The sequence below is a fragment of the Platalea leucorodia genome, assembly GCF_965183815.1.
Source record: "Platalea leucorodia genome assembly, chromosome: 5".
NCBI classification, from domain to species: Eukaryota; Metazoa; Chordata; class Aves; order Pelecaniformes; family Threskiornithidae; genus Platalea; species Platalea leucorodia.
Genome location: NC_138827.1, coordinates 85,557,161 through 85,679,056, shown reverse-complemented (window position 1 = coordinate 85,679,056; position 121,896 = coordinate 85,557,161). Strand labels below are relative to the sequence as shown.

The 121,896-nt window shown below is 49.8% G+C and overlaps 2 protein-coding genes across 2 annotated transcripts; one reads left to right on the top strand and one right to left on the bottom strand.

Annotated features, from left to right (window-relative positions):
- Positions 1-310: 310 nt before the first annotated feature.
- On the top strand, positions 311-64,888 carry IGFBP2 (insulin like growth factor binding protein 2; the record flags this gene model as incomplete). The annotated part of the gene is made up of 4 exons (XM_082312111.1): positions 311-713; positions 58,276-58,499; positions 60,102-60,242; positions 62,520-64,888. The coding sequence occupies 4 exons, from the start codon at positions 311-313 to the stop codon at positions 62,685-62,687; spliced, it is 936 nt and encodes a 311-aa protein (XP_082168237.1). The 3' UTR covers positions 62,688-64,888.
- Positions 64,889-70,165: 5,277 nt separating this feature from the next.
- On the bottom strand, positions 70,166-93,566 carry IGFBP5 (insulin like growth factor binding protein 5). The gene is made up of 4 exons (XM_082312513.1): positions 92,272-93,566; positions 73,408-73,634; positions 73,110-73,229; positions 70,166-72,698 (listed from the first exon to the last, which is right to left on the bottom strand). Exons 1-4 carry the CDS (start codon positions 92,600-92,602, stop codon positions 72,567-72,569), a joined length of 810 nt encoding a protein of 269 aa, XP_082168639.1. The 5' UTR covers positions 92,603-93,566; the 3' UTR covers positions 70,166-72,566.
- Positions 93,567-121,896: the final 28,330 nt, after the last annotated feature.

Here is a 121,896-nt window from a genome sequence, read left to right as displayed (position 1 = left end):
CCAACCTCCTGCGCGGCAGCCCCCGACCCCCTCTGGGTCTGACCCCCTCCCCGCTTTGGGGTAGCGCCCCTCTCCCCTCCGGGGCAGCCCCGACCCCCGCGGGGGGGGGTGGGGGGGGTGGGCGGGGGCGGGGGCGGCTCTAGGACCCGGCGGCGCCGCGGCGCGCCCGTCCCCGCTCCGCTCCGCTGCTCTCCGCGCCGCGCCGCTCGGCTCCGCTCCCCTCCGCGCCCTGCCGCGCCGCGCCGCGCCGCGCCGCCGGGGGGCCGAGCGGCGTGTCCACCTGCCGGCCCCGCCGCCCGTCAGTCCCGCCATGGCGCTCGGCGGGGTCGGTCGCGGCGGCGCGGCGCGGGCCGCCTGGCCGCGGCTGTTGGTGGCGGCGGCGGCGGCGGCGCTGGCGCTGGCGGGGCCGGCGCTGCCCGAGGTGCTGTTCCGCTGCCCGCCCTGCACGGCGGAGCGCCTGGCCGCCTGCCCCCCGGCCGCCCGCCCGCCCTGCCCCGAGCTGGTGCGGGAGCCGGGCTGCGGCTGCTGCCCGGTGTGCGCCCGCCTGGAGGCCGAGGCGTGCGGCGTGTACACGCCGCGCTGCGCCGCCGGTTTGCGCTGCTACCCCGACCCCGGCGCCGAGCTGCCCCTCCAAGCCCTGGTGCAGGGGCAGGGCACCTGCGCCCGCCGCCGCGACACGGCCGAGTACGGCGCCAGCGCCGAGCGCCCCGCAGGTGAGCAGCGCCCGGCAGCGGGCACCCCGCGCAGCCGGCACCGGGGGCCGCGGGTCGGGCGGGGCGCAGGGAGCGCCGCGCACCCAGGAGGGGGCACCGAGCCCCCTGCGTGCCAGGGACCGGGCACCGCGCCCTGGGACCGGGCGCCGGCGACCTGGTGCTGGGGACCGGGAGGTGCGCACCGCGCTCCGGGCACCGGGGACAGGGCATCGGGCGCTGCGCACCGGGGCCGGGGCACCGGGCACGGCGCAGCCCGGACCGAGCGCCGGGGGCAGCGCCGGGAGCAGCGCCGGGGCAGCGGGGCATCGGCACGTCCAGGGATCCTAAAGAGGATCCTCCCGAGACAAAGGGATCCTAAAGGGGATCCTGCCGGGGCAGAGGGACCCCTCGGGAGGGCAGGGAAAGGGGATCCCTGCGGGAGAGGGGGGAGAGAGAGGGTCCAGGGAGGGACAGAGCGGGCAAGAATGAGAGGGGCGCTGGAAGGGGGGAAGGAGTCTGAGTGCATCCCTGGGGGTGTGGGGAAAATGGGGTATTTGGGGGTGCAGCTACCCCGGGGATTAGAGAGGTTTGCTTGGCACGGGGCAGGAACCCCAGGGGTGGGGTGTAACGGGGGGCAGGGGAATGCAGGGGCTGCCTCGGCGGGCAGGGTGGAGGCTGGGGTCTTCTACAGAAGAAAACCCATGGGGGCAGATAAGGGTGAAGTTTGGGGAGATGCAGCTGAGGGGAGGGGGAGTTCTTCGGGGAGCAGAGGGAGGTGGAGGTTCAGATTTGGGTTTGGTGGGGGAATAAAATCACCCTGGAGGGTGACGGATGCCCCAAAGATACGGGGAGAGGCGGTGTGGGAGGACCATGTGCTGCCTGGTGGGAAGGGGGTGGCTGAGGGACTGCGGGGGCCCTGCTATGTGGGGAGCCCGTTCCCTATTGCTGCCTTCCCAGCAGAGCCCACCTTGGAGCTGGGGTGGCCGCTGCCGGCTTCCGTGGGGGTCCTGGCCCCCTCTGCCCCCCTGCTCCAGGCAGTGGATGCCGGGGGAAGAGGAGCGTCCCTCGAGGGCACAGCCCCGAGAACGGGGACGGCAACAGGCTCCTGACCTGTTGCTGCGATTGCTGTGGGAGGGAGCGCTCCCGGGGATGCCGATACAGCACAGCTTGGGTTTATTAATGCGTCCTCTCCCTTGCGATCGGCCGCAAGCTCTTTCCCTTTCCGTCGGATGTTAAAAATTGCCGAATCAGGTCTGGGAGTAGAAACCAGCTCCTTCTCCTTTGAAATCACCCTTCCTCGACTTCTGCCTCCTTGCTGGTTTTGCCCCCCCCGGCTACGACTGGGGCTCTGACCCTCTTTGCATAACTAGTTCGGCAGCACGACTTTGAATTCCCTCCCTTCCCTCTTGTTGAGGCTTTATTTAAAAGCGCTCTGACCCGGGCCGTACCTCTCGGCCTCGCTCCCCGGGAGGATGGGAGCAGCCGGGTACCCGCGCACGCTGCTGCCGGTACCCGCGCACGCTGCTCTGCTCGAGTGAGAGGGATGGGGAGAGGGGAGTGGAGAAAAACTGGCACCAGGGAGAACTTTGCACGTTGCAAGCTGCTGCTTCTGTGCACCCAGGCTGCGACTGCTGCTGTCCCCACTCCTGTCCCCCCTCCTTTGCCCGGCTGCGAAGGGCTGCGGAGAGCCGGGAGTCTGGAGAATACGTTGATGTGAAATCTTGCTTGACTACAGAATATGAGCGTCAAGGGAGTGAATTTTACACTCTCCAGAAGAAGCCAAGGGCATTTAGATTTAAGGAATCTGGCGCTGACTTCCAGGCTTATGCTTTTACAAGAAGTGGGGGGAAGCATTGCAGTGATGGGTTGAGAGGTGATTTTCTGAGTTAATGCTGCTTTTTTTTTGCTTTTATGGACTTTATTTCAGAATTATGTTACTTCACTGGGTATTTTGCTTGATTTTATTATCTTTATTCCTTTACAATAGATGTGATTTATTTGACTGTATCTCTGTGTGTAATACACACACTCGTAAATAGCACAGTTCAAGAACACTTTAATGTATGTGGTGCTCTGTAATGTCCATAGGGGGTAAATAATAAAAATACTGGCACATCCTTAACCAGCGTGATGTGAAACATGCAGCTGGAATATTCACAGTCGAGCATGTCTTGGCAGAGGAGCTTGGACGTCCAGAAAAGGGTTTGCTCTCTTCAGATTACAAAACTTTTAACAGGTTCTTGTAGCCATTAGGAAAAAAAACCCCAAAACAACCCAACCCACAAGAAAAACAAAACCTGAATCTGCCAGCTTCACTTGATACTCTTCTGTTCAGACTCACAGCGTCGCTTCCATCTGCAGTGTGCCTGCAAAACGTATAGGAGGGAGAGTTTGCTTTTCGTTTAAAGCAGTGACAGGGAAAGCAGTCTGGCACCCGAAAGAGCAGGGATTGGAATTCCCTTTCAAATGCTGATGTCAAGCTAGTTTCAAGAGTGCCCCGAGAGCAGGTTTTTGCCTGCAAAAGGCAGGTGTTGAGGCTTTTTTTTTTTTTTTTTTTAAATGTGCTTAAAGGTATTTGCCCTTTTTCCCCTTTCCAGCTTGAAAAGACTCCTTTGGCTGATTCAGGGCTGGAATGCAGAGCTCATGCTATTCCTAAATTAAGAGGTTGGCAAGTTTTTTTGTCCCTGATGAGAGGCAGAAGGATTGCCCAAATGAAACAAGGAATAAAACTCTGCAAATTCTCCTGCTGTGGCTCCAGCATTGTTTAGTCTTCCACTTAGGTCTGTAAAGCCAATCCTGAAATTGTTGTAGGCGGAAAGTAACATAAACCACCATGTAGCTAGGAAGCAGGGGATGTTGCTCATTGCACAAGAGGCTTTGGGTATTTTGAAGATGTTGGGAATGTCGGAACAAAATAGCAGCAGTCTGTGGAAATCAGGCTGAGAACTTCTACCCCCCTCCCCCGGGAGGCGAGTGCACGAACTCCCACCGATGGTGGGAGCGAGATGGAGGCTCAGCACCTCCAGGGATCAGGGCCTCTGAAATAGTTTCGATGCCACTGGAGCACGCTGCTTTACAGTTTATTTCAGGTCATCGCGTAACAAACTTTACATACTGCTGACTGAAACTGCCTGAACTGGGGACAGAGGGTTGTTATCGTGCGCGTGAAGCTCGCGGAGAGTTCATGCCAGTCTCGAGTATGTTTATTCTCTCAGCACCTCAGCAAGATCGGCATGCTGTTTTGCACACAGGGAGCAGAGTGAGGACTCTCTGCACATGGTGTTAGGAGCCTGTGTCCTGGCAGATAATGTCCCAGTCCCCGATAGGTATCTTCTCTCCAAGCAGGTCTAGGGTGGCCCAGGACCAAATGGGTCCTGGAGACACAATTTGCTTTGAGAGGCATTTCAGGTAGCGTTGGGGTCTCTCAATCTCCCCAATCTCAGATGGAGGGTGGGGATGCTGCCTTCTGCTTTGGCCATGGCAAACTGGAATCGGGGGCTTGTGTGGTCTTGTCCAGTTGTCAGCTGCACCGTCCCTCCATCCCCCTTCCTTCTGCTGGATTTAGCTCTCACCTTGTGTCAGAGTAGGCTGGCTCAGGAGCTAACCCTGCAGAAAGCCAGTCCTGGGAAACAAGTTAATGATTTTCTGTTGGATCAATGACCTGGACTGGCTCAAGGTGCAGCAGGGTGCCAGTGCTGCTCCGAGGTGGGAACTTGTGCTAGGAGGTGGAGCGGGGCAGATCTTAGCAATGTCTGATGTCCTAAACTGTCTTGCCTGAGTTATGAGAATAGCTGAAGAACATCTATTTTCTCCTAATGGAGACAAGGTCCTGGGAATAAAACTTGTTCCACTCTGAAAAAAAAGGCTCTCAAGCCACTGTTCAAAGCTGACCAGTTAAGGGAATTTTTTTTTTTCCCCTTTGCCAGTGTAGTCCAGTTAGGTTTGTAGTATTGTTTTATTTTGTTGTTGGGATATTTGTACTAATTCAGTGGGATCTGCCTCTGAACCCACTGCTGGCTATTGAATCCTGCTTTGGAATATCACTTTTTTATTAAAACAAATGTGGGGTTTTTAGTCCATGCCAGTGCAAAATAACCTTTCCAAATGGAAAGAGAGCTGTGCAAAGAATGCGGCCCCAGGCAAACTTGAACTTGCAGGGCTGGGGTTACCTCATTCACCTGGTCAGGGACTCCACTTTGAACTCCCATGATACAAAAACAGTGTGAAAATAGTTAACTGTTAAAAACACAGCTCGTTTTAGCATCCAACTAAAAGCCTTATTTGGGTAGCCCCAAATGCCACACATCCTTCCTTATGGGTCAAATGTCAAAACCTCCATTTCCCCTTGGCAAGCAGCTGCTAAAAGACAGTTTAATCTATTGCTCCAAAACACAGAAGACTCTGAGGTTGGAGGTAGCATAATGTAAGTGGAATTTAACAGCAACTTGAAAACCATGCCAGTAATGCGATGACTGCATTTTTCACATCCACTGAATTGCCAGGAGGACTTCTGCTTTTCTCCTGCTTTTCTAAGGAAATGAAGCATCCGTCATGATCTGCATGCGCATGTGTGTATCTGTCCTTCCACCCCCACAACTTCTGACCCCGTCAGTCAAGTTGGCCAGATCTAGCACAGCAGGGGAGGTCCTGAAGGTACCGTGTTGCTAAAAAGTGGGCGAGGGGTAGAGGAGAGCCAGGCTATGAGTGTCCTCCTCGCCCCGTGCTAGATACCTTTTGAGGCAGAAGCACATGAGCAAGAGGGGGGTTAGTTATGGGTACTGCAACCAGGCGTTCAGCCTGGCTTATGCAAGCTTGGATGTTACTAGACATCATAGAAGCCAACTGCAAGAACCAAATCCACAGGAGCGTGGATGTCCACAGCCACTACAGCGGCTCTGCCTAGGCTAAACCAAATGTCTGCAGAGCGCCGTGCCATGGAAGAAATTATTAAAAGTGAAATGCAATTAATAACAGCTCTAAGGATGATAAGTGAATGAAAAAAACCCACACAGCTCATCTGTCCTTGCTGCCTCTGGGGCTCTGCCAGTAGGTGGACCAGGTAGGTGTCCAAGCTCCTTCGTGGCAGCTGTGTCTGGTCAAGAGCTAACCTGGCTGGGCCCTGGGCTGGCTGTCATCTTCAAGTATTAAGACAATAAACAACACCTTGTGGAGCAGCTTCTTGAAAATAATGCTACCCCCTGCCCCAGTCTCACTTGAGTTTGCTGTAGGGGGGTGATGGTGGTGTGAAAATGGTGGTTTGGAGGGAAGGGGAAGCCTGGGAAGATTTCAAGGCTCTGGCCCAAAGAAGAAATGTGTTTTCATGCTGTCCCTTGGCAAATGATCCATTTCCTTCTTGCCCTTTGCAGTTGTTTCCTTTCCTCTGGGTTTCAGGCTCATACTCGCTGAGCATGGTATTTGTCAAGGGAACAGCAAGAAGCCCCATCTGTGAGAAAGTCCATGTCGTTTGTTTTATCCACATCCAGGAATTGAGCCGAGATAAACAATTCAGGAGGCAAAACAGTGAAAACTGGAATGCGAGAGGTGTGTTTGTATATGGCTCTATACTAGACCTGGCTGCAGTATTAGCTGGAGCTAATTTATCTGCCCGATGGGCAGCTGTCACTGTTGCCCACAAACACGACTGGATTTGTGAGGGCAGGGTTTCATCGCAGTGGCCAGCAGCATTCCTGTACCTGTTTTTCCTGGTCACCTATTCAGCACTAGCAGCCTGGGAGGAGCAGCAGTTTCCCTGGTGGATTTTTTGCATATCTGCTTGGATTGGGCAATTCCAGCTTTCTGAGCATGGTCACAGCTGCCTTCCCTGCTGGGGCTCCAATTCCTTCAGGGACCGTCTTTTGCGTTAGGCAGACAGAGTAAGAAGGCGGCCAAGGTAAAATGTAAAGATGCTTTCAAAGCATTTCTGTTACAGGAGGAGTGCTGAGCTTGGTGGTGTGCTGAGTTTCCAGGTGTAAGAATTTCTGGTTTCTTTCCTTGAATCAGGGTGAAATATGTAACTTTGATCCAGTGGCTGCTTAGAAGACCCCTTCTGCATTGGAGGAATGCAAAGCCATGGCCATTGCCTGCACTTCCACCCATCTTCACCCCTGGCTCTTCCTTGGGGAGATGCTGCCTGAATCAGTGCGTGTGTGACCACTTTTGAGGGTGTCCTTTAGCAGCACATATTGAGCACATTGATCTTGGCTTTCCAACTTGTCCTTGCTGACTGTTTGCATTTGCCAGAGCAGGCAGGCTTGTCCTTAGTGGAAGAGCGAGGCTTTACCAGATGATATTAGCCTTGTGGAGAAAGCTGCGTTAGGGCCCCAGGTCTGCCTGGGGGAGGGAGTTGTGGTATGTGTCCCTTTGCTGTGTGCCATGCCACAACATGCTGCTTCATGGGTGCCGAGTGTGCTGTGTGATCTGGAGGCTAACCATGGTGCATGCTCCTGGTGTGGACTCAGGAGAGAAGGAAAAATCTTTGCTGGGGGTCCTAACATGTTGTGCAGATTATTCTTGGCTGCCTTTCATCCCTGCTGAGCTGATCTCATGGCAGTCATGCCCTGCTCCCTCCTTGTCTTTGTGCACATCCTCGTGCTCCATCATAAAGGTCTTCATCCTTGTCTGGACCCATGTGGGCCATGACAGGCAGATAACCCAACAAAATATTCACTTTTCTGGAAGGATGAGTTTTCTGCCACTTTAGCAGATTGCAAATCCAATTTTATTACTGTTTCCACAAAGACAAACTACCTTCAGCAGACCGAGTCTCTGGCTGAAACATCCTTGCCCACCTTCAGCAGTCACTGCCAGCAAGCTGGGAGGTGTTTCTCATTCACGAACTGGCCAAGTGTGACCTCATTAAACGTGCGAGTTGACATCTAATTACAAGTGAACGTGATGTAGTGGTTATCCTAGGCAAAGGCTTCAGAGAAAGGGGTTAGTGCACAGTTATTGGAGCTTTGCGGCAGCCCAGCATTTGACAGCTTGTTGTAACTGCATTATTGATTGTCGTCTGCTCAGTGTTTTGCCCCACACATAATTTAGCTAGATACCAGTGGGAAAATAAAGTCTCTTGCTGCATCAGCTTATGGTAGAAATAATTTTTTTTCAGAAAGGAAAGGGTCAGTAATCACGTGCCTTTTTTACAGACTGGAATACTGGGAAACATCAGGTCACTTTTATAAGCCTTCAGCTATCCTTTGACATTGCAGCTTTTATTCTGAAGAAAGCTGCACTGTGCCTCTTGGCTGGTAAGGGAACAAGTTCACTGCCTGGTGCTCTCTGTAGTCAAAGATCCCATTAATTCTGCCGGCCGCGAGGAACGATTTCTTGGTATTTCATTCTGGACTGTAATTGAGAGTGACACAAAGCGCTGGTGGGAATTGGACCGTGTTGAAATCCCTGCTTTTCCTTACAATTTTCTGCCGATAAACCAGCTCAGGTGGGATGAGGGGATTTCTCATGCTCTGCCCTTGACGTTAATAACGTCTCCAACACCCTACTTGCTAGAGGCAATTTTAGAGAGGAGTTTTTGTGCCTCCTTGCAGCTTGTCCTTGTAGCCAAGTGACGCAGAATACCTGCAACAGTGACATGCTGTTGCAGTCACTTGCATGGCGTTGTCTATGGGAGAGTCCCATACAGGTTAGCTGTAGAAGACCCAGTCGATGCTAATGGATTTCTCTTGGCTTGGTGAGGAGGTTGTCTGATAACCTTCCCACATTTTCCTCTTGCTGTTTTAAAACTAGAAAAGGGTGGGCACCGGATGTCCACATCCCAGGAATGCTTGCTGTTCAGTCTGCAGGGACTGGTGGGTGCAGTGAGTTGTTGAAGGTGGTGTGGTTTTTGGGTGTCCTCCAAAACCTTTTTGGTACCTCCAAAGATCCTGTGTGTGTCCCCCAGTGTGACCTTTCTCCTGTAGGGTAGTGAGAGCCCTGTATTTTAGAAGTCCCAAATTTTGCTCTCAAGGGGAGCAGGACAGGTCCTGAGCGGCCCCAGTGAAAGCAGAAGAGCAGAAGCAGTGAAACTGGCCAGAATCTGACCTTTTTTTTCGTCTGGAAAGTTGCTCAGGGGTCATTTTCTGTTTGAATCCAGGAGGTTTTGTCTGCGGTGCTCGGTGTGCCGTTCGGCTGTGAGCTGAGCTGGGGAGAGACGCAGGGTTTGCGACCGGCGTGATGGCAGCCCTCCCACACAGCCCATGTGGAAACGCTCGTCTCCCGTTGCTTTCAGCGGGCGAGCGGCTCGCCTCCATCTGGTGCTGTTTCATCTGGCACTTCAAAAGCAAGGAGAAATGGGGAGAGGAACTCAGGTTTAGTGAAGAGGAATGGCATGAGGAGGAAGAGCAGGAGGGGTGGCCGGTGTGGGGCTCCATCCTCCCGCACCATTGCAGCCCAGGGCTGGTGCTGGGGCTCTGTCCTGTAGCCCCAGCAGGGATGTGGAGCTACTGAGGTTGTGGATAATCTGGGGTGCCTGGCTTGAGGGCTCCCCGAGGTGCCTGGTTTGTGTCCTCTGGCCACCGGGAGAGTTTAGTGTGGGGTTTGTAGGGTCAGGGTGGTTGGCCACCATGGTGTTTCTGTTAGCAGTGAGGCTAACCCAACAGCCTCGGGGCTTTCCGTGGCTGTTTTCTATTCCTCCTCGTCCTCCTTGTTCACCCTGCAGTGCCTTTGCTAAAGACAAATTCCAGTTACGTTGGTGAATTATGTCTTGCTTCTTGGGGACACTTGTCAGGGGTGCTGAAATCCACCCTCCACACGGTAGCTGCTTTGCTCTTCTAGGTTTGCAGCTGAACCAGTGCAAGGAAAATGCTGAGTGATAACAGTATAATGAGTCTTATCACTGCTTTCTGAAGGTTGGAAGGACTGCTGCAGGCTCCATCCCAGGCTCTGGCAAGGCATCTCTTAGTCCAACTGGTCAAGGACAATGTTCCTGTTGTGGAACCTTCTCCCTATCTGCGCTACTGGGCTCCAACAGCTGTTCTTTTTCTAGCATAGTACCCACCACTAACCAAGGGCCATGAGTTTGATATGATCCCTGCTGCATAGAGGGCACTTTCCTTTCTTCTGAACATCATATTAACTGGATTGATGTAATGGCAGGGAAATCACTGCTGCACCATCTTGATCTGACTGTGGTGTGAATGGACAGGTAAATCATCTGCCATGATGGAAACTGTGATGAGAAGGCCTAAGGCGATGGGTGGCCATGGTGGGGGACCCCTTCCTTTGGCCATGGTGAACAGTGCTGCCTCCACAGCTTGCACAGAGGTGGTTTTGGGAGGATTTTGTTTAGACTGTTAGAAATCCAGGTTGCTACAGATAGTCCATTACACAGGACATTTGGGGCAGAAGGTCTGGATTTCTAGTGGTGTTCAGGGAATATGTCCATTCCTGGGACTGGATGGTGGAACAGCACTAGAGGTGCTGCTTAGAGGCTAACCCTCTAACCCATCACTGAATTTAAAGATCAGTCCAGAATTGGAGGAGAAAAACGAGACTGTGGCAAAATGGTGCCTTCTTACACAACAGGTCAGCTCCCTGTGGATATTCTGAGTCATTTTGTTGTTGTTGTTGATTTTAGTGACTAAAATAAGTTTATTCCATGCTTTTTTTCCTTGCCAGACCCCACAGTCCCTGTCACCCCCAGCTTGCAGGGAGTGAGACAGATTCCATTAATTCTTGTGCATTATTGAGGGATTTCGGTCGATGAGATTCTTGCCTGGAATTTCTCTCTGGAGGAGCCCAGCTTCCCACTGCCTGCAGATGGGTCCCGAAAAGCTCAGCCTCCTGGCACGCCCACCCAGCTGGGTGGTGGGAATACAACTTCTGATGTCTCCAGGACAAATTCAGTACCCTGCTCCCTTCAGGGCACCTGTCACTGAGAGCATCGCCAAGGCTGGGCAGCTGAAAACAGTTGGTCTGCAGAGCTTTGTATAACGCTGAAGTGCCTGATTTGGGCTGATTTTGGAGGTCTAGACCTCTGTGCGCATGACTAGGGCATGCTTGGTCTGGGGGCACTGGGAGGAATTTGGCGTGGAGCCCTCTGAGGCAACTGTCTTGTTTAGTAAAACTTGGGCTGTGGGAGTCGATGTGAGGAAATAACAACATCCACTTTGGTTTCTGCAGTCTCTGTCCCGGGGGCTGGCCGGGTGTTGCAGGAGGCCACAGGAATCCTGCTCGTGACCACAGCCAGATTATTGGCCATTTTGGCAGCTTTTCAGGAGTGAGGAATTTGGCCACTTTCACAATAATGGCTAGAAATTCCACATGAATTAATTAGTTTTATTATGGGACACGTCCTTCCTGCTCCTCCAGGGCTGCCTGAAACACTGAACTCATTACATGAAGAAATGAAAATAGTGCTAAAAATAAGAACTGGTATCCCAAGCCTTTGTGACGAAACACACAGAGTATACCGACATCTTCCACTAGACGTGCTTCCCAAGCTGTGGCTTTTGGCCAGATGAGATCTAAACCCACATTTTAGATCAGTTGCAGCCACTAAAACACCCCAGCCTGCTCCACAAGGGTGTCCTCTCTCAGCCTCTTGGCCCCTGCTCAGCTTAAGCCATTCAGCTAGGTTACTTAATTACTCCCACAGTTTCAGTTTGATGCAGTGTTCAGATCTGACCCTTGGATGCTGCACAGTGGAGGCTGCACAGCTTCAGCCTCCTCTCACCCATGGGATGGGCTTCCATAGCACTGTTCCTACCTTGCAAGGACACTTCTATGGCAGTAAAGTGCTTGGAAATACCTTTGGGAAAGGGTGCTTTGCATTTGCGTTTTGGTCAAGGGTATGCCATAAAAATGACAGCATGGGACTTTGGAAAGGTCTACTCAAGAGCAGCCAGAATAACATTACATTGAGTAAACATTTTGGGAGCCCAGAGCTGATAACTTTCCCTTGCTTACGGTTGTGGGGAGTCAGCCTGTAGAAACTTATCGCCTTTCACGTGGCTTTTTAAACAAAGGTTGTCCATGGGCTCAGTGTGTTTTTATTTTAATCCCTTTTTAGAAGCGCTGACATTGTCTTGAGATTTGCCTGCTGGTAAGGGGCAGGTGTGCAAAATGCATGCTGCTTGCCGGTCGTTCTAGTGTTTGCTTTTTTACAAATATTGCTTCAGATACTTGTGTTTGGACAGGGGGTTCTCCTTTTGAGTCTAACCTCTCCTTTCTGCTCAGCCCCACCTTTGTGAACGAGGGCTTGACTTGTTTGCTTTTTTCCCCCCTTGTTTTGGATGAAGTCAGTTCAACATGGCAAAGCTGACCAGGGAGGTGGGAAAGTTCCTGCAGGTCCCACTGCTCAAAGTGTGGTTTGCTTGGTGCTCAGCCCTCTTGAAAATTGTGACCCTCATCCTGCAGGGACTAAAGCCAGCTGAGCTGACAAAGGGCTGAAACACAACATTTTCAGCATTAACAAAATGTGCCCAGTAAAAAAAGACTACAAAATGATAGTGCAGACATAGATTCTTCTAATCTCGGACAGTTGGAAAGCTTCCGTCTTTCTAGTAATGTTTGTTATTGATTTCAGTCATTGCTTTCCTGCATTTTTATGTTTATTCTTTTTATCAGGCTGGTTTCAAGGATTTGTTACCTTAACCCCTGGCTGTTAGGCTGGTCCTGCACATGTTCAAACCGACCTTTACAAATTCAGACCACACTGAAAGCACTTGGGCAGTGCATATATGACCAGGCAGCAGACCAGCCTGACCAAAGGTCCATCAAGCCCATAATCCTGCCTTAGGTGGTAGCCAGTGGTGCACAAATTGGGAATTTATGAAAAGAGTATGGAATGACCCTTGAGACGTGGGAACAGTGCTATGGAAACCCATCACACGGCTGACACCGCTCAGCCAGCGATTTCAGGGATTTCCAAAACGCAGCCCAGTCTGCTGGCTGCTCACAGAGGTGCTTTCGTTGGGTGAGCTGCCCTCCTGACTTCTAGCAGTGGGGCTTCAAGCACTGGGGGAGGCAAGCAAACTCTTGGCTGTGTACATCACTGCAGTGTCTTGAGGGTTTGGGATAGGAAGATCTCCATGGACAAGACCAATTTAGCGTTGTGCTTCTGAATCCAGTTTGCTAGCTGCTCCCATGTCCTGCCACCTGATGCGTGCAGGAGCAACAGCAGTGGCGAGAAGGGAGGTCCCATCACTTGGGCTGTGCCCAGTGGAAGCACAACCCTGCCCAGGTCTGTTTTTTCCCTGAATTACGTGCTAGGAGAGTTCAGCCTCTGGGTTGTGGTTGTCAGCAGTGTCCTGTCCCTTGGAACTGATCTGCCCTAGCAGAGCTGAAATGTCTCAGCTGACCTAAAAAACTGCTTGCAACTGAAATGCAGCAGCCCCCTATAAATATTTAACTGAGTCTGTGTTTCTTTTTTTTTTTTCCTCCAGTTCTTCTCTTTTATTTTTCTCTGCCTGTGTGGGGATAGTCAATTGAACGCATATCCACTCCGTGGCATCCTGTGATGAAGCTGCGTTTTTGGCAGTTAAATCATGCATCTTGCTTGTCTCCCGTCATCATCACCCATGTTCAAGACTGACATCGAGCTCAGTGTTGAGTGTGTGAATACTCCTGTGGGAGTATTTACAACCCATTGTAGGCTGCCCACTGCCATATAAATTACATCCTGAGAAACTCTGCAGCGTCCGCAGTCAGCTTTTGCAGCTCTTCTCTTGAAGCAGTCCACTGTGGACTCCATCAGATTTAGGAAATTTTTTTAATGGGCGTAGTTCCCACAATTTTGTCCATGAAAGAGCTGTGAACGGGTGGCACTTCAGGCTGTGTGGCAGAAAGTGTCTGCAATGCAAGACTGCAATTAGTGTGGTAACACAACGAAGAAGGTGCCTCTCTGAGCAGCCGGCAGACTGGGCTGTGCTTTGGAAATCCCTGAAATCGCAGGCTGAGCGGTGTCAGCAGCGTGACCTGAGCTGGGCTGACTGCCTGACGCCGGTACCTGGGGCTTGTTGTGCAAGGTGTGCAGGCTGTCCTGTACTGGAGTAACCCCGAGCTGGGTGGCTCTCTTCTTGCCAACCGTGGACATATGCACAGTGCCTGGAGGGCATGTAGCCACAACCCATCCCTCCAGGCTGGCACGACATGGCAGATAAGATCCTGTCCTCGTGATGGAGCTGGGGAGTTCGGCTGGTGGTGGCAGCTTTGTTGCAGGAGCAATGCCATGAGGTAGGGTAGCCTGCTGTCACAGCTCAACGTGGAGCAAATGCAAATTTCCCATCATGATGGTGGTGAAAGGCCGCACTTCAGAGCTGGAGACGCGGCATTGGTTCTCCCCTCCGAACCTGGCCTTGCGTGGCGCAGGGGCTGGTGCAGTGCAGTGCTGTGCTGCTGTCCTGTCCTGGCTTGCGTCTCGCGGGGAGAGCAGGGCTTTGCTGTTTTCAGCTGGTGAGTCAGACCCTGAGCGGCCTTAGGCCAGGGCTGCAGGTTTGCTGTTTTTACAGCTAGACACATGCATCTGTTTTAAGGCAGTCAAGGCACAGAGTGGGCGAGACTGAACCTCCCCAAAAACCCTGCAGCTCCCCAAGGAGCCGGCATGGGGACCTCGGAGCAGGTTTAGACACCAAAGTTTGGGCAAACACATGTTGCAATGCTGTCTGGAGAGACCTCTGTCCAGGGGCTTTCCTGTAGAGAGACATACCAGGGAAGCAGAAATAGCAAGTGACTAAATGTCACGGTTACATTCCTGCCATCTGAAAAGAACTCCCTATTTTCTTTTGGCTGTGAAAATTAACTTCCCTTTTCTCCTCCCCAAGCGGGCGAGCTGGCTCCCGGTGGCCGTGCCCTTGTGGCGGATACGCAGGACGGTCCAGGTCAGGCTGAAAGGAAAACTCTCCTCCTGGGGGCTTTTCACTGTTGTGCTCCTTTCTAAAGAAAATGTGCAGGACTTTTCCTGGCCCTTGTGAAGGCCAATATGCACGTCCGTAGCTGGAATAGGGTAAGACTGGCCTCATTTGGGCGCTCATCTGGGTTTTGAGCCACTCGCTTCCCTCCCTCATCCGCTCTGCGGCTGTCTGAGCTGCGTGGGGTAGGTGCTGGCATCCGGCTTTTTGTTATTCGTATAATTAATCTCATCCTTCCCCGACTGTGGGTCTGCTGCCCCCAGGCACAGTCTGGTCCTGGACACCTGCGTTTGGCCTCTACTGCACCATGGAAAGCCCCACCTGGAAGTTAAGGAAGCTGAGGCAGGTACCGCTGGGTGTGTTGTTCTTGGGGGTACTTATCCTTTGGTCCTGGAAGACCGTGATGGGATTGTATCCCAGGAGAGCAAGTTTCTTAGACTGGACAGCCTGGTAGTTGCTTCAGTGATGAATACTACAGAAACCATGATGGTGCCACATGTCGCCTAGTTTGAAGATGCCAGGGTGAGGAAAACACTGAAAAGGCTCCAGTGTAGAATCTCCTGGGATTTTTTGGAGTTTATTTTAATATTCTTTCCAATAGCAGAAGCCTGGACTTTTGTGGGATGGGAGCCCGACGGGTAAGGAATGATCCAGCAGCTGCTGCACCCAGGAGAAGTTAAGAGCTTGGTCCTGATTTGCAAAAGGTTTTGGGGGGCCCTCTGGGATCTCCTTGGTGCCGAGAAGAAAATATGCACCATTATACCCATGCTGACCATGTGCATTCAGACCAGCACATTCATCCCAGCCCCTCTTACCTCCCTCCATTGCTGCTGGTTTTTTCCCTAGAGCCCTGTACATTTTTCCCATTGCGTTTTTTTGGTCAGCAAGTTTATTTTTTTCCTGCTATGAAGTGCTGCGCTCTCTTTCTTCCTCTTGTTTTCTCTTGCTGCGTTTCTGCCAGCCTCACCTTCTCTCCCCATGCCTGCTTTCAGATTTACTTTGCATATTTTCAGTGGTGTGCTGGCAGGCTCATTTTGACCTGTCTGGCTCAGTGAAGACCTGCTGAAACCTGCCGTTGCTCCAGAGAGAAGAGCCGTCAGGGGCTATCCCGCCGGGGTGGGAGGGTCAGGCGCAGAGCTCTGCGTGAGCACGTCTGGGAGCTGTGGAGGTGACACGCTCTGGGTTTGGAGTACGACGGAGTCCACATGTTGGTTCCTGCTTGGGGCTGATCGTTTCAGTTTGGCTGCCAAACTGTTTAAAAAAAAAAAACAACAACAAAAAAAGGGGGCAAAATCTAAGGTTTTATACAGGTAACCTCGAAACATTGGTGTTTCTCCTTGGGAGCACAAGGGAACCTCAAAACAAGCTTGCAAAGATGTTAAGGGAGACCAGCAGCAAGAATAGTTTCCCATTTGAGCATTTTTAAAGAAAGCAAAGGGAATGAAGAGCCAGACTCTCAAAAGGGTCCCTGAAGAGCATGCCACCAGTTTACCCAGTGACCCAGGATGGGCGAAAAGTGGCTCCAAACTCTTCCTTTGCCCGAGACGTGAACACAGGCTGTCTGGGCTCCCGCACTGTAACACTTGGGTCTTTCCAAATGATGGCATTTCAGTTCATGTAAGCAGCTGGTGGTGTCTGGGGGGGAGACTGGAGGAGTGCAGCAATCCCGCTTGGCTTGGAGAGCCTCCTGAGCAGCAGCTGCAGGAGCCCCAGGATCTCTGGCTCAGTGGGTGTGGAAGAGTTTAGACCCAAATGGCCAGGCTCTTGGTGGCTTGTTTTCTCATTGCTCTTCCAGTTCTTGCTGAAATTGTGCCATAAACGTACCTCCTCGGTGGAGCTGCTGGTACGCAGGCTCCCCTCCAGCCAACCAGCCCCAGTACTGACCACAATCTTCTATTTCTTTTCCTTCTAAAAGGACAAAGAGGAAGCCTTGGGCTTGACCATAAGCAGGTCTTTTTGATTTGGTAGCTGTTATTGCTGTGATTAAACGTAAACAAAACCAAAACCTGGAACATTTTCTATATGTCCAGTTTTATTTCCTTTTTTCCAGGTCATCAGCCAAACCAAAAGGCCCCAAACAGACCCCAGGTGTTCGCACAGTCCTGGTTTTCACGCAAACACACAGTTGCTTTATAAAAATGTGTGCAAGAATTTGAACTACTTTGAGGTTTTCCTACTCGCTCTCTTTCTCAAGGGCATTTGGAGACACCTCTTCTCTTCCAGCTGTATTGAGATGTTTTAGTCCTGGCACTCTCCCTCCAAGATGGTGCAAGGAGAAGGCCATCAAGAAGCAATGGAGAGAGCAGTGTGACAGTGCACCCAAGTGGACTTTGGAGCAAAGCCCTGCAATGAGGTTTCCCTGGGGGTGTCATTGACCCTCCAGATGGGTTAAATGGCTGCATCTGTAGCCACCCCTTTTCCCTCCTCCTGCAAACTGAACGGGGCTTTCCTGGAAGCCCACCCCAAAGCTGGGGCTGGTGGCTTGCTGTCACGTAGAGTGGTGCAAATCCAGTGCCTCCACTGCACTTGGACCAGTGCCTGTCCAGTTTCCAGAGGATGGTGGGGCAACTCTGCAAGGAAAGTTTTCCCAGGTTTCGGCAAGCCAGGTGACCATCAGGGCACGTGGGCTGAGATGGATGCGGACCTTCATCTCTTAGCTCTTTTTTCCCGGTTACCTGAGGCACTGTCTGTCTCCTCAGCATGCAAATTCCTCTCTGCTTTGCATCGCCCATAATTCAAACCGGTGCAAATTATTTTTACTCCGCCACTGATCTCTGTTTTCTTTCTGCTGTCGTTGAGTTTTGGCCTTCACCCTTTGGGGGCTGGCATCCACTGAACCCAGCTGAGAATGTGGCCCTTTGTGCCGGCGCTGTTTGCGGGAGCTGGGGAGCTTTGCCTTCCCCGCTGCGAGCCTTTTTGGCTGGCGAATGCGTGCCCTTTTCTGGTGGGGAGGGATTTAGGGGTGAGGGGGAGGTGAGAGCGCTCCTTGTGCTGGAAGAAAAATGATGAATGACTCTCTTGTGCTTCTGAACAAAACCAGGAAATCGGGGAGGGGGGGGAGCAAAAAAGGAGGAAATGAGAAACAGTAAAGAGGCCTCCCCCGCCTTCATATAAGCAATCACTCCACAGCATCTGGAGCCCAGTAAAAGGGCTGTTCCCAGGAGACCTTGCACTCGCCAGCCACACAGATCTCCTTTATTGCAAACTCCCGGGGCTTGCACCCCCACCTCCCCTGCGCCAGCTCAGAGGGCAGCCCCGCACCCAAAAACAGCTTAACAAGGGCAAACTGAAGCTCGGTTTCCGTGGCCATCGGCACCGGAGATATGCGTGTCCAGCTTGGCTGGCAGGCCACCGTCTGGATCCAGCCCGAGGACACAGTTGCGTTGCTGTCGAACCAACTGCAGCACCCGACATGGTGTTTGTGCTGGCACGCTGCCTTGCAGCGGCAGGGCTGACAGTACCTTGCCGGCATCACGTTACAGCGGCACAGATGATGCGATAGTCTATCTGGCGTGAAATCTGCCTGAGCAGAGTCGGCCCTCCTGCTCTTTCCCCCGAAATTGTTTTGGATGCATTAGATGCATCAGGGATGAGCATGAAGCGGCTCACTGGCCATCGTGTTTGGGTCTGATTTTAAGCATCCTCAGGATGGAGTTAGCATCTTGAGAAACCCTGACATAAGTGATTTAGTTAAAATAATGTGGGAATACATAACTCCGGTGGGGCTGGAGGTGATGGCACTCCAGCATGAGCCATGGCCGATGAGGTCTCCATGCGGAGAGTGGTCCAGCAAAGCTCTGCTGCAGCTTGTTCTGGTGTAGCTGCATCCGCCTCCATCCGGGTGAGGCATTCAAAGCACATTGCAGTTTAGTGGCTCAGTTTGAAGAAGCTCCTTTGCAGTTTATTAAAAAACATATCTGGTAGGGGCCTTAACAGGCCAAATCTCTTCTTTTGTGTAACCTCACTGGCATTACTGGTTTACTCATTGTAGAAGGGCTTGTCAGCAATAGGAAAGCTGTTCCTGAGTGTAGCTTTAAAACCGTAATGCTGGTTTCAGAAATAGAGACCCTGCAAGGGGAGTGGCTCTTACCCATTTCCAGCTGGAGATGATCATCATTGAAGGAGCTGAGCATCCTTATCATCCCAGCCCAAACACTGGCTACTAATCTGGTTGTAGCTCTTTTGCCTCCGTTGTCTCCATCAAGTCTCACCTGAATTAAATGTTAGGTGGGGGAAGGCAGGAAGGCTGGCTGTTTGTTTCTTCTTCCCAGGCTGAGAGGCTGCAGAGGAGCTTTTCTTCTCTTGTATGTAAGCGTGTTAGATGTGTTTTACCAACTGTTATCTTCTGGTGTGAGGATGGCGAGTGTTTCTGGCATGGCATTTGGGTCCTGCTTGGGAATTTTCAGTGTTCAGGGCTCTGTAGGAGAATTGTTAGTAGCAGCAGTAACACAGATACTGTGGCCCCTTTGTGCCGATGGATGCTTTTATTTCTTTTATGTAGAGATTATATTTTCAGCCAGGATTTAGCACAATGCTTGTTCACCTGCTTCTGTGACCCCACTTTCATTCTTAGATATCTAGAGGATATGGTGTGTGTCTGAAAAATATATTTGCTGTCCTGTGTGGATACAGGGAGATAAAGTTTCCTCTTATGAAAAGGTCAGTCTAAATCACCACCTTGGATATTTGCAGCTGCTTTTGAAGGCCCCTCTTATCACCTTGTGAGTAGAAGGGGATCCTTGTCTTATTTCCCAAATGCAGCGTCATCAGCATGTAGCTCTGCTTGGTACATTCCCAAAGGAGCTTCCTCTCGAGGGGCTGGGGGGAGGGATGGCTGGGCTTGTGGAAGGGGTTGCAAGTGCTCACATGGAGGAAAGGCAGAAACACCCTAATTACAGAGGAGTTGCAGACACCCCGCTGTTGTGGGGAAAGGCAGTAAATAAAATTAGGTTGCATCCTTGCAAAGTGGTATCTTAGGTTTTCCCTGACTAGTTAATGGTGGGGTTGAAGGTGATGCTGGGGATTTGGGCTGTTCAGCTGGGGCAGCTTCCATGTAAGGTGGCTGGGCTCAAGAGGAAAAGCAACATTGCTCTTGAGTTCAGAGCAGCTCCCAGGATTGCTTAGTCTCTAGAGGAGGGTGCTAAGAGGGACAGTATTGTAAACCCCCTTGTCTCTTCTGCCTGCAACTTGCAGGGCAGCACCTTCCTGAACTTACTCTACCTCTCCCCTTGTGTCCTTGGCTCTAGGTGCTCAAGGAGGGTTGTGGGAAACGAGGCAGTGCCTCCACTCTTTCCTCTGCCTGCGTGAACCCCTGGGTCAGCTTTGGGGTGACTCCTGAATTGCACAAATCTGGGGGCAGCGATCAGAAGAGGCACTCTAAGCCCTGCCAGCAAGGTGTGAGCTATGCTGCTGTGGGCTCCTTAGCTGGAGAGTAATGGTGTGCATGGCAGGTGGCAAGGCTCGGTTCTGTGCTTCCTTTGGTCAGGGACTGGGCTGGGAGCAGGTATTTCTTTACAGAGTTGTTAAGGTGTGTGGGGAAAATGTAGGGCTTTCTCCTTGTTCCAGCAGTGCCCATAGGTGTCTGGTGAGGAGTGTCTGGTCTTTAAAGGAGGAGGGCAGCTTACGAATTCCCCCATACCTCCTTTTGGGTTTATACCAGTGATGCTTTTAAAGCAGGGTCCTTGGGTGGCCAGGGATGGGCATGTGCTGAGTCAGCACTTGTTGCTGCTGCTCTATGAGAACCTGGGCAGGGATGTGAAGTTTTGGGAAGCTCTGGAGCACCGCAGCCTCCTCCCCTGGCCAGCCCTGTGCGAGGGGCACCTTGTGCTCTCATTAGCGCTGGCACAAACCAGTGGCATTTGAGCCTGGTGAGATTACTTTCTCTGGAAGTCACTTGATCGGAAACCCTGGGCTGGTTGGCTGGATGACTGCTGCATTTTGGTCCCGAGCCCTTCAAATTAGCTGGGTCCACTCAAAGGGAGAGAAATCTCCGGGCTTGTCTTCCTTGGGAAAAGCTCCTGAGGGAAGCCTGACTCCTCTGTGGTTTCCATAACACCACGCTGAGGTGTCTGTACGTCCTGATGTCTTACTAATTTGCCAGTGATGATTTTTTGGAGTTATTTTTAACAGGCGCATTGTGCAACTAATGGGCTTTTTATTGGTGGTAAACAAGCCGAGCTAGGCAGGAATGCTGCTGAGGCTGGACCGGCAGGCTTGCCTCTCAGTGCTGTAGAAATAACTTGTTCACGTCTTTCCCTTTTTTTTTTTTTTTAAAAAAAAAAAAAAGAGGGAGAACCTGTGACTCTCCTGCAGCCTGATATTACTGCATCCCCACGAGCCTCCCCTGTGGAAGTAGTGGCAGAGCAGCTGAGGTGCATGCTCTGCACCTCATGGCCTGATTTTTGGGTTTAAAACTGCTCTCTGTTTTGGTTTAACGGGCTATAACCAGTGGCAGGGAGGTAATGACTTTGCCCACCATAGCTGGATCATGCAGGGCCCAATCCTGCCCTGGCACAAAGAGCTGCTCCCTGCCAGGCTGTGGCCAGGATGCTCGGGGCTGAATGAATGGAGCTGGTGGGATCTTGACAAGGGCTGTGGAAACCCCTCTGTCTCTTATCACGCTTCTTGCTTGATAAGCTCAAAACTGGCTGTGGACACAGAGCATTTCAAAACCGTTCTGGGATGGGAGTGAGGTTGTATTGGAAACCTATACAATCAGCGACAACACAGGTACTGCCGCAAAGTGTGCGGTCGTTGCCTTGAGCATGCCTGGTGATGCCGGGTGTGTGAGCTCCGAGCCATCACCGCGGGGCTGTGCTTGGGGCACTGGGGCTCGCACCAAGCTGGGAGCTGCCCACGGGCTCAGCCTCTGTCCCTGCAGCGTGTGTGCCACCACCGTCCAGGCTAACCTCAAGTGAAAAGTATCAGACTTCAGTGGCCAAGAAAAGAGTGCTGACCTATTTTGGACACTTATTTATATTCAAGTTGCTTCTCTCTGTCTCTGTGAAAAAGCTGTTGTGACTCCAATACTTTTTAAAAGTTTTTCCCCTCCCATAGCTTTTGTTTTTAACAGGATATAATCTAGGACTAACATCTGTATTTTCCAGTAGTTGGAATAAATGTCTTTTCTTTTAGTTTTCTTGCTGAAACAACGCTTTTACAGAGCAAAGCCAGCTCTGTAATACAGCTAAGCCTTTGGTTGTGTTATGTCTCAATTTTTACAAGTTCTCTTTTTATTTAAAGTCTTTTCTACAATTCAAAGTTTTCAGACCCAAATGGAAAAAAAATTGAAAATGTTACTGCTTTCTCTGATTATGAGCCACAACAAAAAGTCATCTAATGTAGGGTCACAAAAATTATGGAAAGCTGTTGTTTTTAGTTTCTGCTATCACTTACTAGCTCTATCACTTTGCTGAAATCTTGGTCTTCTCCTGAAAGGTCTTATTGGTGAACATGTTTTGGGGTTTTTTTTGTCTTGTTTTGACAGCTAGCTATTCTCTAGCTTGATATGTTGCAGTTCACTGTTAATTTCTGATGTCTTTTAAATGGAAACTGTAGTGTCTGTGACAAAATTGTGTCATTGGAATAATCATAAAATTTGAACAGCTCAGTCAGTGCATCTGTGTGCACTGACCCTTGCTGGATACTTCTCATCCTGCATATTTTAGGACTTGCATTTATTACTGTCAGCAGTAGGCATATAAGTTAGGTACTTCACCAGCAAGAAAATCAAAGGCAAATGCTATGGATTTGCCATCCATGTGAATGAGTGACGATTGTTTTAGTCCATTGTATTCCATGATTTTTCCTACTTTAATATAGGAGCTTTTTGTGTGTATATGTTTTCTTTTCTTTTTTTTTTTTGTCTTTAAGACCTGAAAGAGCAAGGGTGAAAAAAATAGGAGTGGCTTTATTTATGGAAATTGCAAACCCTTTGGCTTCACTAGTCAAGTTTGCAAATTCACTGAACACACCAGCCTTATGCTTAACTAGCTGTGCCCTATGTTAGTGCGTCTACATGAAGATCATATCCAGCTCCCAGGTCAGTGGGAGCCTTTCCATCATCCTTGCCTGCAGTTGGATTTGACCCAAAGCATATCTGAGAAGGATTAGGGAAGCTTCTTTGTTAGACAGTTGTGATATGTGGCTTTTGTGTGCCTCATCTGTGTTCCTGTTTTCAGAGTGTCTGTTGTGAAATTGCCAGTGTCACATGCCCAGGCAGACACACAGCCACCTATACCCACATACGCACTGAGCTGTCTCTGTGCGCCGATGTGGCTGGATTTGGGACAACCCCATTGCACTGTGGCAGGAAGGCTGTGCTGGCTGGTGCCCTAGAGAGCGCTGGCCCCAAGGCTGATGGCTCTGTGTTTCCCATCAAACATAGCGGCTCCCTGAGCCTGGCCAGGGTGCGACTGTCCTCTGCTCATGGGGCTGGTCCTGTGCAAGGCTTTGGAGAGGAGGACTGGAGCCCGTCTTGGCCTTACATGCTATTGTAATGTTGATCACTGGGCAGCCAGATGCTGTGATGCAGTCTGGGGGTGCTGTCAGTGGGTGGTCTTCGTCCAAAGTCACCAGGGAGCGGGGAGCTGGAAGTAGAGCACTCATGGTACAGCAAGGGAGAGTTTTTCAACTTCTTTTGAAGAGGAACAGCAGTTGAGGTCTGTAGCCTCTGGTCCAGGACCTTGTACTGATGCAAAACTGTACTGAGAAGCTCAGCATTGCTCTTAGGAGGAGTGAAATAGATCCTGGCCAAGTGACAGCCTCCATGCTATATGCTGGGGTTTGAAGTGCCAAATGCTCTTCAGCTTTCAGTGGTTCATGTTTGTTCAATGTTGGTTGTGACCTGTGTGTGTGAAAAGCATTTGTAAAGCTCCTCTGAAAGGAGGTAAGTCTGGATATGACACTAGTTCCTACTGCTGCTGGGATCAGAGGTATGCAACAGCTCTGTGTCCTGAGTGATGTCTTACTTGGGTTAGGTTGTTCGTACTTGGCCATGGAGAGACTAGAGAGAGAAGTATTTTTTTAATATTTTACCTGCGTATACATGGTTTCAACCATTTCTTTGCTTTCAGTAGAGCAGTTCTAGGTGACCAATCACGCTAACAAAGAACATAGCTTAAAGAAATGATGGGTTCCAGAAGAGAGACTTATTTTGTCTTCTGGGTACCCTCCATAGGCTGCTTCAGATGAGAAATGCTGTTGGCATCTCCTGGTCAAACCTGCCAGGGTGCTTTCAAATCAGTGAGGAACCTGGGAGTTTCTGAAACCCATCTGGGATCTACTGGATTAGGCATGATGGGAAGCTGCTGAGTGTGGATGACCAGGGACTCCCAGGAATTAATGATGTGTATATAGTCTGGATTAGCTCTATCTATAGAAGGTTTAATGCAATACACTTACTGAGAATTGAAATGCTCCTTGTTGAAAGTAAGAAAATAAGAACTCAAAGGAGGGATGCTCTGTACTGAGTTGGCATGTATCACATAGTTTAGCTACTCTACTGTGAAAGTGAATTCAGATTAAGTTTCTCCTGTGTAAACAAGCCAGTTGAGGCATTTTGTTGCGTGATGACTTGATGCAGTGAAATGGCATTTGTAAAGGACATCTGTCCTGAGCACAGGGAATGTCCCCGGAGCTGGTGTTAACTGCCCCTGGCTGTTGGCATTGGCAGAGGTGGGGATGGAGAACACTCCAGGGAATGCATTAGACCCTCCACTTCAGTGCTTAACCCTCATATATCCTATACGTGATACATCAGGTCTGAAGCCACAATTTTCCTATACTGGAAGCTCATGGAGAGGGCTTTTTCTTTTTCCTTGAGTCCCTCAGAATTGAGTCCCTTGTACTTTTGCTTAGTTGTCTTCATGGTGCTGATGGTGGTGTGCACGTGTGTGTTGGCTCCAGACCTTACACATCAGAATGTCAACAGGGTAAATTTTTTATAAAGTTACCGGGAAAAGCTTCTGGTATTCTGAATTGTCAGTTTCTTGGAGAGGTTTGGATCCAAATCTGAGGCTTGGGTGTTTTTCCCAGTATTGCTGCCACCATATTTGTCTCTAAGTAGGAAGACTGATTAAATTACAGTGCACTTCTGTTAATATGCAAGTATGGTAGCTCCCTTAAGTTTCATATTAGTTTTATTTTTCATGTGGTGAGTAATCATGCTCACACATCCAGAGGGCTGAGGAAAGAGCAGTGCACAGCAGTTGCTGGATATGCATTTCAAAATTCCCCATGGAAGACTGTCTAATTAGATTTAATGAGCTGGCTGGTGAGCATGCACGTGCGTGTGTGCTTTCACCACCTCTCTCTAGCTAACAGGATCAGAAGTGTTCGTGTGTGTCCGAGGTAAATTGGATGAGTACATGGGAGAGATGTTTTTGCACTTGCAGAGTGCAGGTGTGAAGCAGACTTTTACCTATGTTTCTCATGTGTGTGCTGTAATGAGAGACTTCCATTGTGGAAGTGAAGTGTTTGATAATGCAGGTGGTAAATTGGAAGTGAGGTTTGCTGTGGTTTCAGTTGCTTAGGTGAGGAGGGATGGGAGCAGATCATCTTTTGATAGCTGATATCCCATCCTCCGTAATGTACTTCCAAGAGCCGTTGGTGCAGGGGGTAGCAGAGCTACAGTAGGTCACAGGACGTGTGCCACCAAGCTACCAGGGGAAGGTTTTAATTTAACTGGAGACGAATGGTCAGTGAGGCTGGGATTTCAGTGGATGAGGTGGATAACAACCATTGGGTTTGCACCTTGCTGCATCTTGGGTCTGCTCTGCTGGCTGGTTTCCCAGCCCTCCGTCACTGGAGACAGCCCTGAGTTGGTTGTGTGTAATTTGGCTTTTTTGCAGGGGTCACAGCCATGGGTCAGTGCTCTGTTTTCACGAAGGACCAGTCTGGGTAGAGAGCCATGCTGAGAGCGTGGCCATTTTGATGAGGGATTTCTTTGTGTTTTTTTTTTTTCTTTTTATTAATTAACCTTTGTTTTCTGTCAAGAAGGCTGTCCTGAGGCATGACTTAGCGAGGCAAACATGCCCAGACAAAGGGAGCATTAAGCCTGCCCAGAGTGAGGGGAGAGGGTTACACCTCTAATTACTTTGTGTGCATGTAATTTTTGTTTTCCCTCTGGTGACTGATGGGTCTTGAAAGGACTTGCCGGGGTTGGTGTGTGATTCACTGGGGCAGAGCGTGTTCTGGGCTGAAGCTGCGGGCTGTCTGGGCCCTGGATGCCGAGGGCAGGCGATGCCCTCGCACTGGTGTTGCTCATGCCTGAGTCAGCACTTGTGCAGCACGGCTGCTCCCGAGTTGGGGGTCAGGCCATGTGTTTTGCTGCTCGCACCCAGCTGAGCCAGATGGGAGGATGGAGAGGCTCAGCTCTGCCATGTGAGCTCTGTCTTGAATGCGGTGATTTGGGAACACATGGAGTGGCATCTCCTGGTAGCAATGTACCTTTGTGGGTGCTCACAGCCATCCTGATCAGATCTGAAGCACTGAGCTGCAAAACTGCTTTTGCCAACCAAGGGGCTAGAGAAGGAAGCAGTGTTGAACCTCTTTCATGCATCTCTACCCCCAAATAGGACAAAAGCAGGGAAAAAGGGATTGGTGCTCTCCCACCCTCCTAAGGAGCAGCAGCCTCCAAACCACCCAACCTGCCATACTGTCCCTTTCTCTGGTCTTCATGCCTGGCCCTGGAGCTCATGATAGACACCCAGGCTCTCCTGAACAAAATGGGACCTGGGTTCAGCTGGGAGGGGAGTTAGGGCTCATGATGTTTATGTGGGAATCAAGAAGAGGGAGGAAGGGGAACTGGGATGGAGGTGGAAAATGGTGAATAAGCAGTTGTGGGGCTGGTGTTCAGGGAAGAGGAGGAGAAGCTGGGGCTGCCTGGGAGAGGGGAGGAGGAACTTGTGGAGTGGGCTGCAGTCCTGGTGTTGAAGCCAATGGATTAGGAGGGCTTGGCAGGGAGTTGGGGATCTGGTTTTAGGCAAACAGTGTAAAATATGATGTGGAATTCAAGGAGGGAGCTCCAAAACCAGTGGGCTTGGCTCCTAAAGATCCCACTGGAGGGAATGCATTTTAGCCTGATTTCTATAAAGGTTTTTGCTTTCCCAGTAGTTTTTGGATCCATTGAGCAACTCCCTGCAGGTGGGGTGGTGCAGAGGTCTGGCTGATGATTTCCTTCCTGAAAGTTTGGTGAAAATCACTGGCCAGGTAGAGGGGGAAAGGCCCTGCTAGTGCCTGCTTGGAGAGGAAGGCTGTAGTGTGGGTTCAACTACCGTATTAGACATCAGGGCATCTACATGGGTGCTAGTGCCCAAGTTGCACTCATGGATAGCACTGCTCCTGAGATGCTTGGCTCTCCCTTTGGGAAACAATGCATTTTCTGCACCAAAATCATAGAATCATTTAGGTTGGAAAAGACCCTTAAGATCACTGAGTTCAACTGTAAACCTAACGCTGCCAAGTCCACCACTAAACCATGGTCTTTTAAATACCTCCATGGATGGTGACTCAACCACTTCCCTGGGCAGCCTGTTCCAGTGCTTGATAACCCTTTCGGTGAAGACATTTTTCCTAATATCCAATCTAAACGTCCCCTGGTCCAGCTTGAGGCTGTTCCCTCTTGTCCTATCACTTCTTACCTGGGAGAAGAGACTGACACCCAGCTCACTACAGCCTCCTTTCAGGTAGTTGTAGAGAGTGATAACGTCTCCCCTCAGTTCAGGGATGGCCTCTACCCCCTTCTTCCACCTCCCCATTTGCTATTCTCACCAGGTGAAATGCTTTGGACACCCCCTCCTCCCCTCTTGGGGACTGCTGCCTTTGAGGAAGGGTCGTTTCGGCTGTTGCTGAGAGGATACTGTCAGCCCCAGCAGTCTGGGGAGGCTGTTGGTCCTGCAGGGTTTGGACACCCTCCTGTGCATCTCGGTTGGCCCTGGTAGGAGACAGGATGCAGGGCAAAAAAGGGCCTTTGGTCTGGGTCAGTTTGGCTGCTTTTATGGTTGTGAATACAGTATCCAGTATCTCTTGGGGGCAATGTGGCCAGAAGAGATTCTTGCAGGGTTAGATGTTGCATATGGAAAAAGCCTAACCCTGCTGTGGCAGCTGGGAAATACAGGGGAGGGGGCCCCTCCTCATGGTGGGTGGTTCCAGGTTTGCATCCTATAGCTTGAGAGATGGGGCTTCCCCATTTCTGGGCACACCACTCAATAACTCGAGTAGATCTTACTGTTGGGGCTTTTTTCTTTTCCTGCTTTTCCAGCCTTCCCTTCTTCATTTCACCAATTCCTCTTTCCTGCTGGGAGGTGATCCCATGCTTTAATAAATCTTAGTGTTTTAGAGAAAATATTTGTCAGAAGATTTTTTTTCCCCTCTCTCCTATGAATATCTCTTACATTGTTTTCATTAATGAAAAATTGTCTCTAGCAAAAAGGAATGAGCATCTTTGCCATTCTGAGCAAATTTCTCGTCTGGCCAGGGTGGGGAAACCTGTCTCTAGTGTTGCCTGTTCGGTTGGTTCCCCCAGCTCTCCTCTGCTGATGGAAGATCAGTTGTGTCTTACAGCTTGCAACAGGGTTATAAGCATTTAAAAAAAAAAAAAAACAAAAACAAAAAAACAACAAACCAACAACAACAAAAAAACCCAAACAAACAAACAAAACCCAAACAAAATGAACCCAAGTGAAAAGAAAAGCCCAAAAACCAAACCCACCCAACTGTCTAGAGGTTCTTTCATTAAGTGCAGCTGAGGGACTGCAGCAAACTACCTCTTTTGCAGGAATCCCTTTTGGCTTGAAAGGAATTATTCATGCAGTTATGCAATCCATGTTGAATTTTCAATTTGTCACAGTTTTCCCCTGCCCCCTCCCTTTTGTCCACCAGCCCAACTAGGCTCCTGCTGAGTCTCTTCATTGACTGACATGCTTTAGAAAGAGTCCTAATGTGTAGGTGCGGTCCTGATCCAGCAGCCCTCTGGGCTCTGAGATCTCCACTTGGAGCAAGCGGCTGCAGTGCAGAATGTGGGTCTAGAGTCTCTCCCAGTTTAAGGTTACCCCCGCCGGGAAGGAAAGTCATCATTTTTCATCACGAATTCTTTTCTGAGAGGCTGCGGTTGCCTGGTGTCTCGGCTTCCCTCCCTGCATCTGTGTGGGAAAGCTGCTAGTGTTCCCAAGCAGTTCACATTCCTTGCAGGAAGAAATCTCAGAAGCAGAAGACTGTGTGATCTCTGCAGCCATGACCTGAACACGGTCCCAGCGCAAAGGTATTGGGAGAAGCTCAGGAGCCTTCACCTCAGTAATACTGGCTCAGATGGGTGGTGGCTGAGCTCAGTGTTTTATTTTGCTCAAACAATTTCAGATGCAGGATGGAGGTGTTCACTGCTTATCCTGATGTAGGAGAGCTCTGCCACTTGCAACAAGAACCTGAGCTGCTGCTGGCATCTGTTAAATCTCAAATAGGAGCCTACCTGTGCTACGCATCAGTTTAAAATCATAGTTTGGCATGGATTATTCCTTCATTAGTTTTATGTAAAAGTAATCCTCCTCTTCCAGGGAACCTGCACGGGGTTTGAGTCTGTGTAGGCATGAGCATTAGCATCTTGCAGGGCAGAGGTTTCTCCTGTGGTGGAAGCAGGGCCATTGAGCACAAGCCTGCTCTTCCTCCGCTCCAGTTGTGAAACAAAATGGCTTAGCCTAAATCACCCTAGATGCTCGAATTTCTTATGAACCGACTCAAGTGGAAGCGAGGGGCTGGATGTGTTGAGACTCCTGGGAGCACTGCGTGTGGGTGGCCACCATGGCTCACTGGTGGCCCAGGAGGCTGCTCTGAGCGGGGTGCGAGTGCCCTGTGCTGCCCCAAATGCACCTGCACCAGTGCTGCTCTCGGGTCGGGGGGTGTCCCGTGCATGTGCACTCTGGAGGGATGGCAGGGAAGGCTCCTCCTGCGCCCTTGCTCTTGCCGCAGGGCCCAGCGGTTGCAAAGTATCTGCAACAGGAGTATGGGGATGGGGTTGTCCTGAGAAAATGGTGAGTGTGGCTGCTGGTTGCCTTCGCTCCCGTGTGTTTCCCCTCGCTGGAGGAGGAGAGGGGGTCTGTGGGGTGGCCTCACGTTGAAGGAGCCATGCAGTGGGCGATGCCTGGGCAGCACTGACACACACGTTGGCTCTGATTCATGGCGGTGATGCAAATGTCTGTGGGGTGTGGGCTGGAGCTGAACTGCTGTGAGACGGGGTAACGTGGATTATTTTTTTTTGTTGTTTTGCTCCTCCTATTCCATACTTTGCAAGGATGAGTGGAAGGGACTACAGATAATAAAGCTAGCTGTTGCCATTCACAAAAGAATTTTCTTTTGACTCAGTAAAAGCTCCGGCAGAGAAAATAATAAAAATTCAATCGCTGTTCTCGTTTCCAGGGTGTTCATGCCTTGGAGATGCACCAAGATGGTGGAACAGGAAGATCTAAGGGAGGGTGTACATCTCCTGGGGCTGTGGTCAGGAGTCTGAAGAACTGTTTAAAAAAAAAAAAAGTGTAAAACAAACCAGAACAAAGCCAATCAACCCTTCTCTGAAGACCACTTTTGCTGCTGTCCCTTAGTGCAGCACAGGCCTTGAACCTGACACCCCCATCTTTCCCTGTGCTGATTTCTGTTACTAATTTCTCTTGCTGCAACAAGTGTTAAAATCCCAGCTGCTAAGCAGTAGGCCTGGGCTGTGTTTCAACCCCCCTACCCCCCATTTCCCAGGGGCTGTCGACGTGCCTGTGCTTGCATCCTTTGTGCTGTGTCCTCCATCCTGACGCAGCTTTTTCCTTTCTCTCTCCTCTCCCTCTGCCTCTCTCATTTTTGAAGGGTTCAGGGTGGGGATGTGATGTGTGGTGGGTTTTTTGGGGGTATGTCAGCCTTGACAATGTCCCTTGAAAACTGTCCCAACCTGAAGAGAGCAGAAAATTTGCAAGACTATTTGAATTGCTGACTAGTTCAATGGCCTCTTGGGTGACATGGCACAGGGGCAAATACTGGTCTTTGCAGGCAAGGCTAATTGGAGTTGGGAGGTCTCTCACCTGGAGAAGATGCCCCTGAATTCCTCAGTTGCAGTGGGGCCAGCCCAGCCAGCCAGAAGGGTCCCCCTGACCCACTGTATTTTATTTGGGTCCTAAAGTTGCTTTAAGTGAATTCAAACTTGATTCCTCCTGCTTGATGAAGCCCTGTCCCTGGGTTTCCTCCATATGGGATGTGCTGGAGTCAGAAACCTGGGAACACTTCCAGGCCTGGATGGTGTTTGGGGTAAAACATCCCATTCCTATGTGCAGGGCTGCCCATCTCTGCCCCTTCCCTGAGGTGCTGCCCCACTGGCATCGTGCACCCAGGGAGCAGGCAGTGAGCAAGCCTTGCCCACAGGCTTTGGGAGGTGAGCAACTGGCTTTCTGCTTCCCTGCGAGCTGCTCTGCGACACATTTGTCCCCGCTTGTTCGTGCTGCCGCCTGAGCCCCAGGGATGGGGAGGGCAGGCAGGATCTCCTGTGCTGTTCCAGGGCTTGACGCCGAAGCTCTCGGCATCCTTGCTTAGCGCAGGCGAGTGCATGCATGTGTTTTGTGAGGCTGGGTTCACTGTGCCCATTCTTTGTCTCTCCCTCACCCCTTAAATTCCCAAATTTTATGTTTTTGATTCCCATCATGCATGCATGCTTCATGTATCCAGAGTGCTCTAAACATCTGATTACAGTCAAAGTGCAGATCCTTCCCCCTTAACATCTCTGCAGTGTGCCATGTCATATTAACTCTGTTGGGAGGGCATCTGGGTGATAAAGTGCAAGTGTGGTCCTTGTTTAGCTCTTGCACTCAGTAAAGACTTCTCTTTCTTGTTTTAAAGCAACGTACTGGCTGTCCCATTTTGAGCCTGGCTTTGTTCCAAATGAGCCTTGTGTGTGGGCACGTGTGGATTATCTTTGTCTCTATGGCTACCCTGAAAACTTTTGAACCAGAAAATCCACTGGAGGGATCGAGCTCTAAGATACTGGTTTCCTATAGCTTTTATGAAAATAATTGCTGGGTAGTGGGACTGTATCTTGTTCATGTCTCCTGATGGGTTGTAGCAGAAACTCAGCCAGTATTAGACATCAGAGAACCAACAACCAACTCTTGAGCACAGTCTTGGGAAAGAGCTACATAAAAAAAAAAACCCTTAAAAATCAAGCTTTGTTAGTTCTATCACTCCAGTGTATTAATATTAATTAGGTCATTTTACTAATTACCTGTTCATCTGTATGTAAGGGGCAATTGATAGCTTGCTGATGGGTCCCAGCTGGAAACTGTAGAGCATGAGAAACAGACCTTGAGAGTCACATGTGGGCAAGAGGGGGTTGATTATCACCTCTAAAAGCACTTGTTTGCTAGGGTTTTAAATCATTTTGGCAATCCCTAAGGTCGCATGTGGAATGGAGAAGTGCTCTCTCTGATGAGGGTTAAACATGTGCTTTTTAAGAGAGAATTAGTGCATGTAAGCTATTCACTGGTGCGTGCTTGTTAAGAGCTGCTGTCAACATTTTGAGAAGACAACAAGTAACATCAGTTACAAATATCATCATCATTATTATGTTTTGGCTTTTTTCAGGCACCTCCCCAGTTGGGGATTTAAAGATGTTTCTAATTAGTCAGTGTTTCTGGCTCTGGGAGATGACTTGCTGAGACTCCTGTCGCAGTGACGTCTGTCTTCTGGGCCTCTCTGGAGCTTATCCAGGGGTGAGCATCGTCTCTGCTCCCCTCGTGAAGGTCATGCTCTGTGGTGAGTGTGAGGAGCTAAAGCAGGGGACTGGAAGGGGAACCTTGTGGACCACCTTGTGTTATCACGTTTCTTATGGGTGTTAGGTCTCTTGGAGGGGAGACACTCATTGGAGACTCACTGGCTTATCTTGCACCATCAGTTGGATGTGCCAAGTCCTTTCTCTTTCTCTGCCTTGTCCAGCTGCAGTGGCACACAGTTACTCTCTAGCACCAGGAATTTTTCCAGCTCCACCTTGATTCTGGGTGCTTCTATGCTAGGCTGGACTTTGGGGATGGTTAATGCTCAGGAACAAAAGATTTGGTGGCAAGCAAATGTATAGTCTCTTGTCAATCTTTCTAGACTGACTATGGGAGTCAGGTCCTATGGGTGACTTCTCAGCCTGTTTGTAACACAAGTGGTGACATACCCATGTTTCAGTTGTTCCATTGCATGCCCAGTGGAATAAACTTTGAAGCCATTAAATTATTTGTTATTCATTTTGTGAAAATTGGCAGAGATCAGACCCTTTTAATACTTTGAATTTGATGTCAGAGAACGGCATGGAAAGCGTTCATCCATGCTGGTCCCCTGGACAGCTGGCCTCCTTAGTTCTGCTCCCTGGAGGATCCAGCAGTGCATTGTCATTTTGGGCAGAAGAATTGCTGAAACTGTCCTCATCCTCTCCCAACTCAAGAGTATTCTGGTAGAAATCTGGCCATTTTAAGGCAATTGTTCTTTTCTGCTTGTCAAACCTTTTCTTTCCTCTTCTCTGCATTCTCCCTGAGAGTTGCTGCTGCTTCCACCTCTGCTGATGGCAGGTTGACATCTATCAGACCTTCTTGGCTCCTTCCTCAGCTCCCTGAGCCCAATTCCCTTTCTCCAAGTGTTTCTTGATCATACAGCACAACCTTCAAGTTCAGAGTAAGCTGCTACAGAAACTGCTGTAGTCCCCAGAGGCTCATCCAGGTGGGAATCCTTATTATGGAATGGGTTTGGGCTGGTGCTTATTTGGCATCAGAGCAGAAAGGAGGACAGGGTCACAAACAAACATTGCTCTCAGAAGAGAGACAGCAAAGGCTTGGTCCAAGATGTGGAAACGTGGAGGGGAAACAAAGAAAAGAGGGAAGAGTGTCCTTCTCTGAAACAAGAGCTGTTGTTGCTCAAAGCAGGGAGTGAAATAACATTAGATATAATTGATGTTGTGGCATAGGTGGTGGAGACAAGGCACCAGAAGCGTGGAGGTAGCTGCCTCTGGACATCTGTATGTGAATGAACAGCTGTCTCAGGAAGAAATTCTTTTGCCCTGGGAAGAAAAAAAAATTACTCTGGATGAGAACTGGTTAGGGCAGGTTTACTTAAGCACAAGGTTGCATCATGCAGCCCTTTTTCCCTCCCCGTAGGCCATCTGGGGATTTCCTGGCCAATCCTGTTCATGCTGCTTTCCCTGAGTGCTTGAGATATCTAATAGGTGCTTGTGAACAGCTGTGGTGGAAGAGCACAGAGCTGGCCTAGCTTGTTAAGGGAAAATGGGTTCAGAGCAACTAAGGTGATTTGGGGGCATTAATCAGTGCCTTCAATGGAAGATAAGGGTTAGGGGTTTTTTTTGTTGTTGTTGCAGCAGCCTACTGAAGGCATGATGGATCTGGTGAGATAGGTAAATGGCTGCTGTATTCATGGAAGCAATGAAATAAGATTCCCCACTGTCCTTGGCAAGAGTCCTTTGCCCTGCTGTGTTGCTTCAGCAGTCATTAGTCATGCTCTTGTTATTTCATTTTGTGGAAGAGATTATAACCAGCTGAGGAGATAGGGCAACATGAGAGACCAGGCTGTTCCTTTGTCTTTGCCTTGTCCTCCTTCCAAACCCATGGCCATTGAGACCCTACAATGGAGAGCAGGCAAGAGCATTCTTTATGGTGGGAGGAGCAGCCAATCCAGACTTGTGCAAGTGAAGTTGCCTAACCCTGGAGTTAGCTATCCATTGTGGAAAAAATAAGGGCTGGAGTCTGGAGCCTGGGACTCTATTACTCTATTCCCAGCTCTGCCACTGATGCCTACATGATCTTGAGCAGATGGCCTTCAGTTGCTCCAGCTTGCTTGTCTGCTGTATGTAAGCATTGCAATGGTGCAGTGTTGATTTCGGAGAATTTATAAATCTTGATGCATTCAAGGAGAGTGAAGGCTCTGGGCTGGAGAACTCCTCCATAATGGGGCTGGTTCCTGCAGCCTTTAAGTCAGCCAGGCCCTGGGAGATTCAGCAGGAGCAGGTGGATTTGAGGGAGCTCAGCTTCAGGACCTGAACCTGCAGATCCATATTAGCTAATCCAGTCATGAAGCAATAAGATTAGGGGTGCTCAGCTCTTCCCTTAAAGCCTGACTGTTTGTCTTTGATGAAGAACTCCTTAGGAGACAAGATTACCTCTAAATGGATTTGTTCAGCAAATTGTATGTTGGGACTCTGTTGTCCTGAAGAGACCTCAGGTCAACATGTTCATCTTAAGTGATAACAATAGCATTTGACCAAGTGGCTCAGGTGTAGAATTAGGTTTATCACTTCTAAGAGGCAGAGTCTGACCTTTGCTCCTGGGGTCTTATGGTTCTCTCAGGACCAAACCTTGGTCCCTCTGAAGATATTCACTGACTGGGAACAACTTTCTCCCCATGAGTAAATAGCTCATTACTGCCTAACTTTTCTCACGGGCAAGTTGGAAACTACTGTTGCCTCTTACGTGCCTAGGCTCACGTGTGTTTTGGCACGTACACCTCTTTGATATGAAAAATGGATGGGTTGAGAAAATGCAAATCACTTCTGCAAAATTGCTGATTCTTGTTGTATGGGAGGAAAAAAGACGCACCCAAATCTTTCTTGAAAGTCCCGAGTTTGAGGAGTGTCCAACCTCTGCCATGCTTGGTAATCACAGTGCCTGATGCCAAGCAAGAATAGGAATTTTTCAGCAGGTAACAAGGTGATATGGTTAGGTGAATTTTGTTTGGTGCTATGGGGGAACAGCTGTGTTTTTCTCACCCTGCTGGGTGGTTTGGGGTGGGAGCCATGTGAGGGGAAGCATCCAGAGGCAGCTGTCTCTCCCAGGTTTCTGCATGGGGTCAGCTTTGCTTAATCTGCACAGCCTGAGATAAAAAGCAAGTCAGATGCACAGCTCGGGGTTAATGCCTGGGGTTGTCTCAGTTTGGGCAGCTGCAGTGCATGAGGTTCTTTGTGAAGAGGCAATCTTTGGAGTGAGGCAGGTGAGGTAATTACTTCAATCCTTTTCCTCTCGCATTTCACTAAATAGCTCCAGCCTTTGCAGGGCTGAAGAGAGAAAGAAACCTGACTTCCCCCCCTTCACTTTAACTTGTATGTGCAGAGATAATAGCGTGCCAAAATAAAGAGGAATTATTTATGTGATACTAAAAGCATGGTCAGTGTCAGAAAAAGGGACTTGCACCTAAATATCTATTCAGTGTGTCTATATGGCTGTCCTTGCCATAGTTACAAGGACTTCCTTCTATCTGCTGGCTTGATGCTAACAGTCATTCTGTCAAGGATGGGATTTTTATGATCCCTTTTTTATAGATGTGTACTTCTGGATAGAGTGATAAAATTACTTCCTCGAAGTCTCTTAAGGAGGGGGAAGCAGGGTAGGAGAGTTTGAATCCAGTTCTCTTGAATCCCAGTTCATGAACTTGGCCCTGAGACTGTTTATGGGACCTTCCTGGTGTCAGGACTGACTTCTCTGAAGTCAGCTATATTGCACCAGCGTAAACTGCCTTAAGCAGACTATGGCCAGGGCCACGTTAGCTGCTTTCAAGGACTTTACTGTGAAACACAGTGCACAAAAATTGGAGTGGGAGCAGGAACAAAGACAGTACTGAAAGCAAAGCTCTTTGGCCTCACAGTCAGCAACAGAATGGGCACTGGGACTTTCTGAGTCTGCCAGAATCCGTTTTTGTCTTAGTCTAATTAATCCTCTTTCACTTGCATTTCCCCTTTTTTGGATAATATTGGTTTTGATGAAGAAACATGCCAGAGCCTGTGACTTCCATGAAAAGTTCATTCACAGTCCCTCACATTGAGATGACACTCCTGACTCCATCTCGGAAAGACCAAAGATGAGGACACCAGTAGCAAAGACTTAAATGATCTTCAGTGAAGGGTTTTTGTGGAGGTGTCTTTGTGTGGTGGTGTGTTTTGTTTTCTTTAATAGTATCCTCAGAAAGGAGGAGGGTCTGGGTGGCTGTGGTCAGAAGTCAAGGGCCCCAGAGTTCGTGACACCACAAGCACTATCATGTAGACTATGTGGACTGGTAGCGGTGTTGTCCTAGCTGTAGTGGTCTAAAGACATAGGCAAGGCAAGCTTTGTGGGGAAGGGTAACCTCTCTTACTAGGCTGGTGGCCAAGCTTTCAGGTACATGAGTTGAAGTCTGAAGCAGACACAGAAATCTTCAAAGCTACATTCTGTTTGAGAGCAAATACTCCAGGCTTAATGAGGTATGTTGATCAGGTAGGTTGTTGGAGAGAAGGGTAATTCATACCTGCACATGAGAGGGGTGCTAGCAAAAAAAGTGAAATTAAGGAAATTACCTTCTATGGGGAGGAGAGAGAATTTACCATCTGTTGAACATGGGATTAGCTGGGAGGTGGCAGAACAGAGCTACAGCAGGCAATAAAGCCAATCTCCCTGTTGAAACCAGGATTTCTAGTATCTAGGAGAGTTATAAATGCTTGTTTCCAAGCCTTTTGAAGGTGTTTTATGGGTCTCTTTTGAGGACTACGGCTGAGAGGTCAGAGGCTGCCCAAATAAAGGGATGTGGCTTTTCATAGCATCAGTCACTGAGTTGTGGGACTACTTTCTGGAAGATGCTGTGAACGCTCAAAATTTCCGAGTGCTCAAGGGGAGACTAGGGGAGTTAATGGGGCTAAAATCCCCTCAAACAGTCTTTGATCTCCATGAGCCTATGTGGACTTGTGGTCTGAGTTGGTACAGTTGTTCCTGTGATGGGCTGGTTTTTTTGAGAGACATCCTGGTGATAGGACCACTTGAATGTATTCACAAAATACCTTAGGAGACTGCAGTTCATATAAGTACCTTGGGAAATAGCCATGGGAGGATAGATAGTGAGCTGCAGACTGTGAAATGAGGGGTGGCAGGGGTTGTGTGGATAGATCTCTCTGTAATGTTATTAGAAAGATAAATGTTACCAAAATAATATTGCTGTGGGAACTTAGGAATGTGTCTTAATATCTAGGAATACACATTGGCAAACACATTGTATTAATAAGGTAAAACATAGATATTCCTGGATGTGATAGCCTAGATTTTTTCATTAAATAGTAACAGCACCAGCAAATGGAGGTGCTATTTTAGGTTTTGTTTTGGTAACTAGTGTTGATGTTACAGGAGGGCTTGGTTGTACAGAGGAATCTTGGACTTAGTGCTTATAAAACGGATTCCTTTTAAATTAAATGGAAGCCTAAACAAAAGTAGGTCTGGAACTAGGATACTTGTCTTTGAAAGGGCAAACTTTGAAAAATGAAAAAACCTGGTGGGTGAAGTCATCTGGGCAGAGAAGCATGAGAACTTGAATGCAGAGGATGCAGAGCCTCTCTCTAATTCAGAGGTGCAGAAACTATCTGGACCAGGGATCCCAAGCAAAGGAGGAAAACACGGCAGGAAGGGGCTCCAGGCTGAAGCTAGTGAATAGCCACCTTAAAAAGGATAGTTGGGATTAAACAGAGAGTCTGTAAGGAATGGAAAAAAAGACTAATCGGCAAAAAAGCAATGTCTTAGAGGTCAGGAGGGGTAGGGATAAAATGAGAATTGCCAAAAGTCAAGCTGCTTTTGGCCTGGCAAAGGAAATTAAAATAAATAGCAATAGGTTTCTCAGCTATATAAATAAAAAGAGACTTGAAGCTGCTGTGCAGTGAGGACCAACTGGAGATTAAAGATGATCTAGATATGGCTCCAGTATTAACCGAACTTTGCTTCAGTGCTCAGTACAGCTAGAGGGGATGAGGACATGTAAACCTTGAAAACTGAGGGGAAAAACCAAAAGTCAGAGACTTCAGTTGATTGAAATTGGTTGGAGAGCAGAGGCCAGGTACACTGGCCCTGCTTTCTGAGGGGACCAGGACAAAAAAAAAAAAAAAAATACTGTCATGTATAAAGATTTTTAGGTTGTGGTGGTAAATAGGAGACAGGGACCCAGTATTTCAGATTGCCAAAGGTGGGGGAGTGATCCAAACAAATACAGACCCATTAATCCAACCTCAGCTGTGGGTGATGCTGGCAGATCTGGAGGACAGAGTAATAAAGGACTTGCACGTAAACACCAAGCAGATGAAGCAGAGGTGGATCGTGCCAGGCTGAGCTGATACTTTAGTCTGATACACTGCGCTTTTCAGAAAAATCAGTTATCTGGTCTGTGTGATCTCCCGTGGAGCAGTAGATACAAATGCATGTGAGAAAATATTCCTTAAAATAGGGACAAGAGGAGTCAGTTTGAGAAGTGGTGAGGGAGTGACAGAGGCTTGGGCGGGGATGATGGGATTTGGCTGCAGAGGACACCAGGGATAAAAAGTGAGGTGTACCTGGCTGTGGGTTTGCAATGATGGCCTTGGTGGAAACCGCAGCTGTTGAACACTTGTGATTGTGCTGAGTTAGGTTCATTGTCATGGAGAAAGCTCACAAAAAGTCTTTAGGATAAGTGATGTGGAGGGGTGACAGGGTCAGGAATGGGATAAAACTGAATAGCACAAAGTGCTGGGATGAGCAGTGAAAGACCAGGCTGGAGACTTTGATGAACAGGACTTCTACTAGCAAAATTTTGGCAGTGGACAACTAAGACCTGTATGTTTTAGTCGATCCCAGGGCGAGGGTGGACTGCTAGCTGAGTCCTGCTTTGCAAAAACCACCCAGGCTCACCCTATATCCAGAGAGAAGTGTTCCACAGGGGGAGGGAAGTGTTAACCCCTCTGAAAGCAGCTGGCAAGCCCTTGGCCACAGGCATGAGCTTGAAAAAATGGATGTGGGCAGGCGCAGGTGCAGGGATGAGCTCCAGGGGAGCCAGAGCATGTGCTGCGGGGAGGGCTTGGCAGGGGAGGACTTGGCTGCTCCCATGAGATACAGGAGGGAAACAAAGACGGGGAGGGGAAAGAGTGCCGTGAGCTAGAGAAGAGTGTTGGCATGAGAACAGCATACCATAACTCGGCCCTAATAATATCCTGTCTAGAAAACATGGCATCTTCAGCTGGCTTGAGCACTGTCCTTCTAGGACATCTCCAGGTGAAACCTTGAGGGCAGGGCAGATGCTTTCCTGTTCCCAAGGAGGCTGGTGTGATGTGGCTGATGGCAAGTACCACATCCAGTGGCTCAGGAGGCCCTTGCACTAATACCAGGGAGGATTTTGTTCTTCCCTTAAACAAGATTTTTTTTTTTTTGTTCTGTTCATGGGCCCAGCAAGTTTTGTCAGTGCACAGGGAAGCATAGGGCCAACATTGCCATACTAATGTTCCTTCGGCTTGGCAAAAGGGAATTTTTGCCATGGGAGAGTGGTTGTTAAAGATCAATATTTATCCACCAAATTCAAAATCAAATTGTGCTCTCACAATTTGGGGTCTGGTTCAAAGTGCAGTTGGAGCTAGGCTAAAGCAGTGTTCCTCTTTCACAATAAGTTACTGTACTGAATTTTGAAAGGGAATGGAGATGTAGAGATTTTTTGCTGTCTTTGTTAATACTGTTTTCTAGGTGCAGGACCCCAGTTTGCTTGTTTTCTTTTTTTTAAATAGATTTAATTTTTAATTGTAGCAAACCAAGCAACATGACATACTCTGACCTAAAGTGAGTTTCCATGTATTTATTTATTTACTGAGATTTTATTGCTCAGCATTTCAGGGTAACAGAAGTGTCCTATGTGTTTGTTTTCTGTAGGCTCTAGAGTTTGCCCTGCAGCCAAGCCAAATTACTCCAGCTTTGAGGGGGAACCGAAATGAGGAAATCTGTACTTTGTGACCTTAAATGTTCAATGAAAGGGGATTTGGGGACTGGAGAAATGGCAAGTGCTCAGAAAGTGAATATTTGCAGCGGGGAAATGGGGGAAGATTTAAAAAAAAAAAAAAAAAAAAAAAAGCCCTTGTACAATGCTAGTAACTAGGTAATGTGGTAAAGTTAGGAAGCCCTTGATAGAGAATCAGTTGCTTGAGAGGAGGTATCAGGTACATTGTCTGAGGCCAACAGCCCCGACAAACAGTGTAAAGGATAGCTGGCATCTCTGATACTTTAATTGCAAATGAAACAAAAGCTGGCAGGAGAGAAATTGAGAAGTGTCCCATGCCTTTAAGGTCTCCAGAAGGCTCTCCCCCAGCTTACAGTGGTCCTTTGTAGATTGCTGTAGAGTGATTTATTCCTGTGACTCAGTGAGGGTTGGATTTTAGGCATTTGCTTCTCCCCATCTCCAAGCTCCCCCAGCATTGCCTTTGGGGCAAAGGAGCAAGATGCACTTCAGACTATTTATGGCTCATTCTACAGTTTCATTCTGGGAACATCCCAGGGAGGCTGATGGCTGTTTCAATGCCAAATATTCATCAGCCTTCTGCCATTTTCCAGTTAATTTGCCTGGATGACTTCTCCAATGACTTCTCACATTTTCCACCACCTGATGCTCTATTAAGAGTTTGTTCCTTTGTCCATCTCTGGGGCTGTTTCGTTGTATCGACGCTGCCTCATTTCCTGTCTGATTTAAGGATTTATGTTAACCTCATCAGTCGTGGCAACTGATCAAGGCCGCTTTTGTAAGGAATCATCATCTGGAGACCTCCATCCCACACTCACCAGCTCCACAGTAGCAGGTCTCATCTGAACACTGCCCTTTTCTCTTGGCAGAGGTACTCGCTTTAGGGGTCAGCCTATGCGATGACAGGTCTTCTCCTAGGTGCATCCATCTCTGGTACTTTTGGGTTCATTTTTCACAGCTTTAAGGCCAGAATGAGTGTGTCCCATCCTTAAGCCTGACTCTTGATCCAGTTCAGACCACAGATTTTTACTGCGTGAATTGCTGTTTTGCCCAGAGCACTACCAAAGACATTCAGTTTTGACTTTAAAATCACTCACAACAGGAGATGCCTTCATAGCCCTTTTGTAAACTGTGCCAGTGGCTAATTAATTGAATCGTCCATGTCTGTCTCATCCAGTAAAGTCTTCATCTCAGTAATAGCTGAATATTTGCAAGTATCATTAATTCCTTTCTGGTCTTCATATACGTAACTATAGGTGAAGTCAAATTTTTTCTGGTTGCTCTTTTTCCTTTTTATTCTTATCTGACCAATTTATCCTGCTTTCTTCTGTGGTGCTCTATTACAGTTGTCTTTTAGGAATGAATAAGAAGCTTGTGGGGAATTTTCTCTGCAGGTTTTATTTACTTTTGCTTTTCATTATTGATTAGCAGTTTCCATTCTCCTCTTCTCTTACACTCCCTTAATAATAAATATTTGTGCTGCCTCATCAATTTACATAGTATTCTGCAGACATCAAAAGAGGCAGAGTCCTGCCCCACAGATCTCTGGTCTTTCCATGCATCTCACGTGCTTCTGGGGGGATATTGGGAGCAGAGGTGATACAGCTTTGCTGGGGAGGACCCAAATACTGGAGGTGCTCAGTGCATTTTGCTTCTTTGGAGCTCCTTGGGAATGGAAGAATGTCCTACTTCTCCTTCAAAGAGAGGGGAGGACATAACCGCTGGTGATACTTCATGCAGAGAGAGTGGAAATACTCTGATAATTCTCTTGGCATGTCTAGAAGAGGTGGCCCATGTGGTGCATTATGCAGTCTGGTCCGTGTATGGAAACAGCGATTGCTGTTAAAAACCCAATGATCTTTCGTTCTCTGTGTGTTGGGCTGTTGCATGATGAGAACTGCTGACAAACTTTGCAGGGCTCACTCAGCCTGCTGCATGGGGGTCCTCCTCTGCTGGGGTAGAGGACCCAGCCTGCTCCCAGTGAAACTGGACCTGCCAACTCTGCTGTCTCAGCTGCTGTAACAAATCCTGTCTTTGAATGCTCTCTCCCTGCAGAATTTGCATTACCGCTCCTGTGAGGTGTTAAGTGCCACCAGTAACTCTTCACTGGTGACTACAAACCCTTCCCTCCAGGGCTACCTGTTTGCTGCTCCTCCAGGCACACTTTCTAAGTTATGTAGGAGGGAGACGTAGTGAAATGAGTCTATAACTCAGCTCTTGCAGCTTTAGGGGTGTCTCTGGTCTGCAAGAACTTGATGGTGAACAGATCAGTGGCTGTGTAGGGACAAACCCAGTGAAGCAGGTAGAAATGAGATCAGCCCAAGGATTTTTCTTACCCTGGTATTCAATAGGAAGAGTCAAATGCAAACATGATGATTGCAAGCGCATGTGGCTGTCCATCTTGAGGCCTGTTCAGTGAAAACTGGGTTTATCTGTTTGCCAAGAGCAACATGCTTTTCCCTTTAACCCTCAGCAAGCCTTCCAGCTTTAGCTCAGCCGACACCATCGCGGTTTATTTAGCAAGGCAAAGCACGGCGAGGCTGAGTGAGCAGTGTGAGAGAGGCCACGGCTGGGCTTTGTGAAAGGCTGGGATGGGGCAAGGGAGAAAACAATTAGGAAAAAGCAAGTGTTTTGGTGCAGAGTTTTAGAGTGGGACTTGCAGTGTTCACAGTGGTAAATAGCCGGTTAATCAATGCCAGATAGTCTGTTGGACGTCCTCTTAATTACTTCAGCCTGTGCCAGACACTGATATCCTTGAAACCTGAAAAATCCCATTAGAAGGTGCTTTCATTGGGGCCCAGCCAACATGCTTCGCAGGCTTTTGAGAAAGAGCAGCCCGCGACAAGAGCGAGTGCCGATGGGCTGGGGCCATCGGGGCAGCCACGGGAGTGGCACTGGAGGGGACTCTCCCCGTGTCAGGGCACCCCGTGCAGCTTGTCAGGAGCCTGCAACGAATCCCTCGCTCTGGGGTGGCGTCCCAGCTCTCCAATTAGACAGGCAGCAGTAAGAACTGCTGCTGCTGCTGTTTTCCATGTGCTTTGGCTTTGGTCCTGTGCCCTCAGCTTGTGCCAAGGCCTTCTGTGTTAGAAAAATGCCTGGCCTTTTCACATTCTCTTTAAAGAAGAGGTATCCTGGCTCCCAGCCCCTCATGAGGGCTGCGGTTGATTTTTGAGGTGTGCATGGCACACAGCAGGTGCACATTGCTTTCTGAAGGTCACCCCTTGATTAAGTGGTCTTCAAAACCTGTCTCAACAGAGTATGAAGACCTGCACTTTGGTGTTCAGGTCTTTCTGCTGACTTGTTCCTGTGGGCTGAGATGGATAGCTATGAAATTGTGAATGAGGGGGGGAATGAGAAGATCACTATTTTTCAGGTTCATTCAGCATGCCATGAAAAGATCAAGCAGCACATCTGAGGGAGCAGGGCACAGAATTAAATCATTAAAGTCATTGCTGTAGGAAGTTGGAAATGTCCTCGGTATAAATGGCTTCTAAAAGGAAGTATAGGAATTCACAGAGGGATGGCTGGCTATGAAAAATGAAGATCCATGTGCAGCCTCTGGCTAGGAAAGTCCCTAGGCCATTGGTTTCCAGAAGCAGAGGAAAAGATCAGTCCTTACGCTTCTCCTAATATCTGCTGCTGACCACAGCTGTAGCTGCTGGTGCATCACGGAGATAGCAGCCCGGTGCTGGAAGAGCACACTGGTGCCTTGGCAGGGAGACATGAAGAAGAGTCATGTGCTGGGGCCTCAAACAAGCTGCATGCAGCTGTATGGGTCTGCTCTGCTCCTCGATGAGCCTCTGTGTCATGGTCAGTTTGTATTTTGGACTTGTGACTGGTTTGGTCTCTGCACAAGGAACCACCACAGCCCACTCCCTCTGTCATTGGCGAGCGTTGCTGCAGATGCCCTCTGCTGTCCCCTCTCCATGGCCCTCAGTTGAGGTGGGGGTTAACATGGGTTGCAGGTAAGCCACGCTCAGCTCATGGGGTGCATGGACCCTGAGTGGAGGACATGCAGTCAGAGGCTCTGGTTGCATGTTTTGCTTTTTATGTACTGCAGTATCTAAATTCTCTTCCTTCCCCAACTTTGAAAGATGGGGTATCCTTGTGAGGATGACTTGGGTTGGTCTTCCTGTGGGTAGTGCCCAGCGGGGTTCAGCTGGAATGCCTAAAGAGGGATTTTTTAATAGGAAAGATGTCTCTGCTTTGTGCATATAAACCTTGCTGGAGGAAGGGAAGAGGACAGGAAGAGGTTTAGGAATTGGAATTTGCTTACTGCCTTTCTCCCAGGGAATCCAGAAGAACTTGTCTTGTTAAAGATGGGACTGTTTTCCTCTCCAGTGAAACACGAGTGCCTGAGTAACTCTCAAACCCACAGTAACACCCACTAACAGTTTGGGAGAGGAAGTGCAGAGCTTAATTACATTTTGACCCTCTTTCACTTCACTATTCAGATGTTTCTTCTCCTGGACTTGAAGTCTTGTTGGACTGGGGCAGGAAGGACCAGGGGAGCTCATTCAGCTGCTGCTAGTACGCCTTGCTTTTTGCTCGCTTCAGGGGTGGCTTTTGTGTTTAGACATCTGAGAAAAGATACCAGGCAGCGGGGATAAAAGATGGTTGGACTCAGCACTGCAGCATGAAATCAAATTGGAATGCAGCATTGGGAAAGCTGACAGTGCTTTGAATATCTTACTCTAGTAGGAAGGGGGACAGGCAGGACATAGACGCCTGCTTCCATCTGAAGAGTTGAAAGCCAGAGCTTACAAGGAGGGATCAGAGTGACAATGGCTGAACAGGACTGCCTTGTGGGTGGGGGGCAGGAGAACAAGTAGCTGATGGTCAGGGCAGCACATTTGGGGAGATGAGTGGTGGGATCGAGGAACGTACCTGATGGGCACGAAAAGCAAGCGATGTCACTGAGAAGCTTGCTTCTGAGTGTCCAAAACAGATTATGCAGATTGCTGCATCACAGCCATGATGTGTGGTGGTGTGATGAGGCATGGCTTTTCCTCTAGCCACTTACCCTGAAGCTACAGTAGTCCTGGTTTCAGCAGTCGTCCTGCTTTTAGCAGGTATAAAGCTCCTGGGCTGCATGCGTGGGTTGCATCCTGTGTTAGCATGATGCATCTGCTGTGCATTTGGTGCTCAGTGAAAGCCAGGCTGCCCACTGAGTGGTCTCAGCCTCAGTCTGTGGCAAGAGAAATACTATCTGGGGCAGCATTTTAAAGCCAGGCTTTGGAGACACTGCTGGTACCTGCCCATGCCAGATCATGGCCTGAAAGCTGTGCAAAGATGCTGGGCATGGGTCCCTGGGAGGATGCTGCAGCCCAGCAATAGTGCCCCAACTCCTTCCCACAGGAGGGACCAGTCCTGTTGTTCTCCCGGCGGCTGGGAAGCACTTGGGGTGGCTCAGTGGGAAAACAGCCAACTTTGCAACCAGTACTCTTCTCCATTCCCAGCTACTGCGTGCCTGGCTTCTGCTTTCACAGGGAAATGCAAGCATCTTCCAGCGTAGGAACTGGCAAAGGGGCTTGCGGGTAACCTTTCCTCTGTCTGGGGGCATGAAGGACCTTTGTGCTTCCTGGAAGGGATTTCAAGCACCCCATGCATCGGATGCAGGCTTCCTGAGCTGGGCTTTTCAGGCCACCTGGAAGAACGTGCCAGGGGAGGCTCGCAGCGTGATTGTTTGTGAGCGGTAGCTGGCACTAGCGCAGGCTGCGTTGGGTGGATTGAGGGGGACGTGGGGGCTGTGTTTTGATTCTGCTTTTCCTGTTTGTTGTAACTTGGCAGAGGCAAAGTTTCAGAGACTGCAGGGGCAGCAAGATCCTTTTCCTTTTCTTTCTTTTCTCCCTGGCATGTACTGCAACACCTTCCGCCAGTAACTCTGATTTTTTTTCCAGGCGGTACAGAGGGAGAGTGGGAAGGGAGAGGGTTGGTGTGTTGAGGCTCTGCAGCTTTGGAGCACATGAGCCAGAATATTTAAGATGGGGTTCATTGTCTAGACTTTCCTAAAAGCAGCCTCCAGTGTGTGAGCAACTGTCACAGGGGCTTTTGTTCCTGCTTCAGGTGGGATTTCAGTGGAAAAAAGCTTAAAAAGGAAGAAGGAAAAAAACAAACCCAACGTGCACAAAACCCTCTCCCCAAAGCCTGTTCAGAAAATTGAGATAAAGCAGCAATAAAGTCAAGTGCTCAATTAAGCCAGATGTACGTGCTTTAAAGCACTAACAGATGTGGCAACAGTGTCTCTAATGAATGGACCGAGTGGGATGGAGGTGGGTGCATGTGCCCATTGCTTCCTGCCAGGGAACGGTGCAGCAGGGCTTTTGTTCTGGGGGCTGATGAAAGCCCTCGGAGGGTGTGTGGGTGCTCGGGGCTGATGTTTCTCGCTGTCCCCTCAGCTCCTGCCCCCTTGCCCTTGGGATGGCTGCAGTTATGGTGCTTTTCAGTTGCGGTGGTCTGTCTGAGAGCAGTGAGGGTGGGTTAATTATAGCACTCCAGGGCAATTTATCTGATTACAGCCTCCCACCTTAGTGCTCCTGGGAGGTTGCGGTGGCCCCCTTGATGTGCTCCTTCCCCAGACCTTCTGCCTGGGGAGTTACATGCCCTTAAATGACTGCCACATTTTGTTTTGCAAATTTGGGGGTTCAAAAATGCAGCAGAAAGCTGTGAGATGCTCTCGGCTGTAAGATGGATGAAAGCCAGGTAAAACCTGTTATTCACATGCTGTACAACACCTGCAATGTATGGCGTGAGTGATACTTGCTGCAGAGCAGCTGGTTGGGTTTTGGCTGGGGACACTCACCTGGGCCAGGCTGAGACCATGTGCAGGGTTGATTTGGAGAAGGACTTAAACATCAGTATGCCATAAACCAGATGAAGGTGTCCAGCGTTTTGGGGTGAACTCCATGCAAATGCTGATCCTTCTTTAAGCCAGGGGATTCCCTGGCATTTTCTTGCAGAAGCTCAGTGTTTTAACTGTTTGGCTTGTTAACACAGGCATGGGTAGTTTGCTCTAACTTGGGGACCACCCCCCCACCACACACCAGCAGCTCCCCCCTTTAAAGGGCTCTTTGTCACAAGCCTGGGTGTCTTCCAAACCTTTAGGTGGTAGACAGATCCTCCCACCAGGTACAGGGTGCCGTGTAGATCAGGTGCACAGCAAACACACCAGGGCACTGGTGCTGAGCGTGCTGTCTGGATATATATGAAATGGCTTCTGGCGCTGTTTGAGTGGAGAGCTGAGCGTTGCGCATCTGAGCTTCCCTTCCAGTGGTTCAGCTGGCTTATCACATCTGTCTCCATCACTCTGTGTTTTGTGGTGGTCTGTTTTTTAAGCTTTGCAATGCCTCCCTCCTCCTTGGGAACGCAGCTGACTGATCTTCCCTTTTCTTTTCTTCCTTCCTTTACCACAATTTTATGACTCTCTTCCTGCCTTTTGCTCAGCGGGAGTCTGCATACTCCTGAGGTTGGAGCTTGGGCAACTTCATGGGTGGCCCAAAATACAGAGTCGTTTGGAAACAAAGTGAGATCCATCCCCTTTCTCTATAAAGGCAAGAGACCAAAGCAATGACACAGCAGGGCGAAGCAGCAGGCTGCCTTGCACTGCATCCCTCCCACCTGTGTGGGAGGAAACTTCCCCTTCTGAAGGCCAAGTGACTTTGATCTGGCCATGCTGTAGGCTCTGGAGGCTGGAAGTCACTGAAGGACCATAAAGGTAACTTGCATTACTTGCATATGCGTGGCTGTTGTATGCCATAAACAGTTATTACATATCAGCCGATCTGCAGTAAATTGCTGCCTTCTGGCAGCCTGTCCGTGAGTCTGATCCCTTCATAGCGTTACTGCATGTGTACGTGTTGTTGAGTAGTGGGACAAATCTGTAAGTCTTAGTTTTTGGCAAAATTCCTGTTTATTTCAATACAGTGTTATATCAATAAAGACTTCATGCCTAGAGAGTGGCAGTTGCCCTGTTTCAGTAAATGCACATAGTAAGATAAACAGTGAAAGTGCATAATACATACATGTGCAAGGCCAGGTTCAGTCCCTTTTCATGGGGTACTCTACCACGAGGGTTCAAATTCAGCTCTGCCCTTACCTGGGAGAAGGATAAAACAAGGGTTAAAGAAATCCAGCAAAGTGACTGCAAAACTGAGTGAAATATTACCCCAAGAACAGATGAACAAAGTCTTTTGACATAACCTGAAACAATTGCAATGTTGTTTAGCTTGAACATCAAATGGGGGGGGGGGGGAAAAACCAAACCACAATCTGTGAACAGCTCAACTCGGGGCTTAAATGTGGGATATGGCAACTCGGTAATAGCCCCCATGAGGAGGGAAGGATAATGTCTGTCAGTGCCAGAGGCAGCTGGGAGATGCTGATGGGCAGTAGAGACTCGCAACTAAATTACAGCAGATAGCGCCTCTTTTCACCTACAATTCAGTGCTCTCGCTTTATTTGGAGGCACTTGTGCTTTGTCCCTGGGGAATGCAGGTTCCTGGGGAAAAAGCAGTCACAGGGTTGGCTTTGAAGGCTGGTGCTTGGCTAGGGGGCTGCATGGGGACGACAGGTCCAGCAGACCTCGAGGTGGCACTGGTGGTAATTGCTGTTGGGCTCTGGCAGGGTTTCTGAGGAGAAGGTAGGAAGGAATTACCGTAATAATAGTGCATTTTGAAAAAGGCAGACTTTGAGGAAATGCGCAGTGAGATTTGGGTGGGTGGTGAGGGGAGCCCTGGACTGAGCTGCCGTCTGGAAAATCGACTGTGGAAAAGTGAGATGTTATTTAAAAACTAGTAATACAAATGGCTGAAGTTCATTCCATTTGCATGCAATAGTCATAATAACCAGAGAAGCCAATGTGGCTGAGAAAGGAGTGGAGCAATACCAGAGACAGGCGAGAGATGGCTCTCACAGGCAGGGTGGGGCACTGCTCTGACCTTTTGGGGGTTTTGAGTCTTTTTTGCTTTACTTGTAGTATTTTTTTCCTCCTGATTTTGAAGCTTTTCCACCTTTCTGCAGGGTGGAAGGTCAGACTTTTGGTTGCTCTGCATGCAGCCTTCCCAGAAGGCATGCAGAAATACTCTGCCATAGGCTCCTCTGGTCATGCCCTGTCTGGAGCTGCTTCCCCACCAGCCATCATTCTTAGTGGGGGTCATGTTCAGGCACCAAAAGGCACAGCTGGGCTTCCAGAGCCAGAGGACATCTTTCTGGTGAACTAAGCCATCCTTGAGGAGCCAGAACAGGCAGAGGGCAGTGCCAGAAACAATCCCTGGATTATCTCCCCTAGCTTCTCATATGATGAAGACCACAGAATTTCCCTCAGCCACCTCTTCTTGGAGCAAGATGTCTTGTATTTGGCTAAAGCACCCTATCCAAGAGATGCATTATGTGGATTTGAAGACCCTAATGGGCATATGTGAGCATTTCCTCCAGTAGCACGTCTTTCCTTGGTGCAGGTTTAAATTGATTTTTGACAGTCTGTCTCCACCTCACTTGCTGTTTTGCTTGTCACTGCCTACACCTAGGAAGGTAATCATCTTAAAATAGGAGAAGATTCTCAACAGGTCCTGTATATTATACTTTTTCCAAAAATGTGTGAGGAAGGCAGAAATACTTAGTGTGAATTCAGAGGAGAGTTTCTTGTTCGTGACTGTGTGTCCATCAGATTGTCAGTCCTTCATCAGCCCTTTCTGGCAGGCTGCAGAGCATCATACCTGGGAATCAGCCTTGTTAAGATTCACAGCTCCTGTAACTCTGCCAGCCTCTGGCTTTCCTGCAGGGAAGAGAGGTGCAGCATCCCAATGCCAAACAGAGATCATCTAGATAATGATTAACATGCAGGCACTCTCATGGAGGCTGCGGTAAGGAAAGTTCTTCTGTGCTTGCATAGTCAGGACTGTGGGATGCAAAAGCCCCAATGGGCTTGGACTCGGGGTCAGAGATGAGCCTGTGCTTCCTAAAACAAACTGGGGAAATAAAGGTAATTCAAACACAGCAGTAAAACCTGTAGGAAATGAATGAGGTGGTTTTGTGGTCTGGTTTCATTCTGGAAATTCATAGGAACTGAGGATTTAGGAGCTGAGCTTATACTAGAAGTCAGTGCAGGCTTTCTGGGGTGGCTGGGGCACCAAAGACTACATGGATGCATGCGAGTAACTGGGGAAGGAGAGCAGACTTAGCCTGGTAAGATTAAGGGCTTGTTTCATTCAGGCGGAAGCCCCTAATGACTAAGTAGCAGCTACTCTGGGGATTTTACAGATGGGGTCAAGGTCTAACTGTGAAGCTGCAGTGCAATTAATTTAAGCTTGCAAGTGTTTTCAAGTTAATTCATTTGGGTTGCAGCTTTGCAGAGAGCTAATCGGAGAAGTGTGTTGAAAGGGCTGAGATACGGTTCACTAATAAGGGGGAATGCTTTTATGGTGGCAGGGAGCTCGGAGAGCCTCACTCAGCAAAACCTTCCAAACATATTAAGGTCTTTCCCCTGAGCAAGCTGCATTCACGCATGTTGAAGTTAAGCACATGCCCAAAACCACTGTCATCAGCCACGAGATGAGACCCTCTGGCTCCTCAGCTTCTAGGTGTGCCTGGAGAGTCTCTGCTGTAGGTGTGTGTTCGGATGCTCAGCAGCCCCACGCTTGGGGGGAGAAGTGGGTGAAAGAAAAGCAGGATTGCAAGCGGAAGTTGGGCAAATGAGGGGACTTGAAGTGTTCCCCTGCATTTTTGAGGGACCTGAACAGTGTTCTCCCTTATCGTTCTTGGCACGCAGCGAAGAGCTGGCGCGGGAGGGAACAGGATGTTGCAAACAAGGCTTGCAGGCTCGCTGTTGGCAGGAGGAGGGCTGGAGCAGACCTTCCCCAGCGGTGGTTTGTGCTCTGCTGGGCCCACACAGAGTGGGCTGGTGATGTGCTACACGGCCCATCAGTCGAATCGTTTGGAAAGAAAGTTAACAAAACAAACCCTGCTATTTTATCTTGCTTCAGCCTGGCTGCACATTTCCACGAAATGGTGGAAACAGTATTTTTGAGAATTCTGTTCCTGTTTGAGATGTAGTTGGCATTTGCTGACATGTTTGTAGATATATTGGGAGGTGGAGGGGGAGGAGGACTAATAGGGAGACAGGCAGTCATGCAAACACAGGCACATGCAGAAACACATAGAGGCAGGCTGTGTTATTGCACAAGTCCTGTATCCTTGGGAAACCAGTCTACAAACATGACTTAAAGAAAAAGACTGTTTGAAATAAAGCCCAGGGGAAGGGACATCTCTGTCCCTTTTCTTCCCTCACCTGACATCAGCTCCATGTCGGTATCGCTTCTGTGCTTCTCCAGGGTGCCAGAGGAGTTTGTGTGTGATGGCGCACAGATGCACTATAGGGCACTGTGCACTGGGTAAGAGGTTTTTCTCTGGCTCTGGACCTAGGTGGATGGAGGAGGGAAAGTTGCTCTCTCTAGGCACCAGGAATAGGCAGAGAAAAGAGAGCGAAGCAGGCTGCTGAAAGCTGTGCTGACCTGAGTCAATGTCCCTGGCACTTTAGAGGAGCATAAAGCATTTCCTGTGGGACGCCTGAGCCAAAGGAAGGCACTGGGTGCCCCTTGGATCACCCCGTGGTGCCAGCCGCTCAGGGCAGGGAGAGGAGCTTGCTAAGCAACCCCTGGTCAGAACACGCCGTTCCCTCCCCAGTCCTGCCCTCCCTCCTGCTAGAGATGGGCTGAAAAGATCTCGCAGCAAAAATAAAGGGTGTTTGCAGAGCCCCAGGACTCTTTGCCCCAGGGGATCTCAGAGTGCTTTGTGGACAGCTTATCACAGAGGTAAAACATGCTCTTGGAGACTGATGCAGGAATTTTCTGGCTGTGGTGTGCAATTACTTCACTGTTACTGAGCAAGTTGGTGTGATGAAATAACCCTGGGGAGTGCAGGCAGGCAGAGGAGCCCGGGAACCCACCCAGAGGAGCTCCTTAGCATCTCTCCTCTCTATCTGCCCTGAGCTGATCTCCTTTTCTGTGTCTCATGGGAACCCACAGTTCTGAGAGATTTGGGAGACCAGCCTTCCTGCCAGCCCTCCCAAAAGCTGGGTGGCATGGGCACACCTGGGCTGCCCAGGAATGCTGGCTGTGTGTCCTCTGCAACCAAATCAAGTGCTCAAACATCCACGTGGCGCTTGCGCAGAACCAGATGAGGCTAAGTGAACAGGCTGCTGGCTGGGGAGAGGGAACCACGGAGGTATGGGGGCGTCCCTGTAGTTGAATCCAGAAAGGGATCATGCATGACTGCTCTCCAGTTAGGCCTGTCAATGGCTATTAAACCCAGTCTAGATGCAACCTTTGGCTCCCGAACTGCTGATTGCCCGGAGGAGAGCTGGGGAGGGATTGCTCTGTAATTGTGTCCTTTCTTCTGCTCCTAAGTATCCACGGTTGGCTCCTGTGAGAGATGTTGTCCTGGGGCAGGGGGGCTTCTTCTCTGCTCTGCATCCCTTCTGGATCCTTTCTTCTCCCATCGCCCCCTCTCCTACACGGTCTATTGCTTCTGCTCCCTCCGTGGCATTTCCCAGTCATGCCTTTTTTTTTTTTTTTTTTTTTTTTTTTTGTGCGAAGTGAAGAATGAAACTTGAGTGGCTGCTTTGGTTTCATCTGCCTCTGGAGAGCTGCATCCAGCCCAGCTTGATTACGCCTGGGGCCAGACCACGTACCGGCGCTCCCGTGTTTGCCCTCCGCTGCCGACTGAGTGCTGATGGATGCTGTGCCGTGGCTCAGCACTTTGCAGTTTGGCAGCGGTAATCAGCAAACCTTGGGTCCTTTTTGGGGTAGGATGGGCCAGAGGGCCTGGGGGGGACTTTGTTCTTGGCAGCTGCTGCTGCGAGGAAATTGCAATGCCGGTATAATCCCTGCTGGCAAACGTTTTCTGAGGTATCCAAGCTCCAGGTCAACAACACCCACACCAGAGCTATTGCACAGGAACCTTTGCCCAGGGCTCTCCTAGAAATACTTTGCAGACTGATGAGGCAGAGGTCACTGGGGCTGCAGTTGGGGTTTGTCTGCTCCTTCCCCACCTTCCTGCAAGTAATTCTCTGGCCATGGCTGTTGGACATGTTAAAGGTCAGGTTTAAAGGCCCTGTCTGCTCTCAGGCTGTGAAGGACAAGTGCTGGGTTCCTGGCAGCCTGGGACAGGCAGCTGTGCTCCTTAAAATGAAAAGTGGCAAGCAAAACCCAGAACAGGCACTTAAATTATCCTGAAATGGTAGAACTTGCAGCCACAAGAAGCTAAAAGTGTTGGAGGGAAAAAAAAACAAAAAACAAAAAAAAAAAACCCCAAATAACTAGATGAGACAGACAACACTGCTCAGGGTGAAAAATCACTCTGGATGCTGCATTCCTGCAGCCCCAGCCGCGCTCGCTCCTGTGCATGGTGTGGTGTCAGGGCAGGAGCGCAGGCTCCTGGGTTCGATCATCGATTCCCTGTGTGGCTTTGGGCAATGCTCGCACATTTTTCCGTGCCTTTGTTTTTTACCGTGTGCAACCCAGGATGAACACCTCTCTCTCCAGGGCAATTAATGAACTGCAAAGCATTTTGATGTCTTCAGAGGGAAAGTGCTGGCCAACGAAGGCTGCGATTGCTGCGGGAGGGAGATGTAAGCCCCATCCAGCCTGGAACACAGCTGGGACCTGAGTCTAGTAGGGCTTCAGGCAGGTTGTTGAAGGCCACTTGGGTGAAACTTTCTGTGGGTCTGGGACCTTAATCAGCACTTAAATGCTATGCAAACACCCCAGGCAGATAAGCAAATGCATGTGAAACACTGTGGGCAAGCTGTTGTCAAAGGAAAGCAAGTGCAGAGAGAGAACAGTGCTGGAGAGGGTGGCTGCCATCCTTGGCATGGTGTGTGCCCCCCGTGATACAGGCTGGCCGTCTCATGCTAAGTGAGTGCTACTGGCTCGATCCCGTCCCGCAGCCCAGATACGCTTCAGGGCTCTTCAAAGGGATAAAGATGTATTTTTAACTTCAGGCAGCTGCCTTTTTATGTGTGGTGCTTTTTTTCTTGTAGCTCTGGAAGTGGCACGTTGTTTTTAAACCCCTCTGTTTCTCAGCCGTCTCAGCAGAGGTGCCTAGAGGTGTCAAACCAGATTTCCGAAAATTTCAGTGCTGGAAATTGGTAGCCGCTTTTGAAAATGTTGGCGAGACTGTGCAGCTCCCTACAGATGTTAGCTGATGGCTATTTGAACATGCTTTCTTCCCAGCCAAGTCCTCGACCCATTGAAGCCAATGGGAGTTTTCCTTGAAAAAGGCCATAAAGAAATCATTTTCTTGGCATGGAGAGAGGTGTTTCATGGGCTCCACATCAGTGTTCAGGAGAACTTCAGCTATCTGCTTTGATTCCTGCCATGCTTGTCCCACCCTGCACAAAGTGCTCTACCTTTTGATCCGAAATAGCACAGGAGATGTTTTCCACATGCCATAGGAAAATGGAAGAACTATAAAACTTAATTGTTTTGGAATTTGGCACCACTCCATTCACAGATATATTTAGCATGAATTTAAATTGGTCAGCAAAAGGGTGTTTGCCAGGATGACAAATGGATTAGGGTTGTATATCTGAGGCAATTGCATACCTGCCCATCCCATGCCGGTAGGGTTGATGGGTGGCTTAATTGGTTCATGGATAGTCATAAGCAAGCACGCACAACTTGCTTCTTTCGGGCAGTGTTAAAAAGCATTATCTGGCTGTAAAAGGCGTTGTTTGGCTCTTGGCAAGCTCTGTGTTCTCCCAGCCTCGAGGTTTGATGTCTCCACTCTTGTTGTTGCTGCCCATCCCATTTGCTCTTTGAAATGTGGTTCATCACACCTGATGCTCAGCCTCCTCCCGTGCATGCAGCTCGTCCGTGAAGGAAACACTGGTGCTTTGCATGTGGGGCCAACCTCTTCTGTCCCATCTCCCTTCCCTGGTGATTGAGCCATCCCTGCAAGCCTCAGGTCAGGAGAGCTCCTCCTAAGAGCAGCACCAGATTTGGGAGAGGGAAAAGCTGTGATGGGGCTCTGGCATCAGCCCCAGGTGGATCAGTCCAGCTTGGCAGCAGGGCAAAGGTATGGCTCACCATGGATGGCTTGGCCTTGGCAAGGAGAGCTTGCAGTCGATAGCAGCTAGACCTTCCTGGTCTCTGCTCCTGCGATGGTGCCCAGGGAGCCAAAACCAATCTCTCCAGTCACTGGGTGTGTTCATGCACATGGGCTTGCACACTCTGCTCCCACCAGTGGTTTTCTTTGGGCTGATATTTGTTAGCATTGGAAAGTGAGAAAAATGAGCGAAAATATTATCAGAAGCAGGTTTTGTGAATGAATCAGCCGACAAGAGGCTTACCAGCTCGCCTTCATTTACTAGCGCAGTGCTTATTTGGGCAGATGTCTATATATTTTAGTTGGAGGCAGGAAGGAGCGAGAATCGATGGGGGAAGGCACCGCTTCCAGTTTGCTGCTTTTCTGTCAGTTTGTACCATTGGTTTTCTGAATGAAGCAGGGGACTACAATGTGTCTGAGATGCTGCCCTGCTGCTGCGCTTGTTCTTCTGTTGACAGCTTGGTGGCACACCAAGAAGAGAAGCACAAAAGATGTCGGAAGGCTAAAACCCTCCTAAACAGCTTTTTGAGGATCAGAGCCTGGCCAGGCTTGCCCATCTCTTGCATGGTGCTTTTTTCATTTGATCCTGTCTGAGGGGCGGCCTCATGGCCTTCTCTAGTCTCACTATGTGTTTCTAATTAACGAGGAGACTGGTGTATAAACAGAAGATTCCTGCTCAAAATATTCCTTGTCCGGCTTCTAGGATGACAGCCAGACGGCAATCGCCAGGCAGCAGCCCAGACTTTGAGCTCGCCCATCTGGCTATCAAACCTGGTCCTAGTTCTCATCTGGAACCAGTATTGAGGAAAGTCATGGACTTTGCCAGATTGGTTTTGCCCTGTGTTTGCTTTTCAGTTGCTACCTAAGCAGCTAAAAACCTGCAGACCAAACGCATTTAGTATTTCTGGGAAGTATTGGGCGATCTGAGGCCAAAATGGTGAGGAAGTTCAAAAGGATATTGGACAAATCCATTGAGGGATGGGTCTGTTGGTGGCTTTTAATTCTTGTGGGTCAGATGTAGTCTCCACCTATGAAAGTGCTTTTACTGATGGTCTGCAGCACAGATTGGGAATGGTCCTTCTGATGTGTGTCCTCAAGCAGCTGCTGATGGTCTCTTGTGGATGGCATGCTGGGCTGGGGTGGCTCTTTGATCCAGCCTGCTTGGGCCGTTCTCTTGCCATCAGTCTGCAGGCAGCCGCACGTTTGCTGAGTAAGTTCAGACAGAACTCTTATTGCAGTTTCCTCTGTGTCAGCCTGGGATTGTAACACTTGAAAAGAGCTTGGAAAGCTGTGGCAGAAATAAAACACTTGCTATTATGATTTTTCACTCTCTGTCATGACACTAGAGCTATGCCCTGACAAAACATCACAATGTATCTTCTGAAAAAAAAGGAAATGTTAAAATCTGTAAATGCTCTGCGTGCTTTGTCTTCCAAGAAGCAGGAGAGATCCATAAATTAAGCATTGCTACACAAGCTAAAGAATTACTTGCCCTCCGTCGTGCAGTTTGATGTGATTTCTTTACTTCTATACAAGTGCCTTAGTTCCAGAGTGCTGGAAAGCTGAAATCAGAGGTGCCAGAGAGAATGCTGATGTTGGGAGGCTGGGTGCTACAGTTCCTCCTTGGCATATGCTAAAAGACACTTCATGTTTGTCACCACTGTAGGGCCAGAATGGCGTGGTCTGTCACTGGTGTGGGACCTGTGGAGCTGCTGAAGAGGTCCTATACGCAGAGATAGATACAGAGACATACTTAACCTGGGTTATTGTGGCGAGAGGTGATGTGCGTGCATGAGTTGAATCATAATTTGGGCTGGAAAGGACCTCTGACGGTCTTTGTCCAAGCCTGTACTTAAAGCAGAGCCAGCTTTAGTGTTAGATCCAGCTATAGTGTTAGATGTGTGTGCTCAGCCAGATCAGACCAGGCACCGAGGAAGGGTCAGCTGTCACCTTCTGGGCTTCTAGAGCAAGCAGGAGGAATCGAAATCTGTCCTCATTGCCACCGCAAAGTCCAAAGGGACTGGTGTCTGCAGCATCGTGACCATCGTGTCCTACTTTGGCAACGATTGCTCTCAGAAACGGCACCCAGTAAATGGGGAAAATCCACAAAGCAGAGAGTGGAGCAGGTGGGAAAATGTCCAGTGTTTATCCCCTGTTCTGCTAACTGATTTTGAAATGGCTGAATTAGCTGGGGGTCTTGCGGCTTGCAGCAATGGCAGAGTTGGGCCCAGGACACACGGGGCTGTTCCACGGTCAGCAGAAGTGGCCAAAAGCAGAAGTAGGTAGAAGCTAAATGAGTAATGCACTGTATGACAAACGATGTGAAAGACAATACGGCAAGGGCGATCACTGAAATGGCAGGATCTCCGAGGGAAATTAGGGTGGCCATAAAACAGAGGCATGGTATTTTTGAAAGCAGGCCTGAGAATTTATTTTAGCACATTAATATTGAATAAGTATTCCTGGAGATACTCTGGGGGATGATGGATGGGCTCAAGGTATTGTTACTAATCACCGTGGTTTTAAGTTTTGGAGCCGAAGTACACTTGGCATCCCTAACCCAACTGGACTTCTGATGGGAAAATTACATTCTTCAGGAAGTAATTTAGAAGGTCAAAGGAAAAACCAGAAAGAGCTTCTCCAGCAGCGATTTCCCTTGCTCTCTAAACTGTCTTCTAGTGTGGTAATAACTCCAGAATGAAAGGATCTATTCTCACCTTCCAGATGAAAGGGCTAATGCAATTTAAAATTTTTGCATGCAAAGATTTTATGGCTTGGTAACCGGCCACGCTTGAAAGCAATCCAGGATGGGATGAACACGTGCGAGAGCGCCTGGCTGAGCTTGACCCTTTCCCTGTCTGCCCTGTCTCCTGCAGATAATGGCGATGACCGGTCCGAGAGCATCCTTGCTGAGAACCACGTGGACGGCACCACGGGGATCCTGAGCGGAGCCGGCGGGAGGAAGCCCATGAAGACGGGCATGAAGGAGCTGGCGGTTATGAGGGAGAAGGTGAACGAGCAGCAGCGGCAGATGGGCAAAGTCGGCAAGCCCCATCACAACCACGAGGACTCGAAGAAGTCACGGCTGTCGACGGGCAGGGTGAGAGGGCAGGGGGCATAGGGGGCTAACGGAGGCAGCTGTGGGCTCGCTGGGAAGTGCTGAATGCAAAAGCCTTAGTGACATCTGCAACAAACTGTCTTAAAAAGAAAAAAATAAATAAATAAAGGGAAAGAAAAAAGCGGGGAGAGGGGGAGAGAAAAAAAGGAAAAGCAAACGTTTGTTTTGGCCTGAAGCTGGGGCCGAACACACCATCTGATGAACTTTGATGTGCTGGTAAGGAGGCGTTATTTTCATTGCAGCTTCAACTCCTGACAGCAGAGCTGTGGAAGGGGGGTCCTGCTGGCTCAACACCCACCTCCACAGGGGCACGAGCTTGCCCTTTGCCCGCGGACCGCCTTTCTCACACCCTTTTTCCCTAAGCAAGTGCCAGGGATGGCCCAAGGGGATCTGGGAGGTGGAAGGGTGTCTGCCTGCTGCAGGGCAGCCTCAGCCCCAGTTCAGGTTGAGGGGGGGGGGGACCTAGAGCCCCCGAGGATGGGCTGTGGGGCTGTCACATAGCAGGGACAGTGCCCAGAGTCCTCCCTGTCCCTGTCTCTCTGCCCTCCAGTCCTTGGCCGTGGTTTCCCTCTAGTGGGCAGCTTGGTCAAGGCAACTAGATGGGGTGCGGATGGAAAGCCACCCCAAAAGGTCCATAACACACAACTGAGAGACATGGTTTAGTGGTGGACTTGGCAGTGCTAGGTTAACGGTTGAACTTGATGATCTTAAAGGTCTTTTCCAACCTAAATGATTCTATGATACATGTCTCTATAATCATACAGGATATTTATATCTGGGGAGTGCAGGGACAGAAAGGGGCTTTAAAAGAGAGCCCTCATCCCCTCCAAGGAATAGGTAAAGCAGAGCTTCAAAAAAGCTGAGGGCACCATCAACTTAGAGAGCTCCCAACTGCTGCTGCTCCTTTGGAAAAAAAAAACAGCAACTGCAAAAGCCGAGAGGTGTGGACTCACTCTGGCTCAGATCAGGCATAATTCAACCAGGCTGCCTTGGCTGGGAGCACTGGCTTGGGGCTGCTGTGGAGCAAGAGGGATGCCTCCAGAGGCTGACTTTGCTGGGTGCTTTCATTCCTGGGGCTTCCCCTCCATTCCCACGGGGTCTCACATGCTTTGAGTTGCACTTCTGGGCCAAAGCTGCATCACAGGTGTGGGAGCTGGGCTATGCTCATGGAAACCCTCCTGGTCTGTCAGGATTAGTCCTGTTTCACATCACTTGTCACCACCAGTGGGACCCATGGGAGCATCTCCGAGGCTTTTCTTCCTTTGTGCCTCCAGGGCCTGTGACCTGGTGTCATGTTGTCTCTTGGCCATGTGAGGCACATGGCATATGGGAGAGGCGTGCATGTCTCCCTATCTGGATCTCCACACATCGGCATGTGCGGACATGCAGCACTCTGATTTTGGGTGCCTGCAGGAGAAATCTGCAGTGGGACCCGGTGGCAAACCTGTGTCATGAGGAGGTGCACACAAGTGTTTATCCCTACTGGTGTTTCTGTTGTCCAAAGTGTTAACATTGAATGGTCCCATTGCCCTGATTTTTTTTTTTTTTTTTTGTCTTGTTTTCTGCTTTCTGGGCTCTTTTCAGACCCCTTGTCAGCAGGAGCTGGATCAGGTCCTGGAACGCATCTCCACTATGCGGCTGCCGGATGAGCGAGGTCCCCTGGAGCACCTCTACTCCCTCCACATCCCCAACTGTGACAAGCACGGCTTGTATAATCTCAAACAGGTAAGTGGGGAGACCCAGAGCCCCAGGGCTGGCCGCATTCCCAGTGGCAGCTGTCGGCTTAACACACGTCCCCCTGTGAGCAGCTACGGGGTCACAGGCAGCTCGGGGCGTGGCTGATGTTGCACACATGGTGCAAAGTGTGGGGTAAATGGCAAACATCGCATGTGGCATGGACAGGTTAGTAACACCCAGGTGCATATGCAGCCACAGGCTAGCAAGCAGAGATGAGACCCACATCCATGCTTGGCTGCGGGCAGCCCAGAGATGGAGTATCTGTTTAGTTCAGAGCCCCTTTTTCCCTGCAAGAGCTGCTTATCTCTTCAGGTCTGTTTTCATGTGCTTTGAGCCAAGTCTTGTCCTGGCTGGGCCCCGCTACAGGGGAAAAGCAGAGAGGGGCTGAATGCTGGCCAGTCCTGCAGACAAAGCAGAAAGCACTTTGGGGGTTAGGAAGGTTTCTAGCGCACTTCACTGGTTTTCCTCCACAAATTGAGGCTGGTCCCACAGCTCCAGGAGGGATTCCTTCCAGATGAGGTGGGAGTTGGGGGCAGCATCCTTCTGAAAGTATTTACGGGGCCCAAAAGGACTCAGACGACTTCACGTGTGTCTGAATTTTGACTTCTTGGCTTCATTCATGCAAAACCAGCAGGTGTCAGTGGCTGAGGCATAGGGAAAAAAATGCCAGGAAAAACCTCTTGGGCAGCAAAACACCAGTTTGTCCAGGGTTGACTGGCAGCTATGTGTGAATAGTACCTGGATACAGGCACCCCTTGCAGCTATGTGTAACTGAGCCTTTGGAGGGGACCCCAGAAAAACTGCTGTTGTCATGGCTAAGTCTTTTTCTCAGGGCTACTTCCAGCCCTTGGTCAGGAGCATTTAAAAAAGAAAAGGCATTAAAAAAAGAGAATGCTCTAAGATAGTCTCCCTCCGTCTCTTCTCCCTTCCCTGTCCTGCCTGGACCCTTACCCTCTGCCTCCCCCTGAGGAACCCCACGGGCTGGCTGGATCCCCCAGCAATCAGCACACTTAGAAGGGGTGCACGGAGCAGAGCTGGCAAATTCCCTCTAAGGAGATGAGCTGTGTCTGGGGAACAAACCTGGGCAATGCAGCGATGCAGCGTGCACTGCAAAAGGAAAGACAGTCTCTGCTGCTCCTTGTGCCTGGGAAACAGCTCAGCCTGCACTGAAAGGTGCAGATGGGTTACATGCTGGTCACTGGTGCAGAAAAAGAGGGGACAAAAATTGCTTCTCTTTTCCCCCCACCCTGCCCTGGTTAAGGGAAAACAAGGCAAATGTGAAGCAATACCCATTTCTCTCCGTCTGGGTTTCCAGAGCTGAGCATCAGCTCCTTTGCGTCCGCTGGAAAGCGGATGCCAACAAAAGCATTCGCAGTTGCTCCCACCTCCTGTGGGCCTGTGCTCGGGTGGAGGGTGCCTGGGTGCACTCTCCTGCTGGGGAGGCTTTTTCTTCCTCTCTTTTAGTGCTTTTTATTCCCATGAACAAGGCTGCATTTTGACCTCAGTCCAGCTGCAGAAAATGGCTTGAATTCAGCTTTAGAGAGTGCACGCAGAGGCTGGCCTGCTGGAGTAACCTCTGTGTCTCCTGCTACGCCCTATTCAGAGATGTATCTGCTGGGGATGGAGGGATGAGCATCAGGTTCAAAGTGCCTGCAGCCCTTCCAGGGCAAGAGGTGGATAATAACTATTAGGGCAAGAAACTTCTCTCTAACCAGACCAGGCTGGGGGGACAGAGTCCAGGTCCAGATGCATGATGGTCCCTACCTCTGTTCTGGGACAGAGTGAAACCCTGTTTGGAAACATGTTTGTGTCTGGCTGTGGGGGCCTTGCTCTCATGCTTCAGTTTGTTTAGCCCAATTTGCAGGTGAGAAGCAGATTACACAGCTCCTCTGTCAGTCTGTCTCATCCCTCTTCCCCCAGGGATTTTTAACTCTATGGATGCTTTCATGCACAGTTGACATGATGCATCTCAGGCGCAGTTGTCCTTGTGGTTCATTAAAATTGGCTTCTTGATCCCTGGCGCAGCCCCTAGGGGAAGAGGTCCAGCCCTCAGCCTGGACTGCTGGAGCAGTGATGCTGGTGCAGCACAGGGCCTGGGGTGTCCGAGCGCAGTATCCATGAATCTTGCCTAAGTCCAAACTAGTGCCAAATCGCTGGAGAAACCCCAGCTCTGCTTGTGTTCGGGCTTTGGGCTGGTGGGGCTGGGCAGGGAGTTTTGTCCCCCTGTTTCCTCCTCTGACACCTGCCCTGTCCCTCTCTGTGCAGTGCAAGATGTCAGTAAACGGGCAGCGGGGCGAGTGCTGGTGTGTGGACCCCATCCACGGGAAGGTGATCCAGGGCGCACCCACCATCCGCGGGGACCCCGAATGCCACCTCTTCTACACAGCCCACGAGCAGGAGGACCGGGGAGCACATGCCCTGCGGAGCCAGTAGACGGACGTGATCCTGCTCACTGGAGATGGCTTGCCGTAGCCCCAGTGTTGGATTTTACATGGGTTTCAGCGTGTCTCTTAGGCTCTGGAAGAGACTGGGGTTGGGTCCTGCGTGCTGCCCTCCTTCCCCTGCTGCCCGGCTCCTGGGGACGGGAGGGATGATGGGAGGGGACGGGCAGTGGGGGGGTTGCAAGGAGAAGGGACTGCTTTCCTATAGTCTTTCACCCAACGTAAGCCAGAGAACAGGTCTTTTTTGCTCCTCATCCTGCGGCCCTGCCTTGCCCTCCCTGCTGCTTCGCGGCATCTTCCCGCACCCTCCATCACGGAGCGCTGTGTGCTCCCCAACACCTCCCAGGGGGCAAAACCCCTTGCCATGGGCAGGAGGGGGACAAAAAACAAAGGAAAAAAACCACCCTTCCCCCCTCTTTCTCTCCCTTCCCCGAGACCAAAGACTGTAAATACTGTGTCGCCTGCCTCTTGTGTCCTGCCGGTCCCCTGTGCCCCAGCCCGGCCGTCAGTTCTGGCATGGGATGTGGTGTGGGAGGGAGGGAAGGAGGAAAGCCCCTGGCTTCCCAGCTGGAACATGCTGTTGTGGTCAGGATGCATCCCCCAAGGAGGCATCAGTGAGGGAAAGGGCTAAGGATGAGACAGCCTGCTCCAAAATACCCCTGGGTGCTTCCCTTCCTGGTGCTGGGGCACAGCCAGCCCGGCAGGGACCCGGCTCTAGCCACTGGTCTGGGAGGATGGGGCCTTTGAGTGATGGCAAAGCTAAATGCTTGGTTTGCCAGGGGGTTTGAAGGGCTATTGCCCAGTATTTCTTAGGATCAGCTTATGCTGAGGGAGCTAAAGTGAACTTGCTGGGGCTGGGTGGAAGGATGCCTGTGTAGATTTAGGATAACAAGCCAGGGAGTGTCTCTGTCTCCTCCTCTCTCATTCATTCGTTCTTTGTTTCTAGATAGGAAAAAACCCATCTAAGAACTGCACTCCCAAGCAGCTGCCCTCGTCCCTCCGTTTTTGCTTGGGACTGAAGTGAGCATCTGCTATTCAGCACACACTTTTTCTTTTTTTTTTTTTTTGTAAGTAAATTACAGTATATATCTTGCTTTGTAAAGGCCCTGACACACATGCACCCCTCTGCCCACACACACATTTGTATAGATTAAATCCAAGTGATTCCAGGCACTCTGAGAGGTTTTGTGCTGGACATGCCGCTCCAAGGAGAGATGTCTCTGCTGTTATTTCACCTGTTGATTTCTTTCTGTACAGAACACACCGATGCTGAGAATAAATAACTTCCCCATTGCCTAAGCAAGGAGATTTTATTTTTTTCTTCCTTTTTCTTTTTTTTTTTCCTTTTTAATATGGCTGCTATTTGCAGAGCAATTGCAAAAATCCTCTCCTTACAGTAAAAGTCTCAAGCTTTCCTTAAATGAAATCAAGGGGGGTGGTGGTGGAAATAAAGCATCTCCCAATTTCTGGCAAATGCTTCTGAGTAGCAAACAGCCTCCAGGTCCTCCGTGGGGTTAGGTTGAATAGGGTGGAGGAAGGAGGGTCCCTGGCAAGTGTGGGTCTGGCTGGGAGCACCCTCTGCCTGCACCACATGAGCCAGGCAGCAAAGCTGCCTGACCCTGACCTCTAGGGATGGGACCAGCCCCTGGTAACTGCCGGCACACCCCAGAAACACCAAATTGTGCTGGAGAAACACCACATCAGGGTCCCCACTGCTGATAGCCCCTCATCTGGGGACTTTGATGTGGATAAGGAAAAGCAAAAAGCCAAATGAGCTCTGGAGGAAGGGGAGCGCTGGGCTGTGTTGCTTTTTTTTTTCCCCCCTTGGCCCTATATTTCAGATCCTGAGTACAAAGGGCACAAGTGGTCTCTGCAAATTAAGCCCCTGATGACTTTGTAGGGGTTTGGATGTGGCAGTGGAAGAGACAGGGAAAGGAGCCCCTTTGGAGAGTCAGAGGTGGGGGGGTGTGCATGTGGATGTGTGTGAGAGGGAGTGAGAGAGAAAGGAAACACACCTGCATGCAAAGCCAAGTAACTGTAAAAATGCTACCTGTTTTCTGTTAACATCCGAGGGTGTTCTGCTTTTTCATGTAAACCTTGCACATGCTGGCTCTCGTCTGCAGTTTGTACTTTTTGTTTTGTTTAGGAATCAGGAAGTTTTCTTTTGTGTTTTTCTTTTTCTCTTTTGGAAAAGCTGAGCTGCATAAAGTTGGAATAAATTAAATGGGATGCCAGAAGACTGTCATCTTCCCCTTCCCCACTCCCCTCTGTTCACAGGACACATTTCCTGATGCATCACATGCGAATTTGGGCCTGTTCAGCTTTTGTCCCGGGAGTGTTTTAAACAGTGGGCTGGACAAGCAGCAATGGGCATTGGGTCTTTTATTGTTACTGATCCCAGTTGGATGAGCAGGGAGGAACTGATGTTGCTCATCCACTGGCTTGCTATGTTCCTGTTCCACACGTGGTACGTTATGAGTCTGCAAAATGCAACCATGCCCTTGAGTCCTCTTGAGTCAGTGTCTGGCCAGCACATGTGCAGACACCATCTCCCTGCCTGACAGCAGCTATGTTTGGTGGAAAAGGGTGGTTGTGTCCTGCTTTACTGGGTGGAGAGGAGGGCAATGTGAACGCCTTGTCTGGTGTGGTGCTCGTGGAGCTCTCTCAGCTGCCGAGAGGCTGCTTGAGAGCAGTGGTTTCCTGCTCCTTGAGCAGGGGAGCAGCTTTGCAAGGGAAGGTCCCTTCTTACCCAGCGCAGGGACCTCAGGGACCTTGGCAGATGCTTGGGCAAAGGCTATAAGGAGAAGGGAGCTCTGCTCTTTCCAGCTTCCTGACCTTGGTATTTCAGTTGCATCCAACTGTGCCGTTTATTAGCCAGCAGATGGACCTGTTCTCCATGAATTATCTGGGCTCCTTTAAGTATCTCGCTATGGTTTTGGTCTCCTTGGCACGCCATGCAGCAGGGTGCTGCAGCGAGAAACCCGCCATGGATGTCCCTGGAGGACTGTCCAAGGGTTCTCCCCATTGCTTCCTCGAGGAGAGCAAAATTTGAGCCAGCCAAGAAGCCAGCCTTAGTGTTTCCGTGTGAAGTGTTTGCCCAGAATGGGCTGCTGGGAAGGTGCAGGGAGGCCTGGGCTGCATGTGGGATCGGGGTTTGGCTGAGCTGCTCCACTCATGGGGCCGTGGAGACAGGTCCCTTGAAGGTCCTGCACCTTCTCCCAGGGTGAGAGGTGCTAGCTAAGGGAGCATGACAGCACAGCTCAGTGCTTGGGGCACCACGGGGAGGCAAAGAACAATAATAATTAAAAAAAAGCCCAGCCCATACTGCATTCAATTAAAATTGCAGCACTGAGGGAGAGGCCTGTGGCCCCCAGCTGCCAGTGTCCAGGTGACTGCGGTTTCCCTTTGGCCTCCCCAAAGGAAGGCAAAACCCCCAGGCTGCTTTGCCATCTGTTTTTTCCTACCCCATGCCAGGACGGTGAGTGGGATCGATGCATGCCAAGGGGCTGGGCAGTGGTGGGGAGCACCAGGAAAATGTGTGGGGACAGGAGGCAGTGAGCACATGGGACCGCAGGTGATGGGGGGAGGACAGCCAGGATGGGGGGTGGGATATAAGCTAGAGAACATGGGAAAAGGAGCAAAATTAACTTCTAATACCATCCTGGTTTGTTCCCCTGAAGGCAGCTCAGGAGATGCCACGGGGGGTATGCCTATAGCGCTGTGGGGCACAAAGATGCTTCAAGCCAGGTGCTGCCCAGGGAGGGCTGGGGGTGGCAGAGGTGCCCAAGCCCAGAGCCCAGCCATGCCTGGGGCCATGCGGCAGTTCAAGGGCTGGAGGTGGCCTTTGCACCTGACTCAAGAGCCTGAGGAGGACGGGAGCTCTCGGCCCAGCAAAGGGGGCTTGCAGCTGGCCAGGTTCCTTGCACAGGGGCAGAGACACAGCAGTAAGGCAAGGGGAGCAAAGAGCTTCTGGTTAGGTTTCCCCAGGGTTGCAACACAGCCTTGAAGGCTGCATATGTGTGTGATGGGTGTCACTGCTTGGATCCTGGCTCTGGGGTTTCTTCTGGGCCACCTTTGTGCCTCCTGTACTCTGGGTAATCAGGTGTGCAGTTGGGCGTTGGGAACTGGCCAGCAGCACGCGGGGTACTAGCTAAAACCCCAGCAGCTCTGGTGTACACACACAAAACTGTCTGCGCTGGCAAACTGCAGTTTTAGTGTAGTATAAAAATTATACACTAGTATAATAGAAGCCATAATATTTAATATAAATAATTAGTTTAAGTCTGTATGGCTCTATCTATGTACAGCTATAGCTTGTGGGTAGGAGTATGATTTACTAGCCCACTAGGTGGGGGCGGAGGGGGAAGAGCACTAACTTTTTCGGTGGAAAGCCCCTTTTCAGTGCCGGTGTGGCTGAAAGCGCCAGCAATTCCTGCCTGCCGGGCAGCGCGGGCAGGGCGGGCAGCGCGGGCAGGCTCGGCGCGCCGCCTGCTGCCGGCTGCGGCACCCTGCGGCTCCTGCAGCGTGGGATGGCCGGGGGGAGCGGGCCCAGCCTTGCGGGGTGGCCGGGGGGGTAAAGCGGGGTGCAGGCCCCCCCTACCTTGCTCGTTTGGGGTAGCAGGTTTGGCCCTAGCTGTGCTGTGGGGTGAGGCGGCCGTAGGGGACCGGGTGGCTGTGCCAGCCCCGAGTGGTGCAAATAGGATGGGGGGGTACGTGTTAGCACACCTTCGGCAAGCCACGGTCCCCAGTGGGGGCCAAAGGGGACGATTTTGCCTCCCACCCTGCTCTGGGCACGTGGGGTGATGCTGGCAGCCGGGCGGATGGAGGGGATGGGGGGGCACAGGAGGAGGGAGATGAGGGGGTGTGGGGGAGGATGAAGGGTGATGGCAGAGGGGGGTCAGATCCAGCATTGGGGAGGACACGGGTCAGTGGGAAGGGCCACCGAGGGCTACCACGAGGTGTCTGAGGACCACAGCTTGGCTGGGCTGGGCTGCCCCAGGGATGGCACAGGGATGCTCCTGCATACTGGGACCCTGGGGCACATCTTCCCAGATTGAGCCCAGAGAGGTCTGAGGCTCAAATATCACATCAGATCCCAAACTGTGGGGCTCAGTTCGGGATAGCAGCTGGGGGCTCAGCCTCACCGGCAGCCAGGCCCTCTCCCCCCATAACCCAGCTGAATGCGGGTGCTGTGCCCCACTGCCACAGCCATGCAAATAAATTGCTAAAAAAAATAAGGCTGCTCTGCTTTAAGGATGCTCTAGACTCCAACTTGCAATTTTACCACTGACTTAGCAGATTGCTCTGGTATCAAAAGCTCTCCTAGGCCATTGCCACCATGTTACCCTGCACCCTATACCTTCCCCAGCACCCCTATGGAGCTGGCTGAGCCCCCCAGGGGCACAGCGTAGGCAGCCGGGGGATGCTCGGGGTCGGAGCAGCTTGCTGGCGGGCCCTGGCACGCAGACGCTCCACGAGGGTCAGGCACAAGCTAACTGAATGCATAACTTTATTAAATAAATGCTTTGTCATGAGAAAAGACAAAGATCAAAGAGTAACATAAATTATAAGTTGAATAAATAGTATACAGCAATCTTCACTTTTTAATAAAATGTGAGATTTTTTTTTAAGTACAAAATGCTAAACAGAGCATTAAGCTCTTCTTCCATTGTCAGTTTTTCACAAACTGCTTTTTTTTTTTTTCCCACCAGTAAGATTATGAGTATTTCTTGTTTACTGGAAAAAAAAAACAACAAAAACAAAACAAAACAACAGAGCTACCGTATGTATGTAAAGCTATAAAAAGCTACCGTAAAATGTGTAGTGAGTATTGCTTAAAGATAAAAACCAGGCAGGAAACTCGGAATCTGGTGTGTTTTAACAACTGTGTTACAATGGTGGGTAACGTGCGCAGTGACGTCTGTCCCGGTGGCAGTGGCGGGGGGCTGGTGGGGCAGGGGAGGGGGGCACAGTAGGCAGGGCTCCTAGCCAGGGCCAGGACAGCTGTCTGGAAGCGAGGTGAACTGTCGGTCCTTAAATATACAATGCTCCGTTTGGGAAAAAAAAAAATCAACAACAAAAAAAAACCTCAACAACAAAAAGAAAGTTTTCATGGGGAAGGGGGAGAAAAAGTGAAGGGGGGAGAGAGCGGAGAAATAGTGCAAAATGCTCTTGTACTAGTGGTTTTCGAAGTCCACTGCAGTACAGACAAGGGGTAGCCCAGCCGCTGCGCGCCGCTCCCCAGGGAGATGTGGTGGAAGGGCTGTCCCGACCTTGCGCCATCCTTGTGCTCTCCTTCCGAGCCAGCATCCCGGCTACCGGCGCGGGCTTGGTGCAAACACCATGGCTGGAGACCCCCAAGCCTCACACCTCCCCTTGATGCACAAATTGCCAGCATCTCCCCATGTGCCTCCACCCCCCCGTGCCCTCCCCAGCTCCCAACTCTGCCCCTTTTGGTTTTCTCACTCAAATGCAAAAGAGTGCTGCTGGGTGCTGAGAACGGGAGCACCTCGTCACTGCCACCCCAGGGGGTGGCCAACCCCTCCTGAAGCCGCTCTCGCTCCCCAGCCCAACCCTGGTCCTAAATATTAGTGCAGCCTGCAAACAGCCTCGTCCTGCCCAGGATCCGCAAGGGAGTGGGTGGCTGGGGGGTTGCTCGGTGCCCTGTCCCGGGAGTCGGTGGCTTCGGGGGGGGCGAGGGTGGTGCAGCCCCTTCCTCACATCCTCCTTCCCCCAGGTTGGTGGGGACAGGACAGGCAGTGCCATCCCAGTGCTGGATGTGCAGGAGGGAGGGAGGCTGTGCGGGATGGATTTTGGTGCTCTGGGCTCCTGGGGCCATGGCTGAGACTCACTTTGTAGAGGGAGGTTGGGGTGGCACCCTGTGTCCCCCTCCCAATGTCACCGTGGTGGCCACATCATGAGACCACCACTGGGCCCCCAACTGGGCTGCATCCCCTGTGAGCTGACCCTCGGTCTGCAAAAGCATCAGCCCTAAAAGACAAGGTCCGTGGGGAGCTGCATCCCTCTGCCCGCTCCCATCCTGCCCTGGCGGCACGTCTCCTTTCTCTGCAGCCAAAGGCTTTCAAGTTTTGGGAAATCAAACAACAAAACAAACAAACGAACAAATAAAAAAGCAAGAAAGAGGGAGAGAGAAGGAGGGAAGGGTCCTGGGGAAGGTGGTACTGGCCTATAACAGTCAGGAGGTTTTGCACGGGGATCAGCGAGCAGAGGAGATGGGAGACAGTGGCGACAATGGCGACCTGTGGCTCTTGGGGTTGGCACAGGCTCCTCCTCCTCTGCCACCTGCCTTCTTTACCCCATTCTTCACCCCAGCTTCACCATACCATTAAACCCCCACCCTCATCAAACCGACCCTGCTCCATCAGCCCTGCAGAGCCTGGAGGGGTCCCTCCCTTGTCCCAGCACCCGCCATGCTCCCCTCCAGCAACGCAGGGGGTCATCCACTCCTGTGGGTTTTTTGGGGGGACAGATCTGCATTTGGTGGCACCCCCTTTCTTTTGGATAAGGGAAGACACCTCGCCCCCAGCTCCAAATGTGCCCCACTGGGTCTCCATAGAAGTCCGTCAGCGATACTCGGCCCCACCATAGCTCTGGGGGAAATAGCTGCGGGGTGTCCAGTCCTGCCCTCGACTGGGGCAAGTGTCCTGGTGGGGGGCCCGTGGGGTGCTTGGGGGGGGGGGGCGATGCCATGGGAGGCTACAAGGGTGTCCAGTCCGTGATGGAGAGGAGCCTCTGCTGGAGCCCCTCAATGTTGAATCCCCCTTGTCCCATCCCCACTGGCGCTGCGGACTCCTTCTCCTCCCTGCCCAGCTCCGGCATGCTCAAAGGGACTTTGAGGGTGCAGAAACCTTCCCCCTGAGATCAGCCGTGTCCTTTGGGCCGTGCTGGCTGCCAGCTCCAACCATGGCAGTGGGATGTGGTCCCTGGTGGGTGCATGTTTGCCCACTGGGACCACAGCACCCAGACCCCACGGCTCGCTTTCCTTTCCTTCCTTCCTTTCGCTGCAGGTTCTCCTCCGAGCACCAACATCCTGGAGACCCTTGTCATGGGGAAACGAGAGGCAACAGTCCCAAAATTGAACATAAAAATTAAGAACAACAAAAAATTCAGGAAGGCAGCTGAGGGCTGTCTCAGTACACCTGAGTCAGTGGGTCTCCACGGCACGGTGGCTGCTGTCACTCAACAAGGAGCTGGATCCCAGGTTAAAGGCGAGGGCCTGTCGCAGGATCTTACTGCAGGGTGGCAGGAATCAGCTGTGGCAATGTAAGCAGTATCCTCAATGCGAAAGGACGGAGACCATTGTTTTCCTACCCACGGGGAAGGCTATAAACCAGCCTTAACAAAAATCCAAGACAAAACAAAGTATAGGTTTGTTTTTTTTTTTTCCCCTGGAGCAAACCACTTTTTTGGCTGTGAAAAAAAATAAAATAAAATAAAAATCTCCATAGTTGTTCTTCCTCATGGCGGCAAAGGGTGATGAAGAGTTTTGGCCCCGATCCCCCTGTCCCCACATAGGGATGCTTCAGTCTGGACAGCGATGGACTATCTGTGGGGTTGGCTCGGATGCAGCCGTCGACGTCGGCTCCCGTGCTTAGTCCGGCAGGTTATTATTACTTTTTGGGAGGGGGAAGCACCTCTCCCCCTGCTTACAGCTAAGCCCTCCAGATTGCAGGTTTCAAGGTGAAGTTTTGCAAGGAGGAAAAGCCACGTCTGTGCACACACACGCTCACAAACACGCACATGCACGCAGGCGACAAACGCTTCCACACCTGGATGGACAACGGTGAGAGTCCCGCTTGTCCAAAAAAGATTTCTGACCTCCCATTTGAGAGGAACCAGACGGAGAAGGATATCTTGCCTTTTTGGATGATTTCTTTTTGAAGTCCACAAATATTTTTTTGAGGGGGATTATTCACGCTGTTGCAGGAGCTGTTTCGCTCCCTGGCTCATCTCCAGACACGAAGCCAGCAGTCCCACTCCTCCTCCCGACGTGTTGAAATCTGCCTGGATCCAGGGTGGTTGTTTGAGACTGAAGTCAAATCAAATTGACTCGAGTGAGTCCCAGCGATGTGGGGAGGAGACTCCAGAGGAGCGCAGTGAGGAGGGGGAACGCCAATGGCCGCGAGGATTTCTCTCGAGGCTCTTCAGAAAATTACTGGCTAACCCAAAAAAAAAAAAAAAAACCAAAAACTAACCCGCCCGAAACCCGTACTGGAAAATCACCAACTCAGAGAGCTTCCTACATCGGGGTGGCCTCTGCTCGCGGCAGGGGGGCGCGGGTGGCGCTGGGGAGAGGCGCGGGATGGCGGAGCGGCCGCAGCTGGTTTGTCTCTGGCTCTGTCCTTTCCTTGCTGAGTCCTTGTTGTCAAGAGGCTGCTGTAGATTCCGAGTCCCCAGTTTCTTCAGGGTTTGTTTTTCTCTTTTCTTTTCTTTCTTTTCTTTTCTTTTCTTTTCTTTTCTTTTCTTTTCTTTTCTTTTCTTTTCTTTTCTTTTCTTTTCTTTTCTTTTCTTTTCTTTTCTTTTCTTTTCTTTTCTTTTCTTTTCTTTTCTTTTCTTTTCTTTTCTTTTCTTTTCTTTTCTTTTTTCTTTTCTTTTTTCCTTTTCTTTTTTCTTTCTTTTTTTCCTTTCTTTTCTCTCTTTTTGCTTTTCCTTTCTTTACTTCTTTCTTTCTCTTTCTCTTTTTTCCTTTCTCTTTTTTCTTTTCTTTCCTTTCTCTTTTTTCTTTTCCTTTCTTTTTTTCTTCTTACATGAGATGAAAGGAATCGGAGTCCCGGGGCGCGGGGAGGTGCGGAGGGGAGGGTGGAAGGGAGCCTGGGTAGGTAGTGATGGGGTGGAGGGAGGGGATGCAACTTCACTCCACGTTGCTGCTGTCAAACGCGTGGCACTGCAGGTCTCCGCTCAGGTAGTCAGTCCCCGGCAGCTTCATGCCGTATTTGTCCACGCACCAACACAACCCACGCTTCCGGCCTCGGGAGGGCTTGCACTGGGGAGACACCCAAGGGCAGAGATCAGGAGCTGGCCACCAGATGCCGCGTGGCTCCCTTGTGCTGGGGGTCTGGATCAGCCCTGCCCTTTGCCCCTTTCACCCCAGCGATGCAATCCCCTGGGTAGAACCTAGCTCCTGCTCTCTGCTTTCAGCACATCTCCATCCCTGCTGCTACCCCAGCCCGGGGTGCTCTGACTTTGTCCTCCCACACCATCTCCTTCAGGGTGCTCACCTCAGGCCAGATGGCACTCAGAGCCATCAGCAAGGCCACCCACCACCAACCATGCCTGGAGATGCTTACAGCAACCTCCCCACCAGCCTAGCAGAGGAAAAAACCTCCATCCTTTCCATCCGGGGCAGCGGACCCTCCCTGTGTGGGAAGCATCCCTCCGTGAGGCTCGCTCTTACCTGCTTCCTCTTGTAGAAGCCTTTTCGGTCGCAGTTGGGGAGGTGGACGGCGCGGGGGACCATCCGCTGGCTGCTCTTGAGCTCCTGCAGGGATGCCTCCATGTGCCTGCGGCAGGGGCCCTGTGAGCAGGGAGAAGATGGACCGTGAGAAGGGAAGCACCCTGCAGCAAGCCTCCAGCTGCAATGCCCCCAGGTCCCCTGTCCCCCCCTCCCCCAGCACCCACTCCACAGGGAGGCAAAGCCCTCCCGCAGCCCCCTGCCCACAGGAACCCTGCAGAGGGAAGGCAAAGGCACCCACCAGCTCAAACTCTTGCCGGAGCTCGGGGATGACAACGCGGGGGTGCGCTGTGTTCTCCGCCATGCCCACGAACTTGGCCAGGGTCAGCTTCTTCCGGCGGTCCTTCTTCAGGGCCTCAGCCTTGAGCTCGGAGAGGCGCCCATGCTTGGGCCGGTAGGCCTTGGGTGGGTAGGTCTCCTCTGTCATCTCTGACGTGGTTGGCTCCTCATGCTCTCGGGACTCCCGTTCTGGAAGGGAAGGTGTACCAAACCATTAGGTCTCCATGAGCTGACTGGGGCTTGCTTTCGCACAGAGAGCCTCCTGTCTGACCCCAGAGGACATCTTTGCACCAAGCAGAATAGGAATAAATGACCAAAGAAATCCCTTTCCCAGCTGCTGCCTACAGCCTTGGCTTTATCCCACTGTGTGGGACTTGGCATGGCTTTTGTGTGACCCCCCCAAGCTCAGGACAGGAAGGTGTCTGTGGGCATGGAGGAGCTCGGGGTCAGGATGGGCTTCTACATACAAGGCCACCATCGTTTGCAGTGTGTCAGTGGAGAAGGACTGGTGGGAGGGTTATGCCAAACCCAGGAAGGACCAGATGACACACAAAATGTGGCAGAGAAGCCCCTCTTTAGCCATGGTGAGAGGATTAAGTAACAAATTCACACCCCACTCTGCCTTGCAGATGCAAGAGCAAAAGCTCGAAGATGAGACAACTTCAAAGTCAAGGCCAATCCCACAGCAAAGCCACCATGTGATGGGGCAGACACTTTGGCAGTGATGCTGAAGACATGGCTGACAAGTGCTGGGACCTCCAGGGTCCTCAGTCTGCAGCCCCATGCTCACTGGACTGAACCATTCCCTGTCTGCTGGCACCCACCAAGCAGCCAGCAAAGCCCAGGGTAACACTGCCGAGCGGTGCTGCCTGACCGTAGCTGCCACCAATAGTACCGACGGCAAGGGAGGAGCGCGTTTAGGCTCTGCCCACGGCAGTCGCCTTCCTATACAAACCCCGCATCGCCCCAGAGTGACCTGTGCTGGCAGGATGCAGTCAGGAGCCCTGCATGGTTATATATAGGAGAGAGCTGGTGACAGTCTAAACTTAGATGACTTGTGACATTTAGTACAGCCACTGGAGTGAAAAAAGGGTTATTTCTGGACTAAATTTGAATAGAGTTTAAAGCTCCTGAGGCTCCCGGTCTCCCAGTCCCTGGTTCCCAGCAGCCCTGTGCTGATGCCAGGTTTGTGCTCGGCACAGCAGGCAGGCACGGGGGAATCCACTGCGGCGGGAGGAAAAGCAGCTGAAATCCCTCCCTGCACGGTGTCTCCTGTGACTTCGATGGCAGTGAACCCAGCTCATCCCCTCCTGCAACCCTATGGTGAAGATAGCAGGACGCCAATTTTGCCCTTCCTTGCAACATCACTGTTGGGACAAAAGAAAAAGGCTCAGTATGAAAATAGAAGTGGATAACCCTCCATCACCACCCAGCAAAGCAAACAGGAGTCTCCCTGCAGACTGGCTGCTCCCTGGAGCCCAGATGCACCCCCGGGGGGAGGAGGATGGCTCTGCCCCACCAGGCCACCCAGGGGTGCCCGGGGGATGCCCGGCGAGGGGGGACAGACGTGCTGCTCAGCGGCAGATGGCAGCACTGGCCTGTCACACCCCCACAACGGGGTGGCCTTGGAGGTGGCTGAGGGGACAGGCTGCTCGCTGGACCCCCAAGCCTGCCACGGCTGCCAGTCTCCCCTCCCTCCTTCCCAAGGCGGACCTGCCCTCTCCCAGCAAAACTGGAAAGTTTTCCATGGCCACTTATTTATTAAAGCAGCCTTTTTTTTTTCTCTTTCCGCAAGAACAGAGCTGGGTCAGCATCCCAGACTCAGCACCCTCCTAACTGCCCACAGCAATGTAAATAACCCCATGCATCATCCCCGGGACTCGCACGGATCCCCAGGATGGGATTCTCTTGCCATTTTGCCCCATGATGCTCATATGTTTGGGGTTTTTTTCTTCCCGCAGGACTCAAAGGCCCCCACAGGTTGGGGCTCCTCTGTTATAAGGGGATGACAGACAAGGGATAGGGAAGAAATTGATTACATTGGGAATGATCTTGTCCCCCAGAAAATGACACTGTACAAGGTGCAGTAGAAGAGCATCCTTTGCCACAGAGCTGTTGTGGAAATCCAAGGTCCAAAAGGAGACTGGAGATATCCGCAATGACTAAGCCCTTCCACGGCAATGAAACATGCTGTGATCTGTCCTGGGAATCCCCTCTGGGACTGACTGCCAGGGCTGGACACCACAGAGCCAGGGCATCTCCCTGCGCTGCCCTACGGTAATTAAGGGGAGGGGAGGATTCACACCGGTGCAGGCAACCCTACAATAACACAAGAGGGGCACAGCTCATTACCTCTGCAATAACAAATATGAGAGGCACAGCTGGGCAAACCTAAAATAACAAACAAATGAGACAAGGCAGTGAGGATTCAGTCAGAAAAACAGCACAGGGTGTCCAGTCCCTGGGACTCGTGGTGCAATTTGTGTTTGAAGCAGCTCAGCCTGTTCGTATGGTCAGCAGCTTCAGCCTCTGCAACCACCTTATTTCTCTGCTTCCTGCAAGCTGCCAGCCAGCCAGAGGAGGCTGGGAGCTGGGGGCTAACATGGAGCCCTTTTGGCAAGGGGAGATGGGAGCCACAGGAGCCCAGTGCTCTGCAGAGGGAGCGGAGAGGTGGTATGCACTGAAAGCTGCCCAGCTCCCAGCCTGAGTCCAGTGCTTCCTGCAGGGCACACACGGGTCCTTGCTCAAGCAGTGATACAACAAGGGATGGCTGTGGTGGGACTCCTCTGTCTGCTGCTCACCAGTGGTGTCTAGTTAGGGTCTTTATTTTCCAGTGAGAGCCCCATGGATGCCTTGGAGGGATCCCTTTCCTCTGCCCTCTGATGTTTTTTATAGCCTAATTTCCTTCAGCAACAAGGCTGAAGCAGTCCCTGCTCATGCACTCGACTATCTGTTCCCTCATTTGATACTAACAAGACAATTTTGACAAACTGAAGGGCAGAGGTCTCTGACACACAAACTCCTGACAAGCTCTGGGCAGCTGGTGAGGGACCTTCCCGGTGCCAGCGCAAGTCCCCCTGTTTTGCCTCCTGGCCGGCTCACCCACATCAATCTGCAGCCACCCACTGCAGCCGGGACCAGACACCCACGTCAGCATCCCCAGAGCCCCTGCACCCGCCTGCCCATCCTCATCCACCAGCTCGTTCATTAACCTCCATCTGCCACCCCGGGGCTGGCTCGTGGCAGGCAGTGCTGGCACCATTGCACCTCTGCTCCTGAGGAGACGCCAGCAGGAGCAACGCCCAATTTCCACGAATGAGCCGTAATTGTGCCTGTCTGAGGCTCAGGAAGGAGGCTGGAGTTCCTCCTCCCTCGCTGTCAGGATCTGGCCCGCTGCACAGCCCATTCCCGCCTACTCCCATCCGCCTTGCCAACCTGGTGATTGGGTTTCAGGCAGGCGGCTGTTTGCAGAGACAGAGCATGCTAAATCTCCGTATTTCGGCTATGGGCGCAAGGCATGGGCAGGAAGGCCCTACTCACCATGTCCCCAGCTGGGGGCCAGTGGGAAGCAGGAGGTGGGTGGCTCTCACATCTCCATCCCTTCTCCCCACTCCTCAGGAGGAGGTGACCTCTCAGCGGAGGTCCCAGGCTCACTGGCCATGCAGAAGAATGACATTGCTGGCCAAGCCAAGGATGCCTGGCTAGCCTGGAGGTAAGACCTGGGCTGTAGCCACCTCAAGGGGATGTTGACCCTACAGCCAAGGCAGGAGACAATTAAATTCAGAGCCACCCCATGGCTTTGTGTCTGGTCTGATGCTGCGGTGCCCATGGAGGACCCAGGGAAGGAGGGGCGAGCATCTGGAGATGCTCCTGACACAAGTCAGGCCAGCAGGACTGTGTTGTTGATGTCCTAATTCATGCAGGCAGGTTCCCATGAGACCTGGGAGGCAGAAAATACCCGTATCAGAGAGTGGGCTGTTCTCTGCCTCGGGGCTGAGGACTTAATGCCCTCTCCCCATTCCAGGCTGGCCAGAGGGAGTTCCCTAGCAGGAGCCATTTCCAACCCTTTCACCTTGCCCCTACAGAAGGGATACGGAGTAGCAAAATACCTGGCACAGTTTCTGGGAAGCTGCAAATTGCTGCAGTCCGGCTGCCTGCTGTCCTTGACAGACACCACCCAGAGCAGCCCGTGCACCTTCCTGCCCTGGGACCAAAACCCAGGCTGGGTCCTTCGGTGCTCCAGAGGTTTTGGACATGCGTGAGGTCCCCACAGGGTGGGTGGGTGTGTACACATGTGGGTGCAGGGCGTGTGGGAACACCACCTCCCTGCTTGCTGACATTACAGAGAGGAGCAGGAAGCTTGTTCCAAATGGCTAGGAGGCTTGAATTTTTGTAACACATCTTCACTGGTTTCTGGCAGGAAGGTAGGAAAAGTATCTATTGACTGCTGCTGCTAATGATCCGTGCTCGTTACATCCACAGCCCACTGCTAGAGGACTTGCTGTCCTGTTCAAACATACAAAAAAAGCCACACACACACCTAAGAAGGACAAGCAAAACCATAGCACAAGCTTGCTAAACAGCCCTCTTGATTATTATCATGATTATTGTTTACAGCATGAGCATTAGCATAATACACCACTTAAGCAGGAAGGTGTTGGAGAAAGACTTAACGGGGATCTCAGTTAAACCCCTAGTGTAGGAATGCCAACAAGTGCCACTGGTGGAGACCTTGAGTAGTTGCCCAGTCCTTCCTTTGCCCCCAAACTCAGCCATCTCTGTTCAGAGGTGCTCATTGCAAGATGGAAATCAAGGCTTACATTACCCAGGGCTGAAACATCGCTGCTTAAGAGAGCAGCATTTCCCACTATGCAATGCAGTGCAACAGTGCACAGTGTCTCTGCTCTCCACTGGAGGAGGATTTATCCCCACGATGAAGAGCCACCTCCCAGTATTCCCATGAAGGGAATATCCTCAGCTGCAAGACTTCACAACTGAGCCCCCCCCCATGCTGTTTTTCCAACGGGCTCCTTGTGTTTTTGGGCCCTGGTGGCAACTGTCTTTGGAGGACCCCAGTTTCTGTCCCATTGCTGCTTACAATAACGTGGCATTTTCCAAACCTAGCTGGGTGATCTCTGACACCTTGGCTTTCTTTTTGGCAGGAGGGACAACATTTTGGGATCAGACACCTAGGTAGCCAATGCTGGCGACAGAGAAGGGAAAAAATTTACAGGAGAGGCTGGGGGAGAGAGGGAGGGATTTTTCTGCAGTTCTCATTGATCGGGACCCCGAAGCGCTCATCAGAGCCAGATCCAGACACTCCCTCCAATCTTCACCCATAACAACAGCTCCCCAGCACAAACAGCTGCAGACTCCTATCTACGGCAGCTCCATTATCTGCCCAGCCCCACGCCGGCTTATTACGTCTTCCTGCTGGACTTTACATGCACACGCAGGCAGAGGCAATGATTGCTGAAATCAATGTTTGTCTTCTTCCCTGTACCTGCCCGAGGGATGGGGTTTCTCCTTCCTCCTCGATCCTTTATGGTACTGGTTTTTGCTGGGCAACACAAAGCAGCTTCCCCTGGGCTCCCTGTGGCTGGGAGAGGAGGAATGTCCCTGAAAAGAGCTTTTGCACTTGCAAATCACATCAGAGATGTACCTATTTTTCTTCAGATTGGGTCTTATAGAGGACCTGTGCTCAGGTCCCTGGCTAGTAAAAACCTCCATCATGCATTTCCCCCAGCTGCCCTCCCCACTTGTCCCCACTCCGGAGGAGGGGACATGCCTGACCTACACTGAAACCTCCTGGGATGGGCAGACAAGTTCCTCCCCAGCCTGGATTTGCACCTGTGACCATGACGGGAAAATAAAAATCCCTCCCTCCTGGTCAGCACACAGGGACGGCCACTGTGTTTGCATTCCTGAAATGCAGGCAGGGAAGGGATAATGCAGGCAGGGAAGGGATGTGGAGCGAGGAGGGTCATCTCATCTCGCGCCCTTTGGCAGCTGGAGAGCACAACTGAGCAAAAGCATTCCTGAGCTCTCCGGAGGCAGCCCGGATCAGCCCAGGCAGAAGGGAGCTTTCACCGCCCTAATGAAGAACAGCTCGTTTATGTTCCCGTTGCAGGCACAACCCCGCAATGTGGTGGTGAACGACCCCCAGCTCCTCATCACAGCCCCGCAGGGGTGGGCAGCAGAGCCGGCTCAGGCGCAATGCCCAGGGCTGGGGTCACTGCTCTGGACCACCGCCCCGCTGAAGTCAGGCGGTGATCTCAGGCGGCCGCCCAGCCCGAGGCCGTCTGGCACCCACCAGAGGAGAAGCAGCCAGGGCCGGGGATGCAGGCTCCGGCCGGTCCCTCCGCTAGCCCAGGGCGTTGGCTGATGAAGAGTCAGCTGCAATGTGCCTTGGACTTTCGACGAACTTTTGTGCTTTTGGTGGGGACTCGACGGCAGGCCGGTGCGGCCGGTCTGGTGGGGACTGGTGAGGGAGCACGCTGGTGATGCTTGGAGGCAATGAGAGACTGGGAGGAGACACCACACACCGAGAAGGGCAGAAAAACAGCAGCCCTGCTTGGAGTCCCACCCCACCTCCCCCAAGTCCCAGCAATGCACAACAGGCATTTACGACAGATCTGTGTCAAATAACACCTGCCCGCTAACACAGAGGTGTTGGGGCTTCACTGGGTGGCTCAACTCCATGTCTCAGTCATTGCAGAGATACTGCACCCTCCAAATTGTGACCAGCCCCATCATTTGGCTTGGGCGCCGATTTTATAGTGGAACGACATATCTCTGGAGGCTCCAGTCTCTCCTCCTGTGACTCCAATGGTCTCACTTAGGCCTCCAAAGCTCTGAAGTTAAGCAAGATAAATCCCACCACCTCTTCAGTACTGGCGCCCTTGCAGCCTGTGGTGCAGCTCTCACGGGCGGCAGTGCCAAACTGTTTTACAGGCACAGGAGCAGTGGTAAAGAAAACCCAGACCCTATTTCCTTCACTGGGAATTAAGTACCTCAACAGCTGCCAAAGGCAGCAAATCACCTTTGTGATTTGCAGTGTGGAAGGAACTCTTTAGCAGTCAAAGCATCATGGAGCACCCACAAAAAAACCCACTCTGCCTCACCATGCCCGGTCCCCTACCAAAGACATGATCAGAGTCCAAATAGTCCACAGCCCAAAAGCCACGCAAGCTTTTGGAAGAGAACTCTGGGGTATCCCAGTACCTTAAATCCCTGCAACAGCATGGTGAAAGTTGCTGGGACCTCACTCTCTTGTCCCACAGAGACACATTTAAAGAGAAGGATACGGATCAGTGGGAATAAGCTCAGGGAAAAGATGGGAAAGCAGCCAGAGGGCTGGAAGGACTCAACACTAGGTTAAGATTTATTTTGATTTTATTAAGCCAAGGACCAGTAGGATGGTTGGGAACAGCTCAGGAATACCTGAAGAGCCTCAGAGAGCCGGGATGGATGGCAGAGGGATGTGCTATACTGTGGCCTTTTTTTTTTTTAAGTTATTGTTTGGGCTTTGCTGAACTAGCTCAGAAGACCAGCTCTTTCTCAGGAGATTTTTGTCTCCTCAGCAGAAACCTGTGGATGCAGATTCTGCTGCATCAGCCAGGGCTCACCTGCAGAGCGTGAATATCAGGTGCTTGGGCTGGCCCCAGGTTCACATAGGATTCATGGGAAATGGAGATCATTGTCCTGATGACCTCGGTGTCCTCATACAGAGCTGGATGGGGGAGAAATGCAGCTCAGCATGTGGGAAAGGAGCTCTCAAGGGAGCCAGCTCATGTTTTGGTCTGCTCTGGAAGCGCAGGGCCTATCTGTAGGAACGGATCTCTGGGTCAGCACCACTTCTCCGCAGTCCCAGCAAGTGCCACGGAGGTGGGAGAGGTACGGCTATGGGAACTTGAACCGTAAGGAAGGATCTGCATTGCTGTGTGCCAAATGATACTTTCCTGAGCTGCCCTTCCTTGCTGCAGCCACTAAATAAAACTCCCTGGGAGCAACTCTCTAGACTAGGGAGAAAACCAGGTTTAGAGATGGGGAGCTCCATGATGTAAGCTCCTTCCCTACAGTTGCTAGCTCTTCAGCAGGCTCCAAGCATCTATGCTGTGCTGGAAGAGCCAAGCCTGGGTATCAGCTGGAGGGCTGGGCTGGTTGTGACCTGGGATGTACAAGCAAGGACTGGGGCTCACTGTGGTCTTTGACCTGCCTCTTTCTCTCCAGAGAGCTCCTAAATCTGGCTATGATGATCAGTTCTCAACAGAGGCTTGGGAGCTAGCAATGCATATACAGGACACACCAAGCTCAGGTGAAGGTCTGGGCCTGTGGTGGACAGGCAGTGTGGCCAGAGACTTGGGGTTCCCAGAAACAGCCGTTTTGGTGCAAGAGGGAACCCAAAATGTCTAACCAATAAAAGAGTTGGGAAACTTTCCAGAGTTTCTCCCTCCAGTAAGATGGTGAACAAACATCCATCCATTACAATTAAATGATGCCGTCATGCGTCATCTTGCAAAATTGCAGGCACTCTGTTTCTAGATAGCTGCTTGTATCAGCCTGACATTTCCTGACAAAGTTATCTTCCAGGGAACTGAACTGGCAAGTAGAGGGGAAGGAAATATTTCAGGATTAGATTTACATCAAGAAGCTCCTGTTGCTGATGCACTGATGATAGGAAGATAAAACATATTTCCTTCACATCATCTGGAGACTGCAGATGTTCTCCATTCCATATGCTGAAACTGCAGAAGAAGCCGAAAGCTGAACTGAAAAATGACCCACAGAAATCTAAATAAATCATCCTTCAATATCATAGTGACCAAGACATATTTTTCCTTCCTGGAAAGGATGAAATCATTCAGTCTTTCTCAGTTTTGCATCTTTTCCAACAAAGCCACCCTAGAGGCAGATTCCATCGGTTGTAATAAAGGCAGCAAAAAACCCACCAGGCTGCCAAGGAACTAAGAGCAGAAAAGAGCAAAGAAGGAAAACTCAGGGAAGAAGATTGCATGACAGTCTCTGCCTAACTGACAGTAAAGGTGAGGAAAATCTAAAGTAGCTCCTGACAAGCATCGTTTAATTGTTTACCAGCAATTTATCTGTGGGGTTTATCTGTGGCAAAAAGACAGGAAAACCCTGCCTAGAAAAAAAACGTATTTTCAGGTCTTCTCAATGAAAACAAAAGGATATGAACTACTCATCTGGGCACCAGGTGGGAAGAGATCACCTGAAAAAAAAATTTGCTATGTCTTTAGGAATAAAGGAGGTGTGATGGGTTGGAAGAGAAGCCTAATAGTATCCCTCAACTATGATTATTGTATGAGAAAGAAGGGGACAAGGAGGACTTTTTCAGATGGAGGTAGCTCAATAGCAGTGGTGGAGGAAACATCACTAGGGAGGAAGAATGGGTAGCTTTGCCCCCTTGGACTATGTGGGGCCTGTCTCCAAAACTCAGCTGATGGCAGGTGTCAATATAGATGAGATATCAAGAAACCTGGACTTGAAAGCAGGATGCTGCCAGGACGCTGATACTATTTTGATCACTGAAACCCAAACATGACAAATCATAGTTTAGCCAGGTGCTAAGAAGGCCTTAGAAAGAGAACCATAACCATGAAGAGTGTTGCTGGCAGTCATCAAAAGCTGGGATATCACTGTGGATATTGTAGCATTTTACCCTGAGAACAATGTGCAATTAAGAGGAAACCTCTGTATTAAAGGAGATGATCCCAAGAGGATGTCCTACCAGAGATGTAGCCACTACAGTTTATGCTAAGCTCTCTGGCCTGCTTACGGATGAAGGTGGCTTTTGCCTTTTAATCAGGGTTTTGAAGCTGGTTTAGTTTCATAACAAGCAGAAACTTTTAACAACTGGCCTACTGGAACTGAATCTGAGAGAGGCTGCTCCCACTGGAGGCTGGTGGTCTCCATCACAAAACCCATCCTCACTTACGTTAATGAGGGTCTTTGTCAGCCTCAACAGCAGCCTGTAACTGGAAGAGCCAAGAAAGCCAAACCCTTTGCCTGGTCCAGAGAGAGATGAAGGCACATCAGGTGGAGTCTGGAGATGCACCTGTGTCAGGTGCTGGATGAGAACTGGTCCAACACCACAAGTATTTCAGGCATGCAGCTGTGATTGCAACCTCCAGCCTAGCCTGGATTAATTTCTAGACCTTCAGCCTGACTTTCATAGCTCTGCCTTAAATCAGATGGAAAAGATCTGTGAGATCATCCATTGCTCATCTCTGTGTCAGCACCAGATGACACATCATCACATGTACTGTCCAACCTGACTTTTATGAGCTCCGAGTGATGAGATTTCCACCTCTGCCCTCAGGACTCCCTTCTACTTTCTTAATGGCTCCTTCTCTCAGAAAACCTTTGCCTGGAGTAGGCCTGGCCATTATTTAATCTCTCAGTCCACCTAAGCAGTACCACAAAAAAGTACCAGAAGTTTGATGTTCACACTCTGACAATACTGATAAGCAGAAACTTGCCCAGGCTTGATCCTAACGGATGGCTCTTGCTTCTCCTAGCCATTTCCCTCCCTGCACTCTACCATTGCATACATTAACCAATTCCCTTTGGTCCAACACGATGCAAAGATGCTTTTCAATGTTAATAAAATATCACGGGTCCTTTGATGGAGCAAAGAGTGCAGACCTCCACTTTGGGGTCTGAAACTCCAGGAAAGCCAACTGATCACCATTTGCCACAGGTCCGGAGCCTTTCTAGAATGATAAAATCCCTGTTGCACTTTGTTGTTTTTCCTGCAACCTCAAGCCTCCTCTGCTATTACAAAACCAAATAACTGAACACTGAAATGGTTATGAAATGATGCGGTAAAATTTCACCCGTTTCTTCTATTTCTTCAGGAAAGCAGGAGTCACAAGTAAAAGCAAAGTGACTGTATGTCACTGTGTGTTTAGACATTATTAAGATGTATTAAGACATACATGTGGCTGTGGCAACACCATAATTGACTGCTGGACAGGTATAAGGCATGCAGTCCCTCCCTAATAAAACTGTTTTTCTTTTCAAGCATCTCCTTTAAATTAAAAAGTGAAAGCCAGGTTCCATAGTTGTTCACTGGCTTATTTAATTACTAGATTTTCATCATTAGTCCAACGCATAACATCTGATTTCTTAAGCATGAATAATAAATGGCACTGTTGATTTAATTGTCTTCCAAGGATAAATCCCATCTGAATTTGGAAAAAGAAAATATTTCTACTGGTTTTCTACAAAAAGAATTATGACTATTGGCCAACTTTGCCCCCACAGTTACCTTTAAGATACATTCCCTCTCTTGTTTAGCTAGGGGATTATTTCCTTAAGTATCTGTCAGGATTACCTTCTTGCCCTTAAATAGCAACCAGACCAGTTATCTCCATCAACATAACAATTATCTCCATCCCTGAGCCAGCTGTGTCCATCCAACAAGCAAACAAACCAAACTGCAATAACAGCCCTCAAGGCAGGCAGCTGCTAAGAGCTTTCCAAGCCTACTGAAGCCAACAGCATCTTTGGCTTTGGCCTCACAGTCCTTCGAGGACTGAAGTAGCTGGCTCCCATGAAGAGGATTAGGTGCCTGAAAGCCTATAATGCTCTGGGCCTAGCGAAAAGGTGCTCAGCATCTTGCAGGATCAAGCCCTGCCAAGCTAATAGGGAACTACGTGCCAGTTTGCTGTGGGGGGTATTGACACCCCATATCCACATTCTGTGTGAAAGAGGCAGTACCAAAAGGGTGGAGGCACAAGGGAAAATTATGGGAGTATCATCAGAGGCGTCTGGCAAATGAGGGCAATAGTGAGAGCAAGGCTTTATGCAAACACACACAAGAAGTGCCCACTGACTGCACAGGCATAAATTTAAGATGCCTCCTCAAGGTTTAGCCTGTTGACCAGAGTTTCTCTGCAGCCAGGGAGGCTTGGACTTTCCTGCAGGCATAGCTTAAGGCAGGTGTGGTCTCCCAGCCAGAAGCTGATGGTTAGAAGACATGGACTGATGGGCAGTTAGCACACTTGTCCTGAAAACATCATAAACAGACAGGAGATCCACTAAAGCATGCTGAGAAATGGCTTCCTTGAGAGCAAATTTGCCCACATCAAGCCACCAAGAGTCCCAAATTTCTGCAAACACATTACACTGGCTTCCACTGGGATTAACTGCGAGCCGTGGATTGACATAAACACTAAGGGTCCCCTCAGATCACTAGCATCAAAGAGCCACCTCAAAAACAACATTGTGCTGAGAGTTGCCTTGGCTACAAAGCTGAAGGAATAGAGAGTGTCTTGTGGGGGTTGAGTGGTGAGAGGATGGGGGATTTCACTCCTTCATCACCAGATGCGACGTGACCCTTCTGGGATGGGCAGAGGCATCAAGCGTGAACAGAGATCCTAAATGGGCAGCCCCGGGGTCTGGGAGTGCTGGCACAGCTGCCACCCCACTCTGTGACGCACGGGCAGCCCTGCACATCGCCCCAGGGAGATGGAGGCTCTCACTAAATGGGCCTGGGGGGTCCAGGTCTTAGAAGACCGCAGCATGTGGGCCAGGGTTCCCTCTCCTCGTCACCAGCAGAGCCTCCTTGTGCTTTTGGCTACACTTGTCCTGAGGATAAACAGATAATATCTATCTTTTTACCTGTAAAAAATCTCCTTACAAATGACTAGGTGGTTATTAATGCAGGCTGCCAGTGAGTTCACCCAGGCCAAACTCTTTGGATTATCCTTGACCTCTGCATGCACCATGTCATCAAGTCCTGCTGCTTCTTCCTCGTCAGCACTGGAGGTTGTTTCTCCTGCCCTCAGCTTGCCACATTTCAGCAAATTTGCCATCATTTCCCAATTCAATTCTTCTTTCCTGCTTTCCCAAAGGCCAGTTATTGCTGCCTGGGCAACGAGAAGTTTACAGGGTCCCAGCACACTCAGTGCTCCTGGCACTGTCTCGTCTACCCATGCCACCAGGCACCACTGGCCCCCACACATGTCCTCCAGCCCTGGCATGCCGCAGGAGGACTGGCTGCCCTCTGCAAGCCACAACCTATCTGTGCCTTCACTGGGATATCTCTCGGGGTATTTAACTAACATAGACTTAGTCCATCCAGAAAATACAACCCACCTCCAAACACGGAGGGAGAGTTCAGGTCCACACAGCTGGCTGAGAGGAATATCTTGCCTCTATCTCCTTCCTTGCCTCCCCTTGTTTGATATGCTCACCTGCTGCACCTCATTTCTCAGCCCTCAGTGGGAGGATAGGGTAGGCTGGTCTGTACGCCAATATCTGATCTTGACGGCAAAATACCAATGTGCCAGTCATAAGCAGAACCACTGCACCTAAGAGAGGTTTGTATGTGCTGCCTGGAAACCATTCTGCCCCCAGAGACAAAAATGCTCCGTGTGCGTGTCTGCACACATTAAATGTTTGTGCAGGCGTGCATGGGCGTGTGAACACAGGTACATGTGTGCGTATGCTCACATGCATATCTTCCTCGTGCATATTAATCCTGCTGCTCTGCAGCCCACATCGAGGGGCAGGTGTGTTCCAGCCAAATTCTGCTTTTATTTATGTCTGACCTTGAATTTGCACTACTAAGTGCTTGGTAAAATAATAGGCAGGATTTGCTGTGCCATGGGCCCTTTTATCTCCCCTGTGACTTAGCACAGGTGAAATGAGCTGCAACTGTTCTTAGCAGCTCGCCTCGCTGAGCAGAGGAGGATGAGCCCCAGAGGGGCTAAGGTTCCTGCCCCCCTTCCCAGACTGCTCCCAGGCGTTCCAGTTTGGGTGAAGAGCGATGGGAACCGCCACTGCTATAACAACTCCCACAGCTGCTCCTACATCTGCGATGCCTTTCTATCCAGCATGGGTAAAACTTCCAGTGGACGTTAGGAGGAAGCAGAGCACCGCACTCCGTGCGAGGCAGCACCCGCTCACTGCTTCTCCTCCTCTCCTTCCTCCCCGGCTGCCCTGACACATGTGCGCCAAACTACACGACCAAACGAAACCAGGGGCTGTCCCAAAGCTGGCACAAAACGTACCCGAGCTCTCCTACCCCTCTTTTCTGAGCCTGACGGGACACCTCACCTCTCAGTCATGCAAACGCTTCCAGTCGCACACGACTGTGCTCACACCACCAACATGCCAAAGCTGCGACGGTCATCTGGGCACAGGATGCTCGTGCTTAAATATCAACACGAGGAGGCACACAGCCTTCCTCCTGCATCCCTCAGGTTTGCAGAGGCTCCCATTAAGGCCAGCCCCTGTTCTGCGCTGCAGCAGCACGGGCTCTGGAGGGGCTCCCTTCGGTCACCTGGAGCGGGTCCAGGCCGACAGCGCTGCGCGGGAGCTCGGGACCAGCTCTATCACTCATGCACACACGCATACACGCACAGAGCCACGTCTTTTCTCCGGTGAACTCTGCTGGCACCCAGCAGGAATTTCATTTGTATCAACTACTTAATATTCTCTCTCCTTCCTTAGAAACCAGGCTGACGAAAAATCTTTCCAGCCAAGGCCCCTCCTTTCCTGTTTGAACCACCCCATCCCTCCCTCCCCCGTACACACACACCGCAGAAACACGGCTCTCTTGCTGGCACCTGATGGTTTTCACCCTCTTTTTTTTTTTTTTAATATATTGTTATTGTTGTTGAAACTTCAGATCAAAAGAAAAATGGAGATTTTCCTGTTTTGGATCCGAGGCTTTGCAGGCCTGTTGCTACTAGCTTTTGCCTTGACAGCTCGGGAGCTGCTTCGCACAAAGGACCTGCCGCTCGGCACCAGCCGGGTCCCTCCCCGAGCGACACATGTTCGCAAGCCGGCGCGTCCCCAGCGCCCCGCTCCCACGACCCCTGCCGTAACCCTAACCCTAACCCTCACCCTCACCCTGGACCTCGGCGCAGGGCTGCCCACCTGCCCCACCATGTCCCCATCGCTCGCCCCTCATCCCCGAACGAGCAGAAATGGGGTGGGGGGAATATGCCGGGGAGGGATAAAGGACTGCACCGAACACGAGCCGCAGGAAACTTGGGCTCGGCAGCACTCCTCCTCTGCCTACTTCCAGCTGACGCAGCAAAGACAATTTTCTTAGGGCTAATTCTCCACACCCCCCTCTTTCCCCTCCTGGTTATCGTTGGCACACGGTTTCATGAGGAAACTTGCCAAGTCTTGCTCGCTTTCTAGAAAGAGAGCAGGAATGAGAGAGGAGAAGGAAATATTTGACAACCTTTGTTTTTCCATGAGCCTTTTTAGGGCAGCAGGCTCCGATCTGTGCCCTCCGCTCCCCGGCGCTTGGCCTGACCTTGCTGTCTCAGCAGGAGGAAGTCTGGCAGGAGCACCGGGGAGAAAAATGGAAAGACGTGGTGTATTTCAAAGGAAACCTAAACAAAACAGAGAAAACCCAGAATCCTGCAGCCTGTGCCATAAATGAAGCTCATTCATGTTTTTTTACCAGGAATAGTCAATTACAGCCGTGTTGTTTGGCTTTTGGTAAAGGACAGCGTCTGACTGTTGTGCCTGGAAGGACTACAGGGACTGTCCTGTCAGTACCTACACGTCCATCTACTTAAAACAAGCCTTACCAAAGCTCTTTAATCCCACACTTGCTTTCATTTCCGACCTCTTAGCAACCCAGGAGCACATCCTGCCCAGCAGCTCCGACATTTCTCAGTACTGCTGTGCCCAGCTTACAGATGAGGAAACTGAGGCACAGTACCTGGGAGCATCTTGTCCCCAGGCAAGACATCTGGTCTACAGGAGAGCCAAGCCTGGCCTCCCAGGCTTAGGCTCCTGCAATACGGCTTGTTGTGTCTCCACCTCGACTATAAGGAGGAAAGCATCTGTGATTTTAAACTTGGCCAGCACAAGAACAGAAATAGATAGAAATGCAGTTTGATCTAGTCCTCGCCACTGTCACATAGTTTATTTTGCAGAGTGCTGATTCTTTCCAAGCAGTTTGCATCTCAGGGCCAATTTTGGTCATTGATAGATCGGAGGGCCAGGCCAGCTTCCCCAGCGCATGGTCCCTGCACTGCTGGCCAAACTGGCAGAGGCCAGAAAGTTCAAGTCAAACTTCATTTCTTTCCTTGCCCCGTTGCTTAGAAACACGCCTATGAAAATATACTTTGTTCTCACACGCTACCAGTCGAATGCCAAGAGAGTTTTTTCCCTCTCCCGTCCTCAGGAATTCCTGATTTATTTTTTATTTCTTTTTTGCAGTCGCACAAATCTCAAGAGGAGCCTGCCAGTCTCCCGCGGCTTCCTGCAGCAGCCTTTCCGATCCAGGCTCATCTCCCAGCTGCGAACAAAACCCATTGAAAAGAGCCCCCTGCGGCGCTCGGGGAGTCCAAACTGGAAGTGCAGGTAGTGCCAGGGGGTTGGTTTTGCAACAAACCTGCAACCTCTTTCCTGTCCCTCTCCTCTTCATTCAACAGGTGCTCCCCATCCGAAGAAAACCAAAGCACTGATATTACGAGGTGACCGGCCAAACTTTTCAGGCAAAGCACCTGCCAAAGGACCAGTTTCCTTGGGAAGAGCGAGGCAGGTGGAACGAAAGGAGATTCCCACTGGGAGCCAAGCGCCGAAGCTTTTTTGGGTGCCTTCGGTCTGCAACGGGCACCCTCAGCCCCACTCTCCCAGCCGCTGCTGTGTTTCAGCTGCATAGCTTCGCCTTCCCAACCGTACCGCCTGCCCCTGGCCACGCACACACACGCACAGAGTAAATAAACACCGAGGATGACGCGCTCTGGGATACTTCACATAGCTCTGCTGCCAGCGGGTTATTGCCTGGCTTCCTGGGCTCCACGGCAGGAACGCAGCTCCTGGCTTCACCCTCCGCTCTCTGTATGGGTCCCTTCCCAGCCCTCGCCCCCTCCAGCTCCCCTTCAGAAAACTAAGCTCAGCTTTGCTGTTTCTGGTGGATTTTAAGGGAGTTTGGACATTTGTTGTCATTTGAAGGAGGGGGGAAGTTATACACACAGAATTTGGTTGTGCTCTGAAGGATGGAGCGTAGCAATGCAACCGCTGCCTGCAAGCAGCAAAGGGGAAAAATAATAAAAGCATCAAGATTTATTAGTGCTAGAAAGGACAAACGGATTCCCATTGCACGGGTATAAGCAGAAGCTTGCTAACAAGCAAAAATGTCTTTTTCATGGACCAAAAAAAAGCGGGGGGCTTGTTTCTGGGTTTTTTTGCCAAGTGGTTCCTCGGTCCCCTGGACATGCAGACATCCTCCCTGCCTCCCCTTCACATTGTGGCAGAAATACAGATGTATTTGGAAGAATATAGGGAACGTGTCCTTGCACAAGCTACAGGATCCAGAAATGGGAGTTTAACGCGTGCCAAAGTGAAGGAGCGCTTTCTTTCGTGCTTTTGTCACGTGCAAGGTGCAAATATTTCAGAAGCTTGGCTTTTCACTGCTACCATGCCAGCCTTCATGCTTGCTTTTAACCTATTCGTTCTGATTACTAGCAACACCATCATTATGTTTTGCTTTCACAGATTCCCTGTCCCTAATGCACCTGCACCTCCCTGGGCTAAAACCCATTGCCCAACAAAGACATCCAGCAGCGGGCAGCCAGGAAGAGCAGGATGCAATGATCGCAAGGAGAAAGCCGGAGGCTGAGCAACAAACCTGGGGGGGGCTGAGGACTTTGGGGATGGGGGGATGGTTGCAAGGAGGTGCCCTGCCCTCCCCTGTATCTCAAGCTGCAGAGGCCAGCTCGGGCCCCGGAGCAAGGTGGAGGATATGGCAAGAGAAGGGGGTCAGGGAAAGGGTGAAGACAGGGATGCAGGAAAGATGTAAAGGATGCAACTGGGGAAGGACTGGGATGCAGCTGTGACTAAGAGGGTGCATCTGGGAGGTGTGGAAGGAAAGCTTTCCATTGGGGATGGGACAACCCAGAGGTGATGATGGAAGGGGGTGTGGGGGAGGCTGTGAGATGATGCAACAGGAGGTTCGACCAGGGCATGGATGGAAAGAAGGATGGGGAAAGCGGCGGGGGGCATGGAAGAACAGCTAGGGGGATGGAAGAGTACCCGCAGAGATGGAAAAACAGCTGGGGGGGATGAAGAGGAGCCAGAAAGATGGAAAAGCAACTGAGGGGGGTGGAAGAGCAGCCGGAAAGATGAAAAAGTAGCTGGAAAGGTGGAAAAGCAATAGGGAGATGGCAGAGCAGCCAGGGGAAGTGGTGGTGGTGGAGAAGCAGTGGGAAAGCAACGGGGGGCTTGGAAAAGCTGCCGGTGGAGGGGGTGGAGAGGGGAAGGAATGGGGAAATAGCTGGAAAGATGGAAAAGCAGCCAGGGTGTGTATATGTGTGGTGGGTGAGAAAAAAATCAGGCAGGAAGATGGAAAAGTAGCCAGAAAGATGGAAAAGCAGCTGGTGGTGGTGGAGGGGAATGGAAGAGCAGCCGGAAAGGCAGAAAAGCACACGGCGGGGGAGGGGGGATGCAAGAGCAGCTGGGGAGGGTGGGGATGGAAGAGCAGGCGGAAAGATGGAAAAGTAGCCGGGAAGGCGGAAAAGCAAGCGGGGGCATGGAAGAGCACCTGGGAAGATGGAAAAGCAGCCGGAAGGGTGGGAAAGCAGCCGGGGGGGCAGGGAAGAGCAGCCAGTGGGAGGGAGTAGAAAAGCAAGCGGAAAGATGGAAAGGGAGCCGGAAAGGCGGAAAAGCAAGCGGAGGGGCATGGAAGAGCACCCGGAAAGAGGGGCAGAGCAGCCGGGAGATGGCGGCGGGGTGGAAGAAGCAGACGGAAAGATGGAAAAGGACCCGTCAAGGCGGAGAAGCATCCGGGAAAGATGAGGCTGGGAGAAGCGGGGGGGTCACTCACCGGCCTTGGCTTGCTCGCGGTAGCTCTTCTCGCTGAGGCAGACGGCGGTGCCGTGGAGCAGGGCGTGCAGCGGCTTCTCCTCGCCCTGGCGGGGGAGGCAGCGGAGCCCGCGGGCGCAGCGCTCGGTGTAGACGCCGCAGGGCTGGCCGGCGGGCAGGGCGCAGGTGAGGCAGCAGCCGCAGCCCGGCTCCTTCACCAGCTCGCAGCCCAGCGGCGGCGGCGGGCAGAGCGACAGAGCCTTGCCATCGCAGGGTTCGCACTGTACGAAGGAGCCCAGGCACCGCGACAGCCCCGGGCAGGCGCCCAGCAGCACCAGGAGCCGCAGCAGCATCGCGGCGGGGATGCTGCGGGACGGGGCGCGGGGGGCTGCCGCCGGCGGGGGGGCCGGGGGGCGGGCGGCGCTTTGCTTTCCGCTTTGCCCCTTCGGGGGCAAAAAGAGAAGAAAAAATTAAAAAATTTCAAAAAGGAAAAGGGTCGGAAAGCGCAGCCCCTCTTGCAGGCGCCCCACTCTGGGGTTTATTCCCGGGGTGCGAGACTCCTGCTTTTCTTTTGGCGTTGGGAGAAGGGGGGCGTCTAGGTTTGCTTTTTGTCTTTTTTTTTTTTTTTCCCCCTTTTTCTCCTTCTTTCAGCTTTTTCTCGCCTCCAAAGGGGGGATTCGCACCGCGATCCGCGGGAGCGCAAAAAGAGAGGGGGAGGGAAGAAGGGGGGAAAGGGAGAAAAGCCTGTAGGGGTTGCACAGCCCACAGGTTGCAGGGGGAGGCGTGGGGGAGCAGGGGGGTTTGAGGAGGTGGGACGCCGATTTCACACACTCACGCACACACACACACACACTCTTCCCAAAGGGCTGGGAGGAGGCAGGTTGAGAAGGGAGCAAAGTTCCTTGAAAACCAGCGTCCTGCTATTAATGCATCAAAGCAGTCAAGAAGGGAGGAAAAAAAAAACGCAGGAGAAGGAAGAGGGGATGCAAAGCTCCCCTGCCCTCCCTCTTCTTCTGCAGGAGGAGAAAGTCTCTCCCGACGCAGAGCGAGCTGCTGGGAAGCTTGGTATGAAGCAAAGTTGTGTTTCGATCGGCTCTGTTCAACCCTCCCGCTTTCCTCTTCCAAGATTTGCAAAGGCAAAAAAAGCGGAAAAAAAAAGTCAAAAAAAGGCAAAAAGGAAAAAAAAGGAAAAAAGAAAAGTTTTCTGCAAAGTTGGAATGTTTTGTTGCAAAGTCTGCAGAGGAGCGGTAAAAACCAGGGGGAAGGGGGGAAAAATAAAAGAAAATAGAGGGAAAAAAAAAATCCACTTTGTAGATCTCCCAACACTTTTCCCCTGGAGAAGTTTCTAAAGAGACTGAATACTGCAGAACAGGCTGTCTTTTAAATAGACTGCCTCTGGCTGCCTGCCAGCCCCTAGCTGCAATTTGAGATCCCAATGACACCTCAGCTTGACTAGGTGCCAGCAGCGAGGGCCCTATCAGTGCACACTCGAGCCGGTGGGGGTGGGGTGCACAGCTTCTGACTTCTGGGCTTCAAACCCCGGGCAGTGATCAAGGATAATATTATGAGGAGAGACAAGGGGAGGAGGAGGGGGAAGGGGAAGGCGAGGTTGGGGAGGGGAAAGAGAGGGGAGGAAAAAAAAAGTTCAGATCTTCAGGGTTTCAGCAAAAAAAAAAAAAAGGAGAAAAGTGATTGCAATTGGGTTGCACGGCAGCCTGGACTGCAGGGAATCTGGGAGGGAGAGGTCAGGGCTTTGAATTTGGGGAGGAAAGAGGGGGGGGGATTGTGTTAGCAGGGCCTGATCCTGCATGCTGTACCCTGTGCTGGTGGGGCATGGACCCCCATCTGCTGCCTGGGCAGCTGGTGGGCTGGGGACCCTCAGAGCGGGGCGAGCCGGTGCACACACCTTCCCATCAGCTCCCAAGGTGAGCGCAGCAGGGAGATGGCTGGGTGCACGCCAGGGAGCCGCTCTTGCCTGCCCTGGTCCGGGAAGGAGCCTTTCTGTGTGCAGGGTGCCCAGTTCTCCTCTCCTGTCCCTCTGCCCCTGGGCGAGGGGTAAAAACACAGTGAGGCTTTGCCCAGTGCCAGGGTGTGCCCCTGACACCCCCAAACTGCAAGGGTTAACGCAGCCGGACAGTGAGCAGGAGGGAGGGCTGGGCTGCTTGTAAGAACTGTGTTAGATTCCTCTTTGGAAAAGTTCGCTGTTGCTTAGGGCATGCCAGAAAACAAGGGGAATTTTGCCATGTGAAGCTCAATTTGCACGTTTTAGCTCATTCTTCTTCTGCCTCTTGCCCTGTACAAAGTGGGGAGGGAGAAGGAAAAAAAAAAAAAAGCACTTTGCAATGCTCATCCTCTGTCCTGGACAGCTTGGGGTTTGTTGTCTTTTGTTCCACCGCTGCATTCCTAAGGGTTACAGCTCTCTGGGCCGTGGTCCTTTGCACTTGCTTCCCTCAGTGCTCATTCATTGCTAGGAGCGGGGAAGCTGGAAGCATGGCGAAGGGAATCTCCAAAATTGCAGCGTGCAAGCCCCGTGGCCCGCCCAGGCAGCTGTGCCCCGGGATGTTACACCTGGAGCAGAAGGACGAGCTGAACCCAGCCGGGAGGAATGGCTGAGCGAAAGGGTGGGAGTTTGCTCACAAGCACAGGGTTATCTGCCAGGGGAGTGGGAAATTAAAAGGGATCAGCCAGTTCTGGGTGAGGTTTACGTGCGATTCAAGTCAACCCCCCCCCCTTCCACATATGCACACACTCCTCCAAAGCCTCATATTCCCCAGGTTTCTTTTTAGATCAGTCATCTGTGCAGCTGCATTGCATGGATTTTGCCACTAGAATGCACCCTTATCTATGGTAAGAGGACGGATGGTTGCTTAAAAGCATTAACTCCTTCTTCTCCAAAATTTCCAAGTTTAAGGCTTTTCTCGCACCTCTCAGGTGTTCCTTGTTTTACTGCCTTCCTGCTCCATGTGGACTCTGTGGTAAAGATCGACTCCCTCCTGTCCTCCCCCTGCCTTTTCAAAAAAGAAATCCACATTTCTAAACTTTTTTTTTTTTTTGCTTTTCTTTCTACCGAGTTTCCCAGAGTATTTAATACTACCTGAATCTCTGCTTAGATCACAGTTAACTGCCAAAAAATAGGCACCCTTAAGGTAAGAAAAGCCACCCCCTAGGATTTTATCTAGAAGCGTTTTTAAATGGTTTCTCCAGTTGACACTTATGACTTTTACAGCATATTAATTGCATCCTGCCACTCATTTTTATGAGAATCTGCTGCCGGTCTGAATGGGTGCTTTGCAGAAAATAGCACTGGGCAGAGAGCAAACACAGTTCACCTGAAGATCTGGAAGCACTTTGTGAGAGGGCTTAGGGCAGGAGAGAATTTGTGTTCCTCGTTCTCTCCTCCAACCCTTAAGAAACTGTGTGCCCCATATATTAATACCTGCTATGGAGACAGAGAGAGTGTCTAGAGGGGTGGAGGGGAGGTTTCACTCCCACTCCAACCTGTGAGATGCAAAACGGTGAGGCGTGTAGAGAACTGCCTCCATCGAGCCCAGCTGCAAGCCCTGGCATAGGAGGCTTGGGCACGGCTGGATCGCCATGGGGCAGAGATCCTGTGAGGGATCCCTGGGGAAGCTGCTCTAATTTAGGTCTGCCCGGGACCTTTCTCATGGGCTTTCAGAGGAGGCCAAAATCCAGGTGGTGTGAAGTTGTCTAGCGGCCACACTCATTTCACTCCTACGCTGTGCTGTGAGGACCTTCATCCATGAAAGCGTGCCTGGAAACTGAGTCATATCCTCAAACAGAAGACTATAAGGTTTTAGCCATGAGATGTGCCCTGATGGTGGGTTTTCTCCCACGTTATGAAAGTAGCCTCAGCCATGGGGATCTCAGGGCTACCACCTGCATTGAACCACTAAGCCCAGCAGTCAGGATGGAGTTGCAAATGAACTCCTGGTCCATGCTCCTCATGAAGGCTATTTTTTTGGCATCTTTTGCTGACACTCCAAAAAAAACCCCACTACCCTGGGAAAGCAATGGGGCAGTGTGCAGCGTATGGCTGGTTGTGAGCTGTAGGAGAGCCTGCAGCTAACAAAGATCACATTTCTCCTGGCTTGTGCTCTTCCAAGGGAGATCACAATCATGTTTTATGTTTATAAGACATGCTTTCTTATTTTGGGGGAGTGAACAGAGAGCATTCAGAGGAAATCAAGGTTTCTATTAGCGTCTTCTAATATATTTCATTGCTATAGGTTCCATGTGTTACATATGGCTCTGTTGCAAAAAAAGAAATAATTATTTGGAAAGCAGTTACCGTTCTTTACATCTCAGGTACGTCACACTTCATTACGATACTCTCTGTAATGTGCAAAAGCACTGACTTTCCTGGGTATGATAAAGAGGACAGAACATATGCTTTAAGCAGTTTGGGCTAATCTGTGTGTTTTGGAGGCACTTAGAACATCAAACAAGTTCAGGCAATCTAGAAAGATTAAAATCTGAATCACAGATACAAGAGTGAGAATTTTTTTTTTCTTCTTCTCTCTCCAAAACCACTGTCCAGTTTCTGTAGATCTGAAACTCATTGGCAAAATAATGCTTATACAGGAGAATGTGTAATTTTTTTTTTCATGTGCAACTATTAAAAAACACCAACAGGTTGTGAAATCAGGTGCCTGAAGAATCATTATGAAAAAAAAAGCCAGTATTTCATCCTTGGAGGGAAAACTGACAAGGGACAAAATTGGAACTGATGGGGCAAGTCTGAGACAGCAGTGCAGAAAGGGAAGATGGGCAACAGCAGGCGGTGCAGATATCGACAGGATATTTCACTTTGCATGGAGACCGGGTTGAGTATCAGAAGTAAAATGTGATTTCTTCCCAAGATATTTGTCCTTCCTTTGAACGGTGCCTTCTTACTTGTGCTGATAACCCCAACAAGTGTTCACAGCTTCATGCTGGGAGCCCCTTTCCAGCCAGCCCGAGCAGCCCGTCCTGCAGTGGTCGGTGTAGTAGAGCTAACGAGGGCTAGGTGGCATACTGGATACGTTGGAGAGTCACCTCCAAGGACTTCCTTCCACATCCAGCAAGGGCTAGGCTGAATGAAATTATCTCTTTGCAAGCAGCTTTCTGTGTCATTAAAAAAACAAAGCAACTGATGCTTCCAGTGAAGACAGCATCAATGTTTTGCTTTCTAACATGCCTCATGGGGGTATCAATTTTAAACCGCATGTAGAAATGGAGTCTCACCTCACCAGATCAGTGCCTGGGTGTTCTGCGGGGCTGTGTTGGCTCTGTTTCACATTATCAAGGCTCGGCTGCCAAAATTTCCAGTGGTGACTGGTGACTGGGGTGCCTCCACCTCCCCGTGGTCCACCTGAGTCAGCCTGCAAGGTGGGGGGATTCAGTAAGTGAGGGACATCAGATCCCGAGCATCGGAGGTCCTCGGAGTCTTTCACAAGGGCCGAAGCATAAAGGCTGTACTGGATGTTTAAATGATAGAGGCAGAAATGGCTCAGGAGACAAATTCCTCTTGCCTGAGCACAGACAAAATTAGTTTCTTCTGTTAATGGGGAAAATACAGACGTTTCATCATGAGCAGACATCAGAGGTTCCCCTTTGCACCTTCCCAGACGGAGCAGAGAGCAGAGGTCATTGCATTGCTGGTGGCTCTCAAAGGACCTGAGAGTGGGGTGGGTGGCTCGGGTCCCTCCCAGCACACGTGCGTGGCCCAGCAACGAGCAGGCACTGTGACTCTCCCACCCCCCGGCTACACGTGCCATGGGCATGGGCCTGCATATGGGGTCGTGCTTTCCTGGGGCATCGGGAAAGTGCAGCCTGGCTCTGGGAAGGAGGCTGGCCCTCTTCCAGAGAGTCTGGATGGCCGGGGATGAGTTGCAAAAGCAGCTTCAGCTTCCCCTATCTGCGCAAGAGGGCTGATGAGGCTTCTGTATCTCGGAGGGGACTGGGTGGGTGTAAAGGGCTGTCTTTGAAAGCCATTGGAGATCTCGTCTGAAGCGCTCTGCAAGCTGGAAATATCCCTGTGATTCGCTCGCTTTCCACCTCCACCTTCCCCTGCTCTGTGCTGCCCACATTCTTTTTTTGTTATTAATTGTTTTAGATTCAGACAATGCCTCTCCTTTGGCCTCAGGCAGACGCACCGGCTGAATCACTAAAACACTTTAACACACATCTGCTGAGGCAGCAAAACCCGGTATCTCTCTCTTTTTTTGTCTCTTTCTCTGCCTCTCCAGTATCACAGTCAAAAGGTGACTGAGCCACAAAGTAGATCTGGAATTGGCTGAAAAGGGAAAGTGCTCCCAGCTGAAGTGCAGAAAACACCTGCATCTAATAAAAACAAATGAGAAACATCATCAATAACCAGAAGAAAAAATGGTATAAATAAAAGGAAGAGTATAAATTCAGATGGTCTCTGGGAAACTTGAACAGATGCCCCAGCCTGCTGTCTTCTGGAGGTATTGTCTAATTATTTACCTTGTAGTGCAATAAAATACAGGAGGTTGCCGCGTCTCTCTGGCATAGACTAAGGAGCTTTAGAAACCTTGCTGTGCCGATGGATGCCATGGTGATGGGTAACCCAGAAATACAATAGATTGTTGCTATGGCGGGAGAGGGGCATCTCCTGGAAGAAGCAGTTGCCCTCGGAAGGATGCTTCTTTCTGCTCTGTAAGGTTTTGCATGTTCTGCTGTGAGCATTAGGGTAATGATTTAGTGTAGAAAATATGCCCCGAGTTGACCGAGAATCCAGAGGTCCCTTACAGGGTGTGCTGGGTGTGACGTGGGATGCCCTTTGCCTCTGTGATCACGTACCTGCTGCCTGGCCCCGTGAACTGGCAGTAAGAAGTGCTTTACCTGGAAGAGATGACTCCTGACTGTGACCATCAGCTCCCTCTAACCACTGTGCACGTTCATTCCTGAAGCTTTGCATAACGCCTGAGGAGTTGGCATGAAAATAACCTCTTGGACCCTACTGATTTTTTTTTTTTTTTTTTTCCTTTTTTCATCTTTCAACCACTCTGGATTCCCTCCTGCTCTGTGCATGAGCCAAGGTGGATTTGGGATTTTAATTTCCTTTTGCATTGCCACTTGTCTGGAAATGTTCTTGTCTGAATTGATATCACCACTAGGAACACACCAAAACCCCTCTCCAAAGGGTTGGGAGGTGTAATTTTCATGGAGAGCCCCATGGGTGGGTGTCTGGCTGCACTGTTGACAGGCATGAGTATGGATGGTTTGGAGGCTTTCTAGAGATGAGGAGATGTGACCTCTACAGCCTGACTCTGAACAGCGCTCAGAAACCAGGCTGTCTCTTCTGCTGAGGTGCCATAGAAGTTCCCAGGGACACCCAAACTACTCTGGGATGTGGGGATGGGAAGAACTGGCTGTTCCCATTTATAGCCCTTTTGACTAGGCAAAACTCTCCTTTCTCCTCCCTTTGACTATCACACCTTGATTTCTTGCAGAATTTTCTGCTGGTGGGATGCCTGTGTACAGCCTCCTTCATTAAATACCCACAATGAGTAGAGCAGTCCTGCCATTCGAAGGACAATTAAGATCCTCACTGATCTAATCCAGGCTGCAGTTTACACCCCTAGCTTCCCTGTTGTGAAAGGAAAATATCCTGTCTCCATCCCATCCCAGACAAATGCATGGAGCCTCATCCCTGAAGGTCTGCAGAGTGCTGTAAGGTCAGGAATGCGTGTAGCATTTTGGGGTCCTGCTGAGACACTGGGGACAACAGCTTCTGTGATGGGAATGCAGGCTCATGCAAGACTGGATGGAGACGGACCCAAACCAGAGGGGCCCTCAAACACTGCTTGGTTATATTCTCTTCTTAGCCACCAGTAACTGGCCTGGATGTGGGCTCATGATTATACCCCTGAAGTAATTCCCTTGACTTCCCTTTACCCCCACTCTATAATTATTCATAGTTATTTTCTAATGGCTGTCCTGCCACTTGTTTTCTTTCTGGCTTTCTTCTTCTTCCGAGTAATGAAAACACATCAATGGCCTTTCTCCAAGAACAGTTATTAAGGCAATCACCCCTGCCTATCCCCCCTCCCCTCATTTAAAGCCTATCAAACTCCATTGGAATTGTGGCCAGAGTTTGTATCAAATTACTATTTTAGGGTTGCCAAAAAAAGCACAACCAGAAAGTTTGGAGAGGAGGTGGGAAGAAGAAGAGAGAGAGAAACTTATAATCTTCCCAGATCACTATTAATTACATTTACAATAATTACACTGTTCCGATGGTTACGCTGCTGACAAGCAGGAGAATCAGCTCTTGCAGGGGAACCTGTGTGCACATTTCAGCCTTTGCTTTTCCTCTAGAACAAGTCCTTTGTGACTCGCAGCTGCTGCTGGGACACCTCCGTCCCCAGTGGGATGGAGAGGACAATGTGTATGTGCAGGGAGGGTGGATGGCTTCACCCCTTCGATGGCAGAGCTTGCTCCCCCGAATGGGTCCTCACTTGGCTTGCCAATTTGCCACCTCCTCTGAGGCCAAATTTCAGTGCCGTGTTTCGTTAACCTAGTCCCCTGATGGTCTGGCTTACAGACTGTGTGTCTAAAGCTGTTACTCAAGGCAAAGGAGAATTAAGGGACGCCGTCTCCTAGCTGTGGGCTGAGCTGTGCCTCATTCTTGATCTCCTGGGAACATGCCTTTGCGTGGATGGGTCTAATGGATAAACACAGAGATTCGGAGCAGCCCCTATAAGTCAGACCGTTCCTGATTTATCCAGAAGGGTGTAGCGATTAGGGAAGAGAGCAGAGATGTCAAAAGGCACTTGGCTCTCCTCCAACCATCCCCTTCTTCTGGTGCCTCTTTCTGAGGCCACCATCCTTCCCATCTCCTGCAGTGCTGAGATCCCTGACAAGTCTCTCCCTTGCACCACAGCCCAGGTTGTTATCTCCTCTCACTGCCTGTGCTTGACATTTCCTGCTTGAAACCCCCCTCTCCTATCCTAAGCTAGAGGTGTGGGGACCCAAATACTCATCAGAAGCAAAACCTCAAAGGCCTTAAAATAACACATTTTGTCATTGACCCAGTTATCTGCATTTTCAGAGCTGTCTCACTTCAGACCCATCAAAAGCTTTGGATCCCACATATTCTCACCTGTAATGTGATATATTTTATGCCTTATACCAAATGCCCTCCCTAAAACTGCATATCACACAGACCACTCAGTGAAGAGCAGAAACACCCACTTACCAGTGGGGAAACATTTTTATACAACATCTACTTCATCTCCAGCCTGTGAATCCTGATCCTCAAGGGTAAGCTAAAATAATACTGACTCTTGAACTAAAATTCATAACTCTCCTGGCTGAGACAAATCACAGCCTCAACAAGAGATATTAGTTTTATGGCATAATGCAGCTTCCCTTACAATTTACCTGTCCCCCAGGATCCTAAAGGCAATAATTATCTGTCTGTCTGTCCATCCAGGACCAACAGCCTTCCCGCCTCCCCTTTTCCATCCTCCTCCTCTGCTCTCCAGTTGCCGGCTCCCTTAACATAGTCAGGCATAGCTGTCACAGCAGAGAGCCATGGGTGGTGTTTTTAAGCCAGGGGCAGGTCTCCCTGGCACTCCTGACAAGTGGCTTGCTGTGGTGGTCCCCCTTGTTGTCCTGCTTGTGCAGTAGTAGCAAAAGTACATAAAGCAAGAGCTGTAGGGCCCCGCTGAGTCTGCTACCCTAACTCACTCGCCTCATTGGTGAGGGGAGGCATTTTCACCCCGTGATCAAGACATCCTTTCCCTTGCACTTTGTTTTCCCTAGGAAGCATCCTGACTCCCGTTTCTGCCCTGCCGGCCCTCCCAGCGGAGCAGAGCGTCACTCACAGATGACCCAGCAAGAGCCCTTGCCACCCTCTGATGAACAGCCCTGGGACACCCTGGTTCATAAGGTTGAGACTGGCCCATAAAACCTATCATTGTTTCACTCAATATTAGAAGAAATAATAAAAAAGTAGTATTAAAGCATATGCATAAAAAAGGTAGTTGAAATAAGATTAGATGCAATCCAGGAGGCGGTGAGGGAAAATGGACTCTGTGCCCAGAACATAAATAGTGGGGCATTAAACGTACAACTGTCTCTTGGGCTCCCAGACTCAGAGCATACCTCAAAGGCCTGAACTTGGTCCAAACCATCATTTCTTTTTTTCTTCCTTCCTCCTCCTCCCCCCCTTTTTTTTTGGAGGGGGGAATCTCCACAGCCTCATATGAACCAAGTTTCACAACCTGAGGGAGGTGTGTAGCTTTCTCTGGATTCTTCCTATTTTCCTGTCATGGCCATGCCATGGTAGGCTGAGAGAGAGAAAGGCAGACCCACTTGTGCCTTGCATTGGTGCTAGCTCCTCAGAGTTAGCATTGGGAGGCTGGGCTGAGCACACGGGTCTCTCGGCAGGAGCCAGTACCCTCATGGGTCTGTGCTGGGAAATGGTTGTGATTCTTGTGCTTTTGCAGCCTGGGGAAATGTAGTGACTCAACATGCTCATGCCAGTGGTGACATCTTTGTGTTGTGATGCATGTAACGGCATCAGGAATTAATTCAGTATCCTCCCACCATGTCAGGCTGACAGGAACTCACTCAGAGTGGAGGCATGCTCCGGTACACGTGACATCGCATCTTTGAAGGCACTTCTCACAATGGTCTCAGGAAAACACCAGCCAACTGTGTGCTGCTTGATAAGAGGAGGGTAACGGGAACAGGGCAAGAAAGCCGAGCTCTCCTACGAAGGGAAATTCCACGAGAGCTTCTCCATAGCTGTGGGTCTCATGTTCCACTGGGCTCCATCGACCTTTGGTTACCATCCCTCTGTCTGGAGCAAGTCTGGTGTAAATGATGCCTTAAGACACTGGACTTCCTCTAGGGCAGTTAATTTTTACATTTCAGATGGGAGCCTGAAATTGAACCAGTGTGTGCAAAATGGGCAATAAAGGGTTAAGGGCTCAAGAGAAATGTGGACCAACTTGACAGGGTAGACTTAGAGGACATAGTGACATGAAGAGCAGGCAATTTACAACGGAGTTAGGAAGAGGAGCATGGATCTCCCTCTCCTGCAGCATAAGAAAGCTGGAGAGCCCTTTCTTGGTGTTGAAATGTCACATTAGGAAGCAGCCCAGTAAACAAGCATCCTAGCAATGATGCCAACTCTGCCGACATTCGTATATTCATATATTTCATCTGTGAACAAAAGCCTGCGCACAAATTTAGGCCAAAGGAAAAAAATCATGCCTCCCACTTGCCTTCATTTTTATGGCCCATTTGCACTCTTTTTCCGGAGTTTTCAGCAGCCTCTTCAATCTTCCTGCAGAAATCCCTCAGGACAGCCTGATCCAATATAAACTTTACTGTAGCAGCTTTCCCAGGTGACTGGCTCCTGTAGCTATTCTCTCCGCTTTAGCTCTGCCTGAAGCCACTATTTGTTGCCAGATCCTTGATGCTGTTCTGAGGTCTCCAAGTCTGTGAATAGCATGTTGCCTGATTTCCCATCTCTTCCTTGAAGACCTTCTTGTCTGCCTCTTAAAATCTCATCTTTTCAAAGAGTGAGCAAAGTTTTCAGACTTTGTACTGTATGTCTCACTGTCCACAGAAACCTTCCTAAATCTGAACATATTTCAAGTGCAGTGGTGCAAGACATTGGAGGGGTCACAGTAAGAGTCCTGTAAGACCTTTATCTCCATTCTTCCACCATCTCATCTCTCAGTAAAGTTGATACTCACACTCTTCCAAATCAATGTAGTAGCCTGTACACCCTAACTAGCTATGCTTGCAGACTCCATCCCACCTCTCTTTACACACTTAAAAGCTGGTTGTCTGGTTGAAGGTACTTGTTGATCTTTTTCATGGTTAAAGATAGGTGCATGGGATCTGAGATGTCCCCAGACCTGAGAGTTTTGGTGGATGTTGAAAAATCCTGTCCTTCCCAGGGTCACTTGACTGAGTGGTGACTGCTCCAGTGCTTGCAGGGCTAATGCCTACAGTCCTTCCTCCAAAACAGCCTGACTTTCATGCCTTGGACTCCACTGCTTTTCCAGCAGGCTCAGGAGCCGTTTGGCTGACGGCTGCTCAGCTTCCAGGACCAGGCAGGGGCAGACGGCTGCAGTCACCCTGGTACAGCTGCAGCCTGCACGGGATGTCTTAGGCTCAGTCATGCCTGCATCCGTTCCAGCTGGTGGACAAGCCAGAAAGGCTGCTCTTCTAGCTGAAAGGGTAGCTGGAGAGTGGCCTTAGACAAAGTTTGGACTCAGGACTTCTATTCCTGGAGCTGCCTGGATACAGTTTTAACCGAGCATGATGTATGTGGCTGCTGAGTTACCATCCCTAATCTTTTTCCCCTCTTACCATAACCAGTTTCCATAAGCATTGTGAGGCCAGCTCTGGAAAAAAAAAACCAAACCCAAACCAAAAAAAACCACCCCTCTGTTGAGGGAAAAGATTAGTTAAGCGACTACATTTCCTGTACATCAAATGGCTGAAGACATACAGGTTTCCCAGTTTCCAGGGCACCGTAAAATGAAACACAATAGGAAGGGGGAATGAGATTAATGGGAAAAATGTCACGGTCTGCTCTCAGCCAGGGCAGTTGCACCAAAAGTGATGGGACCACGCCAGTGGAGGTATGAGCAGGATTTGGCCTTGAATCTGTTAAATGAGGACATTACCAGAGAACCAGATTACACAGCCTAGTTCTCTGAAACAAATCCTTCTGAAGTAGAAAGGATTTGTTAGGAGGCTGCAAGGTCAGGAAAGCAAGATTATTGGTTTAGCAGCCTTCTGCTGCGCTGGGCACCCCAGGCAATGGCAAGCACAGCTCTGCCCAGTGTTTCACATCTTTCGCTTTGTCATTTAAAAACTTGTAAAAAGGAGAAAGAGACATTCTCCTTTCTTTCTCTTCAATATTTGCACAGTTGGAGTAATTCTTACTCTGTGCTTTTTTTTTTCTCCCTCAGAAAACAAGTGCTTCAATGCCCTTATTTTCTAAATAAACTGAACATGCCCACACAAGTGCACCCACGAATATTAGCAGCCCAGAGCGCATGACCACAACAATGAACCATTTTGTAGCACAGTCTTCATGAATATCCTGTTCAGACCAGCCGAGCCCCCTGTTCATAAACAGCTCTATAGTTTCTGTTAACCAGCAGCCCTCCAGTAATGATCTGTTCCGTTCAGCCCCATACCCTTCGGTGACCTCCCAATAAAAGATCCCACTATTGCTGTGCAACTTGGCCACAATTAATCAATGTAGCTCAGGGCTTGCAAATTACTTGCACCCTTGCCAGGCATTACTTTTGAGTTACCCTACAATAACAAATCAAGATCCACTGCTGGCAAAACAGTCAGATATTTTTATTTTTTTGTAAATACCTCAAAACAGCTCTCTAAATAACTTTATTTTTTTTAAAGTCATTTCAGAAATTAAAACTTATGGCCAGAACTTTGATTAACATGAACACAAAGAAATAGTAATTTGGGGGAAAAGGCAGAGATCACTTTTAATATGTTAATTGTCCAATCAGAAAAAGAAGGTACACCCAATGTCAGTCTGGAGGATCCAAGTCCTGCGGTGCAGCACAGATCACATCTGTGGGACTTCATTCTGTGTGTCGTCCCCCCCCCAAAAGAGGAGGATATCACCCGTCTTATGCCTGGGCATGTCTCTTGCCTGTGTGATGCGCATCCCAAGGCTTAGAAGGTGCTATCACAGCTGTGAGGAGGAGTGTGCTAGCAGTTACGTAGCGCAGACAGTCACATGCTGGTGCTTGAGCCCCTGTCCTCTTTAACTTGCTTGTGCAAGTGGAGCCACAGCCTCTGGTTTGTGCCCCCTGCTTTCTCGGGTGGATTTGCTGGTGGCTAGTGCTGTGGCTGAGTCACCTTTTCCTGTAGCGGATACTTAATTTCCAGCTCTCTCTTTTATCTGGTTGCCAGTTTTCATGAAAACTGTAGAAATGTTACATCTTGGAGGACACTGCAGTGCTGTCAGATTGGGTTGAAATGGACCAGTGGGTTGAAACACTATTGCAAAGTCATGGGGACACAGAAATGCCCATACCCCTAAGCATAAATATGACAGCATTCAGTCCGTGGTGTCTGGTGTCACAGCATTGTAGTGGTATTTTCACTGTGTCCTTCGTAAGCCTCTGCCAAAGTCACAGTCTGGAATTTGTCCTGTTTCACCTTGTTTTAGCACCTGGGGTTGAAATGAATTTTAAAACCAGAGGGAAGCACAAAGAGCTGGCACACAGTGGGGTCCTGGCTCTGATCTCTCCAGAGCCACTGACTCACTCTGTGATCTTCGGCAAGGCTGTTGACCTGCCTGTGCTTTGTGCTACACAGCTGGAAAAAGGAGTGAAAAAAAAAAGCAATGGGAACTTCACTCAAAAGAGCAGATGCAAAGATCTTCTAGATAAACAAATCACCCAAGCCCTGCCACTCCAGCCCCCCCAATCCTCCTCTCTTCTTTGTACCTTATAGTTCAAGCAAGAAGCAGTTTAAAGTGGAAAGTCTGGGGCTGTGTTTTCTTCCATATTCTGGATCCTCCTTTAACTGTGAAAATGTTCAAAGTGAAAACTTGACCTGGCAACAGTTTCTGAATGACCTTGCTTTGGCTGTGAAATCCACTTCAGCTTTGCAGGAGCAGATTTTTATAGTCTTCTCTGGTAGAGGAACAAAAAGATTTTTTATTATTATTATTATTTTTCTTCAAGAGGAAACTTTATACAGACTGTGTGTTATGCTTTCTCCCAGCACTCAAGGTCAAATCAGCAGTTCTCTTCTCACTGTTCCCTCTCATTTTATATCACCCAAAAAAATAAATCCTTTCCCTGCTCTCTCACTGCAGATACTCCACAGCAGCAGAGAGGAAGGACAGAAATGCAAGCAGACAACGTGACATTTCTGCCATTGCAGCCACGTACAGTAAAGCCTCACATCTAGGCAATATGATCTTGTAGCTTAAAGTTGCTAATTATAATTGCTTAATGGAGGTGTAACAAATGCTACTTCCTAATTCAAAGGAGTAGTGATTCACAGGAACACTGAGTGATCCAGGACTCCCAGATCCAAGTTCCTTATACTACAAGCCATGGCACTGGAGATAAACACCTCCAATGGATTAACTTCAAGCTGTAACTCAAAAGTGGCCAAAGACACCACTGGTGAAGGTTTGATAACAGCTGCTCTCCAGCTCGGTAGTGAGTGCAGGATCAGAAGCTGTGGCTGAACATCTGGGGCTCAGCGGGAGCTAACTTGCTCCTCCTCAAGGGCCAGAAGCCCTCTGCTGATCACCGCAATAACTTGCTGCAGGCCATTTTTGCCAGGGCACTATATGCAGCACCAACCATGTACTGGTTGAGAAAGAGCATTTATGTTTGCTGAAAAGGCTTCACTGTTCATGGCAATGGTTGTTTGCATGTGCAGCCAATACGCCTCACACCTCAGCAAGACCCACAAGTGCACGCAGCACAGGACATTAGGATTTATGTGCCTGCACTCTCTTATGAAATTGAACCTTAGGTGACAACTAGTTCTGAATGATGTGTTAAAAAAAGCAACAGATATGCAATAAGGGCTAATCCTAACATGAAAAAATGCTTCTCTTTTTGTCTCCTGGTCTGACCCTTGGAAAGGAAAGCCTGGTCTCTGACATTGACTTTCCCCATGGCCATAGGCAAGTCTTAGCCTCAACTTCTTAGCCTTATACACTGGGCATAATAAACATTTCCTTTTACTTGGCTAGCTCATACCTGTGTTTCCTAGGCTTGGCCTGGGGAATAGCATGTCCCAGGGCCATTCCCAGTAAGGATTGTGGAGGTGGCTACCACAGCATGGAGGAGAGAAGGGAAGGGAATTTAGTTATGAGCCAAGCTGAGCTCACTTGTGCCAGGCAGACTCCAGAGTACAGTCCCCAGTCTCTTAGTTACAAGGGTCTGTATGGCCTGCATTTCCAGAATTGTAAATGAGACATCACATCATCAGGGTTGAAAGAGTAACACACTGAGGAAAGGGAGACAGGCCAAGGACATATTACAGTATTATCTTATTATTCCTTTACACTCTCTTTCACTCAAACTGTGTTCCCCATCCAGCATTTTACACATGATTATGGGCTCTTTGGGGGCAGAGACCATCTTTTAGCTGCATTTGTGTAGCTGCTGAAACAATGAGGTCATGTCCTTGATGAGGATTTCCGTACACTAGGGATGCTAATGATGCCTGGATGCTCACAGGAAGGGCAAAGGAGTGCTCCCCTACTGAGATGCTACTCGACAGCAGAGTCGAACGTCTATCTGCTTGTCTTGCTCGTTCCAAGTTGGCGGAGGTTTGGTCATGGACATCTAAGGAATACCTGCGTGCTATTTTGCAACCAGACAGTTCATTCCTCTGCCAAAGGTGTTCCCACATTGGGAAATGCTCACCAATAGCCTCACTTGCATAAGAATTGCTCCTGCCACCAGAAGGTTTTGTGCCTACGTGTAACTGAAATGTGAGGTCTAGGGAATATTGTCAGAAGTCTCTTTAAGGCAATTTTTATTAGGTGTTGGATGTCCTAGTTGAGGGTTATTTTCCCTCTTAAAGGCTAATGTAGGAAAGAATCACACCATCAACTCAGCCCTCCCATGAACTGCCAGCAGACTGTGTACACAAGGGGAATGGAGGCGGTGGGATGAGCCACACCAGATTATGGAGTATGGCCAGATGTGCTGAGGAGTTTGTGAAGCCTATTCCTTGCTACGGGTTTGACATGTGTGAGGGGACTGCTGTAGCTGATCCTCCTGCAGAGCTGGAGCTTGCCGTTGCTTTGAAATCTTCTCCTCCTCCTCCCTGCTCCCTTGCTGTGGGAGGCACTGCTTCATCACTGTGACATTGATGGCTTTTGGGGCACTCTCTTTGCTCTTCCTACACTTCCAAGCAAGCTTTTCTTCTGCAACATCTCCAGTGTTTACACTTTTATTTCTGTCCATCTGGATGGTGTACTATAGCTTTTCCTTCTGCCCACCATTCGCCCCATCACTGTGCTCCAGGCTGCCTCAACCACAGAGGCTAAGGTGGGTTAGGGAGAGAGGGAAGCAGAGCAAGGAGACAGGAGTTGTAGTGGCCTGAAAAGGCTGTTCAAAGGCACTCAGAAGGGGTCACTTCTCTGTGTGCACCATCCTGGCCCATGCTTTACAGCCATGGGCAGGCAGTGAAGGAGAAGTGCCTATAGGGAGGCATAAGCTGCTCTGAGCTGAAGCTTTCCCATGCATCACTCCCAGCAGAGTGGAGCAAAGCAGAATGGTGCATGGATGTTACGTAGCTCTGAGAAGTGGGTGGTAAAAATGGCTCATTATGCACTGGCCTGTGGCACATGCTGAGCATATTCACCCCTGGTACTCAGGGACTCGACAGAGGGCGTGAGCTGGTAGAAGAAATGTAGCCGTCCCTACTCTAAATTAACTTTCACCCTTGTCCTGGGGACTGGAGACTTGTTGAGTCACATTTCTGTCCATCCTGCATAACCCTGCTGCCCAGTGCAGACCAGGTGAGATCCTTGAAAAGCCACGGGTGTGTTTGACTGCACAGCTACAGACCACCCAGCAGGCCACGCAGATCAAGGCATTCATGAAAGCCTCATCCACCAGCTCTTCAGTTCTGCCTGGTAACTTCTTACAAAACCCTCTGAAATCAAAGAGAAAGAAATCAGGCAGCCCTTGCCCAGGACAAGCCCCAGTGACTAGATAAAAAGGAACAATCCCCAATTAGCAGATGGTGCAGAGCCATCTGTGCTTATACATAATCCGCTGGATGTGGACCATGTGAGGAGAGTCTGGTGTCAGCTTCTTGTGGAACCTACTGTGATGGCAGGACAGCAGGAAAAACTTTTGGGATGCTTATTGCAGGATGAGGGTGGCCAGTCCCCCATGGGAAGCATCATGTCAGGTGAAGCAGGAAGGGTGGTGGGGGAGAAGGCAGTGGGGAAATTTAGGGAGATGTATCAGTGTGGTCATGATTGTGGCTGGGACATTTGCTCAGCTGAGAACTGGAGAAGCTGTCATATTTGTTACATCACAGGTGACCAGGATGGGAGAGTGGGGAATGGGAAGTGCATTGAAACTATAGAAGACAATAACTCTCAGGGTTATATCCAGGAGGGAGCAAATGGGGGTAATCTCCATCATGAGCAGCCCGGCAGTTCAGTGCTTCTCTTTTCCTCCCCCTGGGTAATGGAAAACCTGGTTGAAGGGGGCTTTGGCTTCTGTTTTGGACAGAGTTGGATATTTCACCTGCTTTATCTAAACCAGCCCACATTTTGCAGGGTCTTCTGTAGCAGCATTTCCACATCACTAATCACAGTTTTGTTTTGGTTTTTGTTGTTGTTCCATAGATCTGAACTGTTTTTGCTTTTCCCAGAGGGAGAAATAAATGCATATTATTATATTGACGAAGAGGTGAGGTTTACACTGCATCCAGATGTGCCTGGTAGACAGTTGTACAGTGTGTTATATTTCTGTCTTGCATTATCTCTCAAGTTTTGACCCCAGTGGTGCAAAGCAGAGCTCCTCAGCAAACAGCACACTTAGACAGAGGGACAGAGGGACAGAGAGAGAGTGCAGCAGCCTTGATGCTTTCCTCCATCAAGTGCTGGGTGATTGAATGAGACAATCCCAGATTTTGATATTTTTTGTTTCCAGTGGTGCCTTGAGTTTTGGCCCATGGCAGCCATCTGCACTCACACTGATTTTGGTGCTGGCTCCCAAGTCTTTCTTCCAGCAATCAGATTTCCTCCTGCCTGAGGTCACGCTCAGGCCTGACTGATAATACCACATTCACATGTTTTTCAAGGGCTGGATCGAACTGTAGAGGTGGCTGAACCTGGGAACAAATGTCCTGTTATGCATAGAAACACTGTTGTGCTGATTTTTGATACATGCACTTTGTGCAGCCAAGGTGCATGTTTAGTTGCTTGTGGTACAACGGGGTGCTTTATGGGACTATAGCAGACTATGCAAAGCTGTGGGAGGCTGGATTCTCTTGCTGAGAGCACCGTTTGCAATTAAAGCCTGTAAGGTGACCAAAGGTTGTCATTTCTCTTCAGTATGAGATACACAACCAGCCAGGAAAATGTAGTAACTGCCGACTTTGCCATTTTACTAGGCTGTTTGCAGTCTTCCAGCTGGCTGTTAGCTGTCACAGTCATGTTGTTCTCCAAGCTGAGCTGTATTAATTGTCTCGAGAGACCCAGCATCAGCTGCTTTATTGTAACCCAAACTTGCGACAAGTAATTAATCTTCTCTTGCTGTAATTGCTAGTAATAAAACAATATTTCCACCCATCAGAAGGTCTCAGTGCAAGAGGCAGGTGCTCTTGGGCGCAGTTGTGGCAGTCCATCAGAGGAGGACCTAGTGCTTGAAACTTGAAGTGCACCTGGATTTTGGTGGTGCCAAAACAAGCATATGATAACAGAAAGATGGGAGTTGACATCTGTCTAGCAAAGACTCATAAGGAAAAGGGCCACGGCTCCTACCTGAGGCAATTTCAAACAGATTTCTAGCTGTACAGGGGCCAACTCCTCCCAGAATGTCAGTCCTCTTTTCATACCCCATCTGATGTCCATTTTTCTATTGGGTTTCTGTGCTGTGCTTAGGCTTGGTGGGTTCCCCCAGCCATGTGGAGATGAGTGATTTAGCAGCATGTGCATGTGGTATGTAGTTTTTAAGTTGCAAGATTTGTAAGCTATTATAAACAGAAAGGCCCAGCCAAATCTTGCTGCTTGACTGAGCTATCAGCATCTCTAGATGTGTAGGAGAGGCCATCCTTCCAGCATGTTTATTTGTAACACAAGGGAAAAGAAGGAAGCATAGTAAAGCTTAGTACCACATAATTTACCGAAGAGTGACAGCTAATTTGCATTTTAGCTAAGACATCCAACAGCAAAATGCAATTGCTTTCACACACGCTCCAGGATTCCTACTACATGATCTTGGACACATGGATTTGATGGACAACGAGTTTTGCTGAAGCCCATTACAAATAAGGAAGAAATGTGATGAGGCTCCAAGGAAGTTCTGAGTGTTTGTGTGAGAAGGTTTGTATGAGAAAAGACTCCTGTGAAGGCTATCCCCATGTGAGCTCAGTATTTCTCCACTGAAAGGTTTGTCTGTGCCCCTCCTGTGAGGTGGCCTGTTGAACAGGTCCATAGTGGATGCTGAGAGATGGACAGGAGGGAGCTGGCTGAGAAGACTCCTGAAGAAAGGACTGACTCTGGGATGAAGGATCAGGCAATCGGGACAAGGACTGTGCTTATTTTACTCTGGTGTCCCCACTTAGAAATCCTCCACTTGCTGGTCATTTTAAATCTTGCTAGTCAAAAGTAAGGTTTTTAAAATTTTTCTTTCCCTAATATCTAGAGAAGCTGGCATAGTACTGTCTGCTTTTTTTTTCTGAAAACCATCCTGACACAGAGACCTATTTCTGGTGTGTTATCAGCCAAGCATGACAGTGGAAATCTCTGTGTTTTGTTATCTACTTTACTCCCACCCTACAAGGAGCAGTCTGTGATCCGAGTGTACTACTGCCAGAGCAGGGGGCTCAGTGCCTCTGGTTGCTGGTAGCCAGCGTGACACACGACCATTACTCATGACAGCTCCTTGGGCTGAAGTTCAGGCTCAAGATCCTTCTGCCGGAAAAGAGCCCTGCATCTCACTCCAAAGAGCATCACTTGATTTTCCTCGCCACCAGCTCACTCAAAAAAATCCTCATATTTCCTCCCTCTGGGCTTTTGTGAGTGCTGGGGTGTGCAGCTCTGTGCCACCTCTCCGAAATGGCTGCAGCAGGGACACAGCCTGCCTTCATTTCCTAGGTCCAAAAGCCGAGCCCTGCTGAAGCAGGAAAGTAACATGGACAGATAACAGGACCAGCATATCAGCACTGCATTCCGCACAAGCACCACAGGTGAGCTGAAAAATGCTGCTACAGGCCTACCCTCAGGCTGGGAATTCAGATCCAGGCTGCTCTTTCATGTCTCCCTCCCCTTTCTTCTCTTTTGCCAGATAATACAGAGCAAAATCAGGAGTCACACACCTCGTGCGGAGCTGTAGTGTATCCTTTCAGCTGCCATTCCCGGGGTGGGTTTGTGTTCAGGGTGTCTGTCCTGGCTGGAGGTGGAGGCACACCCTGCTGAAGACATGATATGACCAACGGGCTGCACCTGGGACTGTAACTAGTCACAGTTGGATGGGTTTCTGCTTTCAGACCAGCCTGCTCCAGCCAGCTACATGCATCCTCCAGGCAATTTTAATGTTCCTGGAAAGTCCTCCCAAAAACAATCACATCATCCAGATCAGCCGAACATGTGGCCTACTGAACAGCTGCCAAAATCAAATCCATGTGCCTTTGAGAGGTGCTAGGGGAATTGCAGAGACCAAAAGGCGTCACGTTAAACTCAGAGAGTAAGACACGCTGTCTTTGGACAAGCTTCTCGATGAGTCTGCCCTTGGCAGAAGCCACTGAGCCCGTTTGGAGAGGAGCACCGCTCTGTGGTGTGGGTGAGCGCCTTGGGCAGCTCCTCCGCCTGCTTGCTTTTCTTTTTGCCTTCACTTCTAGTATTCAGCTGCTTGGAGAAATGCTGGCCACTCAAGCCCAGTCTCCCCAGAAGAGTGCAAGCTCTACTGAGACCACCCAGCGGAGGGGCTGGGTGTGAGGGAGCTCCTCTCGTGCTGGGTTTGGTCACCAGAGCTCATCTTATCCTTATTCTGTTAATACAGTGCAGAGAACAATGGGACCTCAATCCCTGCTTTGAGTCTTAAAATAATGAATAACAGCATCATCAGTTGAGGCAATCAGGCCATATTTGGGGAGGATCTTTCCTCCCAGGAAATGAGCCTGTGGAGCAGCTCAGCCCCTGTTGGCAGCCTCAATGTGAAACCTGTGCGACAATAATGTGTTGAAGACCTTCATCCCCCCTCTGCCTTCCCTCTGCACTACACCCGCTGCATTGCCCTTGACACTCATGAGAAGTTTTTTAATAATCAAGAATATCAGCGACCCTCAGGATATTTTGGAGGATGCGTCATTCCTACCTTCTTACAAACAACAAAACTAAACCCAGAGTTTCCCCTAGTTGGTTTACCGAACAGGCTTTTCCTTGCTGGCTCCTGGGAAATGTGCTTGTTTGTTGCCATTGAAGTTTTAAAAGAAATGGATGAAAAACACATGACCCCATGTCCTTGCAAAGAACTTACCTGATAACAATCTTCTCCCATTGCTGGTTTGTCAGACTTACAAGCCAAAGGAATGTTAGCAAAGGGGAGAAGGGACGAGATGTCAAATCTCCAGTCTCCCCCCGCCAACCTCCCTTTCCACCTAACATCTGCCAACACAGGGCTGGATGCAGAAAAAATAGAGGCTACGCCTGCCAGATGGCTGATGGATAATGGCACCATTGTAAAAATTGGCCAGAGCAGCTCAGACAGCAGCCCTGCCACCCATCACAGCATGGGACAAGGGCTCAGATGGCTGTCATTCATCTCCAGCCATAAAGCGGGATCTTCGCTCCAAGACCCAAAAGACCTCATCCTGCCAGGTGCAAAGCTCTCTTCAATCTCCTGATGTAAGTAGGAGTGGAGGGTTACTTGGCATCTTTCAGGAACAAGTGTTAATCCTTTTGGGTTTGTTGTTGTGGGGTGTCAGGAAAGGGATGGCTCTGATTTTGCCAGGGCAGGCTGTTGCAGAGAGAAGTTGCTGAGATACCTCCTGTAGGACCTTCTCTGGGGCTGTCAGCCCTGATATATTCCTAGCTTTTTTCTTTCTTTCATTTCTTCTGCTCATTTGTGCTTGTTTGGATTGCTGTCAAGGAGGAAGGTTTTTATATTGGTTGAATTTATACCTCAGTGACTCAGCACTGGGCTTAACCAGAAACTCAGTTGCCCTGAGGAGATATGGATGGAAGAAACAATTGTGCATGTGTGTGTGTTGGCAGGGGGCAACTTCTTCCCCAACCTCAGCTATTCACACACTTTGATTTAGGAAAGCCTGAAGAAAGCTTTCTTGCTTCCTCCTTACTCGTGCTGAGCAGAAGCAGGAACAGGCGTCGTGCTCTGACACGCTGAGCCATCTCCTTCCTTCGTGCTCAATGGCTTTTCTCCTGGTGCACTCGAGGAGGTCTCAGAGAACAGCACTCCCAGCTGGTTTGTAACTCTGAAATGCGTCGGCTGATCGCTATCTTGTCTCGCATACCTGTCTAGTACAGACCATGTGTGGAGTATTAACTCTGCAAAAGAGGGGCTGGAGCAGTGGAGCAGGATGGCCGAGGAGCTGAGCTTTAACTCTTTCACTGCAAAGGTCCCTGCTCACTGGTTACAGTCGCCATACATTAGCAGTACTGGTGCAGGGGGATGTGGAGCCGCCCATGAGGATGCACGGGGCCAAGGTGGGCACCCGTGGGGTGGGCACCAAATTGAGCTGGGGGGACCAGGTCAGAACCAGCCAAAGGAGGCAGTTCCTCCTGCAGCATGTAGTTGATCTGTCAGATGCATGGCCAGAGGATGTCATGGATGGAGAAAAGCTTCCAGGGGAGGCTGGATGAGTTCATGACAAAGAAATTCACTGGGAATTAATAAATATGCAGAGACTAAACATGTTTAGATAGACCTGGGGGAAACAGCATATATACTTGTCCTGTTCTTACTTTCCCCAGGCTGCAAGGCTAGATGTACATGTGGTCAGACCCAACTCAGCTGCCCTCATGTCCTTATACAGTCTTCTAGCTCCTTGGCAGCTGCCTTAAGCTGATCTTTGCCTGGGATCGGCCACAGACCCTAAGTATGCCCTTCCTGGAACTGCCATGAGTGTTCATAGAGAATACCAAATACTTCCCTCTTGGTCATCATTAACAAAATGAGGGGAGAAATGTTACTTGATGATAAGCCAAGATGTTTACGCACAGCTGCTGGGCCACAAAACAATGTTGCTTAAACACACTGCGGGAAGTTTCCACACTAACCATGAGAGCTAAATGCTCTCCCTTGGTTCCTCACATGCAAAGTGTGTGCAGTAAAGCCTGCTTTCCTGCTATAGGCTGTATGGTCACCAAGTGCCAGTGCCTACCTTCTTGGCATTTTGCTCCTACCAGACTAAATCTGTCCAGTGTGCAGCCACCTGCATATAATCCAGAGCCTCCTGCTCCACGGTAAGTGTGGGGCAAGACACAAATTAATAAGTTTACTCTGGCTCATTTACTGGACCTGGCACTGCAGGGATTGTCAGAGGTACAGGGAGAACAGCCAGGGGACAGAGCAGGGGTTTTAGGTGTCAGATGGTGGGAAACGTGACCTGCCCCAAGTGAGGGTCAGGAGCCACTCATCTGTGAGGTTATTGCAGTGGCAGCTAGAAGATACTGCTGGCAGTAACCCTAGGCATACCCTGACTCTTAGCTGGTGAGTTAGTACTAAAAAGATCTCCTTTTAGTACTTTCAGTACTTTCAGGCATTTCTGAGCATCTTCCTCCTGTTCTGTAATCCCACTTAAGGTTAAACTCTGTAATCACTTGGAAATGAAGAAGCCAAAGCCCTCTTCTAGTGCACGCTGAGAGAGCAGGCTGGTGTTTCTGCTCCCACAGAGGATCTTTGTTGTCTCCTTGCTCTGGAGGAAACCCACAAGACCAAACCTTACGCAATACATTTGGCAAATGAGGCTGTGGTGGGATTGTGGCTTTGTGACCAGAATAAGTGACACAGGGTGGGAAAGTCCCCAGAACTCGCACCAACAGCAAAAGGGACAAATGTAGCAAATACAGAAATGGAGAAGACTGCTGTTGTGGTGGCATGAACCAAGAAGATCTACCAACCCAGTGACAGGCTGTGAGGGGGAAAATATCACATCAGGGAATAGCAAAATCACTCTGCTGTCTCATGGGGCTCAAAGAAATGGGATAAAATGAAGGAGTTCATCCAGTGAGTGGTATGGTTAATGTTACATAGGAGGCCAGTCTCAAGATGGGGTCGAACTTCTCTAATTTTAAGCTGTCTAGTATTTAGGTATTTGCCACAGCAAGCTATATAGATCCCAGTTTAGGCAATGGAGAAAGATGTGTATCTGTAAGGAATATTTATCCCAGCCTGTCCCAGAGGTGGAGGGTATTCCAGGTTGGAATTGCCTACTCCTTTCTTCATTAACTGAATAATCTAGACAGCTACTTAATTTATGCACCTAATACACAAATGGCTAAAGTTGGTGGGATGAACATCAGTGTAGATAAGAATGAGTCCTTCCAGCCTTCCTCATCTGATTCATTACATAAATATTCTCCTGCACCACATTTAAGAAGATACAAAAGTGGTTTTCATCATGTGAGTAACAATAAGAAGTACTTGACAAGACTGCAGAGGACCCCAAGGCCTTTGTGCTGTATTGTACACAAAAGAATTACCAATGTGGACTATTTTCTTTTTTCCTTTGCAACTAACAGAAGAAGAAACAGATTTCCAAAAATTCTGGTTTTAATGTAAATGTTTTGGTATTTTTTTCTGGAGATGACAGAGCCTTTTATGAAACTGAGATTTTAAAGGCAGCTTGCATATACAAAGATCTCACCACAAACGACTTTTGTATAACTTCTACAGCATGTATCAGGCTCTTCTGAATACAAATTCCCATTTTCTCTGTGCAAATGTTCCTCATACTAGTGATGGGGATCACTGTAGGGTTTGGAGCAACTTAGAGCTATTAGTTGGCTTAATATAGAACAGCTAGATAGAACTTTATTCATTGATCTAAAATGCTCTTCAGGGAAGGGCAGAGAGTCACCCCAAGGGTACCCAGGCTGGAGCCAATGTCATAGAGATTGAATTCATCTGAAGGAAGAACAGTCTCTGGTATGAAGAAACTAAGGCTCCAAGAATGAAGGTAGGATGAGTCAGTTGCTGGTCTGGGACTGGAAATCACAACTGCTGCTTTGCTGTCCATGGAGCCCCAGTGTGGTGAATGGGGCAGTTCTGTCCACTGGCTGTTCTTCAAACTGGGGCATTGACTCAACAACGTCTTGAGGCAGCTGCCAAAACTTAAACCTTATGAGTAATCCAAGGGGTTCCCATGAAGATGTTACAAGAACAGCTTGTGTATTTCAAACTAGGCATGTGCTTCAGAAAAAGGTGAAAGTCTCCCATTCTGGGAGTATGATGAGGGCGTTAGAGACTGCCATGTTTCAGTCATAGTTTTATATTCCCCTCTTGTATTTTATTTGTTAATGATCTACATCAGAGGGCTCCTTTCTAAGTATTTTCTATGTGGAAGTCTTTCCATGTTTCTGCTGTAGATCTTTTCTGTTTATGATGTTATACATTTTCTGAAGGCTGGTGATTCAAACTATGTTTGAGGTCAGGGAGTGATGCTGTGTGCACAATGGCATTTTAGCACTTTCAATCATGTTTTCTAGCCTGTTCCTAAGAGTGATGTAGTCTCTGTTGGCCACCAAGACCTTGAGGCTACAAAGGAATTTGGCACAAGACTCTTCAAATTTCCCTTTAGAGGTGTTCTTTTCTCAGCACACCTCATTTCTGTCTCACTGAGAAGCCTGTTTTCTTTCACCAAGGTCTGCAGAACTTTTTACAGTTTCCTTAGGATTTACTTATATAATATACAAAAAATATGACTATAGCTAGGACAGAAGGTGGCACGGAACACCACCTCTCAAGTATTTCTGGTGTGGAAAGAAGGATGCTCTGTCAATCTCAAACCACAAAAGGGATTCAGGAAGAAGATGCAATTTCTCTGCAGTAACTCAGCCAGAAAACCAAGGCTAATGAGTTTTTTCCTACTAAATGCAGGCTGGAATCCTCCACTGTCGCAGACTGATGTGGTCTTCGCTTAAGTCCTCTGTGCTCGGGGTGCCATGAGACAGAGGCAGGGTGTTCACTTCCTAGCACTTCATGAAAAAAATAGAAAAGATAAAGGAATATTTTATCACTCTCACTGCTCCTTACAGCACCTGATTGTTGTTCGACCATCTCCATTTCAGGTTAGCCAAAGGAATTCAAGAAGACTGATTCTTCCAGTAGGATACTTGAACACTTTTATGCCTCACATATGGAAAAATCTGGGACATTCTCTTCCGGCAGATGTGGATGTCCTAAGCTCACACTTGGAATCTCACTGGGGAAAAGGACGCTCCTAATTATCTCCTACTCCAGGACAGCCTAGCTTCAAAGAGGTCCATTGCTCTGTGCAGGGTGGAGTAGACCTCTGCAGGTGTGGAGCAGCCTCTTTTTCCCACTTAGTTTTACAGGGATATATGCAAGTCTCTCAGAAACACTGTGCTCTGACTCAGGCAGATTAAGTGGTGGTGCCTCTGAGGAGCTGTGATGATGCATCATCAGGGACAGAAAATACTGACACAGAATATTTTAAATGCAATCAATCTGTATGACTTAAGACAAAAAGCATCATTCACACTCGCACACGTCCTATTGGCAAAGCCTGCCAATACCCACAGAACAGCCCATATAGTTGGATCCTTTCTCAATCACTAAAAACATACCAAGAAGAAAAGAATGTCACTTATTCTGTTAGCCTGAAAACACATGAGTTTTGAGAGGGACTATTAGTATCCTTAACATATGGCAACTCCTTGCATTGCCTGGGGAAGCTCTTGGCTTTCCAGTAGAAAAGCTGTTAAACCAGTAATAGGGGACTGGGTGTATCAAGTGTTTATGAGCCTCCCATCTGTAGGCCAGACAGAGACATCTCATACTAAGTGTTTTGCAGTATCATCAACCCATCTGCAGAACTGTCTGGTTGACCCCAGGTATGTGATGGACTTGGCAAGAAGCAAGGAAGAAACAAGGATGGCAGGGGGGAGGGGGAGAGGTGAAGAGAGAGAGATGGGTGCAAAAGGAAAAGATATAAGGTGAGGAATGTAAATAAGCCTGTTCAAATATCACAGAACTGACATCATTACATTTCTTCACCCAAGTCCTTCACTCTCAAACTGATAAACTAATTAGAGAGATGCATTTTACAACTCCCTCAGCCTACTACATTAAAATCCATTTTTTTCAGCTGGTCTGGCCAAATTTTGAGGAGGACTCCAACCACATGTTTGCAAGGGAAAGTGTTAGTGCATGCTATAGTCTACTACGTGACTGCAGGGACCCAGTTTTTACTGGTGAAGGAAATAAACAACAAAGTAATTTTTGTTTTTATTTTTTTATTTCTCTTCTTTTTGGCTTTGGGCAGTGCTGAACTTCCCACCCTCTGCAATGCTGTCAGCCTGAACCATACAGACATCTGGCGTGCAAACAAATTGCAGCCCAGACAAATTCTATCTTGTAGTTAAGTTTGTCAGTCTCTCCGTCTTGCTTGCTTGCTTTCTCTTGCTCTTTCTTCCTTGCTTGCTTTCTCTCTTTCTCTGTTACTCTTTCTTTCTTTCTTTCTTGCTTTCTTCTTTTCTGCTGTCTCCAGCACCTGTCTTTGTAATAAATTAGTGGTCCAGCCGCCTTCGATTCATCCCAGAGGGAAAGAATTGGAAGGTTACAGTGTGATGACACCCCCACAGCTAACAGCTAGACTCATAAAGCATGTTCTCATTAAAGCATTTCAGTTTTTATGATGGAAACCAATCCATCACAGTCAGCCATGGGGTCTTAAATACATTTTCATTTCTACTAAAAAGGCACTGACCGTGACAGTATACGGTCAATATATTCTCAACACGCTTCATGATCTTTAAGTGTCAGGGATGTTTACAACAGCTCATGAAATCACTGACAGCTGTAAATACCACACAACAGTCCTCACTCTTTTCTGATTACTGAAACAATGATTCTGGGTGGGACAGATATGTAGATCCAATGGGTTCTAATTAGTTTGGACAGAACTGGCCTGAAGTTATACAGTAGGAGGACAGTTCAGAGTGCCCCTTCAGATTTCATTTTCTTCCACACTTTATCTGTGTGACACAGCTCTACTAAAAAGAGAGGTGATGTGGGCAATCAAAGGCCTCCTTTTATTGAACTGTAGCTCCAGTGCCAACACTAGTTATTTTAAAGGCCATTTCCAGGAAAGAAGGAATCACTTGTAACTGTTTCCCAGCCTGCTCTTCCCCATCTTATTCTTTAAAGAACATTTTCCCAACCGCAGCTTTTCCACAGAACAGATTTTGTGTCTTTGAAAGTGAGGAAGAGGATAAATGCATCACATTTAAGATGCATGTTATGAATGAGGTTTATTTATACTCACTGGTGTTCATGAAGTTCATTCATAAACCAACACTAGATTATTCGATAAACTATATAAGCAAAAAGCCCTCTGTAAGAGAGGGGACAGAAAAATGGATACAGAGATACTAAACAATGAGAATAATGAAACATAATGATAGGTGTCTCAGGATATCAGAGATCTAACAAATGACGGGACTGCCTTCCATGTTATAAAGAAGGGAAGTTTTAAAGATGGATTTCAAAGATAACATCATAACTTTGTAGATATCCATAGCAGGCTCCTTTAAAGGATGTGGGAACAAAATATGAAAGGAGTTGTCTGAAAATGTAAAAAAGTTTTATATAGAAGTTGATGCTCTTTCATACTTTATTTTTTAACTTTTTTTTAATTTTTATTTTATTAATTTGAAGCCATGATTGCTGTTGGGCTCACT

What these genes read in the sequence shown, in the direction of transcription:
- IGFBP5 (XM_082312513.1), bottom strand. Translation starts at nt 92,602, where the DNA reads ATGCTGCTGCGGCTCCTGGTGCTGCTGGGCGCCTGCCCGGGGCTGTCG. An exon ending in CCGCGAGCAAGCCAAGGCCG is followed by an intron (nt 73,635 to 92,271) that starts GTGAGTGACCCC and finishes CTTCCCTTCCAG; the next exon opens with AACGGGAGTCCCGAGAGCAT. An exon ending in TCCGGCAAGAGTTTGAGCTG is followed by an intron (nt 73,230 to 73,407) that starts GTGGGTGCCTTT and finishes CCCTGCTCACAG; the next exon opens with GGCCCCTGCCGCAGGCACAT.